The sequence below is a fragment of the Anopheles arabiensis genome, chromosome 3 (genome assembly GCF_016920715.1).
Source record: "Anopheles arabiensis isolate DONGOLA chromosome 3, AaraD3, whole genome shotgun sequence".
Taxonomy (NCBI): domain Eukaryota; kingdom Metazoa; phylum Arthropoda; class Insecta; order Diptera; family Culicidae; genus Anopheles; species Anopheles arabiensis.
In genome coordinates, this window is record NC_053518.1 from 73,689,199 (window position 1) to 73,817,698 (window position 128,500).

The 128,500-nt window shown below is 44.9% G+C and overlaps 1 protein-coding gene and 1 pseudogene across 1 annotated transcript; both read left to right on the top strand.

Moving 5' to 3' along the window:
- Positions 1 to 5,284: 5,284 nt before the first annotated feature.
- LOC120904280 (fibrinogen-like protein A) lies at positions 5,285 to 6,452 on the top strand. Its single transcript, XM_040314169.1, has one exon. The coding sequence runs from the start codon at positions 5,343 to 5,345 to the stop codon at positions 6,342 to 6,344; it is 1,002 nt and encodes a 333-aa protein (XP_040170103.1). The 5' UTR covers positions 5,285 to 5,342; the 3' UTR covers positions 6,345 to 6,452.
- A 5,605-nt stretch (positions 6,453 to 12,057) lies between these two features.
- LOC120901997 lies at positions 12,058 to 98,622 on the top strand (annotated as a pseudogene).
- The last annotated feature ends 29,878 nt before the right edge of the window (positions 98,623 to 128,500 follow it).

Sequence of the window (128,500 nt, forward strand, 5' to 3'; positions counted from 1 at the left end):
TATACATCAGCACACTAAAACTTCAATAGATTTCCTTATTCTGGTAATAAACAGTGGAGAACTTCCCCGTCGAAAAAATCCAATGCACCACTCAGCGCACTCGTTGTGTGTTATTAAACTCGACAGCTCTCATAAATAACATCCCATCAACATCTCGTCTTTTCTCCATCGCTCTCTTAATGGAGTGATTAGTATTCATTACCACCAGTTAGCTACCAACAAGTCTTTTGATCTTGCTCGATCCGTATCTGTCTCTGCTGGCCGATACTTTTACGATACTCTCATCACAGTCGGTTTGCATTAGTTACAAGTTTAACAGCTTTATTAATAGAACCTCACCTTCGGCTAATAGCTTTATTGCTACACTTTGTCACATCGGCAGACGGCTCCGAACGAATGTTTCGTTTGGAAATTATTCAAATGATCTAACGCCATTCTGAAGAACCGAATGGCCGCACAATCTTTTGAAAACCTGATATCCTTGTGCGAGATTTCGCTCTCCCCGGAGGAAGACAAAAAAAGCCCCTTAGCAATAAATCATATAGTGCTGCTGCCACCGGCAGCCGAGCAAGGGAGCAATAAAATTCGTGCTTATGTACGCTGTCCCCGGCTATCTCGCGTGCTGATCGAATATCGTTGGACGGAAATCCGCTTTTTATTGAAAACCAAATCCACACACACACACACACACACACACACACACACACACACACACACACACACACACACACACATTTACCGCAAAAGTATCATAAAAAATTGACACCATCATTGATGGTATGTGGAAGATATCCGCTTCTCTGTTGCTGCTGCTGCTGCTGCTTAATGGAACGATTGTGAACGCTGTGAAGCGGTAAGGTGATGATTGAAAGCACTGGGCGGCGATGCATTATTACTCGTACGCTACATCCATACAAGAGATCCATGAGGGCATTAGAAACATGACCAGAGAGAGAGAGAAAGATAGAGAAGCGCCATGATAGCGATGATACCGGAAGTATTTCTCCACCATAAATGTCACCGTAAATTGAGCCCACGGCACACCGCGTATTGGGAGCGATTTTTGGGGGGCGAACGATTTTTATCGCACTATAGTTAGACAAAATCCCAGAAATTATGGTGCACTGCTTTCGCGAGCCGCGGTGGGCTATTGTATTCGCGGCGAGGAAAATCGGCATGCGCGACAAAAAGAAAAAGCCCGATGATAAAGTGTATTGTACAGCTTAATGGAAGTGAGACACTATCACTGAAATGCGCTCTTCACGACACACAGCACACACATACTGGAAAGGATGATCGCCTGCTGTTGCAGTGCCTAATACTTTTCACCGTGCTCTTTCAACCTTAGCAACCTTTGGCAGGTTGCACCTTTTGACCTAGAATATGCTCCTACTGCTCGAATGCTTGCAGCCACCGTGCAAACAGGTTGCCTAGCGATGTGTGAACGCAAGAAGCAGTGAACTTAGACAATGGCGCTAGCAACGGGTTTGAGAACGAAAGGACACCGGATGGGAGCCTCTCAGCGTCATTACTCTAAGTGTAGTCTAAGCACAGAATGGTGTCATTGTCAAGCCCTTGGACTAACGTGCCACGCGTGAACAATTTAAGCATTCGTTTCACTTTGTTTTAGACACAATTCTAAGGGAAATGTTTGAGAGTGTCTTGAGGAAGAAAAAAACTAATTCCAGCAGTTGTTGCTTTTACACTCCAATTATTGCTGTTATAATTGCAAGAAAGTTCCACTGACCCGTAAGGTGTCTGCTTTCGTCAAAACCACTCATCACGTAAAAGCTTCTCTATTTCTACATCTCTTCCAGATTGTTTGCTCCATAGCGCCTTCCAACAAGTCAACATTGTTCCAATATTTCACCCAAACGGAGAGCCAATTTGCATCTTCATCCATTTGCGCTCGGTGACATTTGGTTTTAATCAAAACTCCCACTCTCCAACTCCAACAGCAAGGATGGAAGAAAACAAAGCGAATGGATTGAGAAGATCAATTTCGCTTCCCTATATCGCTGCGTTTGGAGAAAGGAAACCCTCACCCACGCTTGATTTATGATGCATCCGAAGCCCGAAATAAAAGCCCGTATTCTCCACTTCTCACGGAGCAAAGAGTTCGGGAGATGGCATTTTTCATAACCCTCAAACCCGATGACCTCGGGTATAGAGGAGATGAGATTCCGGTGCCCACCTGAGCGCTCTTCCCATCGTACTCGCTTCACAGTACAGCAAACAAACAAACAATTGAAAGCTGTCACACAATGCTTCTCCTCGCCGCGTAATGGCTCCTCACCTGAGGTGGCACACGCTGCTGTTGAACGATTGGATCGCGATTAGACGCGCGCCCGGGCCACACCGGCGGGGGTTGACCGGCGAGGTTAAGTGCTGGTGAATGTCGGAATTGATGCCCTCGGTTCGTTGGCAGTGGGAAAAGCGCGGTGGTAGAGAAGCAAAATAACTATAAATTCTAATGCACCCAGCGACCCAGTGGTGCTGCCTGGTGCTATTGATAAAATACGAACGAACCCAAATTTCGTACCCCCGGTTTGACAAATGGACTGCCATTTGAAATGATGCTTGCCGTGCAGCAGCGCTGGTTTGTGCAGCATCACAAACCCCTCGAGAGGGCGCCCACCACCGTGCGAACGATTTGCATATTAATGATGTGAAAGTGTTCGGTTTTGCGGGCCGGCACGTTGAAAGGAAGCACCCACCGTACTGTTTGGTGAGTAATTTTCAAACCCATTCTAGTGACATTCAAATGGAGCGTGGTGGGCTCGCTTGGCAATTGTTACAATGCTGCTGCTCCATACTTTACCGATTAACCTTTCCGAGCGCAGTCATTAGTATTGTGTAGTGATATTGAATAGGAATTGGGAAACAGTAATTATATCGCACAGTGAATGTCATTATTTCGATTGTTAATATTTTACTGTAATAATGTGTCATTATTTTTGGTTTTGAACGAAAACAAGTAACTGTTGTGCTCTTCTTGACAAGACTTTCAGTTGACGTTCTTTTAATGGGAAGGTTATGTGCATTACTCTTCGCACACCCGGTTGTCGCTTAGCCGACAGTAGCATCAGTTGCATCACAAAAAGACACCTCGCTTTAGAGGCTGCACTGTTCGTTCCATCCGACGAACTATAATATTTGGACAGCCATAAATATTTGCCCTTTCACAACTTCAACGCCAAAAACTGAAAAACATTGAAACAGTCAACAAATTTTCGTTCTCAAAGCGTTGCTCTCAAGCGTTGATGGAAGCGCCTGGATGGATGCGCTGGGACCAAACCAAAAAAAAGAGGCTCCAGGGGTGGATTTACGGGAAGTGTACGACTGCAAGAGGAGCCCGCTGAGGACTGCGAGGTGAAGTGAAAATCAAACATCTTCACCATAATTGACGTCAACTTGCCGTCAACGCAAATAGAAATAATAGAAATGAGCGCTGGCAATGAGTAGGGGCGAGGTGGAGAAAAAACGCCACGCTGCGTGAAAAGAAAACACTGTAAATTTTACACACCACACCGACTTCGGTCCGTACGCGTTCTGGGTGCATTCTTCCCGTTCCTCACCGAGAAGCAACCCACAGAACAGATGGAAAAACAGCGCGAGGGATGAGGGTGTTAACAGACCTTCCGCTGCCCTGTGTGTGTGTTTACCCGTACTCAATATTTCGACTGCAGCTGACTTTGCACGGCGCGCAGCGCACAAACAGAAAACACTTTAAACGATGTTGTTTTCACTACCAAAACAACTGACAGTTGCTTTTGAGGGTTGATGGGATGAGGCGAGACGCGACGACTTGGGCATCCTTTTGCTTTGCGCCGAACTCCGAATTGTCCGAAGAGATGGTTTAAAGACGATCCTACTTCTAGGGCGGGAATACGGGAACGGCACGCAAAACAGAAACACACCCAAGCCTGGAAAATCCACCCCACACAACAGCAACAACAACAACAACAATGAAATTCTAAAGCACAATACCTCATTGAAGCGGAATGTAAACGCGCTTCACCAAATCGATACGCTACGGTACATTGAACCTCACCGTCGTCAGGCGGTGCCATCTCGGTACGGTGGAGTACTCCCGTGGCGCACGCGGGCCTTGGGTAATTTATTATGCCGTAGTTTTGAAGGGCACTCCGACGGTACGGTTTGAACGGCTATCTCTTCGTATCTTTCTTTTCTTCGATTTGAGGGGCACCACAACATCCCATCTCGTTTGCACAGATCGGCTGTCGCTGGACGGAAGGTACATCGCTAAGTACGCGTTACGAATCGCGTTAGTGCTCATAACGGCAGGTGATAAACGATGCGTTTTGGCATGAGCGATGGTGCCAAAACTGCTCTAATTGCTTTTGGTCTTCCCGCCGTTCCCCTGAAGCGCCCATCTCGAACCGAGCATTGGGCTTTGTTTGGAAGCTTTTGCTAAGACAACAATGATGCGTAATGAGATGAAAGCCCTCGCTAAAGACGGCGAACGGAAATTGCCTTCCTGCTTCACGCTAATTAGGGGTATTTAAAATGCTTCTACCGATCAACTATGGCGATATTAATTTTAGGTGGCAACTTAAATTGGCAGTTTAGTAGGTATTAATGTTAGCGAGCGACATTGTAGCAGTGCAACACAACAATGTGTCATATCAATTTTGCAACGGAAACCGAGTTGGAAGCGTAGATTGCAGGAGTAAATGGATAGCGACAAATGTAGAAAGGAAAAAAAGAAGCGAGCTGTGCTCCAAAAGTGAGATAACAAGTCGACCGTAATCCTACAACTTCCAGACTCGCTGACTCTACGGGGGTTTATTCTGTTATTGCGTTATTTTTTACCACTCGTATCAGAGATATAGAGTAGGCAGAGTCTGTCAAGGGTTGAAATACTTTTTTTACAGCTTCACATTTTTATAATTATTTTTAATAAAAACATATTTCAAAAAATAATATAGTGGAATAAACACAACAAATTTGGTAAAAACAGTAATACATTATAAGACCTGTTAACTATTTACAATATTCATAAAGTTCCAAAATAATTTAAAACCCCTCTAAACCAGATAAGTGTATTCATGAGATAAATACACTGCCCATTCCAAACTCTTTGGTCGTGTAATCGGTGCATGTTACACATATACAATTAATCTTAACGAAAACGGTGCTTCTTGTTGCTAATGTTTAAAAGTGCAACACAACTAACGTCACTGCATTACTGATAAGCTTTTCTTTTAACATCCTCCAAGAAATTCTTCATTTTACTTCATACGGCTGGTATAAAAAGAAGCTACAAGCGGACGCTCAGTTGCATTCTAAGCATACAAAGCAAACGGTTCTAGCTCACCATGTACGGTCATCAAATGTTCTTGTGTTTTGTGTTTGTGTTGATAGTGACAAGAGCTCACAGTGTGGACATCAATGACACCGACGTTTTCGAAGAGTTGATCGGCAAGTTAGAACATATCCAGTACAAGTTAATTGAGATGGAGTTCGCTATGAAGGAGGATCGAGAAAGTATCGACCAGAAACTATCTGGCGCGATCAGTCAGCTGGTCCAAACGATTGGCTACAATCTGACCACACTGCAGGCTCAATCGAATAAAATTCTTTCGCAGCAGGCTGTCTGCGCCAACCACGAACAGATGCGGAAAGAGATCGAAGCGATCGGATCCAATCAAGATCAGCTACCGGCCAGGTCAGACTCTATTTTGTGGAAAAGACCCATTCGTTCGTGCAAAGATGAGTCAGCGAAGCAATCGGGAAAGTACCTGTTACAGCCTACCGAAAATGGTGAGCTATTTCTAGGATACTGTGAGCAGGTTAGTTTCGGAGGAGGTTGGTTAGTAATCCAGCATCGGTACAACGGAATGGAAGACTTTGATCGTAACTGGACAGACTATCGAAACGGGTTCGGTAGCATTGGTGGAGAGTTCTGGCTTGGGCTGGAGCGTTTGCATCTGGTGACTTCAGCACGAAAACACGAGCTATTGGTGGAGTTAAAAGATTTCTCCGGAGAGTACAAGTACGCAAGGTATAATGCGACCGAGATCGGCAGTGAGCTGGAGCAATATCCGTTAATGCTAGGTTCGTATATAGGAACGGCAGGAGACTCATTAAATTATCATAACAATATGAAGTTTACCACGATGGATCGAGACAATGATAACAAAAAGGATGTGAACTGTGCTAGACCTGATCGTGGAGGATGGTGGTTTAACGAGTGTTATACGGCAAATCTTAATGGACGTTATAAGAATATTAAAAACACTAATAGTATAAATTGGTATGATTTCAAATCAGATTTTGTGGGTTTAGCATACTCAAGGATGTTAATTCGTGAGACTTAATGCGAATATTAAACTGTGTTTCGTTTACATCAGATGAGAAATGTACTTTGGTTTCATCGTCTGAATATTACTTTAAATAATAAAATTAGAAATTCTAACCCTCATGCATGCTTCAAATTGACTACTTTATTGTATAATGGGAAAGAACAAATAATAATCTCGCCACACACACCAACCACACCGAAGGTATATCAACGAGATGTCATTCAGCAGTCGCATATATAATAAAATTTAAATTATTAGCCAAACTTCAGAAGTTCCTCATCCTACATTTTTACAGTATAGTCATCCAGTAGAATTGATTTTTAGTACATTTCACAATCTAAAATTTTAAAAACATATCTGCCTCAATCGCTTAAATAATGCTGAATAATAAACTACTAGATGTTTTTTTTTAAATAAACCATTTTTTACATTTTAATATATTGAGTAACCAAATGCATTCCACCGTCTTTTAAGCTAACCAGCCATCAAAGAAATCGTTTATTTCCCGATGCAAACGAGGTACCGAGAAGAATTTCCCAGCTCAACCGTTGGAACGGTTCCAATCTAGCAGTGCAGCTTGCCGGCAACGATCCACCACCACCGTGTCACAAGTCGTTTAACTTCCTAAGAACAATTGAGCCACTGACAGCTGCCGAACGATGCTCTTCGCATCCTTTCCCAAGCAAGCCTTCAAACTACTCCCACCATAAAGCTAGCAATGTGACGGCAACGTATGGCCCAAACGGGAACCCCCTTTCTCGCACTACACTATCATGCGGATGGAATCGACTTGGAACTACCGTATCCCACTGCCTCAACCCCGATAAGCTCTCGATAAGCTTCATTCGGGCGAAAGCTTTCTAGCGTTTGCGGGAACAGGCAGGGAACAGACAGTGCTCCGGCATGTAGGATGAAAAATTCAACACTTATTGAGCGCACATCTCACCTGTATCCGCTTTGCGCTAACGTTTCCCCAGGTTTTTCGGGGCGCGCGCGACTAGGACAATCAATCAAAATTATTGATTCCACAGGCTTCGCAAAACGGGGGGCGGGCCAGGCCCCACGTTCGTTCGGGTGGAACGATTGAACTCCCATCAGCACCTCCTGGCCTTGTAACGACAATGGGATTACGTGGAACTAACATCATAGCGCAGAGAAGAGAAAGATTACCCCACGATCCTTTCCGTCGGTATTCCCGGTGTGGCCAGAAAGTCCACCAACTTCCCGTGCCCCATCACGATACGCGTACGTGGAGTTACTGGATATAGTAACGAAAGAGGAAATAAAAGTAAGACAGCGAAACATCGACTATGTGTCGAGGCCATAAGGCCTTCCATAGCGCTCACTCCCACATTTTTACTCACCATGATTGTACGCAGCTTCCCATTGCTGACAACGGTTAGGGCAGGGTGGGATTCTGCTGCAGCAAAGTTTAAAAATCAACTGGAGATAGCTAACACACACACATACGGTGAATGCGGCTGATGCCTATCACACGGTCTGGTATGTTCCCGCCCGGGCTCGAGCTTCGCCGATGACATTATCGATTGCCATCGCGATAGGGGCGGCCCGCCGTTGACAGGGGCCCTTTTAAACGGCCCCAGCTTCGGAGACCCCACGTGCAGAGGATGGTGAGAAGAGGGTCACACAGTCGGGGTGGTCGTTTGGAAAGCTGCGAATCACCCCGCTTGCCTGCAGAGACGACCGACGATGACGGAGCAGAATGCCTCTTTCTGTGTGACAAGAAAGGGAACCCAAAAGGTCTGGGAGGGGATGGTGAAAAAAACGGTGAATTTTAATCGACACCTTAATTGGCCCTCTCTCACACACACACCGTGGGCCGCTAATCCGATGATGGATCTGCAAGCCGTGACGATCGATGGCACCAATCTCTTCTCGGAGCGCGGACGGTTGCTAAATTGAAATCCAACCACCCATGGGGGAAGAGTTTGTGGTCTTCTTTGCTCACGTTGGTGTACACGTTGGATGCTACCAAAACCCCGCGACAAAAGACGTGTAAAGATGCGTTATTTTTTGTGCCGCTTGCGTGCTGATCGGAGGTGGTTAAATCCTCATCAAAGCTCCCGACTCTGAAACTCCGAACGGACAGCGCGCACCGACACGCACTCCTACGTTTTACGACGCAGAGCATTCCAACTCGTGCTGTCTGGCGCGGTGAAACCGTTGCCAAAGACAGTTGCGGCCTTCACACCCACCGACAACCTACGAAAGAACGAAAGCAGAAAGGACCGCATTTGAGTGCAGGCTCACAGGTTCCGCTCTTTATGAAGGGTGAACAATATTTTACACCGATAAATGTCGATTGGGAACATGTGTCACAGTTGAAAGTGAAATTTATACAGCCCGTATGGAGCATTCGGTACTCCATGGCAAAAGCGAACACCGTCTCGGTGTAGCTCATAAAGCCTGGTGGACCCTTTGTCAAATTGGTTTTCGAGCTGATAGATTTATCACACCAACTAAAGAGTGGCAGCCGCTTACCTAATTTTTCACCGCGTGCAAGCGACTCTCCGTCGCTCTTTGAAGTGCAGTTTGTGTAAATTAAACCAAAAAAAACCTTCCTAAAAATAACCTCTCCACCTTCGGTGCCCCTCAAACGGCACTGATGATCTATTCTGCGCACTCTAATTAACCGCTGAACTAACCGAGCGTAAGACAACAGCCACTATCAGTGGCTCGTAAATTACTACCAAAGTTTAAGCAACATTTGCTGCTGCTGCTGCTGCTGTTCCTGCTACTTTCAAGCTTAAAAGTGTCGAACACCCGCTTGCCTTTGCTATCGGGTGCGTCATTTAGATAGTCATCAATTTCCCCGCTTTACCCATTCATCAATTAATGTGCCCCGCCTCCTGTGTCTCTGGGTGCACCTCGGCCCGGCACCGGCACCGAAGGAACAACAATTTCATTAGGTGAAGAAATTAACGGGTGCATTAAGCGACGGTGAACCTGTTTCGGGCGTTGTAAGTGGTTCGAGTTTTATTAGCTGCTTTCAGATAAGTGGTGAGTTTATGCATTTTAAGATGGCGCTATTTAAATGGTCTTTTGATATTTTGGGGATGCATTTTGGGGAACAGAAAACATCACTAAACAGCACTAAAGTGACACATTAGGGCGAAGATTGCTTGAGGTTTTGTAAATTATAATTAAAAAGGTGTATTGGATAAGAGATCTTTTCAAAAAACGCTCTTTTTGATCTTTACGTTTTACGCAAGATAGTAAAGTAAAGTGTTGTTTGTGATGGTTTTATGTGTTTCAACTTGGTATCGGAAAGTGAATGTATTCCATAGAATGAGGAAAATCAAAAGGTCCTCGTTTAATTTCTGAACTCAGGATCAGAGAAGCATAACAGTGTGCCTTGACAATTGTAATATCTGCCCAACTCTCTTTGGGTATTAAAAAAGAGCTATCTAAAGGTGATCGCATGGACGCCGCCAATGGAAAATGCTGAAAATGAAAGAAAAAACATAGCCAGTAATCAACCATCCAAACCTCATGTTGTATTTCACATTTTGGTTTGAACAAGGTAAAACACTAGACCAAAAGGGAGTTTCAAGACATTTTCGAATGTGCACATAATTATTCACTACCTTATTAACGACGTCACACTGGCCATTACGGAAGCAGATTGTCTGCTTTATGCGGATGATGTTAGGCTGTTTCGTATCGTACGGAACACTTCCGACTCTCTTTCACTGCAAAGATCGATTGATGTTTTCTCTGACTGGTGTATCAACAACGACCTGCTAATTTCTGTTGATAAGAGTACGTCAATGTCTTTCTTTAGAATAGCTAGTCCGATAAGGTTTATCTATAGCATATCAGGGACACAACTACCGCGATGCAATACGGCCAGGGATTTAGGAGTCACCCTGGATCGCAAACTAGATTTCCGACAACATTACTGTGATATTTTAGACAAAGCTAACAAAATGCTAGGATTTATTCGTCGACATTCGAGAGAACTTAATGACCCACACTGCCTGTTAACTCTGTATAAGTCCTATGTTCGTTCCATCCTCGAGTTTAGTTCTACAGTTTGGTGTCCGTTATCTAGTGTTTGGTCCAATAGAATAGAAGCTGTCCAAAAGAGAGTTACTCGTATTGTCCTACACTTCACTCCGTGGCGTAATGTAACCCCTCGTCCATCGTATCATACTCGTTGTTTGTTGTTTGGTCTGGACACACTTGCTAGGAGACGTGATAATGCCCAATGTACGTTTTTGTCCAAACTTATTGTCGGTGAGATAGATTCGCCAGAACTACTGGCTAGAGTCAACATAAATGTCCCTCCTAGAGTGTTCCGTAACTACAAACTAATAAGAACTGACCTTACAAGACGTGCATATAGCGAGAACGACCATATACATTTTATTTGACTGGCACCTACCTACTAGATTCTGTTGATCCGTTTTGTCATTGTACACTGCGTTAGTTATTTAAGTTTTAGTTTTAATTCAGTGATAAGGCCGCTTTTTTGGCCAATCACTTAATACAATAAACAATACAATACAATACAATACCTCCAAGATGTTTTTCAACAGCTTTCAAATGGTGTATTTGCTTCATTATAAAATTATTTTACTAAGTTTTCAACAGTTTTCAACTATTTTCAAACACCAATACTTTGTTGCCTTACCAAAACTTCAAATTAACTGCCTTTTTGCACTTGAATCAAATAAAAATAAGAATTTAGGGATCATTCAATCTCCGGTTTGACTAAATTCATTTAAAAAAAACATCCATAAATTGCCTTTAATTTAATTTCGTAGATACACCATCAGACTCAGGCTTATCTTCAATCTTGTTTTGATAACAACCAACAATTAACTACTCAATCTCCCTGTCAGCATCACTTTTCGCGCATACAAATCCACTTCCAAAACACCCGCTCGATCGATTTGATCCGTTATCGAACAGCTCGACTACTCCATTGAAATGTCAATACACATTCCATGGATTAAAAGATCCGCCGCCTGCTTCTCCACATTTTGCCCATCATGCACGAAACACACACAAAAACCCCACAGCGTGACGACGACCGAAGGGAAAGAAACCCCTCGCACCTCGTGCACATATTCAAACTGTGTCCATGTGTTCCTGCCGTTACACGCGCTGTCTTGTTTGAAGAATTTTAAAAGCGTTTACACATGGCATGCTAACGTCCAGCGTGCGGCCTGCTGCAATCTTGCTGCTCGCTGTTGGTGTTGCTCCACACAACAACAGCGACAACAGCAACAACAAAAACGCGCCTAGTGTCGAAAGCGGCCGGCGATTGATAGGAAGAAATCACGCATACACAACGCCACCCGAAACGTGGCGGAACACGGCGGGACGTTTTCGGTCGCGTAGACAATTAATTAAAAGCCACTTCAACGGCCAGCTTCACCACCGCCCTCCCTGGGGATGGCCCGGGTGGCACTTTAAAAGCATCTTTCACGTGCCCCTAACATGTCCGTCTGTGTGTGTGTATGCTAGAAAGGGCTGCTCACGCAACAAAACATAAATAAAACGAAACTCACCGCAAACGAGAGTGGCGATGAGTGATGATGAGGTGAGTAACTGCTGAGCTCCCTCAACTGAGCTCTCCAAACGAAAATTGAGCTACAAAGCCGAGTGAACTGAGCAAATTTTTTGGCCGAACGATACGTTCGTGCAGGGCGAGTTTCCTTTGGCCCTTCGGGCGGTGAGTTTTCCGACTTTTCTCGGCTCGGAAAAGTCAGTCGTATCGTTGCCTCGGTTCCGTGTGGTTCGGTGTCTCTGTGCGGGGTTTTGTCGCTCTATTAAAACAGTGCAGTCAGTGCTTACAACAGAAAAAGAGGTGATTTTTTTTCTTCTCAGGGCGACAATGTTACCACTCCCTCTCGCTCTCGCTCTTACTCTCTTTCTTTTCTTTTTCGTCTCATTCCTGCCCGAGACGAGCCTTTGCGAGCTGCGCTGCGTTCAATTACTTGCGTGATGGAAATGGGAATTTTCCTTCCCATCCCAGCGGGCAAACGAATACAAAACAGTGGGCTCGCTTTCGGTGCGTGAACTTTGCGTGTGGTTTGGTGGTAATTGGAAAAGGAAAAAAACTTTGGGTAATGGAAAAGAATGAAAGAGAGAGACAGGGTTAATGTTTGTGTGTGAGTGTGTGTGTGTTTGTGTGAAGCGTTTTCCTTCGAGACCGATAACCGTTTTGTAAGGCGCACAGTGATAGTTTCAACGGAAGCATTTCAGTATTTCTGGTCAAAAAAACTCTCGTAATCGTTGCTGTGAAGAGCTTCACCACACGAAACAAACGTTTGAAGTTTCACCGTGATCTGGTCGAAAGAAAATTGCGGCAGCGAAAAAAACAACTCACAGAAAAAAACAGAAACGCCCCACCAAACCCAAAACGGCCATTCCAATGCATTTCGGTAGCACTCAAATTTGCCCAGTGCTGCTTTTCCACGTCCCTCCCCGGAAGTGATGTGTGCGAACACACGTTTACCTTCTATTTTTTTTTTTTTTTGTTTGGCCCTTGTCCTCTCGTTTCGGCTGCCAATCGAACGTTTCGAAACCGATGTAAACATTCTGCTCGACCGACTCGTTTGCAGCGCAGTAGAAGATTTGCAAATGCCCTCACGTACCACCATACCAGCTCGGTCTCTCGCGATCCATATTGAAGTGGCGCTGTTGGCTCAAACACACACGCCAACAGAAGAAAAAAACAGTGGAACAATCTCCAAAATCCTCCGGCAAATAAAAACTCACCGCTACCATCGTCATCATCATCATCATCAGCATCATGCTTTTCCATCTCGTTGCAATTGCGAAAAACCCTCCAGTTCCAGTGGATAGGAAAGCCGGTGAATAACGCTTTGGAGGAGTTCGAGAGGGAGAGAGGATAAAAAAAGCGATGGTCCACACGGAAAGCCTTCGGGACAACACTCCATGGGACGTTTGGTGCGGGCAGACGGCGTTTTTGTTGGTGTGGGCATGATCACAGGGAATTCATAACCATCGTCTGACGAAGCGACCATGTCTATATGTGTGTGTGTATGGATGAAGTTTTCGCAATTTTTTTGCGCCCCTCACTAACTCATCCACTGGTCGGCGCTGGACTGTGCAGCACATGCACATCTCCAATATTGGTCACTTTTTCATTGCCTTCCTGTGACTAAAGTGCAAGTGTGGCTTGCCAGCCAGTGTGCAAATGCTGTCCCATCCCTCTTAAACTCCCCCCTCCAGGGAGGCACAACGCTTCAATCGATGTTTTGAGATGTGTAATGCTGGCAAGATCGATGCGATGTCCCGTGCGTCGCGCTCCGCCCTTTGAGTTCAGTAAAGTGCAATAATAATCGGTTTATAACAGAATAGGAGGAAAAAAACCTCTCACGATGGAGAGGACACTATCGAACCATGGCTTGGGACATTGCTTGGGACAAAATGAGCGACTTTGAGGAAAGTGTTGTTTAAGGGGATTATTTCATAGCTTTCCTCCTGTTGGGGGATTTTTTTTTTATCAACAAGCGAAAGTTTTCCACTGATACGTAGCGTACACCAGTGGGAAAAAGCGATCTGATGCAATTGTAAGTTGGCGTGTCTGTATGTGCGTGTTCTTGTGTGTTTGTGTGTGTTGGGAGACGTGAAAATTTGCATCCTCGCCTTTGAGCACAAGCGCGCTTCGCCACACACACACACAGTCCGGGGGAAACTTTCGATCGATTTCATACCGAGTGCACAAATTGGATGTAACAAACACGCGCAACGAAACGTGGTGGACGGCGATGAGGCGGACCTGTTCGTGCGAGAAATCTAACGAGCTGGCAGCGACAGCGGCCCGCGACTGTGGCTGCGGTTTTGCCTCCAGCTCGGCGCTTGTCCGCGGAACAGATTGTCACCAGAATTGTGTGCATTTGGCCGAACGTTTGTATGCGTGCGAACCGGGAAGCTAAGAACGGGCAGCTGCTGCTGCTGCCTCCGGTTGTGGTGTGGTGTAAATTTTATCGTCAACATTATCCCGACCCACTCGTGACGGATCGATCGATCGAAGCGCCACCGGAAACGTCAATCGATTGGTAGCTCTCAGGTCAGGTCTGGCACAAGAGACGGCCACCGTTCAAGTAGGAAATTGTTGGATGGTTTGTTTTACATGGTTTTCGCTTTCCATGGTTTGTTTCTTTACTTTGCAGTGAGTTAGTGAGTTTGGGGTGTTTGAGTGCTTTTTGCTCCTGTTTTGCTGTTTGTTTTGTATTTGAAATACTTTAATAAAGTTGTCTTTTAATTTTGTATAAGTGTTTTATCTGTTTTTGTGTTTTTATTTATTACTCTTTTGTTTTGCTTGTATATCACAAAGTACTATTGCACTCTGTTTTATCATTTCTTTGTTTTCTACAGTAAGTATAAGTTATATTTACAAGATTTTGTCTCGTTGTGTGTTTTTGTTGATTCCAATTTTCTTTATTATTATCATCAAGACAAAATCCTGTTTTTATCATTTGCTGTTACATATTTATTCACATTATACAATATTTTTCAATTTAGTATTTTCGTTTATTTTTTAGTATTAAGTTGTTTCGTTTCTATATCACAATGTTTTCATCTGTTATTGCACTCTAATTTCCTTCCTTGTTAATTTATTATCTTCTTTTTATTTCTATTCATTCGATTTATCATTTCCATTTTTCTGTTGGTAAGTATTTTGTTTTGTCTAAATGCTAGTCTTTTATTTCGAGGACAACTTTTTCCAGTGAATTTTTATTTATAGCTAGTTGTTTTCTTTTGATCTATTGAAACGTACTTGAATATTTGATCCATACATATTAGGAATCTGTTCATTGAATTGAAATGAAATAAATAATCAATTCTCTCCTCTTCACTGGAATAAAAATAAACCCAGTTTAGGTCACATATCCTATTACAAAAATTGTCACGTATTCGTAGCACCATGTAAATCATGTTCGTTTGACCCCACTATACGTCCCACTTTTATTAAACGATCCCTACCATCAACAAATATCAACCACCAGAGCTACCTGATACCCTTCCGAGCCCATCAAAAGTAATATGAAACCAACTATTTTTATTACTTTCACACGCATTAGCCACGTACCCTTTTTACCTACTCGAAACCTGTTGAAAAACGTGCTCGACCCGACCAAAATCCCTCTGCCGTAGCTTTGGTCAATCAAAAACTAATCGAATTGCGTTCCAATGCTTTGGTCTGGCCCCCACTCTGGACCGAACTGGCGACGAGTTCACGACAGGCCAATAAATTTGCACTACATTTTGCAAAAATCCATCCCGGCCAACCCGTTCTCCTATGTATTTCTTCCCCGTTTTGGATAAGGTGTTAGTTTATCTGCGGACCTATGCTTTTCCGTGCTTCCGTTCGCTTTTCCCAGAAATTCTGTTCCGAGTGGTAGGACAAAAACTCGCTTGTTCGCTTTTTTTCCCCCGTTTCTTGTTGCGCTTGTTTGTGGCCCTAGTCCCAAAAATGTCCGTCACATTTTTTCCCACCCAGTTTGCTTTCCGTCCCGTAGCAGCCCTGAAGGCATTCAGGTGTCGAGATCCCACTGTTTCTGTCCTTCCCTCAAGAGCTATCCTTACCACCTTGCGTCATGCGGATGGAATGCACGTCCCGATCTAGTGTGGTAGCTTTTCCTCCTCTCCATTTTTTTTTGTTTGGTTGCGGAACCTCAGAAAAAACGCCACCTCCAAACGGAACCCTTTGCACCGGAAGCAGAGCCTGTTTGTGCTCACAGGTATGCGAACGAGCAGAATTTATTGGTACAAAATGAAGCCCGCTACGTGAGCGGGATGAATTTATTTCAATCGTTTGCAGGCGGCCCTCATTTTCTGGGTGGTAAAGCTTTCCAGCCACGGCCTGCCAACACACACACACACACGTACTTACCTGGTACAGGCGTGGGGGTGAAACTCGGTGAAACGATCCGCGCACGATAGCACCTATTTCACCACCCAAGCTTCGGCGGATCGACTTTATATGCAGAAAGCACATACACAACACACAGATAGAGCATGGAGCAAGTGAGCAAAAGGCCTTCACGACAGGCTTGTTTTTTCTTCCTCTGTGTGTACCATTTTGTGTGTTGGGTTTTTTGGGGGCTTCCACGGAGAGTGTGTTTTGTCGCTTTTGGGGCACAGCAACAGCAGCAACATGTACCGCGGGACAGCATCCAGCGGAACCGTAGCATATATGTGTGGGGACCGGAAATTCGATCGAAAATTCTTGCTCGTGCACATGTCGCCATGCCCCGCCATGGTGTTGCTGCCTCACGAGCGACAATGATGATGGTGATGGTGATGGTACTGGTACGCCGAGAAAAAAGGGTGTAATAGAGACTGCTAGGACAATCGCATTCACCCAGACGAACTCATCGTGCTTTCCCCCCTTGCCCAATGCCCCGTTTTTGCAGCGGACCAAAACAGGATATAAACATATATCAGGCTTAAGCCACTGCAGAAGCCCATTCTGCCCATTACCACCGTTGCTGTTCCCATTTCGGTGGTTGGTATGGACTCTGGTCTGGCTTTATGCCTCCTCCCACTATCTCTCCCACCCGCCAGTCGTTTGCCCGTTTAGTCCATCGTGGGACTCGGCAGGGACCTGCCACGAGCAGCCATCCAACTACGCCCGGGCAGGTGATAAAAATAAAGGAATAATCATTTTCACGACTACCACCCAGCAGCGCAACAAGGGACAGCAGTGAGTCGTGATTGGTGTTTGGTGCGGTGGGGGGGAGGGGGGAATTGGTTTTGAAGGAACACGGGCGGGGATGAATATCAGTGTGCAAATATTTAAAGCAGGATTTAAACTGCCGGCACGTAAATTATGGCTCAGTTCACTCGCGTAACACGTAACGATGCTGTTGTACGCTTGTAACACCGTTGTGTTGTGATCTCTTGCTTTCTTCATTTAATTTTCCTCTCCTTTTTTGTTGGAGGTCGATAAAGATAAATTGACAATCGATTACACTGTTTGCGTTGAAAATTAAGGCTATTTTTCATGTTTTTTACTTTTCTTTTTTCTTTAGTCTTTTGTACAAAGGTTGAAAACCGTTCTGTCTGTATCATATTATGTGTTAGTAAAAAAAAGTGTAATAATAATTTAAGTCACCAAAATATTATAACTAAATCTAAAATAATTGATGAAAATAATTAAAAAAAAAATAGTTAACCAAACCAAATAACCAAAAACTATATGGAAATGAAAAGTAAAACAAAACCCTATAAAGTAAAGTACAAAAAACATCACAAAGAACAAATAATGAAATAGTAAAACAGAAATATGTAAAATTACAGTACAAAAGTAAAAAATAAACTGTAAAAACTCTAAAGTAAAGTACAAAAAACATACCAAAGATCACATAAAGAAGTAGTAAAACATAAACATGTAAAAGTAAAGTACAAAAGTAAAAAGCAAAGAGTAAAAAGTATCTGTAAAAAGTGAAAAACTGTAAATTAAAATATAAAAAGAGAAAACCAGCTTTTTTCATATAAGAAAAAATTATTATACAGCAAACTATGAGTCCATAAATTGGTTTAATTAAAGCAATTAAACACTTATTTATCATTGTTTTCAATTTTTCTAGCAATAACTGTTCTGAAATGAGTATAATCTGATAGGAAAGAACTTCTAGTTTGTATCCAATTGTGGTAATCTTTCAGTTGGTATACTAAACATAATATATTCAACCAGAAATTTCAACCAGAAAATCTAGGAATTCTATCTCTGTTTGCACCGTTACGTATAATTTTCTTCGCCACAATTCTTTCCTCTAAACCAAGCCAAGCAAAACGCCTGCACAACTGCATCTGACAGAAACATTGCATTGTATTTGTATGTGTGTTTTTTTTTTACCTCAAACACACTCACACATTTCAGAACAAATGTTCCACTCAGCCGTGATTTCACCTTTTGCACTCTATCGCACCGCTGCTCTACATTACTCTAAACAATGCGTTCCAGCCAACGGGCGTTCTGGAAGAGTTCTGGAGCGACAGGGGGCAAAAAAACCACCCACCACAACAACAACCTGACCATGATGAATCTTCTCATCTCCCGTAGGTTCGGCAAAAAAACACGCTAACACTCTTACACTGGAGCTTCAGTTAAATGGAAAACAAGAGGCGAGAGAAAAATAACACACACAAAAATATAAACAACACGAATATGTTAGACAAATCATAGACGGGGAGGGATGCGGCATATGAAAAAAGAAATGGCCGAACAAACGTTAGCGTTGTAATGCTTTTAAGATAAAAACAACACGTGGACACACACACACACACACACACACACACACACACACACACACACACACACACACACACACACACACACACACACACACACACACACACACACACACACACACACACACACACACACACACACACACACACACACACACATGGTCCGGGAGTTTGCCGGAAGGGCATCATCCTGTGCACACGTACGTACGGTTTCCTTGGTAAAAATAACACACTGTCGCTCATACACACAGCCACAGAGACTCATACGTCCTTTCGCCACAGGCGGAAATGAAGGAACATGTACTAAATAATTGCGGTCCAGCACTTTTCACATCCTCCCCACACTGCCTCCGCTTTCATCACGGTAAAAAATACAGCTCCCCGGTCAGCATAGATATGTTGTTGTCACGGCAAGGTGTCGTCGTCATTGTGAAGTGAACCTTTTTTTCTTTTTTTTGTCGTCCACTGTTCACTTCCTTCACCCTGCTTCTCGCGTACGAAAGGTGTGTGTGTGTTGTGTATGCGCAACGCTTTGCGCGACAACCGAAACGACGAAAGCACGTTTCGGAAGGTCACAATCAAAGGCGGCGGCGGCGGCGGCGGCGAGGCTCGAGTCAGTTTGAATAATGAACGGAGCAGCAGGTTCGGAGTTTTGATATCTGCAGCCAACCACTCCGGGGCTGGCATTCAATCTCTGCCAGATAAACGCAAAACGCCCCCGGAGACGGCATCTCGTGTGTGGTTGTGCCCATGCTCTTCTTTTTTCTGTACGGTGAATCCTTTTTTTTTTCGCCTCACTCTCTCCTCCTGGCGTTCTGATGCTGTAAAGGTGGAAAAGCAAAAACATACCTACCGTGCTCGACCCCTTTTTATTCTGTGGGGAGGGAGGTGCAACGGTGGAAAGGGATCGGTAAGGAAAAACAGCTCCTTGGGGCATTCGGAGGGGAAAATAACGACGAGCGAACACAGCAGTGTGGAGGAGTAACACACACACACACACACGAAAAAAACATCCAACGATCCGTTGCCGTCTCACAACGGTGTACGTTTGTATTTATGAATATTCAACAACAGTTACGGCGAAGCAAAAAGCAGAGCAGCGTATGTATGTGGAAGCGAAAATCACAGCGAAAATCTCGAACGAGTTCGGCCGAAAGGATGACGCTGAAGAAGAACAGTCGCCGACGATCTGTCGCAGGGGAGCTTGAAGAATGAACACCGCTTGAACCGAAACTAGGACACGTTCTTACACCGCTTACAGATGTACTACACCTTCTCACTCAATAATCTATATCCCTTCTTCCTTCCTTCCTTCTCTTCGCAGGATTCACATTGTGAGCATGATTACAAACGTTCGATGTGAAAGTGTAGCAAATTGGTAGCCCCGCTCGCATCGGTCGTGTCTGTTTTCGCCCGTGAGTGAAAATTAAACCCACCAACACACATGTGGTGTCTCCTCTCGTACTACCTCGACTTGCGGCAGCAAATGTGAAACCCCAATGCAAAAAGAAAATTAAACGCGCTGAAAGTTCCGAGAAAACGAAAGGAAAGCAAAAAGGCGTCGAGCGAGTTAAATTATCCAGCGCCGGTGTAATGATAAGTGATTATTAAGTGAAAGATCTCAGATAAGAGGAGAGGCAATCGCACCCAAGATTTTGGGGTTGAACGCGCCCCCAAGTGTAGCGGGGCCTGTGCGCATTTCTATACCACGGCTACCAGGAAGGCCATCTTCTTTCCGAGCCAGTTGCTTTTTAAGTTTCCTTCTTATCCCTCATCCCCAAAGCTCAAGCGCTCCCAGCTTGGGTCCGATTTTGCTGAAAAAGGTTGCTGGATAAAGAGGAAGCGAATTTCCCCCTCTTATCTTTTTTTTGTACTCGAGCAAAAGGCTGTGCTTTTGCTACGTTGCCTGCTACAAAAGCGAAAAGAAAAGGAGGCGTTGCAGTGATGGTGGTGTCTGTGCAGCCTGTGCTTGTGCCCGGGCAGGAAACCTTTAATGGAGGCGCCTAATCTTATCGGTGCGGTTTAAAGACGCAAAACGGTGCGCTCGCAGCATGCGACAGATGGTCGTGGAGTGAAAGAGTGAAATTAAAAATTGTATTCCTCAATTAGTTACATGTGCGGCGTGCGGTGAAGTTTAGCCTGGCCCGCACGATAAGAAAAGCGGTGTGAATGGTAAATGGTGGTGACAGCTGGTTTAAAACGAAGCAGTGGAAGCGAGTCGTTGGAAGGCGAACAGTAAACTTAAAAGGTAAGAGAAATGAAAGGTTTAATATTTTTCGTTGCATTTTCTTGTAGTCACATACAAAAATTATCTATATTTTCATATCGTACAGTAAACCCTTTGAAGCATAGATCTTTCACATTACATTATTCATTATTTTTTTAGATTTTTTTCCCTTATTTTCAATGATTTTAATATTTAAAGCTTTTCTTGCAAACAGGCAGCTATTTTTATCTCCTCACGAGTTTATCGTTTCAATTAACCTACAAGAAAAGCAGTATTTTCCTCCACAATTGTTGCATCAAATTGATTTTCATCTGATAATCAAACTGCCGGTTGTTCGTTCTCACCCAAACGGAAGAGAGAGAGACAAAAAACAACAGTTTACATCACTCTATGGAAATTATTTACGGCTGTCAAAATGTCACAGCAGCTGTCAGAGCCGGCTTGTCATGTTTGCTGTTCGAAAGGCCACCAGCCGAAAGCCCTTGAAAAAGCGAGAACGAGGCATGGTTTGTCCTGCGGCATGAATTTTCATTCCAGTGAATCGATAATTTGCGTTCAATGCGCATCATTTCTTCGCTTTCTTCGCGCTTTTTTTCGGTTCGGTGAAGGTGAAGGTTTTTCTTTTCATAATCGATCGGCCGAAGCAAATGAATATCTCGGTGCGCTCGAGGTGTCGCAGAAGAGAGCGTGGGACCGTACGAGAAAGAGAAGCGAGCAAGACAAGTCAAAGTTGAGAAGAGTAGCTGCTTGCTTCAAATAAAAGAATGAAAAAATAAACAGCTAGCATCCACAGCATCCGACTTGATGGTGGACTTTTTTGTGTATCCCATCAGAGGATATGAATTCAAGATGGAGAGGGCAAAAAAGCTCCTACCACGAACTTACATTACCATGAGGCTGTGCACGATGAAGCGTTAAATAGGAAACTTTTTTATACTCTCCGGTCGTCACGAGGCTACCAATTTTTTTTCTATTGATCCCTCTTTACAGCACAAGCATTACACCCAGCAGAAAGCCTCATTGGGGGGCCTCAAAGTTCCGCCTAAGCCGAGTCGCGGTTTAAAGCTATAATTTTTCAATGAAAATCCCCAAACCAAAGGCAAAAGCAAACGCAAAACCGCATCATAACTCTCCGGGTAAATCGGTATATAATCACCCTTCTGCACGGTGCGGGCCGGTGCGGGTGCTAATCTCATTACAATAAATATCAATACAGTTCGAAGCGATCAGCGAGCGGGAAAACCCCGATTTGGGCACATAATCGTATTATTAAGTTTCGTAGGAAAAATTCCCCTTGCCTTCCTTTTCATGCACCATTTAAAGGGATACTTTCCGAAAGTAAGTGGTAAGCCTTCGCGAGCACGCCCGGGCCCGCATTAAAAGCGGATCCAGCGGCGGCGGCGGGATTCTTGCTACGCCTGTTTCCTGTGCCCAGCGTTTCTTGAAGCAACGTTTAGCCAACATCCTACTCCGGATCCTGGACTTCAAAGCGTTCATGCGCTCGACCAACAGAGAAGAAGATAAGAAAACAAAAATAACAAAAAAGCAAAGAAAAAACCTCCTCCTTCAAAACCGATGCTGAACTCGCGCTGGTTAACTTAATCCTCTGGTGATGGTGGTGGTGGTGATGCTGGTGCGGAAAATTTCACCAACGAGTAAAAAGTATTTCGACCATGTAAATGAAGTGCAAGGGCTCGGGGTTTTCGATCGGTATCGAAGCATGTTTCGAAGCATTCTTTGGGTGGAAAATGAGCAGCGGCCCTACAAGCGCAAGTGGTTGCGCGGGGGACGCGGGGATACGATAGGATGAGCCGATCAGTGCTCGCCCACTCGCCTACTACAGGCTCGCCCCGAGCAGCTGTAAGCAAAGCGGCAAGCTTTTCTGCGAATTTCCAAACAAGCACAGCAAAGCCGATCGAACTTCGGCAGAATATTGAAATACTTGATAACTTTACACCGTGGCATTTGAGCGCGTGGCACTAGCAACAACGGTCGCCATTTTCTCTCTTCAACTCTTTGTTGCAGCAAATTGTTTCTGCTTCCGAGCGCTACGAACGCAAGCAACTATTTGCTCCACGCCAGGCGTTGCGAGGGAGGAGGGAAGGGGCGTTGGGTCAGTTATCAAGGAGCTTACCAGAATTTAAACTTGCTCGTGTTGGCGGCAGCTAGACAAGATGCTCGGCTCGTTGCTGTCAAATGAAATGTAAGCGTTTGTTGGCGTTTTGCGGAGTCAAGTTGCTTCGTTCGACAACACTTAATGCTGCCTGTTGGCAAATTGTTTCTTTCGTTGAGCTGAATGTTAAGTCGTGTCAAGTGAAGGATAACAAGCGATTGAGCTACTTTTAGCTTGTTTTCGAAATATTTCAAATATCAATCCTTATCAAAGTGCAAATTCCAACTGTAGCAAGAATGTTACGGCTACGTCATGTTGCAAATAGTCCTTTGAACCGGATGCATTTTCAGTTTCGGCAAGAAAAGGTTTATTGTTCAGGCTATATTTACGAACACATCTACCTCCATCTCAATTGGAATCACTCTCGCTTCAAAAGTTGTAAAAAGAACGGAGTTTCTTCAGAACTTTCCACCATCCTTTCCTCTGCCCTTCTTCCAATGATTACAGAAAAACTTCAACCTATGTGAAAAACCCTCCCCCATAGAGTAGACAAATTGAAACGCATTCACAACTGTCACCGAAAACACTTTTTGCATGTCCCGAGTTGTTCGCACACCAACCCAATTTTATAGCACAGAGGAAGAAGAAAAAAACGCTCTCAACGTTACCCCTTCCTGACCTGACACACACACACACACACACACACACACACACACACACACACACACACACACACACACACACACACACACACACACCCGACTGGGAGTCAATCACGGTCCAGGAAAGTCATCATTTCCTTTTCCATCAACTTGCCGCAAACTAGATTGCAGTCGAAATTTAATGAAAGATATATTAAATTTGTCTTCCTTCCGGTGTCCCGTGCTGTCCTGTGTGGTGGCTGCCCCAAGCTCCAAGGACCGGTTTTTGGCCCGGATATACTTTCGTTCCCTTCTTTTTTTTTCGCCTCGATCATCGCCTCGATGGTCGACACATGGCCAGCTGGCCAGCACACTGGCGCGAACGATGCTTGGGCGTGTTCGGTACAGACATGAGCACGGGATGTATCGCACCCTGCGACACGAAAACAGCTACACCCTCCCCCATCTGGGCTGTGACTTCTCGGTTAATGTTTTATGTCGTTATATTGTTGCCGAACATAAATTTACGCTCCCTCGATGCTAAGGATGCGTCTTCCGGGGCCGTATCCATACACGGAGCCCATCCGTACGTTCCCCGGGCTGGGCCGATACAAGCCTGGGGAGCAGGAGTGATGGCTTCCGGACACCAAACGGCGAAAGCCGTTCTTCAATCTGACATTGTTTGAGTAGCGCCGAGGCTAGTGTACATCGCCTGTATGTTGTGTGGGACGGAGAGTGTGTGTTCCCCATTGTGCAAGTGACGGCCATACCTTCAACCCAGCACACACACACACATATGGATGATGCGCCAAGCACTGTACTTTCTTTTGGCTAACAACCGTTCCCAGCTGGGACGAGCTGACTCCAAAACGAGGGCCTGACTACCGGACTACGCGGCACACTCTGTGTGTACTCACTGCGCTGGGAACGAGCTTGGTTTCGGGGGTTTGGGAAGGACATTGTAGAACGGGAAGAAATAAATCCTGAGTGAGCAAACACAATATTCCTTTCGCTCGGTACATATTACTTGCAGCAGCTCCCGGGCAGAACACTACTTCTGCCAAGACGTTTGCAATCCCTACCAAGCACGGGAGGGAAAAACAGGGAAGCGAAAGTCTTCCAACAAGATCTTGCCCTTTGTCTTGGGGGAAAAGACTAAACATGAAAACTGCAAGAATCGCTACCACGCGTTACGCTATTTCGCTAAACACAATATCTCCTGTGTGCCTAGATGTCTATTGATAAAAGTGTATTATCGGTTTCCTTTCCCGGCATCTGTTCCTCCTATCACCGTCCGTTTCAAGCGCAATGCACAGCGCGATTGTGCAATCGCCCCGGCCACCGAGGCCAACCCCCTCGTCTCCCGAGAGGTAAGCGGATATATTGGATTTCCTGTCTGCTTATTTATTGTATTTATTGCTGTAAATAAAGTTGATGTACTTGGGCCTGTGGCCGGGAACGACTTCCGTCTGATCGTCATCGCCACTAAGAAGACAGTTTGTTGGTGCGATTCAAATAAATTTTTATTAAGCCGTAAGTAAACCATCAAACTGATGGTGGTGGTGGTGCTAGTTAGCACCGGCATTATCACGTCCATTTTTATTTAGGTAAATGGAAAAGAATTGTAAGAGCCTTATGGCATCATTAACGGTCAATAATCCAGTACGATAAAGTTATTTCACTTGGCAAACGCTCAGAACAAAGAAGTTCGGAGTAAAAGATAGTAAATTTTGGGATCCAATAAACCTTACACGGAATTCTAAAAAGACATAAAGATACACTAAACGAATAAATTGAAATCAATCCAAAACTGGCGTGAAACCTGTTCATTTTCCTCTTCTGAAAATTGAGAAAACATTGCAGAGAACGATCCACCAACAAAACCCCTCGTAGAATACAATATTCTGCCAACTTCTCTTATTCTCCAACCACACCAACAAAACGCTCGCAAACTAAAATGTTGCTATTTATAATGAAACATTGCACCAACGTCTCTAAGCCAAATCCGCAACACGATACATGGAAGAAGCATGTGAGCCGCAGGAAATGAAGATCCCACATAAGTTGGTGCGGGCTTAGGCGCTTTGTTTGCAGTCTCGGCCCATCTCCCCTCCTACGACGCAAACGTGCTTTTTCCAATGCGTTCTCCCACACAAACACACATACACACCCACACACACACATATGCAGTAGAAGCTTAAAGACAAAGAGAGACTGGAGACTGGCTCCTGCGATGAAAGTTTGAGCGGAAACAACTACAGGATTCGTTTCGATTTCGAATGCTCGTCTCCGCTTCGGTACGCTTGATGTGCATTTAATAGCCCCCGGGGACAAACGCCGTACGGGGACGATCGGATCTCACCGACGGCCAGCGCTCGGAAGGCTAAGGCTCCCGGCCCCACCAGCGTCTACTTACACCACCAGTACTAGTCGATTTTCGAACGGATATCCGGCGACTCTCTTTTGCCGGGCTGGTTTTGTGGAGCGTCTTGTACAAGAATACAGCTATTGTTTACCAAAACTCAAACCCCAACTCAAACTCCTTCCCTCGTTGATAACAGAAGGAAGTAAAAGTGTGGAGGGGGGAGGGAGGGGGGAAACCTCACTAGAGGTTGCCGGTATGGGAAATGGCATTCAGCACGTCGGTGGAAAATAGCGACGGTAATCCTTGCTAATAGATTGCACCAGACAACCGAAAACCGTTCGCAGACAAATCAACCTGCGTGTGCTATTGGAGGCAAGGGAGGCACGAAAAGCGATACTATTTCGTTATCAGTTTCCCCCCCCTAGCTCCTTCATTTCCCACTACCACGAATTGGTAAAACTTCTCCCGGCTCTGATTTATTGAACTTCGGATTATTGACTGAATTAAGGATGAGCTTATCGAGATACTGCTGCAAGTTGCTGGCTGAACAGTTTCCGAAACAAAAATGAAGTGGTCGTTAGCCAGACGTCTTTACCAAACCTTTCGGATCGATAGCTTTCCTGTCGCTCTGGCTTTTCTTGGAAACTTTTCCCAACCGAAATACTCTTCCCTTTAGGTAGGTGTAGCCGAGCGCCTTGGCTGCGTACTCGTTTGTTTCTTGCGGAACATTAAAGTTCACTTAGCAGAGCAGCGTTGCAAACTATTCATCGAACTCGTCGAAATTCTTGGCTCTATCACTCAGCACCAACACCAACCCACGTGCATAACATTCCAACGAAACCGTTTGATGTTGTGCTGCCAGCGTGAAGACTGAGCTTTCATTCGCATGCACTTTGACGGAAGCTGGTGTTTCCTTAACACCTTGCCATTTATAGCATCTCATACGGGGAAAAGCACGCTTCGGCCACAATTGCAACACTTCCTGCCGGTTCAACTGCTTTTCCTCCGAAAATCATGAAGTGGACGGGTTGGGACAATTTGACGTACGATAGACAGCAGGACGACACAGTACGAAGTCAAACCGGGTGCTTCCGTACCCGGTGTTCCGGGAACGAACTGCAAGCAAACGAACAATTGAATTGCTGTCCAACCCGTTGTAGCTTTTGAAGGGGTTTTTGAGTGAAGGAAAAAGAGTTTATCTACTGTCATCTGTGAAAGGTAGGACTTTCTTCACTTTGAACACTGACACAGAGAATGTCAAATTTGACCTTTAACGACATAATTGATCCTAAAAAAAGGTTTTTTAATATCAGGATGCAATAGCTTTCAAGGATGTTGAGATCTATCATTGCTTAATCCCATCAATTGAACGGGTAGGTAGCCCCAAGGAGTCACACTTCCGGTAGTGAAAATTATGTTCCAATTCAACCAATAACCTTTCCCTTCAGAGCCGTCTGTCGACCTGCACTATTGACTGACATCAGCCGCATGGTGATGGTGACAGGAAAGCATTTCTACGTCCGTTTAGCATTCCGACCGTGTAGGTGACGCTCCGACATCTCCCAGTATCTGTGGCATTTCCCCACGTGTCACGCACATCACCCACTTGAGCAGAAAGGCGCAAAATACCAACACAACCCCACCCCCCCTCCCTGAATTAGTCCCTCAAGCGCGGGGAGAAGATGAAACCGGAGACTTTTACTGCGTCACGTACAGGACCACGTGGCATTCGGTGGTTCGGATGGTGAATGGCAGGTTCTACGGCACCGTGGAAGCATTCCTTCAAGGTGTTTTTGATGTGTTGATGTATTCGGGCTGGCGTTGGATAGCGCAATCCATATTTTATTTCTTCGCACGTCGTGCACCGGTGTGAAGAAGACACGCGAGACCACGCGAGACGTCAATCAACCAGACGGACCCCGGAAATGACACGCACCGCGAACCGAATCCCGTAATGGCACGCGGTGAACAGGCTCGGAGAAAACTCTGCGACTCGGAGCCGACACAATTGGACGCGTGAAACGCGTGTGCTCTACAAAGGTGACCTGCTTTTTTTGTTTTATTTCGGCAGGGGTTGCCCTTTCCTTGCTGTCATTTGTGCAACATATTGCAGTTCGGGAAAGGTGTTCCGCAAGACAAATGCGTGATGCTGCGTAAGACTTCATGAAATATCGCGTGAACGCTGTTGTTAGTGACGTTTATTTTTCAGGGAAAGTCACTCACCGCCGCCGTCAGGATAGCTCGAAAGTGGAATGACCTCACGAGAGTCCTGGTGGCATTTGCCAACTGTAAAACAATAACGTGCGTTCGCTTCTTGGCACACAGCAGACGCTTCTTTCTTCATCCCTCACGCGTGCTCACGGCCCAAAAGACGGAACACCCAATACCAGGGCGTCAGGTGCGATCTGATGACTGGCTGAGTGACAGGCTAGTGTTTTTTCGGTACCAACCGTGAAGGAAAAACGGTACCACTGCCACAGTGATAACACCGGCCCGGGCACGCCAACCAGCAATGGAAAGATATTAAATTTACCTTCACGTCATCGACGGCGGACTCCTTCCTTCCGCGGTGTAAGATGCAGTAAGACGTATCGTCGTAAATTCTACCTCTTCCACCATGTTTCTCACCTCCCCAGCATGTACGTGTATGACACCTTCTCACGTGCGCATGGTGTGGGGGGGGGGAGGGTGGATGGTGCAAAAGGGCAAAAAAGAAATAATCAATTTAAACGCCACCCAAGTACGCACACCCGTAAACGTTGCGGCGAAAACCTGAGGACGTCATGCTGGTGACAGAGTGACGCGCAATATGAAAATTTCTTAGCGCAAAAACAGGCAGCAGCACGTTTCGGTACACAGGGTAGCTGCGGTAGATACTATCCATCTAGTACACGCTGCCAAGTGTCGTGACGTCGTTATGGTGATTGGGCCGGTTAGGGACCGGACGGTGCTAACGGTGCGTGGAACGATTTAATTACACGTCGCTTTGGCAAGCGACCGGCATTAGCCTACTTGACGTAATAGAACGAACGAGATCGCAGGATGGCGATCATGAGGGATTTTTGTAGAATGTTTGCGGTTTCATTCACAGTTTTAATCGACGTTGGGGGCTCATCTTGATGAATTGACGCACTACGGGGTGCATTTATTTGAATGACCCAAATCGTTCGGACGAGCTACATTGTTTCGCACCGTGAAATGAAGAAACACTTGTGCAATTCAATTCTTAAAGTCTGTTTCTTTCTTCCAATGAATGAATTCCGTCCAAAGTACATTTGATTGGGCAAGCTTTTAGGCCTTCCTTAATTCATTCGAATTTAAATTTATAGCACACAGCTTCGTCTCAATCTCAATCAACCTTAAATAAATTGAATGCAAAATCCTCACAAACTTCAAGCTCATACATTCATCTCGTTTGCTTCTTCAACACCGAGCAAATTACACTTCAGCTTGATTCACACGCACACAGACAGTCAGTACCTTCAGCCTACATTGACATATCGATTTTTGGCGGCTCCTTCTGCACCGCGAACTGCGGTGTATGGATCTCCCCCAAACAAACCAAAAAAAAAAACGCGTCCTTGCTTAAGAAAACCATCCAGTGGCGGTAAACAATCGTGGGCACTCTCACCCTTGCCAGGAACACGCGGATTGATTTCCTCGTTGTGATAGAGCAAAACGGGGAGAGAGGGAATTTTCACGAACGCCCTTTCAAACCACGTCGCGCTGGCGTGCAAACAAAAGCCATTCATAGCTCTCGGTCTCTGTAAGGGTTCAGCGCGATTCCTGATTGTCCCGGCCCGGCCGCCGTTTTGCTGGCAATTTCAATTACGCCCGTGATTATTTCACTCCATAAAGTTGAACCCTGGGCGGCCATGATGGCACGAGCGCACCCAGAACAAGCCCGTCAAGAGCCCGCGGGATTCATATTTTCTTTCGCTAACTCATCCGTATTTAATCATCTCTCGTCTTGCCAGCATCTTGGCTGCGACCTCTTAAGCCCGGAGGCAAGAGAGTGAGGGGGTTTGGCGGGTGTTGGGGGAAGGTTACGGTTTACTTCCCGTTCGCACCAGAACGATTTCGATTCCCTTTCGCGTGGATCGATGCGCGTGACATAAGGAATATTGTAGAGTATGGCACCCGGAAGGCTCACAGTTGGAAGCGGCAGCAGCAGCAGCAGTAAATTCCGATGCTGGTTGAAAAGTTAACACAGCAAAGCGAACAGACATAAACTTCAATTCCGGCGCTTTAAATAGATCCACCAGAGACATTCCACAATGCCATTTTGATGCTTATTTTACGCATGACGTAATTACTGTTGTCTATGTTAGACCGGATAGTCTCGAAGTTCTAGGAATAGGAATCTAGTCTCTTCTGGAATAAAAGTTTGATGATGATGCTCGATTGAATGCCATAAACATCTATGAATAGAGCATGACAATACACCCGCAGAGTTGGTCCATTTTCCAAGAAAATTAATACTTCAATATAGGTCAGATGGTTCGAAATAGTAGTCCTTGTTTTTTGCACCGTCTCCCACAGCAACTGAAAAGCTCTCCACCGGAAAAAAGGGCAAACCATTCCTCTATTTAATTGCTAGTTGAAGCGGCCAGCAAAAGCGCACGATATTCGATCAAAACCTCATGTGCTATCGATCTGTTGCTTGTTTCCTTCCTTTTTGCCATCTACATACCCACTCGAACGAATGTTTTTTAGGGGCACACACACAAACACACCCTCCGATCGAGTTGCTGCCCCTCTTGAACCCACGTAACGGAAACCTCACCCGGAAAAGCTGCGGTGTGGAGGAAAGCGCAAGCGAAACCAACCGTCAATCAGAATCATTTTTCATCCTTGATTGCATCCCGGCCGTCCTCCATCGGGTGATTTTTGTTTGGGCACAAAAGTTGAAGTTGACCCCTCTAGGCGGTGGGCGTTGGTGGGACGGATGAACTTGCTCTTACATCACTACAGTTGGTGTGGTCGAAGGTCGAACAAGCCATGCGGGAGAAGCCATAAATGTAGGTTACGAAACCATCACGAGCAGAAGTGATCGGTAAAAAGGAGAAGAAAAACGACCGTAGAAGGTAGAAAAAAAACTAACTACTCAGGAAAGCCTTCTCAAATGACGAAGGAGTTACACATCGATTCACTTCGCTTTTTCGCTCGGTTTTTTTCCTCCATTGGTGTGGGCGGCACTCAATCGAAATCGTTCCTGTCAAATCTTGTCCCGTCGTTAAAACTTATCTTTGGCGTTTCCTGCTACGACTACAATCGATGTATGTGAGTGTGTGTGTATTTCCTTTCATTTTCACCATTGAAATTCCTTGTGTTTGGTGAACGTAGTGGTGAATATGGTGCTAAGGATCCTGCAACAAAAAACTCTCTCATAAGAGGATATATTGTGAGTCGATTGGAACTTTCGCAGCAACGTCTTACTTTTTCCGGGATATTATATCAAGCTACCCACACACACACACACACACACACACACACACACACACACACACACACACACACACACACACACACACACACACACACACACACACACCGGCTGCCACAACCCTTCCTCCTCTCTCTCTGCCTTTTCTGGCTATTTCTGGCCACCCGGCTCGACCTTGTACCTCGATGGTCTCGGCCAAAAATCGTCATCATCCTTCTGCTGTCGAAGAAGCAGCAAAGAAAGGCAAAAATCTCATATTCTCATCCACCTTCGGACTTTCCAAACGGATTTTATTTTGCTCTCTCTCGCTCAAGAACACAATTTTCCACTGACTTGGCACCACTCCGGTGCCGCACAGACACGGGTGGCAGAAATCCGATTACCACCACCCGAAAACCTGATTTGTCCTCGACCTCCGCTGAACTTGCCGGACCGTTCCGTCGTTCCGTTTTTGTTCCCCGCCAGGAACCAGGATACGTTCTGCAGCCGTGCACGACGTCGAGAATGGAACGGAGTTCCGTTTCCCGGATTTACCATTCCCCCATTCCCCTCGTAGTCTTTGACGCTTCGTCGGCTCATTTTGCTTGGATGACGGCTCCCCCTCGGCTTGAAGGAGGACGTACCACTATCTTTCCCGCGGGCCGTTCCGTAATCGATTTGCTCGCCAAACGGGGCACGGGTACGCCTCCAACTTTCGCTTGTAACGACTTCAGGCTTCAGTTGATTCCAGTTTTACCGTCCCCGCGTGCCTGACCGTCCAGCTGCGATGAGGGGGCCCATCGGTCGTTATCTAGCGGCGTCCCGCAACGATCTAACCATGCCCGAAAATTGACAGTAATACCTTAGCGCTGGGACGCTAACGATGCTGGGAGCTTTTTGGTTTGCTTTGTTGCAGGCGGATAGAAATCGTTAGCTCTCAGGCTGAGATGAAAGCATCACCCTCTGCTTTCAACCGTTTCACGCAAGGCCCTGTGTGTGTCTTCTTCGACCGCAACCAAAAGGGATGATATAATCCAATTTCAAAATAAAGAATTATGGTCGCATTTATAATCCATTCGCTGTGCGGGGAGAATCAGCGCGGATTCTCTGGCGTAGATTTGTTCGCTGGTCAGCTATAACAGGATTTTCCAACCCGGAAATGGAAGGCAAACTTTCAATAACGATCATCTCGATTGCAATCTATGCGAACACTTTGCTTCAATTTAAGCGTAATTGTAAAAGCAATGAAATGCTCCCCTCATACCAGGAATTACATTACGTTAAACGATGACTTTATCTCCTTCTTGGAATGTGCTTAGGACCTTGCTGCAGACAGAGAAGCTGTAATTATTGATGAGAGAAGCAATACATATCAGTAAATTCTTGGAAATAGAAGTTGATCAGGCTCTACTTGAGCACTTCAATCTGACATAATAAACCCGTAGAGGGAAAGGGGTTTTCGGAACATATTTTCGTTAAACAAAGGGCTTCAACGTGTGCAAATATCGCCCTTTCAACGCTTCTTTGAACTTTGAATAAATGCTTAACAAGCTAAAATCCTAAAATCCCCCCAAGGAAGCAAACTTTCTTCACGCTTGCGACTTGCTTCACCTGCCAGCACGTGAACAACTTTCCACGCTACGACTCCGGCGCCACCACCAAATCACTGCTCAACAAGCGTTAAGCTTTCCAGCAAGCAATTGAATATGCATTACCAAGGCTCCAAACCACTCACTCGCCATCCTTTACAAGGGAAAAGCAAGCTGTACCAAACAAACCTCAGAGATGGCTAGAAACTGCAACGCCACACAGTAACTGTAACTGTTTGGCAGAGAACCCTTTTGCAACACGGAAAAGGAGCAAATCAAAGTTTTAACCAAATCAAACAGTGCAACTATTTCCCCGTGCACACACAAACACACAGACAGAGCCGAAAACCGCTCCGGTGGCGCATTCAAGGCGAAAGAATTTTGCAGATATATATCGGTACTAGAGAGCAGCATTTGCTGAATGATGATGATTTGAATGTGAAGTTCATCTCCACGTCGCACCGAGTAAGTCGAACTTCGGCGAAAGCGAAACCTACCGTTGGGCCAGAGGAACTAGCTGCTTTCAAGTTCCATACCTTTTCTAGGATGCAGATATTTCTGGAAGGGCAAAGGGGAATGACGGTACAACTGCTCCAGGAATCTTTCTTTGCTATTTCTGCACCGTAGAGCACCGTAAGGCATGATCTACCAGTCCCTGGTTACGGTTGCTTCCCCCGAACGGCTGCAAAACAACGAGCCAGACGAACAAGGAGCAAACTCAGGGAAAAAGGGTTTTTTGGCTGCGACTGCTGAATTTCAGTTTTGCTACTTACACACACACACAGCATCACAAAGAGACCAACCTGAAGCTGAAGGCGCTGAAGAATTGAGGACTTAAATACATACTTACAATGTTACGCCCGAATGACTTCCCTGAATTCGGTAAATTAAATTTCAAACCAACCAACTTCGGAGCACCGCACGACGGCACTGTCGCATCTTTCCGCCCGGTTTTCGGGGCCGCAACCTTTGCAAGCGGGGCCGTGGCTCAAAGGTTCCTCCGGGGGTGGTGGTTGCGGGTGTGTGCGTTCAAAACCGATGCGAACACTAACAAACTCCGGAAGCTCCGATTCCAAAGCGAAAACGATTTGACAGGAACCTTCAGCTACTCAGGAACCCTTTCACTTTGCACCAGTACACCAGCAAGGGGAGGTTGATAATTTAAATGTCCCTCCCACCTTGCTCCAAGGAAGACCGTCGCTTCCGAAGATTTCAGCAAGGACACTTTCCTGGAATAACGCCAACACGAAACGCAACATCCTGGAATGTTTTTCTTTCCGGCCCACTTTAAACACCCTCCCCGTGCGGGAGGCCGGCAAAACGGGAAATTCTAGCTTACACATTTTTTCCTGAACCTTTCCTCCCAACTCCCATTCTCTCCCTCTCTCTCCTTCTTCATCCCTGCTGACAAGATGCCGATGGGTTCTGGAGAAAGATTCTTTAACCGTCTTTCCGAAGTCGTTTTTCGGGAAGCAATTGATCCCCTTTACGGCATTCCCACCGTCCCGACATTGGATCCGTGTCCTTTTATCGCAACCGTGGGGGGGGGAGGTGTCGTATCACCGGGAAAACCGTCAGGTAAATCGCCTCGCTCCCCCGCACACTTTCCGCGCGCTCCCTTTCCAATGGCAACAATGTGTCCAAATGTTGGACGGGCCAAAATTCGTTGTGAGTCGCGGTGGAATTTTTGGACACCGGTTTCACCTCGGCATGGATGAAAGAACCCAACATGCCGGGACACACTGTGTCGGTGCGGGCGGTGGGGCAAGTAATTCAATCGAAAACATGCCACAGTGAAAGGGGCTGTAATTAAAAGCCGGCGTTTCATGTCCGCGCGGCTCAGTTCGGGGCTTGGCAACTCAGCACGGGCACGGACTTACACGGCGAGGCGTACAGAACACGACCCCCACCCTGGACGACAACCTCTTTAATCGGGCAAGGAATGCAGTGAAGCAGAATTTAATACCATCTTCCGGGAAAAGCGGCCTACTACGTACTTACCTTCCCGATCGATACATTTGCTCCAAAACGAAGCAGCGAAGGCTTTAATGTTCTCGGGTCAGCGTCCGTCAGCTCGCTGAAGTTAATGATGCTTTGTCTCTCTTTCCGCCGGGAATTGCTTGAGTAAAGTCTTTAAACCATCGCACGAGGAGCTCAGCCGCAGTTTCATCGGAGAATAATTTAAGCATCAATTTCCCCGCCCTTCAACGTGGTGGAAATTTTTGGGAAAACTTTTTCTTTTAGCCTTTTACTACCCCTCGCACAAGCCTAATGACGGTTTGGCGCAAACGACTGCGCAATCAAGGGACTGTCGCTTCAGTTTCACTCGAAACGGATAATTGATAATTAACAACGTCGTCCATTTGAGTTTGAACGGAACACGACCCTCCTCGGCGAACATCTTTACCCTCATTCGACCCCATTCACCGCGCGACTCCGACAGGCCGCCGGTACGAACCGAGTAAGGTACTCAATACTATATCAAACGAACATCCATTTATCTTGTCTAGCACGTCAACTTAACACCATCCGCACCTTTGCCGCATGCTCTTCCCGCGTTTGGAATCGTTTCGCTTTCGAATCGTAACCGATCGACAGACTGCTAAACCCCTCTGCTACCTCCCAAACAGAGATAAACGTTCTGGGTCATTATGAAAAATACATTTCACTCAGCGCTCCCGGTCGGTCGGTTGATCATCGATTTTCATTCATCATTTCGCCACCCGACTTACATGCCGGGCTTTCGGGTTGGTTCTTTTTTCTCCATTTGCCCATTTTTCCCTGTGCAATGTCCTGTCGAAAGTGGGAAGTTCATGAGCGAACGAACACTGTGCAATTGTGAGTGAAAAACAGGGACATTGTGGACAAATAACAGAATAACTCAAGTTTCCATGAAGTAATTTGTTTTTATTTTAAGCAATTTTAGGCTGTTTTTTAATGACTGAAAATAAATTTTTAAAAGTGATTTAAGAGGTATACCATAGATCTATATAGTAATTAAAACAATGAACGTAATAAACCAGGTTTATTTTCACATTAACAATCAATAATAATGCCGTCTAGGGTAGTTTTGCAAGATAAATCCAAATAATTAACTATTATTGAATATCAGTATTTAATGGATAAATAAATGAACTTTGCTTACGATAATATGCTTCAAATCAACAACTATTTCAGGAAAAGTTTAGGAGAAATTACTGCTACTAAAATAAATGTTTTAAATAATACATTATCAAAATGCTAGATCGTACTTTAGATCATTCTGAAAATGCCTTTATTTTATTGAATACTCATGACAAAATATATTTTTTTAAGGCAGAAACATTTTAAAACTAGCAGAAAAGCTATAAATTGCCAAAAATGTCCCTTTTCTGAAATTAAAATGTCGAAATTAAGAAAACCTTTAAAAACAGTATCGTAACCTTTAAATTTAGCATTTAATAAATTGCCAAAAAGAATCCACAAATTTGCTCTTCTACTATTTTAATAAAGATTCAATAATTAGTTACGTATGTTAAGTATGTAATGTTGGTATGTTCATTTAAGACAAAACCATAACATTTACTCTACCAATTCACTATTTTGACCACCCTTCAACCATAGTCCCCCGGCCACGAAGAGGGCACAGATGGTGTCGCATCAACGACTTTGTGTTAGATTGACAGTTGAAATAACACATACTTATTCAAAACCGATCCTTTAGACAGGGCCAGGCATTCCACCCGGGGGGAAAGGCTGCGGAAGAGAAGGAAGCAGAATGAATTGCAGAAGGGACTGAGGGTGTTTTTTCCAATTTTCCACATTGCTTTGCAGCATTGTAAGAAGAACCACCATTTTTCACCCCTCAAATACACAAACCTAGTTATGTGTGTGTGGCGCTCGGGTAACCCGAAACCCACCCCTGCCCAGTCAGTTTTGTTGTGTCCCGAACAGTTTAACACTACACTGCGGACCGGTTTGGGGGAGGTGATTTTCCCTTTTTCGAAGCGAGGCAGCGTACTTGTAAATGCGTCTCCTCCATGCGTCCCCACTCCCACATACAGGGCAGAAGAAGCCTTGTTACGGTACGGTTTTTAGTTTAAAATAGATGCACCATCCTGTCCTGTGGGTTTCCCTCTGTTTCGGTTGCGTGGGCTCACTATCTACAACTCGGGGGCCGATATTTTATTTAGCCTAGTTTACGCAGATTCCATGTCGTTTTGCCGACAACTGACAACCGGTGCTCCCCATCCCAGCAGCGGGTTTTTCCCAACCAACCGCACACAAACTGCGTCACGCACAGCGCACGAGGAGGGAAATACACACGGACAATTGACAGCTCTCCGCTTTCGGTAATGAATTGAGATCGATCCGTTAGTTGGAATGTTTTTTTCTCCCTTCAGCGTGAGTTATGCTGCTGAATGGGCACGAACCATGTTTATGATGTAACCGTACTTGCTTGCTCGGTCGCTCTCTGCACGTTGAATGGAAAATCAATAAATCAATTCGACGCAAATTGCGAAACCAGCCGGGCGCGCTAAGGATATTCCCGTACCGGGGCCAGCACCAGTAGCAGCGAAGAACAAAACCAAAAGAAGGAAAGCACACAGTGTAAATGAGACAAAACCCGGAAGTCCCATCCATGCCTTTGCACCGTGCCCGTGAACGTTTTCATCAGAATTCAATCAATGTCGAGCCGGCATTCCAATTCATCGCGTTCCATCGCAATGGTTTCGACCTACCGGGCGCAGAAAGTTCTTTCCCGCCTGCGTTCGCAATGGTTGCCAAACATAGCGTGCGAAACTCTCTGCGATATTGACTTTCTGTCGAACCTTTCGCAATTTCGCAGTCAGAACCTTACAAGAGCTCCGGACTTTTTGGTGCCCAGCGAAGAGCTTCCGGGCAGATGGGGAACGCTGCCGCGTACGGTTGACAAAAATGCTCCGGACCAATTACACGTTTAATTAATTAATTTTCTCTTTTCACCGACCGAATCGCGACCGGCGCGACCACGCGCTCTCGCGCCAAAGCCAGAATGGCTGCGCGCGGTTGTCGCGTGCGATTGTTCTGCGTGTTCACAGGAAGCGTCAAGTCACGCGGCACTGGTTCTGATTTGATGGGGCATGGGGCTTCTGGTAAAAATATTCTAATTAAATGGGAATCGTTGGGAGGAGCGGAAGAAAGTAAGAAACAGTGAGAAAGAAAAAAACGGCAAATAATGTTGGACATTTTTACACTCCATCAATTATCGGACGATTGCAAATAAATTTATTTATTATTTGCTGTTCAAAGGAACAAATAGCTCAAATCCTGTGAAGCGTTTATCAATTGTCAACTTGCCGATGATGTCTTTTTTCCCTCCAATCTATTTGAAGTCCAGCCAGTGAACCGAGCATTTAATTAATGATCAAAACATTCCACAACTTTAGTTCATTCAAGCAGAGTGACCTTTAACATTGCTTCGACTAAATTTACACACAAAAACTCTAAAATGACACTAATTAAATCGAATGCTCTTCTGTATCATTCCAGGTAGGCGACGCCCATGTGCCCAAACTTACACCCTCCACCACTGACGTGCATGTAAGTCACATAGCAAAGTGTCAAAATTGAGTCATCCGTACGTGTCATACCGTACGGCAAAATGGAAGCCACAACAACCCCACGTGTAACCATTTAGCCTAAATCTAGTCATCACTGGAGGGCGCACGGAGACAACCCCGGAAGGAATAAGCTATTCTTCGGCCGAAACGTTCCCGTTGTTTCGTCTCCTATTTCCCCTGGACAAAAGAAAAACACACCAACACACACACACCCCGACCACCACACCATCAATCCATTAGCCCGGTCCGATCCGATCGGAACCGACCCACTGCAGAGGCTAATTATTCAGTGTCTCGTGTTACAATAAATCATAACACACAGTTTTTCCCCCTTTTTCCTCGTGTTTTCTAAGGTGCAGGGGGTTGTGTGTGTGCTTGTATGTAGCGACCGACGGAATGTGCCGTACGCCGTACGCCATCCCAAACACGGTCTGGTAACATGAGCGCCCTGCGGGTGCGATATAGACGACCGTTTTTCCCTTTCGACCGACACTTTGCTCGCTTGCTTCCGACGACGCACTTTAGCACTTCATTGGTATCGGCATGTTGACACATACGGTCGAGAGGCGACGCGACCAGAACGAGGGTCTGCCGTCGGTAATCCCAGCGAGGAATGTAACCGCTCGTAAACCCGGTCTTGATGAGCCTTTCAACTTGAGAACATTCATTATCCCATTAGCCCTCCGCCGTGCGCTACGGGGCGGACCCCGGGGTTCGCAACACCGTAAGATGGTTTTATTACTTCCCGTTCGAACTCCCGCACGACGAGGGCACTCCTTTACCCCGGCAATAGTTTACCCCCGGGGTTGGAAGGAGTAATAAACCAAAGCATTGAACGTTTTTTGGGGAAAACCCCTTTTTGCCGCGCGATGATCCTCTCAGCAGCTTTACTACAGCGCATCCTTTCCTGTGAAAAGCTGTTAAATCCTCCACCTTCGATGGGTCTGGGGTGTCCCTTTCTGGTGAGGTTTAACCAGGAAGTAAAATAAGAAGCATCCCGTGTGTCCGGGATGAAAATTAAGTAAAATATTTTGACAAAACCAACATAACCTTCCGCTCCTGCAGCTATTTGTCGAACACTGGGTTTGTTTGTACTTCCCCTCGTAGCACTTCTCGACGGGCCGCCCGGTCGGAACTGCACCAAAAGCTCGATCGATGAAGCAAACCGGTACACTAAATAAACCTTTCGGAAAAGTTCCCCCCGGGTAATCCCCATCCCCAGTAACTATTCCCCCCCCCTTGGGGGAAAACTAACAAGCCGATAACGAACGTACCGGGCAAAAAAAAACAACAAACGATTTGTAAACTACCGTGTACTTCCTCTCGTGAAGGTTTCATCTGCAGTCTGTTTGGCCGCACTCACACACACTGTCCCACTGGTGGTGCATGAGGGGCTCCGTCGGAAGCAAAGTAAACCTTGTCGTGCGGTTTTGGGCAAAAAGTTAGGAACGGACGTCCGATCCGATAGTTTGGATAGTTACCGCAAATATTTAACCGGTCGTATTTTATTACCGACCAAATCTAGGGTACCGACCAGGGGCATTTTCCCAGCATTTTGAGCCAGGACCACGTTCGACGTTGCGGGAAATTGAAGACTGCGCAAGGTTGCAAGGATAAGTGGAATGTGTTAAATGTAGAAAAATTGGAGCATTTTACTAAAAGTTTTAATTATAGGCGTTTGAATTAATTGCTACATTTTCCAACACGACCCTAAGACTTGTTTTTTACGATTGTGGTCCCTTACAAATAAGAAAGTGTTGAAATGTTGCCGAAGAAAAATGAGCCTTACCGTCGTATTTGTTAACTGGGTTAATTCGTTAACATGAGGTCATTCATAAAAAAAAACAACACCAGCAGCATGGGCAGCAGAAACAACAGTGACACAAAAACCACAGCAAGCAAGGACCAACTTGACACAATTTGTCTTCCACGGATTACACTACATCTTTGCCGGCACTGTCAGGGGCCTAACCTAACTGCATTTTTTATCACGCAGTACAGGCAAGCCCCTCGGTGTTTCTCTCGGTTTCCATGTTTTTCCCTTTTTGCGCCCGCGAACATAAATCTTAACCATGCCGTCTGTCGGCTCTAGCTGAACATGCCGAAACCCGGCACATCCTCCACAAAATCCCACCATCCCAACACTCGACCGCGTCCGATATTTGACACCTCGACCCTCACTCACACACACTCACACATACTGTTTGACGCACAACGCATCAACGCCTGCTGGGAGATGATTCGTTTCCATGGGAAAAACCGGAGCATCAACACACACACACACGTTGAGTTCAAACGGAAGCTTCGAGTTGTGCGAAAACAAACCCGAAAAACTACACCCGACTCCGCCGGTTTTGGGCACGTACGAATGCCCGAGACGAGTCGCGATCATGTAAAAACAAAATCCCTCATAAATAGGGGCCCCTGTGTTTCCAGTGAGTTGCTGATAGTCTGGACTGGAAAAGTGATGCTGTGATGCGGTAATAAAACTAGCGTAATGGACACGTTTTGGGCTTGCGGGACCGGAATTACGATGCGTCCGTTGTGCGACGACGTGTCGCAGCGGGCACCGTGAGCGAATGATGGAATCAAGATGGTCTGGTGGAGGATAAGCTGAAAGGATGAACATATTTTCACACGTCGTCTATGGTTGGGTATGTGGAAGGTGAGGATGAGCCGTTGTAATTGGCAACACGTCTAGAATAGGAAATGTGTGGGATACTTCACGAAAATTGGAAGATTATTGGGGGTTTCTTGAATTTAGTGAGGAGAAGTAAAGCAAGAGTACATACAATCAATCCATCGAATATTTGGAAGGAACATAACTGAATTCTTCTGAGAAAACAACGGATTTGTGATACAAATGCCATTAAAAATATCAAGAAGATCCAACAGATCTGAAATAAACGTTACGGAAATAACAAAAAAATGAAAAAAAATCCTGAAGGTTTCTTGGAATTAGCTAGTTAAATCTAAACATACTCAATACTTATTAGGTATTGATATTAAAAGGTTCTTCTAAAGCAATAACTCAAGATTTGTAAGTTCCTGAGGTACCTAGACAAGCTACAAAACAGTCAAATGATGGTCTTTTGAGATGTCTGGAAGATCTTCGCCAAATGCTTGTGTTCTGAGACTTCTGAGAATAAAAATCATAGTTTCTAGAGTTAGAAAAAACACATTTTCCCCTATCAGGATAACAGGACTTCCTCAACATACCAACTCAAGTTATCTGAGACAGCACACGCTTTGACTATCTATATAAACAAATGATTGTTCAAGGGACCCTATTCTCCTAAAACCTACTACTAATACCATTATACCAATCAAACAATTTCCCTTTTTTTACGAATTTGTCACTCTCTCCCCCTTTTGCCTTATCAATCCATCACAATTCGCCGCCACTTGTACAAAAGTTCAACGTACCCATCATCCTCCTCTCGGGTATTGCCTACCGTGACCGTAAGACGGCGGCTTTTATTTTAAAGTTATTTTATTACTCCAACTTCGTCCCGACGCGCCCGTCAAAAGCGCATAAATCAAATTTAATATCTTAATACGTTTTGGTGGAAAACCACCAACCCCTCTCCCACTCGGCCTCTTGACATGACTGCTCCATTCATGTGGATGCTATTTTTCACACCGTGTTACCAGTCTAGCGTAACGCCGTAAGTCAAGTGGCGGAGTGGAGAAAGAGAGACAGAGAGAACACTGCCTCGCGTTGACTTCATTTTCCTGGAACCCGCGAAACAAAACCCCCCATGCGGTTCCGCATGCATAGCAATTGTGCGCGTCTGTGACTGTGAACAGTATGGAGACACTCTTGCAAAACTGCCTCCCCCTTTCCTGTTGGATTTTGAGTTGGTCGGAACAAATGAGCACGACTCCCGCCCGCGGAAAACCCCGGCGAAACCCCTCAAGAACACTCATCTGGTTTTGATAATCCGTCGTTTTTCCTGTGTACTCTTTTTGTCCGTCCCAGTAAGAGCTGAATGTGGCAACGAAAAACGGGGGTTTTCTTTAATGAAGAGCAGCAGCAGTGATGGCAAACGGCCTCCAGAAAGCCATGGGCGATGTCCCACAGCATCCCAAGGGGATGAGAGTGCGGGCCCTGAGTCCGAGTTGTGCGCCGAGTGAAAGTGGAAGCCAACGCTTTCCCATTAAACTCGATTAGAGAGTTTTCGGGGTGACTTTCGTCCGCACCCCCATACCCAACGCACCGCATACGCAGACTGTTCGTACCGACAGTCCCAGCCGGCAAACGCAGGCAAACGCACCAGCTACACAACACAACGAGGACGATAAATTGCTTATTTATGCCACACACACCACAAATTTCCCCGCTCCAGGAAAAGTTTGGGATGGGGGTTCGGTTTTGTTTTCGGGCGAGCATGTCAACCCAAATGCCACAGAAAAACGGGAAGACCCAGTCTCAAAGTGCGGGAAGCAGCAGCACCGCCAAACACCACAGAAACGACAAACGGGGATGGAAGCTGCCGGGAGGAAAAACACAAAAGCCCACCACATTAGCCCTTGCTCCTCGAGCAGCCGTACCATAAAACAAGCCACCAGTTTCCCTGTCCCCAAAACGGAGAACTGACACATATGATAAAGATGAAAAATTATTGTTTTTAATCGTCGTTTTGCCGTTGTTAGGAGCCGTAAGAAGACTTTTCAGTGACGAGAGGACAACGTGGGACTTTTTTGCGGAGTCGCCTATCACAAGCACGTGCGTTTTGGGGATCTGATATAATTAAAATGATAACAATGTGCCTAGCTTTTTTCCCCTCTTCACTGAAAGTCTAGAAAGTGATACACACTAGACACTAGCGGGGATAAGCACAGGAGGTTTATTTTTGAGGGAAAATTTTACCCAATTTTCATCGTTGCAGTAGCAAAAACTTTCCCTTGCCGAGGACGTGTATCCACGTCCGAGCAGGCTGCGGAAAGAGAAACGGATGTGTACCATGAGAAGGTGAAGTCTATTGCACAGCACCGGCTCCTTCGATCCCGGGGAAACCGGAAGGATGTGTGTGAGTGTTTGTATGGTTAGTTTTGCTGTCAGCTCGCTCTTCCGTGGGTTGTTTGAAGAGAATTTTGAGAATTTCATTAAAAACACCAAGCATGATGGGACGCTCGGGATGGGAAAACTATAACAACAGTGTGGCACAGTGCACAAATTGAAAGGTAATTTTCTTCTCAACCGGACCCCAAACGCCCAACGGGCACGTTGAATGGGTTGATATTAAAGAATCAATTATTTCCCCGCAAAAAGACCCTTTCTGCTTTAGAAAGAACGCATCATTTGTCACACACTGTACAGCCACAAAAGCTAGTGAAGCGCATTAATTCAAACGATAAACCGATCTAATGAAGGTTTATGAACATGCTGGAACAGAAAAGCACTCTCCGACCTTTGCAACGGATGAAGGAAACAACTCAATAGCTACGCACGTAACGGCGCAGGGCCCGCATCGTGCTATGGTGGTGGTGGTTTTTTCCCAAGCAAAAGTTGCCAAAAGTTGGCCCAGCCCGGGCTGTGGTAAGTGAGGCGGGAAAAATTGACTCAATCTTCTGTCAGCTGCAGACGTTCGACATCACTGCCGCTGCTGCTGCTGCTGCCCCAAATTATGTTCCCTTCCAAGTTGACTGGTGGGATATTCGAACTACCCCCGGAACGTGTGTACCTTTTTCCTTCGTGTGACAAAGATTTCCATGGGTCCGGGGGATGTGTGTGTGTGGTGCGTTGAGAGTGACAAGTTAATTAGTGGTCCCGGTTACCGGGCTGGCGGCGCGAACGCGCTGGAACATATCAATTCATTAACGAATTTTCTTGCAACATCTCCCTATCCTCCCAAGATGCCCAACCTAATTGGTATCGATCTTCGGACCCAGCTTGAATGCTTTTGATGACGGCTGCGTGACGCCGCAGTGAAGGTTCTTGCGTCAGGGTTCGACCGTTGCTAAGGTTACCCCAAGCCCAGCCGACCGACAGACAGAGGAAAACTAATATGAAACCAAAACTTCAACGTCGCGAAACTAACAGGCGAATGACGCTATTTTTGGTCAACTGTGCCACAGATGTCTCAGATTTCTTGTTTGTTTTTATTATTATTTTTTAGTATTTTTATAAACACATTCTGGCACAACTAAAGCATCAAATTTGCGACATCAAACAGCTTCGCTTAACATCTGTGTAGAAAATTAAAAGCGACAACGACAAACGCCTTCGCCACGGCGGAAATCATTCATCATAATACTGATTAGCTTTGCTGCACACTGCTTTCTGTCTCTCTCTCACTCTGCCACCCTTCCGAGAGTGTTAAAGCCTTTAATCTTTTAAAATACTTTTCCCCACTGACATACACAACCTCGCCCGTCACAAACTGTCACATTAAATGCAACGCTTGCACCCACTCCCTGGTGCCTGGCGTTTTGCGTGCCCCGTCGTTACCCATCACGTCACGCAACGCTGGCGCAAAACTGACACAGCCATACACACACGCTTGATAGAGGATGAGCTGCGAAAGGATGAAACAATCGTCCCACTAGCGTCTAAAAAATGGTTGCCACTGGGCCACTGCTACGGTGGTCCTTTGCCTTGCGTTATTTATTCAACTCTCGCGTGCACTGCAACGGACAGGGGCTGGGATGGCCACATTAGCAGTGGCCATATTAACACCCATACGCCCACCCACCTAGGGACGCACGCAAACGCTACGCAGCGGATACATTTAAAAACACACACACAGAGGAAACCCCACCACCAGACCAAATGAACTGAGCAAATAAGGTTCCCGCCGACGCACACGCGGCTAACTTGTGGAGTTGATTTAATAGGCAACATATGCGCTACCTATTAGCTAATTTGTTTTGTCTTGTTTACCCGTCAGACGATTTGCTGCTGCTGCTGCTGCTTTTTTCGCGGTTTGCATGTTTTTTTCCCCCGTCACATTTTTACCGCCGAATCTGCCAAGAGCAGACCCAAAACGGAACAACAACAGCAACGAAAAAATGGCTGGTATGAAATCATCTAACACACACGATGCGATGGTCTCTTGGTCGCCCCAGCCCAACCCATCAAGATGATTCGACCGCGAAAAACGTAAAAACCCACCACCACCATCATCATCATCATCATTTGGTTTTTTTCTGTTTCTTTCTTTCTTTTTCTCCTTATTTCAACCAACTCTCCTTTCCATATGGCGTGAGAGGGTCTTGGAAGGTTTTCCGCCGCATGTGCTGCGCCGCTGACTCTCCGTGTGTCTGAGTGGAAAACAAAATTTGTTGTTAAGGAATGAATTATGACCCCGAAACAGCGCTCGCAGGCGCGGGTTTGGAAAACTGGCGGCGGTTGGCAGCTCCGGCACCAGCTGCTCGTAACTCAGGCGAAACGACCAAAACCGGGCGTGCCACACCGAGACACCCGAAAATAAAAGCCACACACGGCATGAACAAAACGATGCCCCATTGGTGGCCTAGAAAATTTGATCCGTCTCCGGTGGCGGTTGTGGGCTTCCTGCCCGGTGTGGCCTTACTTTCCTTCTCTTTGTTTTTTGTTGGTATTCCACCGAGGACCCTGCTTACATCTCGGGTCACGTTCTTCATCAACATTCCTTGGCGGGAGGTGACCAAGGCGATGAGTGGTATGTTTTTTTTCGCTTCCGATGCCTTCCCGGGTCGAGCCTTTACGCCCGGTGGTGGCCCCTTTTGTGAGAGACCTTGACAGACCCACCTTTGGCGATAGAGTTTGGCCACACGGCACTGGTGAGCAAACCTCCCCTGATCCGGGTCGGTGCATGAGTGATGGGCGTAGATGCTTTTTTTGTTACACATTGACCGAAGCAGGCGTTGTTTGAAGTGACCTTTTCCTTTCAGATGGTTGTCACATGCTGCTGTTGCTGCTGTTGCTGGTGGTGGTTGTAAAATATTTATAGTTTTGATAGATTGGACCGATGATTGCTGGCAGGATGTTTGGGATACAGGAGGGTCAGCCCAGTACGATGAGCGAGGGTAGGTCGTTGATTGAATGATAAATTTGTCCACAAATTAGCAATGATTGTGTGTGTGTGTTTTTGCCTCGTAAAACGGTGACATTGATACGAATTCAGTGGCCGGGTAGCAGGTTACACCTGTTGATAAATGAGCTACAAATTGCTTGAATCTAGGTGACAAGCCTTTGTTTTCTAAACGATCGCACTATTTATAACCTTAATTGAAGTTTATAGTTCACGAATTGGACTACAACATACGTATAAGATGGAATCATTATAAGCAAATCTTGCTATCGCAAGATGTACAACGTTTAACACTATTGTTGTAACAATTAATGACAGTTCAATGTAGCGGATTTTAGAGACAGTAAACATGCCAAACATTTTTGTGATTATGGTCCTGTTTTCATGTTAAGAATGGGTCTTAAAGGCAGTATTCTTTTACAAATGAAATAGCAAATCACAGTTTACGATCACAAATATTCCAGTCTATTTCAGCCAGCATATAACATAACAATATTATCAATTGTATTCTGTATTGCATAACATTTAGGACAGAATTCAATCTCAATATCACAAAAGGGACAAGCAATTTCACAAATTAAGTATTACAGCCTGAACAAAGTATTCGACAGCCTCTGAGTTGTTGGGGCCCTTTCCGTTTTAAGCTGGTAGGCTGAAATTTCAGCCTGTTAGCTGTTTGCATTGTATAGCAGATTTCGAGCAGCTATCAAAGTGAGTATAATATACAAGTGAGCTTATCCCAAGGTGTATGAATTATGTGACAGGCTCTGAGTTATTGGAGATTTCCAGCAGCTATCTAAGGGGGTATAGTATATAGGTGGGCTTATCCCAAGGTGTATGAATTTAGAAGACTGATTTTTATCGCTTCTGATTCTGAATGAAGATTTTAAGAGTGTTTTGAGTATTCGTCAAGCCTCCAGAAAGCTTGTTTGAACAAAAGCTTTCGCCCATCCTGTCAAAAAGTGATGTTTAAATTTGGTTATAAAACATGTTATGAGACCACCTCGACTACATACACTTTGATTCTAGATTCCACCACCTGATCTCTTTAATGCACCTTGGGATAAATGTAAACAACACCGTGTTTTCGAGCAGGTACTCGAATCTAATTCTAGCTTTGAGGCTAGAATAATTTAGACTGAAAATTGCCGGCTAGTTTTTTGTGTGGTTTTGTATGGATTGTTTACATGATTTCAGCCTCCATCTGTCAAACTCCATACAAAAAACTAACTAGTATCGTGAAGGGCCCCATTGACAGTTTGGTGACATATTTCTTTGCAATTTAAATAGTTTTTAGAAATCAAAGGCTACCTTATTGCTTCATGTTCAAAATAACAAATCAAATAAAAGACTCACAAATATCAGTCTGCTCTATTAAAAATATTCAAAAGATTCTCCACAACTGCATGTTGCAAAACAGTATGCAGATATTAATAATATTAAGCGGGCAAGTTGTTGAAATGTCAACAAAAAATACTAAAAACATCTCAAAAACGTGTTTTTCTTGTACGATACCTTGTCAGTCTTGCGAAATCAGCTTAGAAATGCTGTGTGAAATAAAATGAAGTTATAATTGCAAGAGTTATGAAGCTGTCACTACAGCAACAACAGCACTAACCATCTCGTTCAACAGCCTTAAATAATTGCTTTCTGCTTTCTGCAAAAGGTCAATGAAGATTGCCGTTCAAAATAATTGCTCACAGTCATAGTCAAAACAGAGGCAAAAAGCAAACAAGATACCGGCAAGGGAAAATATCTCTAGAGACCACTGCACCACCAACCAACCATTCACACACACACACAGCAACAGATGCACTTCTTCGCAGTCCCGATCAACCTGCAGCATGTTTTTGGCACGTAGTTTCATGTCATTCGTCTAGCGCCCGGCGTTTTTTTTGGTTCCTATCCGTTTATATCGGTTCCTTTTCCCGGTTCTCGTAGTCGTACTTCCCGATCAATCATTCATCCATTGCGGTATGTCTATAGAAGCGACTGACGGTCTCCATACCGCCCCTTTCTTTTGCCATCGAACGGTTGGGCCAACCGTTATGATGTCTTACTTACCAGCACGATAGATTGCGTTCCTTCACGACCAGCGGAGTAAAACCAAAATAGCTCGCATACCACCCGTAACTTCATGCTAATGGGAGCTCGTTTTCCACGTTTTTTCCACTGTTTTCACTCCCCACCTCGTCTATCGAAGTGCCCTCGGCGGACCAAATGTTAGGTGTCACCGAAAAGTCGGAAAATATTTATTTTTCTCACCCAACAGCAACTGACTGGCTCGGTTTCGGAGACTATGGGGAGACCACGCAAGGGCGTGGTAGCGTCTTCAAGTGCGGGGAACCGAGCGTGTTGGGATGTCGACACGCCAAAGAAAATAGAGAGTTCCTGAGCGATGTCAGTTTGGTTGTTTCTGCCCGCCGTTGTTGTCGTTTTGCTTTGTTGACTAGAGACAGCCCTGGACGACAAACGAAGATTAGAGGCGTTGTTTTCAAAACAGCAGTACCGCAGCAAATCAAACCATTTCGTAGGCGGACCAGCCGTTCGGAAGAACGTTGATTTTTGGTAGAAAAATGTTGTTTTGAAACGCATCTCCGAAACACCGAACAACAAGCGGGAATGCTTCGATGCTGTTATTGAAACAGTTGTTGAAACAGCGTGAATAAATGTCGCGGCGAGGGTTTTGTGTAACCAGGTTTGAGGTTGTTCCTTGGTTTTAGTATTCATTGTGGAAGAAACAGTAGCAAGAGGTGAGGTTTGTGCGCGAAAGTAGTTCTTGGTAATTAAAATACTTTACAACAAAACGCACACACACACACAACTCGGCACATAGCACAGTTTCTATCACTTGTTCTACACAACCGCTTTGCAAAGAAGACAAACACAAATTTGGGAATGATTTTCCACATCACCGTCCCCCGCGAGTGTAACTTTTAATTTATTCCGCAACTTATTACCACAGTGCGCACCCGGGTGTGCGCCACGTGGTCTGCCCGAGCTGGTCTGGTTAGCTTGTTGCAAGTGCTTGTGCAGCGCAACTCCAGCAGAACTGCAGACTCCAGACTCACTGCCTCTGCTGCCCCAAAAAACCCGGGGCGAGTTTTGCCACAAACCACTTAGCAAAAACAACTCCGACAGCGTGTTGTAATTAAAATGTACTATTTTGCCCCGGACAGCCAAGCTGCTGTAAGTGCTTGTAATTGTTCGGTCCCGCGCGGTACAAGCGACTAGAGCTTTGCCAGGGAAAGCTTCCCGAACAACGCAACCCAACGCGTTTCCCTGCGGACTCTGTTTGACGAAATGCAACTTTTCCGAGCGGTTAAACAAGCGGCAAACGGGCTTGGGGGGAAGAATTGTTCGGTCAGATGGGGAGATGGGGTTTGGAAGAGTGGCGTTTTGGTTGGCCGAATAGTAATACCGAATGCAAACCGCATCGCGTGTTGCAGTCTCACACAAACTCACACAGACACAAACACTCATTGTACGTTGATTATGCAAGTGTGGACCACGGGAGAGTTAAGCAGTTGTGGGTTTTGGTGTGAGCTGGGCAGACGGGGCTGGAGCTGCACATTAACCAGCTCTGGACGCTGGTTTTTGAGATGGTTTGCATGTTGGTGTCGTGTAACAGATAGCATACTGCTGCCATGGCTCGGCGGTAATGCTTCATGCTCATAATCTAGCACAGCCCACACACCCAGCCCGTGCCATGATGCTGCTTAATTTACATCGCTACAGGACAATCTTCAATTATCCTTTAGATGCGAGCACGATTACCGCCAGTTTTTCGCTTCACGTAACGCGTGGCATGGATGGTTCGTTAAGCAGCCCCAGCCCATTCGTTGGGGTACGTGCGCCAGCTAAGTCACACAACGCACCAACAATGCACACACAGCAAAAGGCACGTGCAGGCACAGTCATCGTGGGTACAGTGTTTTAACTATTCTAATTAGTCACTGGCCTACATCCCACGCTGTACACGTGGCGCTAGTGTGTGTGTGTGTTTTGGGGACCTTCCATGTCCGTGCGGGACGTCATTTGCAGGCCCAAGTTCTTTGTGTGTTGACAAGGTTAGTTTTCCGCTTGGCCCACTAATGGTACAATCTGAACGGCCACATTGTGCCTCACGGTGGATGAGTTTTGGATGGTAACAGCCGTCGCTTTCAGCTGTTAGATTTTAGAGCCATGGGTAATTCGCGTAGGATATTAGTTAGCGCTAGCGTTTGTAACAGTTAGATTTACAGCTAAGGAAATCTACCTATCATACAGTGATCTGCAATATTAAACTGTTATTATATGCTGACGATCTAAAAATGTTCTTACCTGTTAAATATTCTGACGAAATATTCTGTGAAATGTTACAAAACTTATTAAAGTATTTTTCTGCATGGTGTTTTTTGTTGTTGTTGTATTGTTTATTGTATTAAGTGATTGGCCAAACAAGCGGCCTTATCACTGAATTAAAACTAAAACTTAAATAACTAACGCAGTGTACAATGACAAAACGGATCAACAAAATCTAGTAGGTAGGTGCCAGTCAAATGAAATGTAACGCTGATTAAATTTACGGGCCATCGCAGTCATTGGGTCGTTCTCGCTGTATGCACGTCTTGTAAGGTCAGTTCTTATTAGTCTGTAGTTACGGAACACTCTAGGAGGGACATTTATGTTGACTCTAGCCAGTAGTTCTGGCGAATCTATCTCACCGACAATAAGTTTGGACAAAAACGTACATTGGGCATTATCACGTCTCCTAGCAAGTGTGTCCAGACCAAACAACAAACAACGAGTATGATACGATGGACGAGGGGTTACATTACGCCACGGAGTGAAGTGTAGGACAATACGAGTAACTCTCTTTTGGACAGCTTCTATTCTATTGGACCAAACACTAGAGAATGGACACCAAACTGTAGAACTAAACTCGAGGATGGAACGAACATAGGACTTATACAGAGTTAACAGGCAGTGTGGGTCATTGAGTTCTCTCGAATGTCGACGAATAAATCCTAGCATTTTGTTAGCTTTGTCTAAAATATCACAGTAATGTTGTCGGAAATCTAGTTTGCGATCCAGGGTGACTCCTAAATCCCTGACCGTATTGCACCGCGGTAGTTGTGTCCCTGATATGCTATAGATATACCTTATCGGACTAGCTATTCTAAAGAAAGACATTGACGTACACTTATCAACAGAAATTAGCAGGTCGTTATTGATACACCAGTCAGAGAAAACATCAATCGATCTTTGCAGAGAAAGAGAGTCGGAAGTGTTACGTACGATACGAAACAGCCTAACATCATCCGCATAAAGCAGACAATCTGCTTCCGTAATGGCCAGTGTGATGTCGTTAATAAAAAGCGAGAACAGCAGTGGTCCCAAGTTGCTGCCCTGAGGGACGCCAGATGAACTCTCGAAAACGTTAGAGGAGACACCATCGATTTGTACGTAGTAGCTACGTTCAGAGATATAGGACCTGAACCAATTCACCAGCGGAGTAGAGAGACCGATCCGGGCGAGCTTAGCCAACAGCAAGCGATGGTTCACACGATCAAACGCAGCCTTAAGATCAGTGTATACTGCATCCATCTGAGCTCCGGAAGTAAAGGCTGCATGGCAGTTGGAGACGAATTCCACCAGGTTTGTGGTAACACTGCGTCGAGGAAAGAAACCATGCTGGCGTGTAGAAATATAAGAACGACAGTGATACATTAGCGAGTTTTGTATGACGATCTCAAACACCTTGGCACAAGAAGGCAAGGTGGTTATACCGCGGTAGTTCTCAGCAGAGTTTTTATCCCCTTTTTTGTACACCGGAAACATCACAGAGGATTTCCAGGCCGTGGGTACAGTACTTTGTGCAAAAGAGAGTTGGTAGATTTGAGACAGAGGCTCTGCTAAAAATTCGCGGCATTTGGCAAGGATTGCCGTAGGAATACCATCGGGTCCAGGGTTGTATGAGGTTTTGACCTGCTGCAGAGCACGTAGTACAGTATCTACCGAGATTATAATATCGCGTACGTCAATGTCAACAACATCACGGGGCACATTATTTAAAGCTGCTTCTAATGATAAGCTTGCATCATCCGTAGTAAAGCAGTCCTTGAAACGATCAGCAAATAAGTTGCACATGCCTTCCTTACTGCTTGTGGAGACGTTGTTATATGTGAGAACATCGGGGAGCGAGCTGTTACCGCGTTTTGATTCAACATACCTCCAGAATCGTGTTGGGTGTCTGATGAGCGAGAATTTCACTCGAATGAGATAACGAGTATGAAGTTGTCTGTTATAGCTTCTATATACATTATGGGCAGCAATGAACCTTAATTTGGAGTGTTGTGTACCATTTGTACTGTAAAAGCGAAAGCATGACGCTTTGTTTTGCTTTAGACGGCGTAAACGTGCATTAGACCATGGTGGACTGCGACGCGGTGGCATTAGAGGACAGCAATCAGATATAAGCGCCAGTAGTGTTGTGTTAAATAGTTCCAATGCTGAGTTAACATCCGGATTACCTTCCAGGAAAGACCAGTCAGTAGATTGAAGCAGTTCAGCTAGACGGATAAAGTTAGTTCGCCTGTAGTTACGTGTGCCGGACTCACGGTTTGGTGCGGTAGAACGCCAGGAACGAGCTGTATTGCCAGCACCAGTTAAGTGTAGTTCAACAGGAGGATGATGAACATCAACGGCAACCATAGGGAAGGGTGACACCACCGGTGGGGCACAATAATTTAGGATCTCGTCAGAGACAATTATGAGATCGAGAATGTTATCCGATGCATTAGGTATAAAGTTGATCTGAGAAAGCCCATTACTATAGATGCAGTCAAGCAAAGAGCGGCAGTTGTCCGTAATTCGTGAATTCTCATAATTGATTCGCAGTGCAGGAACGTTAGAATCATCGGTGTTCCAGGAAAGATTGGGGAAGTTAAAGTCCCCGAATAGGAGAAACGTATCGGTGGTTGCACAAGCAATATTATCTATGGTGGAGCAGATAGTTTGCATGGTAGTAGTGTTGTTTACTAAATCTGGAGGAATGTACACTACACCCGTGATAAAAGTACGTTTATTACCATAAACTCTTACCCAGAGCTGCTCAACGGTATCCTGTGTAGGACAAAGTATTGTACGTAGGTGTGAAGCAACGGCAATAAGAACCCCGCCACCGGTTGATTTTTTACTATTTTTGGTGCTGCGGTCTGTTCTATACACTGTATAATTATCCGGGAACAATTCCGAGGAATCAATCGTTGAATCCAACCATGTTTCAGTCAGGATAATAACGTCATAGTGGGTTGTAGAAACATAGTCAAATACTTGATTGCATTTAGATTTCAATCCTCTAACGTTTTGGTACAGGAACAATAATTCGTCAGTATTATTACGGCAGGCGACCCCTGTAGGATTGACATGATAGCCGTGCGATTGTGTGAGTGTAGTGTCCGTTCTTTGGCGATGGTTTGTTTTGATTTCACGATCATTAAGTTGCGTGCGCCTTTCGTCAAGCACTGCCTCAGTGGAAAAAATGTTGTTTGTTGTAGGAAAAACAATCGTCTGGTAAGTGCAATTATTATTTACTAACGTTGTTTCAGCGCCGGTGTTCTTCGTTTCTTGAGACGTGTCAGGATGATTTGTGTGGTTGTAAGTGTGCGCGATGTGCGTGGACTGAATACCGGTGAATATTAGTGGGTTTGCGGTGTTGGTGATGTGCGTGGAGTGTGTGCCGATAAAATTGTGTGATCCAGCAGTGGCGGTGAGCGAATATTTAGCACCGTAGGCAAAGTTGTAGGGGTGGAGAGACCCATTGGCGGTTGTATACGAAAATTTGCACTCGGCTGTTGAGTTCGGTAGTCAATAAATTCACGTACTGATAGGCCAAGAGGCCAGGTGTCAGGGGAAAGAGCCTTGTCACGTAGTGATAAAGGCACTAACACTTTAAACGACAGGAATGAGAGTGTAGCCGTATTTGTACCCTGGCGAATAAGACAGTATGCTGTAGCATCGTCAATGGATAAAGCTTGTTTGACCATTTGTACAATTTGGTCACTGGTTGTATCGGGAGAGAGCCGGGAAATATACAACGCGCATTTTTGCACCGCTGAATGAGCGGGAACTATTTTGATAGGAAAAGCTGCTATATCCTTTTTTGTGCCAGTTATCACAGGTGGTGCATGAGTTTTGCGTTGAACATCGTCAATTCGCTTCGTATTGTTGTTTTGGCTATTTCTTTGATTGCTCGTAGCACGGAATGTAAACAATGCGTGATTGTCCTTAATGACATCGGAAAACAAACGTTTGGATGGATTTATGCGACGAATTTTTGCGGGAGGGTGACTGCTACGTGGAGTTTTTAGGTCAAGTTGGCTCATCCGTGCAAACCCAGTTTTAATTTCGTTAGTCAATGGCTCCATAACGGTCTTGATGCTTTCGGCTACTGTCGTTATTGCCGCCTGGAATCCAGATTGCATGGCTGCGTCTTTTACGAACTTGGTGCGCGGATTCATGAAGACGTTGTTGCAGCCAATACAGCACCAGTGTAATTGTTTATATTCCGAAATGCGCAGGAACAGATCAGCGGGAACCGAAGTGCAGCGCTGATGAAATGGAGAGTCGCACAGGCAGCAGCTGATAGATGCCTCCGCAATTTCCATAGTGCAGGCGTTGCAAATACGGGCCATTCTACGGGAAACGGTGCAGGTTGTCGTTGCAGCAACAAGAGCGATGGCGGTCAGGACGCGTGAACTCCGACGCGATCCGAAATGCGAAATATGCGCGAGTTTTTGGGTCACAGAGATAAACGCACTAATGCACGATATACGAACGGTGTTCTAAAATATTGTGATTATACAGAAACCGAAAAATAGTGTGATAAACAGCGCGATTTTCAAGAAAATATACTGAGCGATATGCGAAAGCGGCTTTTACGTTAAACGTCAAACGTTGTTTAATAATGATATGTTACTTAATGTTAGCAAATGTAGTTGTATAACATTCAAATAAAAAAAACCATATTATTTACAAAAACAAAATCAATCAAGACAGAGTTCCACATTTTTCTCAGGTTTGGGATTTAGGAGTTATTTTAGACAGTAAGCTTAGTGTATCTAGCCATTATTAAACTATCGTCACTAAAGCTCTTAAACTATTAGGATTTGTCTTACGTGTCTCAGCCAATTTTAAAGATCCTTTCAGTTTAAAAACATTATACTGTTCTTTACTCCGTCCCATCCTGGAATTTGTTAGTGTAGTTTGGTGTCCCCGTCAGATTACATACATAGAAAAAATTGAAAAAAAGTCAGAAAAAAATCACACGTATTATTTTTCATCGTCTTCCCTGCTCAAACCAAATTCCACGTCCTTCTTATAATGTTCGGTATTTATTATTTGGCTTAGATACTTTACAGCATAGGAGAACTACTGCTCAGATAACTTTTATGCATAAATTATCAATTGAAGATTTTGATGCACCTGACATTTTAAATTTTATTTGCTTTTCTACTCCCTCTAGAGATCTTAGAAGTAGAGAGCTTCTAAGAAGCCCTTTTAGATCGACTGGTTTTGCTGCCAATGATCCACTGCTAAAAATTATTGATGTTTATAATAGGTTAGGGTTATCAGCAGATTTCAATCAATCCGTTAGTCAGCTGCGTCAGCGTATTCGTGTTAGTTCTAGGGCTTTACTTTAAACATGTACATTGTAAGCATTTAGTTATTTAGGCATAGTGCCCGATAACTTTGATTTAAATAAATAAATAAATAAAAATCATTCGAAATGGTAGTGATATTATTTTGTGGTGTAGTTTTTAAAGCAATTTTACTATTTTTAACGATCTAACATCTTGATGATATTAACTGAATATGTTGTGGAGTCCCGTGTTTTGGGGCGGTCCCGTGGTACAGCCGTCAACTCGTACGACTCAATAACATGCCCGTCATGGCTAGAATGGACCGTCTTCCCGTAACAAGGATTGACTATCAGGCTGTTTAGTAATGAATTAAGTCTCGAAAGCCTGTTTAGGCCGGCATGTCCGCGTAGGATGTTACGTCAAATAGAATAAGAAAAAGTGTTGTCAGAACAATTTCTTAGTGATTATTTTTTTTATCCTAATTGTTTGTAATGTTATGTGATTTGGTTTGTAATCTATGTAATCCAGGCTTCAGTTTTCGTACAAAATAAATGGTTTTTTGAAGACTTTTCTAGCAAAGTCTTTAAATCCACTCTTGAATAAACTTCAAAGTACTATGCGATATTATTGAAAAAATACTTTAAAAATCTCATATGTTGACACCTTTGTGATATTAACCAAAAAAAAGTGATATCACGTACAAAAATATCGTTAAAATCCCACCATGTATGAAGGCACTCCTCCCCATGCTTTGCGTCTAGCAGAACACAGTCCTTCTTCGTCTCTAATCTTCCATCACCCGCCATAGCTATACCCACCACCTAATGAACTCCAGAAAACCAATCGATCGACTACGGTCGAGTCGATAATTGCTACACTTCCCAGCACCCTCATTCGCTAGATCATGGTTTCGTAGCGTGTGGCAATTCTCAAGACGCTCATCAAAGGGAAAGCAAGCGCACAGCGGGAACGAGAAGGGAAAAGAACAGCCAAACCTACCATTAACACGAGCTAATTTCATCCCCGCACCGGTACGCCCGTTAATCGTTATCGACAACGGTTTAACGCCTTACAAATGACTCATCGAATTTCCTCCCGAAAACAACTTCCACCCACGGTCCTTCCCGGGAATCGCAGGCCCGACAGGGGATAGAAATGGAGAGGAAAGTTCAATCTAATTGCCGGCCTTTTTATGAACTTCCATGGGTTAGAGTGAGGGGGTGATGAAGGCGGCAAACTCTGGCCAGTTGAAATTTCCTTCCACTCCCGCGGGACTTACGCGCACCGATTTACGACCCCCCGGAACACGTGTTCTTACAGCAGCAAAATACCAGCAAAAAAAGAGGGAGAGCACCGTTTTCCCGGAACACGTACACCGGAGGGACGAACTGAGTTTTCCGCCTTTGATGGTGGAAAATTTCAAAGAAAATGATTACCACCACCATTATGAAGGGGCCCAAAGGTTTTAGCCACCCGTTTTTTCAGAGTTGTACTAATAGCTGATGGGCTTCCTTAACGCTGGACATTACAGAAATGTTCTCCCAAGGCGCGCCTCTAGCGAACGAACCCATTACAGGAGAGTCTGAGCATATAAAAATTCACTCACCAAATTAGTCTCGCGCGGTGAGCCACAAAATATGGCCCCGCTCCTGGCGGAAGACACCGTTCAAGGGAAAATCTCTTCCCTGCCAAAAGGGGGCACGCGATCAAACCCAGACGCATCGCGTTGTCCACGCAAAGTGCGTCGTAAATCGTGATCCACGCGGGGCATTTACAAAGTGATCTTTACCTTCCAGCCAACCATCTGCCACCGAAGAAGAGTTCTAAGCACGACGAGATGAACACAAAATACCTTCATCTTCTACCTCAAAGTGTGTGACGACCCATCGTAAATTCGTTTTACAAGCTACTCAACTCCTAAACAGTATCCTCCTTCGGCGGGGCCAGCTGTTAGGGATAGGCTTCGTACCTTTCAAAGTTCGTACCATTCGTCCGCGAGCGTCCGCGTTCACCTTTCGAGTTAGTGCACAGAAAAAAAACCAAATCTCCTCCTTCACCCTTTTGCTCGGGCGGGCGAAAACTTCCCAACGTCGAAAAGCACGTGAAGGTAATCGTTTTGGCCCCGGAAACGCCACCGACAGCAGGCTGGATTCCAAGCCCCAGCGGCAGGTGTTTTCAATAGCCCCCTAACTGTGTGTGTATGTGTGTGTGTGTTTTGCCGTATGTCTACGGGATTGCGGGAGTTCGCTTTCTTCGCCGAGTCCTATCCAACGCAAGCCAAGGATTGACGCATTTATCAAGGGGGAAAGGGAACGCGCCGGGAGCTGAGTGGATCATAAAAACTACATTGAGGCTTTATTTGTTTGCCATTTTTCCCACCACCCATTACGGGTCACTGCTCGCACTGCTACCATCTTGTGCTACCTACCTGTCGCATCCGGGGGGGGAAAAGTTCTGCGCCAACACGCGGCCAACAAAACTTTTGCACTTCCGGGGCGGGAATATGCCCCAAAAGCTACTCCAACACACGGACTCGGCAGCGATGTCTTCAGCTCCAAATTGTACCTAACGGACCGGCAACGGACTTTTCGGTCGGCTTGTTGTCTGAGACGAGCTGCTGCTGCGCATCCGGAAGTTCCGGAAAAAGTTTCACCTTTTACCCCATGCCAAGGGAAGGGCCACCCGAAGATGTACGTGAGGCTATTAGGTGGCCGTAACGTTGAATAATGTATGTTGCTTTTCGGTGTGATGGCCCCAAACTTCGGTCCCGGGAAGTAGGCAATTTCGGTGCTGAAGGCGGTGGTGTAGAGCTCTGGAACCCGTTTGTTTTTTTGTGCGGGAACGAATTTTTAAATGCAATTCAACATGTTTATTCAACGTTGTTTCTTTTGACTCTGAGCACATCTGTAAGTAGATGAAAGAATACAAAAAAGCACAGCCAGGACGAGCTATTTTGGTCCTGTTTGGGGAGAAAAGTTGAGCTTTGTGTTCTCGGTAGCCCAATTTTCCGCCCTATTAACCATTCTATTTCACGAACGAAGACAGGACGGTGGACAGAGAGCAACTATTGCAACATTAAGAGCCCATTATTCAACTTCAAACGGGGAACTTTTCACTAAACTAAACTAAAGCATCCAAACGAACTAAACTTCCAAGCACCGTCCCATTCATCCAATTACTTTGCGTTGCCTTTCCGCCGTGGAAAAGTGAAAGTAATTCAACACCAATCGCCTGAATTCGTGGAAAAAGGTTCCCCATTGCCCTCGATTCTCTTTACTTGTTCCCCTCCCCCTAAAAGTAGGCCTCTAAAAACTAGTAAAAGTCAATGTTTTGCTCTCCCACACGGGGGTGGTTTGCTCCCCATTTATTTCCCTTTCCAAAGAATCTCGCTACACTCGAGGGAACGGGAACGGGTACGCACGGAGTAAAAACGGAGCAACCAACAAGCACGAGGGACACAAGCTGGAATGGGCATTAGGATGGCATTGAGCCATATTTTCGATAGCAGCAACCTTGGACATTCCACACGCAAACCGCCCGGTTCGGTTTCGGTTCGGTAGGCTCTCCAGCGCGTGCGAATTCCGTGCCGTCGGCAGTGTCGGCACGAGCCAGGCTTAAGTGCACCTTTATTAAGGTAAAACCTCGGCCTGGTGGTATATTGTACTTGCCATAGTGTTGTACTTGCCGGGTGGTTTGCCATCGATCGATCAGCTCGTCCTTGCTTGAGAGTAATAAACAGGAAAGCTTTTAGCAAAAAGGGCACGGGTTTGATCGTTCTGCTTCTTTCTTTTTTGTTCTTGTTGGTGTTTGCTCTGCTCTTTGGGGCTTGAGTGGTTGCTGGTGAAGAATTATCGTTCAAAGAAAATCTGAAATCACTCCAAAGGTAACGCAATTCATTAGCAACAAGCCAAAGAGGTGCTACATCAGGGTTTGAATATATTTCAAGTGAATGAAAATAAATTTCGATCGAGTGTACGAATTGAGTTAAGCAATAGAAAAGTGAATTTTAATAATTTATTAGCTTTTGCAGCGTTATACAACGCAATTTCAAATATTTCTTTACTTGGAGTTGTACAGCAAAGAAACTGCTCTAAAACCAATACTGAACTGATCATGAACCTATTTTGTTACTAGATGTGATTTTTGAGCCATCGCATGGGACTGATGCTGAGCCCATTCTGAACTTCATCTACCCCGTATAAGTTATGGAGATGATTTTACAACTGGTGCTAAAACTATTCCGATTCTTGAACTAACTGAGATCCTAAACTAGGTTCCAAATCTGATTTCGAACCCATACTAGATATAGAACTGTAATTGAATCCACGGTCCATGGTATCGGTCCTGGAATTGACCCCAAACCCACACTGGTGATGGAACTGATCCTGAACTTAAACTAGACACATAGCTGATACTGAACCTATACGAGTTCATGACCTGATCCAGAGCATAAGCCGATCCTGGGACGAAATCCGGAACTATACTGGTCGTAGAATCAGACTGGTCCTGGGACTGATGCTGGGGCTTATAATTGATACTGAACCTAAAACGCTCCTAAGAATGATTCTGAACTCATGATCTCTGAAACTGACCCCACTTCAAAAATCGTGCCTTGAATCCAGACCATTCCTGAAACTTTCCTCGATATTTTTCGAGTCCAAATCCTGTACCAGGATACTGTCACAGAATAGCGCGAACTTCGTATAGAATCGAGCTTTATTTGCGTAAAGAAGAATGCTCACTTTACTGATTAATTTTATTATCTTGCTTAGGCTTTAAAGCTTGTCATTTCAAGTCTGAGGACCCCAGAAAAAAAAATTAAATAAGACATTACGCTGCTCCCTATCATATTAAACGCAACTGTTACCGCTCATCATTAATATAACCATTATTGCTCCTCTCGATTGACCGTCAGCTTGACGGTAACATCAAACAACGGCAGCAGAAAAAAAACCTCCATTACATTTCACCTTTCATTGACCTAATAAAACCCAAATTATTCACCGGAGACACGGAACCACGCGCGTCCAAAAATCATTCTTCGTCAGCCGGACAGCAGCACCATAAACCAACCAACGGGACGACCATCACCTGGCCCCGTAATTGTTAAACGAAGCACGAGCACAATAAAAAACCATAACATTACTTACATCGTACCTTCCTGGTGGTCCCTGGTCTGGGCGTCCCTGTGCACAATCGTCTCCTCCACCCTCCGGCATGCCACCTGGCGGCGAAAACTCACCTGGGACATTCGAGCAAGATGTTCCGTTCCGTATGGTGGTGGTCGTTCGCAACGAAGCAGACGGTAATTTAGTTCCCTGGGCTGTGGGTGGCCAAACGGTGCCCAAGATACATCCAACCAGCGCCGAGGCTGGTCGACGATGTTATCATTATAACAATGGCGCGTTACGTTCCGCGTATCCTGCAATGATGGCAGTTTCGGGTCCTGCTACTGCTCATCCACCTAATCTTGCTGTTGCTTCCATCGAGCGTTGGGCGAGCGCGAAAGACGGTTTGCGTTTGGCAATGAACAATGAATGAAGCTCGTAGGATTGCTTGGGAAAATTATGAAAAGGACCCCATCACCATGGTACGCTCTCTGTGGCGACACCATCATCATCATCATCATCATCGTCGTTCCAGCTGTCGACAAATTTTGATTACACCAATAATACATATCTCTGCCAATTTCTTACAATCACCGTGTTCAAGTGGCAGAGATGTATTTTTTTCTAAAATTTACGTTGAATTATATTAAATTATCCTCAACGGTCTTGTTCATCTTAACAACTAGATGCCGGTATTTCAGTTTTAAATATCAATTTAAACATTTTCTGTGCCTAATCTATGACACAGCACACATCAATTGATTCAATCATTATTACCATTCCACATGTCATGTTGCATTAATTTGCAATGGCAAAATAATTAATCATCACACACATACACACACACTCTCTCCACATGACAAAACACTTTTATGCTTGAGCAAACACATCAAACTCTATCATGTGCCTCTTGCGAAGCACTCAGCTCCCACGCAACGCCCTAACGGCAGCAGCTTCGAGCAGTGAACTGCAGCTACATGCCACAATCGAAGCAAATTCGATAAACATGTGTCAACACTTGTCGACCGTTCCCAAAGGAATAGGGACACGGTATAGAACCGTTGCATCCCTGGCAAGGAAAGCACACACGCACGCACACGAACGTTTGCACAAATCATAAGCGAATAATAATCGACGCTTTTTGCTGCACACAGAAAGGGCTGCCACAAGAAAAGCCAGACACTTGCCTGTATAGCGTCGCTTGGAATGGTAAATCCATCTCCCCCACAATTCCAGGGTTTCCACGGATCGATTAATTCTTCGTCTTACGTCGTATACGGGTAAAGGCGGTAGGACAGGACGTTCGAATGCATGTACGCGCTCCAATTTGGTCTTTAGCATAATGCAAATTGTTGCAACAACGGTTCGGTTTCCCAAGGCCCAAGGTTTCTTCATGCGTGAGGATGAATTTAATTACCGGCGGCGATACAATCGAGTACGGGAGAGGGGAGGGACCCCGGAGTACTTAAGCTACCCGACCGCCTCTCGACACGAAACAGCCAGGGATACACTTTGGGGCTTGTGCGTTGGTTTCACAGCGCGCTGCAGAATTAAGTATGTTTACAAGGCTTGCTAGGTTCGGTTGCCATCGTACCAAGATCATCACGTACGCCGGCTGTCTAGCTTTGACAGTGGTGCACTTGTGTGGAAGTGCAGCAAAGGATTTCCCCTCTCCAAACAAGCAAACAAGTACAGTGAGTGTATGTGTGTGTGTGTGTTAACAAACACTAAAAACACGATCCTTGGCAGGTCGATGTAGTCATCACGCTGAACCGCCCGTAAACAATGCTTCCGAAAAAAGGGATTTATTATGCACGCGAGCATACCGAACACAAACCCCCAAACGATGGTGGGGGGCCTCATTTTGCAAGCAGGCAGGCAGGCAGGCAGGCAGGCGGGAAAATGTAAACGCTTTTCCATCGTCAGCCAACAAGCAAGTGAGCGATTTTCATCACCACAGCCATGTTCCTAGACGTTTTCCCCCGCGTGTAGAATGCGCATTTTTCCGCGTGTCTATTATTTACCCAGCTAATCAACTGGTTAATAAACACGATTATGCACTTGCACTTCGCCAGACTTCGGCTTACGGTGCGAGCGGGCCTGCGCCAAATTAATTCTTGCCACACGCTTGCCCTCGCTCGGTGCTTCGCGCCCCTTCCATTACAAAGGCTTGCGGGTTAGTCAGTGCCCACAAATCGATCAACGCGTAATAACAGCTTCAACTGAGGGAGGGTTGATAGCAAAAACTACCTCCGCTTTCCTTCCCCGAGTATGTCAATAAACAACAGCATTCTGGTGCGTTGTTTGCGTTGCGAACCGTGCTTTGCGTTGCGAAAAAAGGTTGGAGGGAAAGGATTTTTCTAAACTATCCTTAATTCGATTTCGTAATCGGGCTTTGCGCAGACATTACGTACCCCCATCATAATGAGCATTAGTTATGTATTTGGCGTACCGAAAAGGGCGTCCGGGGAGAGCTGATTGTACGCTTTACGGGATTTGCATAACGATTACTCGAATCGGCCGCCCCTGGTAATCGATGGTAAATTAATAATTGTAAATGAAATGGAACGTAATTCAGCAACGGTTTGTTGAAAATCGAACCATCCCATAGAGTGCGCTACAAACCTACCTGCATTAAAGCTGATTCTCCTGAAATGAATAATTTGATAACAATCCACCAACCAACCATCAACCATAAAAGTGAAATTTAATACATTTTTGAACGCATTGGCCAATTTGCCCGCGAGCATCCCTCGAGCATCAATTCCTTTCGCACGCAATCATACACTGCACTTACCTGTACACGCGAAGGTAACGATTCTGCTGAAACCCAGCAACCTTCGTACGCAGAACAGTAACGCCAATAATGGTAATTATGGCAACAGCCCACTGACAGCTGCTGAAAATTATTGTGATCGATTTCATCTCCCACCCGGGGCGCTTGCTGGGCTCATATTCCGTACAGCGGAAATCAATAAAACGCCACACGCAGCGCATCATCGCCAAAGGTTGCGGCAAGGGAGGGTTCAGCAATACTATCGATTTCTCCCACTTACGTGTGTGTGTGTGTGTGTTTGTAAGCCCGCTTCAAAGTAACTCGTTCCTGCAAATGTGTGGAAAATTAATTGCCATATCAGATCGTATTAGATTAGCGTGTCCGTGTCACTTTTGTTCGTGCCGAAGGACGTGTGGAGCGCTTGCCATAAAGGGGGAAACGCACTCCACTCTCTCGCTTGATGTGTTGATTTGATAAACATGGCTGTGTGGTGTGTTGCCGAGTTGCTTCCAAGACTCGTGCCAAGGCGTGCGAGGAAAGGCGTGGACATCTTCTTGCACTTAATGGGACTGCATTTCCCGATCCGGAGGAAGATGAGCCCAGGCTACGTCACACTTCACCACAATAAAATTACGCTCCAATGCACGTCGGACGTGTCGGCACGAGGTAGAGGCGACGATGCGCAAACTCTCTTATTGTACCCGAGATGCAGTACCGGCATAATTCTGCCCATTTCTTCTGCCGCATGAAGAGTACTGCCCCTGACCACAGAATCAAATTTCCAACACACATTTACACGCAAATGCATCGGGAAGGGGGAAAGTGTTCGATGAGTTGCTGGTGGTCTATTGCAGTTGATAGAAAAATGCATTTGACTTATGGTTTTATGGTACGTGTGTGTGGTTTAAGACACTTGAAGCGAACACGATTGAGGCTTTAAGGTGACTTTAATGACTGGGGCTTTATACAATAGATTCTAAAAGATTCATCATTATTGTTGGAAACTGTTATAAGGTTCCAACAAACTGTCAACTAAGGCGATGTTTTGTGTATGGACATAGGCATAAAAAGGGAGAAAATAGGATAATTCCGATAAAAACACCCAAGAGCGAAGATAACGGAGAATAAAGAAAAAACTAATTTTTTGGTGCACCCTTAGTGCTTACCTAACATATTCACTTTGTTCCCTTTTTATGGTTAGAGCGCCAGTTTCTAACAATTGTAAAGATGGTGTATGCAATTTTTTATAAATTTCCACCATGAAAACATTGCTGGAAATAAGGTCACAAAATAAGACAAAAACAGCGTTAATCAAAAAGTGTGTAATGAATTTGAAAATAGTCGACTTCAATATTTCCTGGTAGATGGCCGCATTTGTGGAATTAACCCTCCAGAACTCCAAAGTGAAGGATTCGTAAACTGCTTGTGATTAGAGTATTAACACAATTGAATAGATAGAAATCAAGGATACAGGGTTTAACAGGAATTCTCATAGCTGTGGGACACTTTATTGACTGTTTCTTTCGTGAAATGAACTTAATGTAAAGAGAATTGGGCTGTATAGCACCCTTGTTGGACAAATCCTCTAGGAATCCTAAAGGAACCTATCCAAAAAGGATGCCATTGAGTCCAAATTTCAACATATAAAGTTCACTTTTAATAAGAAAGAGTCCAGGAAGTGTCTGACAACTACGAGAACCCCTGGAAAACCCTGTAATGAATCATAATTTACAAGGACTGAAGGATATTTTGATTATTATCAAAAATTATTTCAAATTTTCAATGCCATGAGATAGTTTAACACATACAAAATCGTTGTATAAAAATAACCAATTGGCCTGCTTTCTGCCATTTTATTCCACCAATTCAATTCTATTCTATTCAGCAATCGCAAAGACTTCAAATGACCGATAGTTCGGAAAAAGCGCAACACGCAAGAAATTAAATTGATTAATCCATCGAACTAGCGAAATCGGTTCCAAAAGCTAATCGATTACAATTTGTTCTCGCCCGGACTAATCAACCTAAAGTTGACCATCGCTTGTCCAAAAAGCCGAACCATTTATCATTCCCAAAAGGATGAACGCTTGTAGGAAATTGCCTTCTGCAAATTATCACTTCTTCATTAGCGAAATTGCTACAATAAATCTCTCTCTTTTCTTATCTTCTTATCTTCTACAGGTAATTATCATCCCAGATAAAGCGTGTACGAGCAAAAAATCCACCAACATCTCTTGCCGGTCGGCTCACTGCCATGCTGGTGGAGTTGGAAACTCAACGCACGCTCTGACCTTCCGCAGGAAGACAGAAGGCAGAAGCCAATGGGCTGATCTGTCAAAAGAAAATTCGCCAATGACGCCGGATACGTCCTGCCAGCTCCCTACACACGCTTCCACCAACCAACGTTAACACGGCAGGTGGAAAATTCATCGCAACACGGCCCATCTCCACCACAAAAACAGCCCAGGGGAAGCACCGTACGGTGCAAAATTGGACGGTAAACAAAACTCCATAAATCATGGCAATTTTCATCCCGAACCGATGGACCGCCACCCCGTGCCCTTTAGCCCCGTTTTTTTCCTCTAGCCCCGTGCTCAGCCATTTGCCGACCCTGTTTTCGTCGATTCAATTCATTCATCTTCATTACATCGTCGTCAACGGCGCGCGCGAATCGAGCGAGCGCTGGGGAGACCGACTGTCCAATTGGTTGGATAAATCCCGGGTACCGGTAAAATAAAACTAAATGGTACGACCCTAAATGGGACACCGTACTATACGCAGTGCAGTGTAATTTTATCATGCAAAGGATTACCAGCCCCTCAGCGAGTGCTTTGGAAGAAGGGGAAAAAATAAGGAAACAGTTTCCACCCAACCTTACGCACGCTCTCGCCCCGCGCAATGTCGGTTAATGACTCAATAGAAAGTTATTCAAATTTGATTGCATCGTAGCTCGGTCTTTCGGTTCCTCGTCGCGTTTGGTTTGAAATAGGGTTTCAAAGTAATTGAACCAGCCAAAAACATTGGCTCTTCCCGTTCTACTAGGCTACTTGAATAACACAAACACGACACAGAAGGTGATACAGTACACTACAAACAAGCCGGAAAAGGCCGCCAAGGGAACCATTTTTCATGCCACACTGAAAAATGCACCTTACGTGCGCACGTACTGGAATTCCTAACACTAACACGCCGAGCAAGCTTGCCTGGACTGGAAGGAAACTCGGGAATGATGCTAGCAAGAGACATTATGTATATTGCGCACGTACGCAAAGCACTTTGAGGGGGAGGGATGATGAGAATTATTCGTTCATTTTACGCGCGCATTGTGCTACGCGAACAACTCTATTTACGCCAGCACCCAATAGCCCAGCCAGCCTTTTGTTGCCGCTGGAAGGTGGAAGAATGTGTTTTCTGATTGGGTTGATTACCATCGTTTGGCAGTATGCAAAGTTTGTGCCAAACAGTGCGTTAACTCTTTGTTTTCTTAAAGGATCTGTTGAGGAACGCTAACGCAATGGCGTTAGGTTCAACGGTAGGTGGATTGGGCGGTCGCCAAGGGCCCCGTCAGTTCACCACGGGCACGTGGATGGTTAGTCGAGGATATATAATAGTTGGAGGATGGATGATGGGAAGCCCCACGACCGAGAAACCCGCCACAGCGTTTACTTCAGGAAGTAGAAGTAAGACATTTAAATTCCTCAGGATGTGCTTGTACCTGTGCTATCTTCACATTTATCCTCATAAACAAACGTCTTATCTGTGTCTCTAACTTTCGTTTCGTTTGCCTACTAATCCGCCTGTAAACCGACAATTAAAATCACTTTTCTCCAGCACCACAGACATCCCGTCGCAGTTCGGCACAGCATTTAAAATTCTTCCAACCGAATGAAGGCCAAACGGTCCTCTTCCCTGCATTCTAGCCTACCTATTGTATGAAAGCATTGCCTTATTTATCCCTGCGTTCTTTTTTTTTTTTGGCTTCACGCCTTGGTCTGCTCTGCTAGCACTCTACGAAATACCGAGTAATAAAGTAATCGCTTCAGCTCCTAGACCTCTTCCCCGCAATCCAACCACCGCACGGGGCACGAGAATTTCATGCAAATCAGGGCCTGCCGGCTTGCTAATTACCATCGTCCAGTCCGGTCGAAGCCGCACGTTCACCAACCAAGCCGGACGTCCGATTCAAGCGGCCCAAATTGTCCGTACCACCTCAAATGCAAATGCTACCACAGGAAACCGTCCAGACACTGTCCAGAAAGTGAGTTGGAGCATTATGCCTATCTCAACGTTAGCTCAAGCATTCCATCCATTTCCATCAGGCAGGGGCATACCGAACGCTCGGGGGGTCTGGGGTCCATAGAGTACGGATCCGGAAGCAGCTCCAAAATCGGTGTATCCACTTCATCTATATTCCATTAAAATTTTGCCCCGTTTTTTCTCAGCTCCTTGCGTCTCTGGAACTGGACCTCTCCAGGCAGCACAACTTCTGATACCCACCCGGTGCTAACTGATGCATAACTGATAGCATTTCCATCCTTTTTTGCATTCAGATCCTTTGCCAGAGCCGCTCATCTGGTTCGGTGTCTGTCTGTGTCTGGAGTGTTTTTTTTTCTCTCTCTCTCTCTGCCCCTTATCTTTCCAGAAGTAATCAAATCCCGTCCAAAGGATGTAGTGGACCTATCCACCGACTTAAATCGTAACCTCTTTCGCACCTGACGAACGACGAACGCTCCCGAACGCTGTCTGTTTCAGGTGTGCCCCGTGTCTGCCAAACGCTCTCTTGCTGTCAGTGAAAGTGGGCTCCTTGATTTGAGTACCGGTTTCCGCATTCCCAGGCACTCCCAAACCTCACCCGGTCCCGGCTTGATTGAGGCCATGTCCGTGATTGTCCGTCCGGATTGCAGCCGGCAGACGATTTGTATGCATCTCGGTATTTGTGTTCCGGGTGTGTGTTCCGAACCGTTCGATTGCCTCCCTTTCGGCTTGACTTGAGGAATTTGCACCACATCGGTCATTGTTTGGGTCGACCATCTGTGGGCAGAGGGGAATGGTGGGAAGGATAAAGGTGGCACAAAGGGAGGGATAAAGAATTTAAAATGTATCACAGCGCACCGGTAAGCAGCAGTATCAACCGACCAGGCAGGCCGCACCGAGAACGAGAACACTAACGAGAGCAAATGAATATGCATAGGAGGGAGGGACACTGCAGACCTCTCAGAGTCCCCGGCCCTCCCCCCGATGAGTGAATTAATTCATTCCGGTCCATTTGATTCGATTTATTCCGGTTCGTCGAACGTACCCGTAGTGTGTGCACGTGGTGGAGGGCCATGCCTGCCTTGGCCCATGATTTCATGGTCATCTGGCACAGTAAACCTGGGTGGACCTCTTCGGGAGTGTACACCACCGATGTCTTGATTAGATTGCAGCAAGCCATGGAAACACACACACACAGAGCAAAAAATCACTCTCCGAGGAAGCTCTCCTCGTTCAAGAGGACCCGTCTGGTGCGAGGTTTGTGTCGTCTAGACGGTCCGGCCATGATCCGGTCCCGGACTACTAAGACCCGGCCGTCCGGGTGTCTGCGGTTCATCGAATCATACAGCACTTAATTAAATGCCGGAAGCTCAATCTTGCAAAGCTGATGACGTGAGTAAACGTTGCATAAAGTGCCACGAAGAAAGTGGAAGTCGCGGAAGGTGACCGTTTACACTTGACGCTCCGGCTCTGGACCTCAGCCTTGGTTCTTGGTCGGTTCTTTTGTTCCGTGGTGGTGAAAGTGAACAAAGCAGACGTCTTTCTTTTCCATCTGAATCTAATTTAATTTAATTCGAGAGATTTTAAAATCTTTGCCAAAGGCATCCCCAATGGCAAGTTCTTTCTCATTTGGAATGCAACAAAGGTTAAGGAGGAGTTTGGTGGCTGGTTGGACATGGATTGGCTTTCAGCTGACCCATCAGAAGATGATCAAATTTAAGCAAATCAATTCAATTACAGATATCATAGTTATCGTTCGAAAAGAATATTTTAAACTGAATTTGTCTTTATTTATTGTAAAAACTGAACTCCAAATCCTTCCCAAAGAATTGCTCACTTCCAAATCCATAATAGGATTTATTTTCCACCCTGTCCCCAGGACATTGATGTTAGTTTTAACTACTTCTTAAACCATGTTGCCATTACCAACTTTTAACATTTATCTGTTATCATCGAAAAAACGCATTTTTTCGGATAACTTCTCAATTCCAAACTCCTATTCTTTAGACATAAATTCACGAGATTCGTTTCTACCCCCCCCCCCCCCCCTTCTCCTCGTTGAACCTTTTGATTGCATCTTAAACTTTTAACCTGAATCCTGTCCACTTGGAGCTTCTTTTTGTTTGTGCCCCAATCATCCACCTGCCACGGGCCAATTTCTCACGGGCCACACAGTGGCTGCTTTTTTTTCACAGTTCATCGTCACCATTCACCCCATCCGAGCAAGCAAACCTCACACGTGCGAGTCAAGAAAGCTGACCCGCTGGCTGGCCCTGCCCTGCAGAAGGCAACCAGTTCCGACAAGTGATACTCCTCAAAACAGACAAAAACACTGAAAAGGGCGCGCGTAAAAAAGCGAGAGCGAATAGAAAGTTCGTTTTAAGTGGACATCCTTCCCAATGAACTTTTTCGATAAAAACCCCACCACCTTGTGCCATCGTTACGGGCTTTGGCAAAGGAAGCGGGAGGGTCTGCAGGGGCAGGGGGACTTGTTTCCTGAGAGCACACACAAAAAAGCACATCCTCGTAAGAAAACGGGAGGGAAAAAAGCCAGCTACCAAAAGCAAGTGATAAAAGTTAATAGCATCCGTTAGTTTCGGAAGTAGTTGCAACCAGTTTTGCTACTTTCTTTACGTGAAACTAATACATTCATTTTTGCGTCCTCGGGGGCTTGTTTTTTGCCTTTTTGCCCGGGTCCGTCCAGTGCTTTTGATATTTCTGTTTTCTGGTTTTCTGCCCCACCGGGTGCGGGGAGGGTTTTGTTCTGCTCCTTCTGTTTCAGATCTTCCATCTATTTATTTTGCCTCAACTTTCCCTCAACTATGCAAACTAGTAGTAGTAGCGCTGGCTGAAAACACAATTTTCCTTTTTTCCGTCCACCCACCTTCAGAGCGAGCCAGATCAAGCCCGGTCGTTATTTATTCCCGGTGACCTCTCCCCCAACCCCTCCCCTCTCTCTTCCACGCTGATAAAACACGATGAAACTACATTTAATGGCAAACACTGCGCGCTTTACCTGCCGGTGCAGCTGGCAATTTTATGAAATTTTCATCAGATTCACCGATAGTCAAACGAGTGTATCTTGCTTCTTTTTTTGTTTCGGTTCCGCTCGTGGGTTTTTTTGTATGTGATTCAACAGTATGAAGTAAAAAAACAACAGCACAACGATTGTACAATAACTTTGGGAAGGAAAAAAAAGCTGGAAGATAGAACAGGGAGGAGAGTTTGCAACATAAACTCTCAACATCTTTTTCGATTAAAAAACACATACACCAGTACAGATGAAGAGTAGGGGAAGGGGGAGGTGGCTGGATTTTCCGCCAGGTTTGGGATGAGGAAGAGGAGGAAACAATTTCACGTTTGCCTTCGGTTGCCGGCCCACCAACCTGATGAGGGCACAAGGCTTTGTGTGCGAGGAACAAAGCTTGCCCGTTGGGGGTTTTGCTGTGTTATATTGAAAGTTGAATTTTCCCATCTTACTTATCTAGTGCCGGCCGGAGTGATTCATTTAACAAGGATTTTTGGAGCGGCAAAGACCAGAAGGCTTGATTTTTTCTTTCATTTCTTTCTCTTATTTGACGAGGTTTTTTTCCAGTTCTTGACTCTTTTGGTAATGAAAATGAGTTTGCACTATGATTTAACAATTTTAAATTAATGTGTTTCCATTTCCTAACTATTTCCAAATTATTGCATATTTTTCCTTCTGCTTTGCTAATGAATTGAGGAAAAACTATAAGTTACCTAGGGTAAATGTACCGATACTGGTGCAATTTTTTAGTGGTGCAGATGTGTTTTAATGGATTGAAAGTGTCAGGAAGGACAATTTCTGAATATTTTAACACATAGCAACTGGAATATGTTTTATCCTTGCAATCACAACCATTTTTACCATGAAACGAATCAAATTTACAAAAATATGTACTTTTTTGTTTTTTTTGTGGGTGTTTGGTTGTACCTATAATGGTGGTATGGTTTCCTATAGTCGTCGTACTGTGTTCCTATAGTGATAGTAAACAAAGATACATCCAAAACAGTGTATAATATCAATGGAACTACAGTTTTGAAGCTGTTTTTGTATGAATAGCAAGGAATACTGCCATAATATTGATTTCTTGCGTAATTTGATCGTAAAAATATATATATTTGACCGATGAAAGTATTGACTAAAGTACTGCATCACACCTGTCGCCAACCCTCACCCGGAAGAGTGTGCTTGATTTGAAGTCAATTTTTCATTCATCCATGTAAGAATTTTGTTTGCCTTTTTTTAGGTAAATTACCTACATGAAACTCATTTCTGTAACTTATTTTAGGGAAAACGGTACAACATAGCCAAAATATCCTCGAAAAAATCTAAAATGAGCTGTTTTTATTGATTTTATAACTATAACCACTATAGGAACATGCCTGTTTTATGTACCTATAATGGCACTATGATAAAAAACTAAAAAAAGAAGCATATATATGGTCAAAAGACAAATAATTTTAGTAAAAAAATTACATTTCATAACAGTTATGTTGAAAAACTAGTAATTGCGTGGTTATGTGGTCATTTAGTAAGTGTACAGAAATATGAGTTTCGTTATGAATTCCTAAAGATTTTGGAAAAATGTTGGCACATTTCACAAAATAATGGATTTTTCGGTCATTAAGTAACGGAATGGCCTCATTTATCTTTTAAAACCCTTTGTAAAAAGCTGAAGAACATTTTGCACTAACGTAAATAACTTAATTATTTTTAATATGCCGTATGGATCACATTTTAGTGCAATACCACCACTATTGGTACTTCCACCACTATAGTTACATTTACCCTATATCAAATGATCCTTTTTTCTCAAAAATAAAGCAAAACATAAGTTTTACCATAACATAAAATTAGCATAAAATTTAATTAAATTATCTTAAATCAATTTATTCTACTGAAAGGCAAAATTAATATTTCATCGTGAAATTAATATAGCACACAAACGATTCCCCGATTTTCTTCCACAAGCAAACATTGCCTTCAAAATTTTGCATCCTTCGTGACATTTCCTCGAAAATTGGCCCGATCGGAAATCAGCGAGCCAATTTCCTGACTTTCATAATTAGCTTTACTCGCGTCGCGAACTTCACGCTTGCCTGTTTTTGTAATCTTGTTCATTGAAATATTCAAAAACTGCTTTCCCCTAAATTTAATGTATCCGGTTTCAATTTACAAAAATCACCCTACCTCACACTCTAATTTGTAGATAAGTTTGCTTTATATTTTTCCCCTCACAGTTGGCAGGAACTTACCAACTTGGTGTGTAATGAAATTTTATTTAAATTTCCAGCAGTACATCCCCAACTACGCGAAGTTTATGCTGCCACGTACAGTGAAATCCCGTTGCGTTGCACTTCGGCGAAGGGTACCGGCTGACTTTTAGAGCAGCAATATACCACGAACATGGGAAATGGGAAATAAATTGAACATTGAAATATTCCAGTTACTTTCCCAGAATGGCAATGGATTTATTTTATTTTTATTTTTTGTTTTATTAATTGCTCGGCCACGTTGGGTTACAGCAATAGTGCTTACTGACTATAGTATACAATTATTCACGAAGGAGTTGGAAGGAGTTTATGGTACGGAAAAGGAGCGAAGACGGGATCGGTAGACAGGATAGGATATGTTGAAATCGAACAGATCAGAAGTACTATTAAAAGACGACATAGCTCTTACAAAAGGCTCATTGCGAGCAAAACGTGTACGACATATAGGTAACTGGAGACGAAAACGATAACGTAAGGTGCGACAAGGTGCATACAAATGTAAGCGCGACAGAAGTGAAGGAGTATCAATCGTATTGAGCAATATGCCAGCGACGAAAGAAGCCTGAGCGACCGAGAGGCGGTGCTCCAACTTGGCAAGGCCTAATAGAGTGCATCTATCGTCATACGAAGGAAGCGGAATAGAGTGATGACCCAGCGACCTACGAAATACGATCCTTGTAAAACGTCTCTGGATCCTCTCAATCCTTTGGAGCAGAGATAGTTGAACAGGAGACCAGATGACACAGGCATATTCCAGGCATAACCAAGACTTTTGTTGGCCTTGTTGATGACATAGTCCGTGTGCTCCTTGAAAGAAAGACTCGGGTCAAAGAAGACGCCAAGATCCTTAGACAAGGACGCACGGGGAATAGGGGCATCGCAGACATTATAAGCGTGAGTTATACTTGTAGAGGATCGGAAGAAAGACAAGACAGAACATTTTTCAGGACACAGGACTAAACCGTTAGAAGCACACCATGTAGAGAATTTACAGAGCCAGGATTGAAGGACTAGACAATCAGCTGTAGAAGATACAGGAAGAAAAATTTTAACGTCATCCGCATATAGCAAGAAGCCGTTAGGAGGAAGGATCGAAGTACAGTCATTGAGGAAGAGAATGAACAGTAAGGGACTAAGGACACTACCTTGAGGGACACCCGAAGAACTAAGAAAACATTCAGAGAAGCATACAATGGCATTGCTGAACGGGATGCTGAACAAGAACAACGTGAACATATGTCCTGTATACAAATTCGGCGGAGAAATTCACAAAATATTGTTTATATTTACGTCTCCAATTTCGGGAATTTCATTTCCAATAGTCCAACTCCGCAATCTCCGCTCTGCTATACACCTGTCACAAAAAATAGCTTAACTGATTGTTTGTTCGTATTTATCTAACATCAAATCACGCTATCAACCATCAGCTCTATGCTCCGATTGATTACACAAAAAGGAAGAAATAAAGGCCTAAAATAATCCTGTCCAAATACCACCAATCAAACGAACCGGGGTCGGGCCTCAGAAGCCAATTGTTTCTTTCGTGTTTCTTTGCAATACAAAAAAAGAGTCAAAAACACGAAGAAAGACGTCCTTGTGGACGGTTTGTCACATCCTGTGTCGACACCGTGGTGATCATAATTTTCTAAATCAATCATCAACGCTCTCGCACACGAACCGCCCTCCCATCGCCCGCTCGTTCCGCTCGAAAGCACTCGAAAACGATCTAATGACGAGCGGTGCCTTGATGGCCACGGTGACATCTTGCTTTTCTGCAACACTTGTAAACTAAGCCCGGCTTCGAAGCGAAGATAAGGCATCGTCCCAACCATAAGAGCGCGGCCGGGTCCGGTCGTGTCGTGCTAATATTCTGGCGCTATTGTTTTTCCCCTCTCCTCCCTTCGAAACACACACACAGAGTGTATGTGTGTGAAAATGTGAAGCTACTTGCTGCTTGTACCCATAACGAGCCTGGGCTTTCTTCACAAGCCTCCGCCATCCGCCCTCAGGGGAGGAAAGATCTGAGTCAATAGTTGATTGAATTTGTACCAAACACACACACACACGCGCGCTAACACACTGGTGTGACCTTCCACGGCAAGAATCCGGCCATAATGGGATGGCATTGATGTCAAATACCTATTGAGGGAATGAATATTACATGATGTATCACCAAGTCATCAGACACTCGACATGTTTCCCCCACATCATCGTCATCATCGACATCTTCCACCACCACCACCAGTCTTGAACAACAACACCATCATCGAAACACATTACACTTGTTTCCTAATGTTTGTGTCCGCCCGTCCCAGACCCGTACAACGACATAACTTCTCATATATATATTGATCCTTCTCCGGTGGCGGCGAACGGCCCCCTCTTTTCTGGAAGACGGCGAAGCCCTCAGGAGGGCTGCCGCTACGCTGCTGTGACACCGGGGCAAGTGTCGTTAGTTGAAGAAGATCCTTTATTTGTCAAGCATCCTCCATACGTGTATGTGTGTGCCTGTGCCATATTCTTACACACCACGCGTTTGTATGTGTTTGTGAGGGATATTTTTTCACCCTCAACTTGTCCATTCAAGGGACACACATTGCTGAGAAACATGTCCGCTTTTTCCCAGCTCTCTTCACACCAGGGAGATTGTTCTTGAATGTGTGTGAGGTTTTTTTTTGTGTCGCTCCCTCACGTTGTTAAAAACAGTAGAATAACTCACCACATCCCTTCACGCGACGTGGTGAAGCGTGCTCGAGATTGGGTCGGGTTTGTGTGTGTGTGTTTGTTCCTGCCTTAATTGCATGCGCCCACTTAACGCCGGGAGGAGTGGCAAGAAGGTGAAACAGGGGGACCGGGGAAGGAAAAAATATTGCTTCACGGCCTTGGTAAGATGCTGATGCGTTCAAAGATCCCGTTGCTGTCACTGAGATAGGTATATGGTATGGTGGCACGTATGGCACAATGTGATATTGCGCATTTTATTGCAAAAACATGGAAATTTCAATGTTCAATTTTGAAACGTTTTACATGATGACATGGACAGTCTACAAATGGGAAAACTGTTAAACGATTTATTTTTATAGATAGCTCACTTCAGCACCCACTTTTTGAATTTGACAGTTGACATTTTGACAGTTAAGTTAAGACAGTTTTGAGTTAAGTAATCAAAGTAGGCGTTTAAGCATCTTTATTCAAATTGTCTGTTAAACCGGTTAGAAACCACAGTATAGAACCACAGTCAAGTTTCTCTATGTGAACTTTCAAGAAATCTACAATTTAGTCAGAGAAGACTTATAAAATCTACGTGTTGATTTCACTATATCATCTATTTATAAATCTTATAAACAAGTTCATTGAACAACTAAACAAAGCAAAAATAGGCAAAAACTGTTTAAAAGGGAATTGTTTCGTTGGTCCAGATTGTTTCCCACATTTCTCAGTGTTTGCTTTAGCTTCAACAGTTTAATATTGTTTAAAAACTGTTTGAAATTGGAGACTAACCACACAGAATCATTTCGTCCTGTCACCTGCTGAACTATTTTCAACTCAAGCACATTGCGGCTTCAGGTTTGTTCCACTCAAAAGCGAACTGCCATGGTTTGTGTCGCGTCCCATATTTATCAACTCCCATCCTCTAAACCGTACCATTTTGAGCTCGATTTTCCTGCTCCTCACGCCTCCTTCAAAGCGCTCGGTAAATATAAACACGGAAAATAAAAACCTCCACCCCACTGAGAGGCGGGTATGATTTATCCACAAAACCACAGTGATTGTGGTTTAATAGCTGTTATTTTATCACCCACATGCACTCCCACTCCACTCCAATCCCACCCACGGTCGACGTGCACCTGGGGTTGGAACAAGGCCCGAGAGCCAATAGTGTGGTGGACCGATTATGAGGTTCAAACGCTACTCGAGGACAACCATTGTTGTACTTCTTCTCCCCCTTTTCTTTTCCTTCTGCTTCCTCCCCAGCGCGCGCCCTTTTGTACACCTTCGCACGAAACAAGCATCTCGTTGGACTTTGTTCTGATTTCCTTCTTCCTGTGTTCTATTTTTGCTTTTTCCTGCAACCACCCCGGCCCTTTACAGAATATAACCGGGAGAATTGATCCCGGGGCAAGCCCTTGATAAATGTGCTTGCTCCGAGGGCCACCGAGAAGAGGTTTTTACAGTGCCCGTGCCCGGTTTGGGCTGCAAACGAACCGAAGCTGACATATTGGCAGCCGTGCAGCCCGGAGCCCGGGCCGCTTTCAAGGATCAATTTATGGGTGTAATAACGGTGTCGCCGGTTTCCTGTAACCACTGGAACCCACGCCCTCTCTTTCCCGCTGCACTCGTTTGTGTGTTTATGTGTGCATCGAACTGTACGATATCCTGGACGTTTTTTTTTTTGTGCTCCTTTCTTCCGAAGAAAAATCCTGCCAATTTCTCGCCCCAACCCCAAACCAAACTCCCCGCGGGACCTTTTGATTAAAGGTGGCTGTGAATTGAAATTGGCTTAGAAGCGCAGCCATAGAAGCTCAGTCTAACGCTGCCGACCGGAAGCACGAAGAAGTAGGCGTTGTAGAAAGGGGGAACGAGAAAAAATCAAGCCCAGTTGCAAAACACCTCGCACGACACGTACCCGATGTGTGCCTTATCAGTGCAACGTGGCTAAGCGGACGATTTGAATTTAAAAATTGCTACCTCACTCTTGCACCTTCTTTTCTCCCGCCAACCACACGCCCAGAGCACAGTGGAACAGCGACGTACAGCGAAAAACCAATCAGACGAGTGTCTTCGATAAATGGTGTGATTTACGGGAAAGCGGTTTTGGCTGCAAAACTGACTAAAGGGAGAAGTAAAGAGGGAAGGAAATTAATTTTATCGTGAATCCGCCTGCCGCCTCGGTGGCCAATAATGTAAAGGGAAGGCTAAAGAGACGTGATTTTAACCTTCAATAAGGAATGTTACTGAAGCTGAGGTTCGGTGTTTGGAGTTCATTTTTTTGGGGGGTTAGACGCATGCAATGCGTAGCATCTTACAAGACTAACTTATCGTGTCTGTTCGGGCAATTCCTGAAGTATTCCGGAAGGCAATTCCAAAGCGTTGAGTGTATTGGTTCCTAGAAATTGCTTTAGCTTTATCAGATATCTTCTGAAGGCCAATTCTAAGATACAAGAATCGAACAGAAGATCACTGATGTCGCATAATGTCAAATCTCTGATATGCAATTGTTTTGACAAGGAGTCTTTAAGGACCGGCTTATCTTGTCTAGCCTGTACATGCATATGTCAGATCCTCAAGATCTTGTACTCCAAGTCTTAAATTCCAATTGAAGCTAGACCCATATTTTGAACTTGAAACATCCATTCGAGAGCATCCTTTGTACCCAATGTGAATGTTGCCAAATAATCTTAGACTCCCTAATGTCTACGTCCAACAAGACCCACTCAAGTAACATTATCCTTGGTCAGACAAACTTGAACCTCTGCCATTTTATCAATTGAGCTCCAAAACTTACTTTAAAGTGCTGTTAGGCACCACTTGATCCTTCTTCCCAGCGTGAGGACACCCCTAGCACAGTACCCAAATCTGACGTGTCAGCTGCCACACCCAACGCACACGAAGAACCGTAGCGTGTTGGGTCCGCACATCCGCACCGAAATATATGTCACTTTAAATAGCAGAAATGAATCACACTCACGTCCTCGTGTCATCTTGGGATAAATAATAGTCTCGGTCATGCGACTACGAGTGGTGCGGCTCCAACCACCGTGTCATCCACCCGGATGACGGAAGATTTTCCCAGGAGCCTCCACTACGAATTCTAACCACGAATTAAGGAGTACATACAAACTCCAAACTCCCAGCCCGTTCGTTCGTGCTTTCGCTCCAGCGCAGAACACGGTTTTTGGCTAACGAGTAGCAACGCTGCAACGCTGGGGGTACGCTTGTAAGACTTCCAACGACAACAAGATGGATAAAGCTTCCGTGCGCTCACACACAAACACACAGTCACAGAGCGATCGTTTTTGCGCTGCCAGCGAGCAGACACCCAAAACCGTCTCACCGGAATGACATTCCCTCGTGGGGACAACAGCTCGTCCAAACCCCCACCGCTCATCAGTGCAAGTGACAAAAGTAAATATTTTTCCACCACGTCCACGTTCCGGGAGAAAGTTTCCCAACTCGGGCAGCTCGTGACAGTGTGGTACGATGTGCAGTGGAATTTGGGGTCCCGTGATGGTACGGTTGCGTTTTTTTTTTTGTATCACAAACATCCCGGAAAGTGTCCCTCGCTGCGAGCAATGCAGCACACGAATGCAGCGTTGTTTTTCTCGCTCTTATCAAGCAGCATCAAGCAACATGCAGTCAACGTCGACAGACGACCCATCATTCCTGGTAGTAGTGCTTCTTGTATCTCCCAGTTGGGGACATACACACACACACACACACCTTGCGTACCATGCCATTCCATTAATGAAGCAACCAAAGATGAAGTTCACTTTCGTATCTCGTACGTGTGTTTGAACGACGACGATATGACACTCACCTGCACACACACACACACACACGCAACCGGAACTCGGGTGGAATGGACCTGCTGTAACGCATCCTTGTCACGATCGTCCCTGTACGTACATATATATAGCGTGACGTCCCATCCGAAACGGGGACACCCGGGGAGAAGGAATCCGCAGACCTCTTATCCTCCCGTTGTTATTTTAATGAGCGTAATGGCAACCGGTTCGCATTCATTAACACATACCCAGCGGAAAGTGAAAAGTCAACGAACCGTTGGTAGCGTTGGAATGGCAAAAGTAGACGTCATTTTCAGGCATTTTTTCAGGCTCCATCCCAGAAAGGCGTGTAGGTATCTTGTGTCTCACGAAAAATATAGGATCACTTTACCCTCGTTAGTGCCGTGTTTGGGTTGATGGTTGTTGGAAATTTCCATCACAACTTTAAGACTTGCTCGCTCGGCAGGTGGTGTAGTTTGCATACTAAACTGTTACGTTTTATCACAGCTAAAACATTTTTAAACTAAAAAAAAAGTGCATTACCATCGTCCAGACACAATATCGCGGATAATTTATCATCCTCCGTTTTACAAAACAAAAACTCCCGAAAAGCACTCCGTTGTGATTCAGCAAAGTGAACATTCATTCCAAACCATGAAATGAGCTTTACAGTTCATTTCCCTCCCGGTTATATTTACTCTTCACTTCCTTTGCTTCCTGTGGGAAGGTGGGAGTCATATTTCTCCATTTTTTGTGTGCTGTGTGTTGCTTCTTACACCTGCAACATCAAAAACGCTGCGTCCTGTGGTCCGTGTGGCCGTCCGAGCCTCGCCTGAATAATGTATTGCTCGTCTCATTATCCTTACCAGATCTCCTTCACCTCCACCACCACCCCCCCGCCCCCCCGCCCGGGATGGCCGGATGCAGTAAATGCAGATGCATCTTTTAGCCACCAATCCACCGACAGCTTCTGTCCGCCAGCTTTTGCAACCGGTGAAAGAAATTCAAATAAACAATGATTCATGAATAATCTACACTCTCGGTGGCGACGATGGTGGTGGTGGCAAAAACGGGGACGAGGCGTGGACCGGAAAAAATGGGAAAAAATAAAACAGACACAAAACAAACTCCCAGCCAAAGGAATGCTGCAATCCGCAACAGCGGACACAACGGGGCAGATGCTAGCGCGAAAAGCTCGTCCCGGGTTTTCACCCGAGCATGTAAAATCTGCACACACCTGCACTTTTGCATTTTCCTTCTGCTCCGCCAACAAGACAGTGGGCTGATTATTTGTGTGCTGTGCATCTTTCCGTTTCCGTTGTCTTGCGGACGCAGTAGAGAGGGTGGCTGTGGGGGACATGTTTATTTTTTTATATGCTTATTCTTTCCACCTGTGCTGCGGTTGCTGGTGTTGCCCCCCGTCTGGTGGCAACTTTTAAGACAGTCATTTTTTTTGTTAGGGCTAGGACCCTCGTGGAATGTGTGCTACTGTTTTGTGTCTGTGTGGTGCACAACTGTAGCTGCAGGTGAAGAAGCACATCCTGAAACGACCGAGTCGTTTACCTGCCGTCATGGCATGCGCTGCAGATCCTGATGCACTAAAGAACACGGCGACCAACAGTAGCTACCATGTAAACGAGGCAAAACGGGGGTGCAAGCGACAGGGGTTCAGAAACGTGACAGAAGCCTTTTATTCTTCCCTCCTGCTTAGCGTTTCATCCCCCGTGCATTGAACTTCCCTGCCTCCTCTACCCCCTCAGTTTGGCAGTATTTTCGTCACTTTACTTTCGTAGCGGACGGCGTTTTCGGGCTGCCGTTTGCCTGGCGGGTACCTTCCAGGAGACGGCAGGCCGGTAAATATTGCACCGGATCACGTACGAGCCTCCGGTGCAACCGAACCCTGGCTCGTTGTTCCGCCCTCCCCCTCAGGAGACGACAGTTAGTAGTAGCCGCATGCTTTACGACAGCGGCGCTGTGCCAGAAGGAAAATTATTAAAAATTCACCGTAACATTATTTACGTGACGCGGTAGCATCGTCTGGGCCACGGCAACGACGTCCCCAAAAATACTTACTCACCTCCCTTCGCTCTCTCTTTCTCTCTCTTTCCCTCTGAGCGCTATTATTGTGAAGCTACTTGGGAAGGTTGGAGCTCCAGTGAACGAGCTTAAAAGCTGCAGATAGTCCCACTGTGACCATTGTGTGTGTGTATGTGTGTGCTTTAATGCTGCAAGTACCTCCCCAACAGAGTTTGGGCTATATATAGTTGTCGGCTGCTGCTCGGAATGGCTCAATCGCCACGCGGACGTGTTGTGGGAAATGGGTGTTACCATTGGTTGCAAAGTTGACTGATTTAAAGCAGCGTTGGGAAATGCGGTCCGTACCACAGCAAACGGTGCAGATGGAGTTAATCTGTCACTACGGTAACTACCGCGTGTGGATTAAAGTGTCCATTATTTGAAGCGTTGGAGCATTATTGTGGGACATCAAAATGCCTAGTACGACATATTTGCAGGACCTTTTTGGAACATGTTTGAAGGTTGATTTAATTTAATTCATTACACCATTCATTGAAATGTATTTTAAACGACTTCCAGGTAAAGAATTATTTAATTACTTTGTAACAATCACCATTGAATATTAATTCCATAACAAAAAGACACGTTCCTCCACAAGTCGTAGTCATACAGCTTAAACATCTTCATCAATTCATCAAATTCACTTAAATTTTGTAACACATTCAAGCCTCAAAATTGCTTTCATGAACAAAAAAGCTTCAAAACTCACAAGTATTCTAATTAAGGAAAAGTTTTACAAAGTCACTGCCATTATTGATATGCTAGCTGTTATAAAGTGTGTAAGATATTGAAATTAATGTCTAAACTTTTGCCCAAAATCCCCTAATTAAAGTACACGCAACATCTCAGAACAACGTCACCAAACCGACAGAGTGCAACCAATCTTCCGAACGGTATACCCCCTCCGGGATTGCTTCAAAAAGAAGGAACCCAACATTCCAAAATGTCAAAATGTTACTACTTGCACATCAACGACAGCGCTGGCAAACGGTGGTAGAAGCACTGAAAGAAGAAAGAGAGAGAAAGAAAATAAGAGCTCCACCATTTAAACCGGGCTTTAGCAGAAACAGCTGTTTCTTAGCGAGAGTTAACAGATCCGTCTTCCAGCGTCCTCCAACACCGGTGGTGGTAATCATCCTTCTGCCCCGAGCAAATGGTTTAATCCGATTACGGGTCACACTTGAAAGGGTGGCACCCTTCCATTCCAACTACCTTTTCCTGCTCCTCTCCCGGGTCCAATGAGCGAGAAAAACGGTTCAGCGACACCCGCACACGGGGTGGCAGAAAACAAATCTCAGGAAGAAATTCTTCCGCACTTTCCCCGTCCGGCTGGACGTGACAGGCACCCAGATGAACAGATGTCAAATCGAGCTGTCAGTCAAAGCGGTTGGCGGGCTGCCTAGAACCCGATACCACGGTTTGAAAATGCGGATTTTACTCGCTCAGACTGGTAGCGACAATCCAGCCCCGAAGCGTGAAGCGCGTCACGAGCGATGCCTTGAAATGTGTCCCCGTTGTCGTTCTGGTTCCACTGCTTTCATTTGGACCCTGAAGCAGATAAAATTAATTAGTTGAATTTAAATATCTAATCACCGGAATGGATAGCACGCACAGAGCGGTGCGGCGTGGTTGAACCACTCTAGAATGCGCTCTCTATGTTGCTCACTAATGATTTCATTTCTTATTCCTCTTTCCTTCCAGAACCAACCCACCCCGTCCGGTCAATGCATGAGTGCGAAGATGCAACGGGCAATGGTTTGATTCCGCTGTTGGCATACATCGTTACGAAGCGCGTGTTGGACGATGACGATGACGTCCAGTGTCACCAGCAAGTGGCCCGTCGATAGGCTACGATCCACTCGATCCATCAACAGTACGGTTGTGTCCACGAGACGGTAGATTTAATTAGCATTTTTGTACGCAGTTTTCTATTTCGTCACGGTTAAACAGAGAGCGAGAGAGAGAGACCGTGCCAGTACAAACCCCTCCGTGTCTCCGAGTGCAAGGGAAACAGTGCAGACCGCACCGACCAGTGCCCGGTGTCGGAAGCCGAACTCAACCCCCTTGAGGCACCATGGTGCCGCTAAAGGCGAACAGTCGCGTCATCATCTACTCGTCCACGCTCGTGCTGCTGGTGTTTCTGCAGCAGGTTTACACGTTCTGCCCGTCGATATGTACCTGCGAGGGCGACCCGAACGTGCGGACGTGGTGCATCGGGGCCGGGCTGGACGTCGTCCCGATCCAGCTCAATCCGGACGTGCGCTACATCAACCTGACCGCGAACCGGATCACCAACGTGCACTTCACGCTCACCTTCTACTACAAGCTGGAGGTGCTCGATCTGGCCGGCAACCGGATCGAGGCGCTCGGGTCGCGCAACTTCGACACGCAGCAGGCGCTGCGTACGCTCAACCTAAGCGATAATGCGATCGTCTCCATACCGAAGGATGCGTTCCGGGGGTTGCAGCGGCTGCAAACGCTCAAGCTGTGCGGCAATCGCATCGACACGATACACCCGGCCGCCTTTCACGATCTGCGCAATCTGATCGAGCTGGATCTGGAGGGCAACGCGCTGACCAGCCTGGAGCCGAGCACGCTGCGCCACCTGTACTCGCTCGAGGTGCTTTCGTTTCAGAACAATCAGCTGCTCGAGGTGCCGTACGAGCGGAACCTGGAGCATCTGGGGCAGCGGCTGCAGCTGCTCGACCTTTCCGTCAACCTGCTCGAGTACATTGCGAACGATAGCTTCGTGGCGTTGCGGGAGCTGCGTACGCTCCGGCTCGGCGGCAACATACTAACCGAGCTGGACTATGGGGCGTTCCACGGGCTCAGCGGACTGAAGGCGCTCGACATCGTTGACAATAATCTTACAGTAAGTGTGTCCGTCAAAATGATTCCTATTTTGTTGAAACATGTTGAAAGTTCAAGCAGCATACGAAGACACATGGTTGTATAAATGTTTATTTCACAAAAAAATAATTCATCGCCTAAGTTTCACGAATCATCATTCTTGAGTACGCCATACCTAGAGTGAAATTTTGGTAATAATACCAAACAATTGCTCGCGAATCCTTTTCGTTCATGTACACACCATTAAGATTAGAATAGTGACAATGCTTGTACCACCAAGCTCCACTATAATCGATTGCACAGTTTGAATCCGCTTTGGCATCATTGTCTTGATCCAGCGTTGTAAACTTCATCCCCCTGTGATACACCAACGAATCGCTAGCCGTTCCCGAGTAATCTTCCAGCTTCTTCAGCGGGTACTGGCCAATCTCGAACTGTCTGTACCGTGCGTACACGTAATTACCAGCGAAATCTTCCAGCTCCACCAGCAGCTCGTGCAATCGGGCCGACGTCAGACGATGCACGCGCCCCAAACCGAGCCAAAACTCACCCACCACGCTTCCGAACCCGTTCACGTACTCACTCCAGCCACGCTGAAAGTTTAGCAGCCCATCGTACCGCTGCTGCATCACCAACCAACCTCCTCCAAAGCGGCTCTGCTCGCAGTACCCATCGAACGCGGTTTCGTTTTCGAACGGCTGTATCAGATACCTGCCCGATATCCTTGGCAACGCTTCCTTTCACGATCGTACGGGAGTAGACGACTGGTAGGTGGTCTGCACAGTGGGTTGGGACGTACAGGCTGTCTGCTGAGCAAGCATTCTACTCGACTACTCCTAGAGTGTGGTTAGATTGTGTCCAATCTTTTCACTCATCCCCTGGACGGTTGAATCCACCTCGAGCTGCTTGTTCTGGAGATAGTTTAACTGCGCGGCGAACATTTCGTAGCCAAAGCCAGGCAGTGCTGCCCGTGTATTGTTTTCTTTAGCAGTACTGACTGCTGGCGTCAGCAGCGAGCACAAACTGAAGAGCAAAGTCGTACACCAAGCAGTCATGATGAGCGAAGAAATAGCACTAAAGATTGAGGGAGAATAATTGCAAATTCTTCTTTAAAAGATGACTTCGCGACGGCGTTATCAATTTCTGGCATACAGTGGCGCACGGAATTAATGGCACAACTGCACCAAACCGAATGTTTCGAGCCATTTTTACTCCATTTAATATGTTTTTATGCTAATGGAATGATTGTTTCTTGAGTCATTGAACATACAATTGATGTTATGCCTACGGACATAGAAGAATCTACCATAGTTAAAGTTATAATAAAGGTTTTCATTATCACGAAGAGTCACACAAGCCATCCGAGGCTTTCAAATAAATAGTCAAATCCTGAAATGTTCGATAGGGTGTTCCATACAACTCCTAAGAAAAATCAAAATACAATACAGGATATTGACTAAGGTCATATACTCAGTTCATATTTCGATATACATGAGCAAATGGTGGCCAAGATCAACATATGAAGAAGATGTGGAAAGAGCTATGTAATTTTTGAACTCTTATTCTACTTTTACATGTCAAACATTTGCTTACTTTTATTTACGTTGATGAACTCTCAGATTAAATTTCAAGTATTCACTTTTTCTTATATCCTATAACGTTTTTTTAATAAGCATTTTAATAAATATTTAATTTATTTGGGGATCATTCAATCAAAAAGGAGCTATTTCTTCAAATGTTTGTTAAAAAAAGGCAAATCGTACATATTTAACTAAGCGATGATGATGAATTTTCAACGTCATGCCACTTAGCTTACGTGAACCTTTCGGATAGAAGTGCTTTTGCTGACCGGTCAGCTGATACACGGTACGTTTGTTGGAGACAGTAAAGCCTTACCTTGGGTAGGGGGACAATACTGCTCATAAATAAGTTGAAGGGATAAGATGGTCTATCCTATGTCCGATCAGATCTGACCTTTTGTCCGTTCTGGAAGCTTTATTTATACTGCCATCTTACGGAAGTTAGCGCACATTTGTAACTTTCTCTTTCGCAAATTGACGCGCTTTGACGAACGAATGTTTGTCAAGTGGCTCGCGTTCCTGGTGGGTTTTTACACTTTCAATGTTTTACTTAAGGTCTAATGTGTTTCTTATTCTAATTTCTCTTTCTTATTTATGACCTACTCTGGAGGTCTTCCTATTGATACGGCATGATTTTCACCACGACTAAAGCTGGATTAAGTTTGAGAGTTCTTTGTTATGTGTTGAAAATCTTGTGTCAAAACTGAAATTTCATTTTGAAACAAATAAACCATTTGACAGCTATTGAGAAACATCTTGGATGCGGTGAATAACAATGTTTATATTCGAAATTGACTTGGAAAACCCTGTAAGTCGTTGGCGTAGTCAAGCGATCGAAATGTTGATGTCCTTGCCGTCAAGACAAAATCAAAACCTGCAAATCACTAAAATTTGATGTTAATACTTCCTAACGAAGTGCACATTTTCACAAAAACACACATACACACAGGCATAACATTTTCCCCCCTGTGTATGAAGGTAAACATTGCACTACGGCGCTACTACTTTGTCCTATTGTCCGCGCACCGCACCGTATCGACACGACATAATGCCCCGCAGTTGCCCGACGGTCGCCTTTGAACCTCCGTTCTTCTCCATCGAAACCATTCGCTCTAACACCACATTATGGTCAATTCCATTGAAATGGCCTTGTCCTTCGTTCCGTTCCCCTTCGTGATGGGGGGACAAACAACAAAATCACCATAAACTCAGCTTCATCCGCAAAATCCATTCCACATGATCCACCCGCGGAAACCGCGTTAGTTTGGTCCATCTCTTCCCTACGCTCCTACAACACACGCGCATCCGATCACCTTTTCCCCGCAGCGTTTAAAACCCAACCCAGTGCAACAATAAAGCACAAAGAGCGCACACATGAACCGTTCTCTCTCTCTCTGGCGCTCTCGCGCACAACATAAAATATGCAAACTCATACAATTTACATAAATCATTCTCGAATAATTACTCCGCAACCGGAGCAAACGGTCAATGGCCGGAAGGCTAGTTGTCTACCCCCGTCGCCGCTTCTAGTGCTGCCGATCCCGATCCGATCCGTGCGTTGAGGATGTTGATGATGATGATGATGTTGTCTGCAAAGGAGGGCCCGGAATTCTGCACCCGGAACCGGGCCAACACTATCCCGTGTGTGCGTGTGTGTCCCGGCCGCACAAGAGAACAGAAACAATACATTTGCTGCCAAAGTCATCGCGTCGCATCGACTGGCCGGGGCTAGTAAGGGGTAATGTGTGTGACCTGGCGTGTTTGTGCAACCCACGGACACAACATCGGCTGGCTTTATCGGTGCGGCCAGCGCGAGCGCGTTATAGTCCGAGACCGTTCGCGCGCATACATTTTGTTCGGCCGCAGTGCCATTCCAGTGCACGGTGCCGTTGCCGCCGGACTGAATCTTTAATTAATTAATAATTTATAGAATGAGTGATTTCGCTGGCGGGCATCCCACAGCGACAATCGCGCCATTTGTGCCATTCGTATGCTGCTGCATCCTTTGCATCCCGATTTCACCACAACCATATCTGACCCCACACACCAACCGTTGCTTTTCTCCACCTTCACAGGTTGTGCCAACACTGCAATTATCAAAATTGTGTAATTTAACGTATTTATCGCTGAGCGGAAACTACTTCGAAAGTCTGCCGGCGGTCGCATTTCTGAACCTGTTCCAGCTGCAGCAGCTCCACCTCGACCGGCTCGATCGGCTGCAGCGCATCGATGCGAGGTAAGTAGCAGTGTGTATGTATGTGTTGCGTATGATTTCAGCACAAATGAAGATGTGTAACCTTTTCTGGTTCGAAAAGGGGGGGTTTGAATTTTAATTACATTCTCATACACACGCACAGGAACTGCAGCTGCCGGGAGGGGGCGTTTGTGGGTCGCATTATCATGACCACAGTACGCTCGGCTGGGGACACGGGCCCTCCATCAAGGGCCTTGGGGGGACACCAAAGTCACTTTCATTAAATTACAACTCATCCACACACACATATATACAAAGGGGAAAGAACCGAAAGCCGTCAAGATGCCCCTGTCGCTCACAACGCAATTTCGCTTCCCGGGAGGCAAAAGTGGGAAGATTTTAATCTCCACTGTCACACGCTGACGTTGATGAGTGGATGTGTTCTGTGCCCCGGCATGTAACTACTCCCCAAAAACCGGAGCGGTACGGAGCGTAATGGGTACAAAAAAGGCGCATCGTACACGTACGCATCGTACTCCTACTATCTGGTGTTCGGTGGCCATATTGTTAGGAGAGTCCTTTCTCTTTGTGTCCCGGAGGGGGGGGGGGGAGGGAACGAGGCCACCCCGGGGGCGCTACGATAAGCAACAGTGCTGCCATGTAACAGTGTTGGCCACGGCACACACAGATTGAGGTGTTTTGTCCGGAAGCGTAGCGTAAGCGCGCCTGTGTCATCGTTCGTGTTTTGCTTTATCTGCAGCCGAGCAGGCTCTCCGGCCGTATCGATCCACAGCGGTTGCCACAAAAGGAGCCGATGTTTGTTTTTTGTTTTTGAAGACTAATGCAGTTTTTTTGTGTGTTACGAAAAAGCCTTGAAGCAAGGATGACACTAGGATGATTAATTATCGTCTATCGTCCGCACGGTCGCGGAGACTCACACATCCATTCGACTCATTAAAAATTAATTTAGCAGAGCTTTTCAAAAGCACAGCTTATGGGACCTCTTCAAATAGACTGTTTTTTTTTTTTTTTTTTTTGTTGTAATTTGTAGCAATATGTTTATGGGAGTATTTGCTTCAATCTTACACATAAGTGTTCCTCGCGGCTATTTCCCCAAACATCCAGAGAAGAGAACTTCATCCCGGGGACATGGCTATCAGGGAATAAGTGAACTTTACCTTACATTGTACTAAATCCTGGATCCAGTGGACACTATTTAAGCACCATCATCTCCCAACCCCTTATGGAGTTCAGCGTCATTTAGAGGGTGCCGTAAGCGAAAAACCTGCTGTACGGAAGCAGCCGGCCTAGCTGTGACACGTTTGGCTGCTGTAAAAGTAACAGCTTGGCCGGACGACAGCAAGGAATGAGTGTCTAACGAGAAGGACTAGAGCTTCCAGACAACGGGCGAGCAACTACACTGGACATATGCGAGAGAACATTCTTGTTTTCTGTACCTATGTGTCTGTGTTAGGAGTTTTAAAATGATAACGTTCCTGTGGAGGAGCTGGATCTTCAAGGTTTTTTTTGTGAATAGTGGGACACACTCGTTCATCGATCGATCAATGTTTTGCCTTAGGGATATTGTAAATGAAAAACAAACATTCATCAAATGTATAACGATGGATTGGATGTTCGCATGCTTATGCACCCTTCTTGAACCATTACCTTCGTTTTGAGAATGATATACTCGAACACGGAAATACAATTCCATCTTTACCTTTTGACGTAAAACTCAACCCAAAGTGTTTCTTTGTACAGCAACGGAGAAACTTTTGCGCACATTTTGTGGAAAGCCACAACCGCCGGAGTTCTATCATGTCCAACGTTCTGGATAGTGATTAGATCCCGAAATGAACATCCCCCTTTTCTGCGTCACGTTAGCAATTCCAATCGTACATCTTCATTTGTGTCAGAGCTGGTCAGGCTTCGAATGTTTCCCTCTCGCCCGCACGGGTGTGGGAACGATAAATCACCTTCCCACTAGCACTAACTCCCTGCTTCTTTCTCATTCTCCCACCCAAACCAGAGCGTTCGTGGACAATGCGGCCCTGCGGATTCTCACCCTGGACGATAATCCATCATTTGCGAGCTTACCGCTGCGACTGTTTCACAGCAACCCGAACCTGGCCGAGATTTCGATGCGCCGCAACGCGCTGATCCGGCTCGACGCCGTACACTTCCCGCTCGACCGGCTGCACCGGCTCGAGCTCGGGGGCAATCCGCTCGTCTGCAACTGCTCCCTGCTGTGGCTGTGGCGGCTTACGACCGGCTACGGCCTACACGAGGCCGGCGACTTTCGGCTGATTGTGCCGGCGGCGGCAGCGGCCGCAGCACTCATTACCGCCGCCCAGCCGGAGGAACAGCAGGAGCAGGCGGAGAATCTGCTGCCGCCACGATCACACCACGGCCCGCTGTACGTCGATCGGGACGAGATCGGGTGCGATCGGGTGGAGGATGGCCGGCGGACGCGCCATCTGCTGCGCGCGATGACCGAAAGCGACATCGACTGTCCGACCCATCTGGTGACGGTGATTAGTGCGGTGCTGAGCATTCTGCTCGTACTGGCGACCGGTGCCAGCGTGCTGTACGTGTTGCGGTTGTCGAAGCGCCGCAAGCAGCTGCTCGCCGATGAGGACGATCCACGGCGCCGGTCCGGCGTTACGGAGCTGATCGTACCGCAGAAGGTGGACAAGCTGGAGCTGGAGCGCTACCTAGCCCAGCAGCAGTCGCTGGTGCACGAGTACCGTACGCTGCGGGCACCCTGGGAGCTTCCACTGCCGGTAAAGGAGGACCTGAAGTATGGGAGTGTGGCGGCAACGGGTCGCGATCTGAGCGGTGCGAATAGTGGGCACTCTACCACGGACCACTACGAAACGCTCGACTACTACCAGCATCAACACCAACAGCAGCAGCAGCAACAGCAGCAGCAGCAGCAGCAAAAGCGAACCACTCTCTCCCGTCCACACATCGTTTTCGTATGACTCTAGACCGGCCGACGTCACCGGGGCTACTGCACTGGGCGAAGAAGTACCAGCAGCGTCACGCCACTGCTGGAGTTCGAGAGCGCCGTCTGAAATTCCCTCATCCGGTAAGTAAGGCGAGAAGAGTGTTGCATCATTTGGACTGGTCTGAAAAGTAATTCTTGAAAAGCAGAATCAAGAGTTGTTTGTTGTTGGTTTATGTCAGGAATCGAACCCAGAACTTTTGAGATACAATATCCCTCATCCGGTAAGTAAGGCGAGAAGAGTGTTGCATCATTTGGACTGGTCTGAAAAGTAATTCTTGAAAAGCAGAATCAAGAGTTGTTTGTTGTTGGTTTATGTCAGGAATCGAACCCAGAACTTTTGAGATACAATAACGTCAACTTATCTACGACACTAAGGATTCATACGCATTTCAGTGCGTAAGTCTCCTATTTAATGCACACCCATTTATTGCTATAGTTCATCTTGAAACAGACGATTACCTCTAGACCATTACCTGTATTTTACGAATCAAATTTTCACATTAACTAAATCGCGTTGTCAATGAAATGTTAAGCCCCAAAACCATAGTCGATCATCTTTCGTACCGGGTTGCTGAATCGCTGCTTTTCAGCAAACAGGCGCTTTATGACAGCCGTGAAAATGGACCGAAACCATTGTCACATACTTAAGGCATACCCAGGCCGTCCGTCATCACGACCTTTTGCAGACTGGCCGACTGTGGCTGGGGAGAGATGAATAGCATATTTGCGTGGACTGAACGTAGCATTTCAGCCGTAACAAGAAGCACAAAATACAACCCCACATATTGCACGCTCGCTTTGAGTTATTGTGATGGAATTGAGCTGCGAGCGGTGCTTGCGTTGAGGGAAGAGGGAAAAGCTCAAAACCCCCGGAACTCAAGCTTTAGGTCAAGCTGGTGACTTTCACCGAGGGCCTCAACCTCAAACGACACACGCACACCGCCTAATAAGTAGTAGCTTCGGACGATAAATCTTCCGACAAATGGACCCAACCGAGGATGACTGTCCTCTCAGCTCAGCGTCGTTGGGTGCGCACCGTCGTTTGTCCCCGGTGCCACCCCAACCCCAGTCCCGGATCTTATTGCCCCGCTACATCTTAATAAATATGTAACGACTTAGATGTATCTTTTATTTACTCTCGCTTTCGCATTTTCACGTTTGTCACGTCTTTTCTTTTCAACACGGGCCCCCCGTGATGGGAGGGAGTTGAACTGGCCACCTGTGTGCTGCGAGGAAAAGCGAAAAAAAAGAATACCAGCAGGACGATGGCAAAAGATTACCGCATGCGACGAAACGGTGCGTTGCTTTATTATGAAGAACTACGGCGGTGCAGGAAATGAATGCGAACGGAAATTTGTTTCATCGCCACCTTACGGCTCGTTTACAACGGTACCGAAACCGTCCCATTTTACCCCAGGTGATTGAATATTTACGTCCGGTGGGAGGGGTGGGGGCATTTTTTGCTTCCTTTCTTTCTTTCCCGTCCCGAAGTTAAAGCTTAACATTATGGGGGTATAGTTAGAAAAGGGAAACCCAACGCTCGGTACAGAAAAAGAAGGATCTCGCCTTTATACTACCAAATTGAAAAGCATTTCTTTTCTGTTTCGGAGCCCTCCCACAGCCGTGTATTGCTTCCGGATTTTTGCACAATTTTTTTTTTTTGCTATGTAGTGCTGTGCGCAATAGAGGCCTTAGAAAACTTCGGCAACACCAGGGTATCAGGAAGAAAGCAAAAAAAGAACGGCACAGGAAAAATCTCTGAGCCTTATTTGAATGGAAAGTAATTTATACAGATGCTCACCGGCTCAAACGGGCAAAACTTCATTTGCAGCTCGCCTTTGTTAGCCCCTAGCTGGACTAGTAGGGGGAAAGGTGGAAGGATAATCTTTTGATTTGTGGTTTGTTAAGCCACGGTTGCGGAAGTTAGTTGGCTTCCTCCGGATCTTCCCGGGATTCAGTGGCGAAAGTTTTCTGCCACTGAAAATGAAATATTTCCTCCTATTGCAACGGCGAACAGCGAAATAGAGAGATAAAATCATAATAAACATAATGAGTGGCGCTTGGAAACGATTCCTCGGATACCTGCAATTCCTGGTAAAGTGTTTATGATGTTCGCACTAAACCGCCCAACAACCATAATCACAAAATAATCAGCACTTATCTCTGGGCCCCCTCTTCACCTATAATTGTCTGGCCCCGTAGTGGGCAGCAAAGAACAACGGCCGCGTGTAACAACATTCGAGCAGTCATTAGAAGATCATCTTGGCGTTGCGAAAACTTAGCCGGAATTGGCTCAACCACGCGCAGCCCATCTGTGGCAGCCTATTGCGCAAATTAGTATCGCTCTAATTCAATAACACATCATCGACACCCAGCGCCGACCCCGGAAAGGGCCGAGGGCGAAACCTTAACCCCACAGCATCCAAACGTACACACCCAACCTTTGGAACACCTCCTGCTGCTTGTTCTCTCATACAATCGGGCTCCGCTCGGTAACGCGTGCAGCACACGTGCGAGCTGATCGTTCTGCGAGCTCATTAGGGACGCACGAGCACGAGGGAACGGAAAGAAAGGCGAAATGCGCATTGCCTCCGTTACCAGGGCATAGCTTTCATCTGAGCCTATCGTGGGCTACATCACCGTGGCGATGGGTGAATCGATATTACCCGGAAGAGGCTCCAAAAATGGCGCAGCATCCAGAATTGGATCCGTTGAGGTATGGGGAGCAAATGGGGAATCGATTTGGGCCCATTCGAGCAAACCTACTCTACTGTCCGTCTTTGTTTCAATCGGGTGTTGTCTATCCGGGGAGGGATTCTTTTTTTTTCTTCGTTTCTTCGCGCGCTGTTGTTCCACTTCGATTCTTTACCTTTCGACCTGGGCACGTTTGTCTTCCCGCTTTTTTTGAAGGGTGAGAAGGCCAGTCCTAGCGCAAAATGGTTCATTCGGTTGGAAAAGACATCGTTTGAATTATTTATCATTTGCCCATTGCCGATTGCCGGTCCGCTGGGCTGATGAAGCCTACGCAAGGTTTTTCGGGGGAGACTTCCGATTTTTCTGTTCCTTTTTCCTTCTTGGTTCCTTTCATCAGAAAACTGTCCCTCTCCCCATAGTCCCGACTTGCGCGACGGAAAATGAACGGACAAGCAGCCATCCCGGAACGATACGGCTGATAGGCGTAGTTGCGTAGCGCGGGCAGCTCGATAAGACCGATGCCCATTTCCTGTCAATCGGTTGGCGTAAAAACGGCCGGAAACGGGACAGCATTGCACCATCGTTTCTGCTCAATGGCGTTTGGCGTAACAGCATATGGGAGGCAAACAGAAATCCCCCACCCCGAAGAAGCTGGGCATTAGGAATTAGCTCAGCACTTCCCGGAAGGCTTCCGGGTTGCGCACCGTTAAGTAATGCTTTATGAAATAAATCTTCCCCGTCGTTCGGATGGGTAATAAATAATGGGCTGCCGTTTTTTTCCCCAACTACAAGAAACAACAAAGCAGGAAGTGCAGAAAGCTTTTCGCGGTGCTGCTTCGTATAATGCTAACTGGGTCATATAGGAGAAGAAAAAAACGGTTGCTAAAATCAAGCCGGAAGCTTTTGTTTTTTTGGCCCGATAAGCAAGAAATAATTTAGCAAAAATAGAGTTCGAATTCGTCTCGGTAAAGGCAGAGAGCAGCAAAAGCTGCTTACTTTCAGAACACTTTCTCATTAAAATGCGTTGCTTTGGATGTTTGAATCCCCTTACAAAAGGAACCTTTTCGTTTGGGGCCACGTTTTCTTACCCCTCAAAACCAATCCCTAAACAAAACGGGACAGGACAAAGTTTTCATAATGAAAATTTAATGCCCGCCCGATTGAACCCCGTTTTGCAAGTACGGTTCACGGTGTTCGCCTGCGCGGGACGCGAGTTAATGAAATGGCGATTTACCAGCATTTCCTGGACATTCGATTTCTTTCCTACCCCGCCTCCCAAGAAACAAGCGCAAAATGCACACCAATCGACCGACTGAAACTAAAACAACCCTCCTCAGCGCCCACAAATGGTCCAATATTGACTTACGGCCACACCGATCGATTGCGGAGCGCCTTTGATTCACGCCAAACGATTCGGTTCGGACGATCTTTGCCGTCGACGAACAGCAAAAAACGATTCGGTTGACGTTTCGGTTTGCGGCAACGAATTTCATTGCCACTGTGTGTGTGTGTGTGTGTATGTGTGTGTGTGTGTGTGTGTGTGTGTGTGTGTGTGTGTGTGTGTGTGTGTGTGTGTGTGTGTGTGTGTGTGTGTGTGTGTGTGTGTGTGTGTGTGTTGAAAAAAGCGGCCAAAGAAAAAGCGCTGATGAAGAAGAAATTGAACAAACGAGCTGCTGTTGCTGCTGCTCATTCCACTACAAGACAACGGCAAACAGGAGGCAAAATCCCTTCACCAGTTAAAGGCCACCGAGGAAATGGTGGTAACACCTGGGCAACGGCAAACAAGCTTTCCCGAATCTCTTGCCACCACCTTGCCGACGACGAAAACACGGAGCCAGAACGGAGAGAATGATAATTTAATTTCGATTTAGCATTCACTCCACCGCTCCACCATGCCCAGAGTGGGGAAGTGGAAAATATGCACACACATACACACACATACACAAACACACAAACCGAAAGAGAAAAAAACCCTTTCTGGTCAAAAACGGCAAAGGATAACGGCACCCTTTTTTGCTACATTTTTCTGCTTTCTGGCGGATGCTGTTCTGTCGTGCACCAGCTGTTACTGCAGTGCTTCGTTGGATGTGTCGATGTTCTTCCGGGGAATTTTTGTGTTCACTCTCTCTCTCTCTCTCCTGCCGTCCCCGGGTCTTCCGGTTTCGCACCGACACCGATGAACGACGGTTTGGTTCGACTTTAATTTAGAGCCATTTTTCATGCAATTGCTCGAATCGAAGCTCATTGTTATCGCTGTTTATTTGCAAAAGATTCGATTGCAGATACACCAAAGAGGGGAAAAATGTGGAAAACAAATTTAATGAGTACAAGAATATCCCTTTCCTTTCCATATGCTAAGCTGCTTTCGTCTCTGTTGACGCCAATCGGAACCATTATGCGCCTTATGCTTACTGTTCCTTCCTCGAGGAAGAGACCGAAATCCTGCCAATCAACCCAAACGACAACCAAAAAAAAAGACTCGGTCGTCTCCTAATAATACCTACGTGTAAGCCCACATGCACACCGTAATCTCTATTTAATGAAAATTTTCCCGTTCATTTTCTTCCCTCTCGTTTCATGATGTCTGCATTGCCAATCATCATCGCGCGCAACCCCCGCAGCCGATCGAAATCTCCGGAAGTGCTGCATGGTAAGTCTGCCCGAAACTGAGCGCGCGCGCTCGCCCGCACACAACCGTTACGCGCTTCGGAATTCGGAAACAATCCGCGGAGGCAAACCCCAACCTTTTTCACCTTTTCATGGACACAACCAAAGATATACACACGCACACCCATATACGTACACAAGTGGATTATGCTTTTTGGCTGGAAAATGGTCGTGGGCAGCAGGCAAACAGCTAAAGCAACGATGATTTGCATTGGAAATGCACAAAGAAAGCAACAACCCAAAGCAACAACAAAAAACAACGGAACATAGAAAAGAAAAACCATAAAAAGGATAATCCTTCAAACACCAGACAGAATAGCAGCACAGAGATGAAATAAAACAGCAAACGCACAACCGCGTCTTGTGAGTGGGGATGGGAATGGCACAACAGTAAGGGTGGGAAGCAAAGGAATGGAATCGCCAGCGGGAGGGGGGATACTGAAATGAAGATTGAAGTGCGGTGACAGGTGACGTCAGAGAAAACGATGATGGCCGGTGAGTAATACAAAAAAACTGGGAATCGTTTCCGAGGAGGGGTGTGGTAACCCAGGGGTGGTGTTGCCGAGGACCGACGGCCTTAGGTTTAGGTTATGCAAAAATGTGTAAATTAAATGTAGCGAAGATGCGAAAGCGAAGCGAGCACAGCAAGGAAACTGTGGTGGGATAAAATGGAGCGAAGAAAACATTATATTAATGATTATAGCAGTGGCAGTGGCAGCAGCACCAGGCAACACGCGAAAGGCGGTAGGTTAAGACGGGAAATGAAACTTCACGTGAATACCTTTTTTTCTGTCCTTTTTTTGTACATTTTTTGCACAATTTGTTATTTTTTAAACTGACAGACAGATTTTTAATAGCCCAAACAAATAACAAATGATATCAGTTGAAATATTTAAAAAAGGGAAATTGTTTTCTTTACCCTATGGTAATCTTGGCTTTCTTTTGTGAAAACTAAAAACTGTCTAACGCTGAAATTGTGTGTTGCTCGCTCATTGAAAGAACATGTGAAATAGTGATAAGCGTTGCAGAAAGATTTATACCACTTACCGCATAAATGTACACTTGCTAATACGTGATACGCAAACGGGCTTCTGAAAACAAAGGGGATAGGACGGAATTGAACAACAAGCACTGGCAGCACAGACAGCACACACGAAGACGTATAACAAATTGTGAATTTATACGAGCGGATTTGTATAGTATATATCTAGACGTGCAAGAAGCGATTTGTTTTGTACTCGATTGCAGTCCTTTGCTAAGAGAAGAGCGCTCACATGGTTTTTTTTTGTATAAGTAAAGCACACAAACATACACACACACACAAAATACCTTCACACCGAGTGATACACACTTAAACATTTATGAAAATGAGAAGAAAAATGAAGTAGAAGGGAAATTAAAAAAAAACAAACATTTACACAAAAACACACAAGTATAGAATAGAAGAGAAAAAAACACAAGACGCGCTAACAAGTATCGTGAGAATTGACAAAAAGCAATAAACGTTTTACAAAACAAAAGAGTAAACATTAAAAAAGAAACGCTAGTACGATGAGGAAACTGGAAGGAGAAAGCAAGAAACAAACATATGTGAACCCGAACATAGAGATCTATAGAGTGTGTCCGATGAGTGTTAAGCGTAGCATAGGGAAAACCAAAAACAAACAAAAACAAGCGAACGAATCGCATGTAATGGCAGCAAAAACAGGAAAAAACACAAAACAGATAACACTACACAAATTAAATAAAAGCTGAAACTATTTATAAAACACTCTAAATAATCATTGCGACACAACAGACTACACAATAAACAAAAGATAACGAGCAAAAACAAATCGTAAAGATAGGATTGTGAAATGGATAATTCAGAGAGAGAGAGAGAGCGCGCGAAACAAAAATAAACAAACAAACGAAAAACTGCAAAACAATATTTGGTTGAAGCGTTTGCTGGCGTGTGCTTGCAGGAACACATTAATCGTGCCAAAGAGGTAAACAAAAACGTGGAAAAATAAGGAAAAGGCACCTTCGGTTTGGCACTTTGTAAAGTAAAGCATGCACTAGGCACACATGGCGAAAGCGAAACAAACCATTCCCGAAACGGCACCGGCTCTGTTGGTAAGCGATTGTGGAATGGTTATTTAGCTAAATTTTATATTTTTCATACAAAGTAGGGCAAAGAAGAAGAAGAACAACAACAACAAACACAGGGGGTAACGATGAGAAAAGGCAAACGAATACAAATGGCACGCCGCAACAGAGACAAAACGAAAAAGCGCCCCCAACATCATAAACAAAAGCGAAAACCAACACCAGCTCTGTAAGGACGGCAGAAGTTAAGTTGCAAATAAACAGAAAAAAATGTATCAAATAATTAAAAACAAAAAAATGCTCACCATTTACCCACCATCCATTATTGCGTTATTGAAATATCCGAAAGAAAGGAAGATATAAAGCAGTATTGTTCCCAGTTTCGATTGAAATAAAACACAAAATCCGAATCGTACTTATAATAAATAATCGCCCTCTTGCACCCAGGCACGGGGTATTCGTTTCTTTTAGGTGCTTTTGTTTGCACTGCACTGTTTGCTGGCGCGGGCAATATCATCATCGATCCCTGGAAGCGCACGATTTATTAGCTCATAAAATCGAAGGTGCTTAATCGCATTATGGTTGTTCATTGGATGCGGGCCCGCCAGCGAGCTAGCAAAAATGCATTACCGCGCGCCCAAGTGCAGTGTTAAAATGTTGATTTTATATCCGTTTTTTTTATTATTTTATTATCATATCGCTTTCTCTGTACTCTCTCTCTCCTGCGTGTGCGCCCCACACACACGCACAGTGGACGAATGCCGTTCGTTTGTGAAATTGATTACAATTTAAATTCACTGTTCAGTAGCTTGCGCAAATATGTTTTATTTTCCCCCACCGGTGGGGGCACAAACGAGTCGCAAACACTCATAAAAAGTCAGGCCCCAGTGCCGTACAATTGAAAGAAAATAAACGGGGTAGCTTTACCATGCGTAATCCTCCGGCATGATCCATCGATCATTATTACTCCAGCCAGCCGGGAATGAAGCTGGAATTTCATTACCTCGTTCACCCTTTCGCCAAACTGGCATACTGGTCCCAACTCGAAGCTCTATTTACACTTTTTATACTCTGTGCTCAATGGAATATCAATTTTTCGACTTTGGGCTGGTTGGAGGCTTTTTTCCGTTCATTTTCTTCATATTTCGTTTGCGCCATATTCGCTCGAGCCTCGATTGCTCGCGTAATCACGTAATGTTTGATGAGCGCAATGAATTTGATTAATTCCCGTGATTATGGATATGGAATCAAAATAAAAGGCTCCCACTGTTTCCAACGTTTTTTTATTATTATATTTGGAGCATCGCACCGCTATAATTAAATTATGGTGCACAAATATTGGCCCTTCTCGTACACAACGTGAAAGTTGAATTTTCATTTCTTTTGGTCGTTTTGGCTTTACTGGAAATGAAAACTAGGTTACGGCATGATGCATCGTACACGCACAGACACACACAGTACGCAAGAGCTTTATGGAGAATGGTTCTCACGGTTGCTAAGGGGGCAATACGGGGCTCATACGCAAGCGAAATCCCCCGGTAACCTGAATAGGTTGCTGGACGGCAACGCGATTCACACGTATTTTACGAACAAAAAGCTAAGCCAAATAAAGAAAAAAAATGCTCGATTCTACTCATTGCTTGAGTTGTTTGAAATTGGAAACAAAAACACTCCCGTTTTCTAAAAAAAACGGTGCACACTAATTGGTATCCTAATTTTCCGACACATTAATCCCTCCCTGAACGCGCCAAGCTAGAGCGAACTTTGAGCCTGCACATGAGCGCGGTAATTAATGGATGAGAGGGGGGGGGGGGCAGTGAGTCGGGGTGGTGAAATATTAATTTTTCGTTGAAATAAAAAGTAAACAAAAGCCCATCAACATAATCGCGCGTGAAACGTTAAATACGGTTTTACGGAGCATTTGTTACGGAGCGTTGCAAATGTTGGCTGTTGCAAGAGAAAGTTGGCAAATAAAGTGGATGGATTGGTGCACATATGAGTTCACCTTTAACGGTTTAAGATTTAAGATTTTTTACCATTAAAACAATGCGAAACGTATACGGATCGCAAAGACCAGGATGATATTTATTCTACTGAGAGTAGCCAGGCGCCTCCATTCCGTCCGCAGCAGCAAAATAGCACCGTTTATTCATTAAGCCAACAAAGCGCAATTCCCATGCAAGCGTTCTAAAAGACTCGGATTGATTTCTTATCATCAATCACAGGTAGGGAACCACTGCCAGCTGTCCAATGTGCCTTATCGATCTATCGAGCTGAAGCGTACGCGTTTTTTCAATCCTATTCAATGAAAACAAAAGCCCGTTCCTCTCATCAGCTGCTGAACTTATCTCATTTTCCCATGATTTGCGTCAGCTTTGTAACAAAGCATTCCATTCGATGGTCGATGTTAAATGCCGCTTGTTGTTTACTTCTTCTTGCTTTGATGTTTTGGGGTAAAGGTTTTTCCCTAAAATTATACAACACAAACAACACGAAACCCTGCAAGCATTTCCAGGGATTTGGGTAAAAACAACTAGAACACCGAATTGATACGTGATTGGAGCGAGCTACTGAGAGCAGATTGACTGGGAAAGTCAGATAAGAAAAGTAAAATATTAAACGAATACGAAATAACTATTTTAATTAAACAATGCAATTCAATAAATTGAAAGAGTTATTTAAAATATATCAATTTTGTTCAAATAGTTACAGCATTTGTCTTGTATCAAGGTATACAGGGTTTCCCACGATTTTTTGACCGTTTCCCAGAATTTTTCGGTCCAATTGTATTGATATCCAATCGGAAAATACCAATAAATTATGGGTCGTTCGTTTACTAAAAATCTATGGGAAACGATCAAAAATTCGTGGGAACGCACCAACAAATCGTGGAAAACCCTGTAAAAACCAATCATCTTCAACTCTACACATAAAATTTTGCGTAAATAAATTGCAACAAGGTTTTCATTTCAATATTACAAAGTAAACATTTCTAAAGATGAAAGTTACATTCAAACGATACAACTATTCCCTACCCCTATTTCCATGCCACTTTTTCCCTGCATTTCCTTCTGCTTCCCACCGGCGGCGTAGTGACAAAACAGAGCCAACCTCAGAAAGTAATTGCGTACCGAAGAGCAATTATGACCATTGCTCCCAAAGCTACCAACCGAAAACCCGCAAACCCCCCCTCCCCCACCCCCAAACAACGACAGTACCTACCCATAACAATGCCCATGGCCTCCCCAAACTGCCATATTGCGGTGATTGGCCGTAAATCCTTCCGATCCCCGGGACCGAAAGACACCTTCCGGGCACGGACACCGCATGGCGGGTATGCCCACAGCAAAACCGGCGTGCCAAAAGTATGTGGCATTACTTCACCCGATTATAAAACACACCTTGGGCGCACACACACACACACCGTGCATTCGATTCGCACCACATCGAAAGACAAAGCAAGCGATAGAGAGGGCAAGGCTGCTAGAAATGAAATTTATCCAATGTGTTACCGGTACCAGTTTTATTATGCTTCCCCAGGCCACACACTAAGGTTCCGCACACACACACACACACACACACACATCCACAAACCAAGGCAAGGTGTTAAAATACCCCTATCTGTTTTAGTTTTCCAACCTTCCGTTCCTAGCGACCAAACTGATCAGGCAGGTGCTACGAGTGGCTGTAGTGTGCCATTGCTTCCCATTTGCTAACAGAGAGCTAACGATTCCCTGACCGAAACTTCTGCCACGGTCTTCCCTCCCCCTGCCCTTCTTATTACATCCACCTCACTGCATGTAAACCGAACCGCCGGGGAGAAGGGAGTGCGAAGCAAAAGACATGCTTCTTACACCGGCGCTGGCGTGGTAACAGCTGCGACATGTTTTGTGAATTAATCCATGAATAATTAAATTTTATAATAGGATTATTTTCCTTCCACAATCCACACCCGAACAATCGACACATCCCGGGTGTAAAAGGTGTACGCCACGCCGAGCCGAGGGTACTTACGTGGCAGCACATTTGCTGGAGAGCTGCTGCTGCTGCTTCTGATGCTACCCGTGCTACCCAGGCAGCATCTTTGAAGCGTGACGCGTGGAGCTTGGATGAAATTGGAAGCCAGCACTATCGAATCGTTTAAAGTATTTGCCGTCAATTGCTTCGATGCAGAAGAATCTCTGCCGTGTGCCAGCATCAGCATTGGTTTTTTGCTTCGAGGGGGGGGGTAAATACATTACAGTCAACAATAGTTCAGTTGTAATGCGACAGTGAGTCTTTGAAACTTTGAAATATATCTGCAAAAAGAAATATATTTTCATTGCTCTATTTTGCTTATAAATCATTACTTTCAAGCTTTTCGTAGCTTTTGTTTAACCAGCTGCTTTAATTCGATAGAAAATTAAACCTTTTGGCAGTTTTTAGTTGAGCAATTCAAAAAAGAAATCCACTGGGAAATGAAATCGTTGTCAGATAACGCTTCATTTTTACCTGATTGCTTCAACAATTTAACGCTATGCTAATGAGTAAGAGTGTCCAAACGAATGTCTTTTAGAGTGAAACATATATAAAATGAAGAAAATGAGGAACTATTGGCCGAATATGGACGTAGAGCTTCTTTTCAATATTTTTTTAATGTACATATTTAACTGTACACTTTGTTTACATCGCTCATCAGTGAACCGTTACACCGCTCACCGCTCATCACCGTGAAGCTGTCAAAAATTTCATCTGACAATTATTTCGTTTCGTTTTGTTTACTTTTTTTTTTTCTTTTTTTATAGAGACTTTGAGCCAATTGGCCTCATTTGCCTCTTTCGTGTTTACTTTTAACTACAGCAATTATCCGCAGAACGCGATACTCGATGTACGCAAATTTACAGTACGCGATTTCTCTAAATTTGACAGCTCCATGTGTTTTTTGTGAATGTTTTAATTTTAATTCTGAAATATTTTATCCTTTTTTTAATTTCCTTAATATCTTTAAAGCATTTTGCATTAAATTTGTGCAAAAGATACCTGTTTTACAACAAAAAACTTTAATTCAACCCTCGAACCAGTAGTGTAAACTATTTTTCCATAGGAATCCACTATACGCGAAATCTCGAGATACGCTATTATGCTCGGTCCCATACGATAGCGTATATCGGATAATGACTGTATTTAGAATACTGTGAGAATAATACAAGAATTTTTTGTACAAAAATCCAAACATCAGTGTTTTTTTTTTCATATATTACGAGGTTTCGGTAAGAAAAGCTACTAATTGATAATTATTTTCCTTCAAATTTTATCTCATTTTCTGACAACAATGCCTTTCTTTTGAGCTCCAGCATTTGATTCTAACAAACAAACCCCTGTCAACTATCCTCATTTCGGATTTGTCCACCATCACAATAAAAGAGACATCCAATTAACTCTTCCGCCCATATTTTACCACCCACCAGTCTCCCTCCCCCATCCCAGTGAATTCATCGTTCACTTGAACCAAGCCAAGCCAACTTACTTGCCCCAAAACTACCCTCAATCAGCATTGTGTCGATGTAAAACGAACCAATTGCAAGCAAACCCGTCTGCTGTCCTCCTGCACCAGAACACTTGCACTGAATCTGTTTTACTTTGTTGAATCAATTACACCGGCACCGGGTCCTTCCTTGTCCCCTAGCTGGACATCTGTTGCAACAGCAGCAGTAGCTGCAGAAACGGAAAGCTCGGTACCAACCAACCCAAAAAAACCCCAGGAAATCTCCTTTTGCCCATGGGACGGAACACAGCGCTGCACGGCACATCGAACGAGCTGTGGACATCTGGCAGTGGGAAAAGTTAAAATCCTCACCCGCAGCGGGAAGAGGTTGGACGCATTTTTGGGACGCGAAACGCGAAATTAAACTGCACCATCCGTCTGTGCCGACGGTTGGATTGTGCTCGGGCGACGGTTCCGGCTTTTGCACGAACCAAAAACCTTCCGTCTAATTAGTGTGTGTGTGTATGTGTAGGGAGTTTTGCACCGGTGCTGATGGTAGTGGTGGTGCAAGGGCCAATTTTCTCGCGCAAAATTCTACCCTGTTCCTCCTGTTCGCCCGAAGGGTAAAACGGTTTAGTTCAACAGAAATTATTACACAATGCACAAATAGCTGCAGCAAACCGGTGTAGCGTCCGTTCTCTCTCTTTCTCTTCCTTTTCATTTCCCAATTGGCATGATTGAATAGCACGGAAGCCAGCAAACTGGGTGGCCGGAAATTGTCCCCTCGTTATCCCTCACGCTTCTCTCTCTTTTTTTCTCTCTCTCTAGGTGGTTCTCTAAAAAAAGGAAAAGGTGTGCAAAAATCAGGGATTTTCCGCAGCACAGTTCGAGAGTAAACACTAATTAAATAGCTTCTAATAGCTTCAGGGGGTTTAGTGGCAAACAGACGGGCGCTACGCACACAGCAACAAAAAACCCCTGGTCCCCTGCAGTAAAAAGCAGTGTCCTTGCAGTGGCATTTTAGCTGAAGAAAGCTCCAACCCAAAACCCCGGAAAGAAAGAGGTATAGTGTTGAAAATTTATTTCCACGTTACGATTGTTGCCAACCGCCGCCAACCGTGCTGCTGTAACTTCTCCGGGCAAGGAACGAGGGAAAAAAGAAGAAAGAAACGCACACACACACACACATACAATACTAAAATGCAGCCAGCGGGTTAAGCTGTTGGGCTAGGAGCAAAAGAACGAATAGAGATTTCGCGTTTCACGTTTCCTCTTCTCAGCGAATTTCCAATTTTATTTGCAGAAGAAATTTTCGGCACCAAAGCGCACCCATGGCGGTTCCCGGTTAATGCAATTCTCCCCTCGGCTCTCGGCTAGCGCCATTCCCTTGCGGAGTGCAGTGTGCTTGAGCCAACCGTTGGAGCTTTTTTACGATTTAGTAGAAACGGGGAAAAAAATGGGAAGCATTTTTTTCACACTCCCGTTCTGGAATTCCGCCTATAGCCTAGTTTCAGTTGGTTTGGTTTTATGAGTGTACAGGCTATTGCGCGATTCCGCGCGTGCTTTTTCGGCTGCAGTAGCGCAGAAAGGCTTAAATTGTTTTATTAATTTGTTTGTTTCGTACGTTTGTTTGCAAGCCTTCCCCACCAGTGGAGTTTATGTCGCTGTTGGGCAAGCTGGTGGCTATTTCATTATTATGCTGCAAGGTAGGTTATGGCTGCTGGTAAGGAATATAGACGTGGAGCAACTGCTTGGTTGAATACTTTGACTCTTTCAAATTTCTTCTATTTTTGACATTGAATCGACTAGCTTGTGCCAAACAACGCATTCACGGTGGCAAGAATGTGGCTATTTGGTTCTAGGTCAAACTCTTTTAAGCTTCACAAATAATGATGTATGATGAGAAAACCTCACTCAGTAGCGAAGCAACTCGCTCACTCCCAGTTGAGGTTGAAATCGCTCACATAAGGATCAACGTTATGGATGTTAAGGGTCTATTAGTTTAAGATTCAAATGACACATTCTTCTGAGATTCAAATAACCCATTCTTCGCGTCAGCTCTTAACTCACTCTTTTTGGACTCAAATCATTCACACTTCACGCCAACTCACAGCTCTCTTTATTGATATTCAAATATCTCTCCCTCTCTCTCTCTCTCTCTCTCTCTCTCTCTCTCTCTCTCTCTCCCTCTCTTTCTCTTTTTCTTTATCAATCTCTATCTCCATTTTTCTCTCTCTTTCTCTCTCTCTCTTTATGTGAGCTAGACTCACTATTTCGAGTTTTGACTCCGAAGAACAAATCACTCTTTTGTGAACGAACTCAAGTACTCTTCGCTCCGTGTAACGAACTTTTTTGGATTTTATTCTTCAAATCAGCCTGAATAAGAGTTCCAAAAGAGTAGATTGCAAACTGTGAGAAGGTGCGAGCGAATATATGTATTCATTTGCAGAACTCATTTGCCCTCTCTTACTCGGAGCGCTCATCTTCAACTGAAATATTCCACGTTGTATGACTGAGCACTGAGCAGATGCGGTAGAATGATGCACAGCAGCACTAAAGGTGAATTTATCACAAATTGTAAAAAAATCCTTTGCTTGTCCACCACCCAAACCATTCCATGCCCACTGTGCCCCACAGGGCCCCCAACACCGCACACGGCACACGTGCACAAACACACACACACACACAGCAATAAAGCCCGCAAGCTAAATGCGCCTGAATGCGGACGTTTTAAATTCACAAAGCACACAATAATTAAAACTGTTTGCCCGAATCAGCACTGCCCCGGCGCTGCTGCAGCAAATTGTTTTGTGTGTTTCGCTACCTCAACATATTTGTGTATATATGTGTGTGTGTGTGACCCAGTAGCCATCAGCTTTTGTACAAAGCGCTTCTTCCTTCTCTTTTTTTCTAAACACTCACCGACCCCGCGGAGCGGGAAGAAGTGTGGGAATAAGCTCGATAATTGGTTGGGATGGCTTACTGGGATTTGGATTTTGCTCACGGAAATATGTCATCGGATGTGTTTGTTGCCTTTTTTTGTGTGTTGTATGAGTCACTGGAAAAACAAACGCACGCGTGAGATAAATCATTTCCAATGTGCTGTGTTTGATGTAAAAAGTGTATTTATTCGTGGAAAAACAACTTTCATTTCGCAATCGCATTTTTTACCCCTCCTGGGACAGCTGGTTTTGCAAACGCGATATCAACACGTCCAATAAAATTAAATAACCATAAATGCAACACGCAAATGCTATTGTTACGAGTACACACATAACCGTCGAGTGCGTACAACCTCCCAGCCTCCATGTGTCTCCCCTTTTATCCTGTTCAAAGTTTTAATTTGTGTTTGTGATTTTGGTTTTTATTATTAAAGCTAACTATAAAACCAGAACAGTTTCCTGAAGGGTTCTTTTCACTCTTCAAACACACATTCCCCTCTCTGCGCTAATGAGCACCGCAGGAATTTTAAATCCCATCGTCAAACAACCCGACATCCTGTACGCCGGACGGAGAAGGCGAGCCGGTGCAGCCGGCATGCATTGCCATCGTTGGCAATGTCTGGAACTGATTTAACCACATGGGTCCAATTGAAGCTCCTACTACGCAGCCCTCCCGGTTTTATCCGGCTTCACTCATCGGTACACACAGGCGGAACACGATAGCAAACAATAACAGCGAGTGAGTTAAACCAAAATACAACACGAAAACCAAATTGTTACATTCAGCTGACAGCGCTACGGATTACCCGCCGATGGCAATGGAGCCGATGGCGGCAACGCCGGTGGGACAAGGATCGATTGTAAATTCCAGTACGGGCACGGTTTGACACCGGAATCGGTTGCCGCGAGCCAACATGCCTTTCGCCAGTTGGAAATGCTTTTTTGCCGCACCAGGGGGTGATGAGGTAGAACGTGAACATGAAAACTGTCAAGCAAGGGAACAATGGTTTTCGCAAGTTGGGGTGGGAGAACCTTTGAACCAATGCGCGTAAGCTATTCACACGGCGTTGAAAAGCTTCTTTCCCATGCACTCAATAGGATTTAAGCCAATCAAACGCAGCATAAAATCGCATTTCTCCTGACGAGGTTTAAATATAAAATCTGTTAAATGCCTGGCTTTAAATCCTTTTAATTTCAAATTTACGTTCCAAATCCACGCCCGGCGTCGTCCCCGACCTATTCCAGCCCCCCAAAGCCCCCGTCATCAACTGCATCAAAATCCGTCAAACGATGTGGTCAGCCGGATGCTGCCTGCCAGCGTTCATAAACAGCTGGCACCGACACAAACACACACCCTCGAGAGCAATCAATCAAGCAGAGAGAACGAGAGAGAGAGAGAGAGAGAGAGAGAGCGTGCGCTTACGACAAGCGAACGATTCAATTAAACATGCAAATGCAATAAATTGCAATCGTCCAAAAATTGTGTAACCTTCCCCCATGCGCGCCAACCACCACACACTCGAAACGTGGCGCCAGTTGCAAATCCGAACGAGAATGGCGCTAGAAAATTTGCACAATCCATTGTCCATCCAGCGGGGCGCGCGTTTGTTGTTGGGCGAATTGCGTTTGGGGACGCGCTCGAAACTTTCGGTCGAACGCACCAAACACGGCGCGAGTGTGTTGTTTCTCCCCTGCTCCCGGCGCTTTGCTTGACCAAACAAATCCACTGCAGGAGGACGCCTCCCAGCAAAACGCTCTTAACATTCCCGCTCGCCGTTCGGATAGAGTGACATTATTTGGGAGCTGCCAGCTTCGCTGTCCGCAATATTGATTGTTATTTGAAACACGTATTTTAATTACGAACAAACAGTTGACCCAATCTCGAACGCGCCTACACCCGCGTGCAACTCTGTGCATTTCCGGCGCACGCGGCGCTACAAATCGGTGAATGATGATGAAAGCAGCAGCGGCACCAAATTGCCGTGTTATGCGCTGCTCGATGTTCGATTTTCCGCAAAACGCTCTACTCTAGGACCCCTTTCTCTCTCTGTCCCCTTAGATGGACATCTAATTTTGTGAACGCTTGCACTGTATTTGTAGTTGCGCTTGGGACCGGGTTGGCGCTCCGAAGGGAAGGCTAAAGCGAGGAATAGCGCCGAGGCGAGATTTTTGTAACGAATCGCAGTGGACGTATGAAATCGTTTTGCACCAAATCAAATCCACACACGTGTGGAGCAAGTGCGCTGCTGAACGATTTCGACCGGGACCGGGAATATATTGGCACCCCGGCATCATGTGCGATTGAACGTATTAAAACATGATCCAACGCGCGCCACAACACTGCTTTCCATCCCGTTTTTTTAACCCGCCCTCGGTAGCAGCTGCAGCGTTCCGTGAGCAGCGATTTTTTTTTGTTCCACAATTTCCACTCACTCGAACACCACGAACCCAGCGCGAATATTGGACGCCAGGACGCGTCTGGGAATGGAAAAGTAATCTGGAAATTTAATGACATTCCATTTTCACCAAAGTCAATTGAATGGCCGGTCGACCGAACAGGAAACATCTGAAGGTGAAAATTGTCACGTGCAGGATGGAGCGGAAAGGAATTAAGCAACAACAAAAAAACAGAGCACTGTAAACAGCAATCCGGAACCATTGGAGCACAAACATTCCAGCGCCAGCCACTTCCCGCTCAGGGCTCATCGGTGCAATCATCCGCATTGAGCGTTCCTAATTAATAAGTCCTCGATTAGCGCGCACAATTACGAGGTTGAGTGGAGCCTTGTGAAACTGTATCACCCGGACAGCCGGACAATAGGTCACATTCCGGTACCAGTGTCAGTTTAGCGCACTGGCCACAGCTGGCCGTTGTGCTGGCAATTGTTTTAGTGGGTTTTATTACAAACGCGCTTTGTTGCGGAGCAGCTTTCAATGGGCACGCTAGACTAAACTTAATTAGAAATGGAATTTGCATTGCAACAAAACAAACACAAACGCCCACACAATTGCCAATCGATTATGAGCTATTCGAGTTACGTCAATGGATTGCAGTTCAATCAACAATGCATTTCAAAGTGCAGTATGATATTCTTTTTCGATTGAAAATTGCATAAAGTTCTATTGAGACCCCCAGGTCCAGTATTGTGGAAGCGCTGGCCAAGCTAACAGGAACAGTTCTTAACTTACTTATCCAGCACTACAACGCGATCACCTTGGACATGAAACGCCCTTTTTGTCCTTGTCTTAAAATAAGGGTTGTCTGGTTCCATAGATATAGGAGCTTTAATAAGTTTAATATACAAATTTCAGATGGATTAGGTCCATAAGGTTTCTAGCATTGGGGCCCTTCACGATTCTAGTCAGTATTTTGTATGGAGTTTGACCGTTGGAGGCTGAAATCATGTAAACACTTCATGCAAAACCACACATAAACCTAGCCTGCAATTTTCAGTCTAAATTATTCTAGCTTCAAAGCTAGAATTAGATTCGAGTACCTGCTCGAAAAATGGCAAACCAAGGTGGTGTTTACTCTTATCCCAAAGTGCATTAAAAAGATCTGGTGATGGAATCCAGAATCAAAGTATGTGTAGACCAAGTGGTCTCATAGCTTTTGTTTATAACCAAATTTAAACGTCACTTTTTGACAGGACGGGTGAAAACTTTTGTTCAAACAAGCTTTCTGGAGGCTTGACGAATACTCAAAACACTCTTAAAATCTTCATTCAGAAACATAATCGATAAAAATCAGTCTTCTAAATTCATACACCTTGGGATAAGCCAAAGTGAGTTGATATATCCGGTGTGCTTATCCAGTGCAATTTGACGTCTAAAAAGGTGGGCTTATCCAGTGCAATTTGACGTCTAAAAACAAAATTAGGAAGAAAACCTGGTTTGACAGTTAGATCCATAACAAACTGGATGCTTTGATGATTTTTCTATGGACTCACTCCTAACTCTATCCAAAATTTTCACAATTTTACTCGATATTTGAGATCAATCGGTGGTCTGTTAAACAGGACCAAAGGATATATGTGCAGGCAGTCTGATAAATTTCTCACTTTCAGTATAAAATCATATTTGGTTCGATTGGTACACTACTCCTTGCTTGCTGGCAGAAAGGATTCAATAATTGTTGCCTATGTATCAGATTTGGCGAAGGAAATGTTCTTTTTTGGAATCTATAGCCTTCAAATCTTCGTTTTAATGCAAGAACTGGCTGCCATGCAAGTATTTTGGCTTCTTTTTTCGTGCTACGCCTGAGTAAAACTACATACAATTTCTGCGAGATTTCGTTTAAACTTCAAGGCATACTAGATTTTGTTATGGTACTAACCGTCAAATTGTGTGTCGATGTATTGGTGAGAAAGAACACCATAAGCTCACCTGATATATACACTCACTTTGCCCACTAAGCTCAACTGTATATTAAACTTACTTAGATAGCTGCTCGAAAACTGCTATACAATGCAAACAGCTGACAGGTTGAAATTTCAGCCTACGAACTTACAACGGAAAGGGCCCCATTATCTGTTACCGTAAATACTCATTTCGGGCGACGTAAACCCTCAATTGGGCACTGTCATTTATTTTCGAGACTTGTGAAGTATAAACTGGGCATAGTAAACAATGAAAGCGGCCTAGATGGAGTTTATTTGGCACAAAAATCTTGGTCGCAATATTCGAAATTGTGACCCAGAATTTTGCAAACAAAGGGCCCCAGAATTTGTTTGGATCTTGCGTGGAATACTACTTGTAATGTTATATATTTTGACACTTTATGTCGCAATGTTGGTCAACCTCTGAAACCTCTGAAGTAATCTGAAATCCGTAAATGAGGAGTTTATGTTTCTATTACTCCACTATTACGACATCATTGGCAATGCTCAGTATATCTGTTTCTAAGAGTCTACGAAACGGGGGTATTAGATTGTTTATGAGTGCATTTGTTGAATTGCAGTCATGTTAGTGACTTGAATTGAACATGACAGTTAAAGAATATGGACAACACTGGAAGCTTTCTTAGAATCATAATCTTTTCCACTCAGTATCAGATCAAAATTTCAAGAATTCAACAACATAAGCGAATCTCCTTTACAGTCATATTAGTATCCTAAGAACTGAGGAAAGGTGTTTTATAGCACTGTTTATAATATTCCACAGAACAAACCTGAAGTTTGATACAGGAATGTGCCTCACTCTTCCGAGAAGGAATTCCAAACCGTGCAACACATGTCTTTGGTATAAAATAGAAAAACAATGATAAAATGATGCCTTGCATGATACTTGGTTATTGATTACATTTTCTCAAAACTCAGATAACAGAAAGATACTAACCATTCCGTAGTATTTCATTACAACATTGCAGAGCATTATGTTGAATGCATCTAATTGCAAGTTATTTTTAATTTCCCTTTTTTCTTCTCATGTCTACATCATTATTATTGTTGTCATGACGAATTAAGTACACAAAAAATTCCCTCTCGTCACATCTCGTCTGACGCTAAAGATAAAAAAAACTCCTTCAAAAAGGTACAATTGTCGCTCCCGAAACTCACCAAACCGAAAGCTAATTCCCGTTTTGCCTTCTAACAAGATTTCTGATTGTACGCTAAGTGCACTTTTGCTACCCATCCCCCTGCTCCCGAGCCCTTAAAGCATGCAAAAAACCCTCTCCATCGAAAGCGTGTGCACCGCACTGGAACCATATTATTGCCCTGCTTTAAAAGTCAATTTTCACTTCTTAATGTGCACATTCCTGTGCACAACAGCTTGAGCAGAGAGATGAAATTCTGAACCCAGCATCCCATCCCGGGCGCAAAGTGACAACAGACAACAGTACAGTGAGAGAGAGAGAAGGAGAAAAAAGTGAAAAAAAAATCAAAACACCACATTACAACTACCCAGCCGACTACAAGTGGCACTTGTGGAAAAATGTGCCCCAAAGCCAAAGCGACCGCCTAACCACAAACGCTCGAATCAACTCCACAGCACACACACACACACACATACACACACGTACCCACAAGGGCTGGTAGAGAAATTTACACGCTTCGCCGAAACCTTTAACGAACTCACACTTGTTCCCTGTCCCTTTCTTCTCTCTCCCCGGGACCTCAATACAAACCACCGAAAAAAGGGATGCTGTTTGTGTGTGCGTGTGTGCAAAAACTACCACAAAACACTCAAAGAACTACAACCGCACACAAACTCTCGGCCCAACGTCAACACAACAAAAAATGCCTCCCGCTGTTTGGGGTAGGAAGGTTCGGTAGGAAATTATTGTGCCCGCAGCCGGAGAAAAGGGAAGGTGCAGACCAAAACCTCGGTGCAGACATCACACAATACATCCGGATGGTTTGGCATTTGCAATGTCCATCCATCCCCCACCTGGCCGATCTCGCGCTAAGCACCATCACGACCACAAAGTGTTGATTTTCATCACCCGTTAAATTACAATTTATTTGTGAACGGACAGGGAAACACAGACAAAATTATCATACATAATGAAATATGGTAATGACTTTTTCCTAAATGTGCTCCTCCAGCAGTTCGGTCCAGCATCTCCGTGTCCTTTCCGATTGTGCCAAAGACACGGTGTGAGCAAAGCAATTTGAAACTGAATTCATACCCACAGGACACCAGCGGACTCGCCTCCCAAAAACGCTCGCATCCGGTCAGGGCTGGTCGGGCTTGGAGAAACGGTCGCATTGATTTCCACGCTCGCCCCAGTCGCCTGGTTTTTAGTGCTTATTACACCGACCGACTCTTCAACAAAGCGTTATTGTGCGTTATTTAATCTACCAGGGTTAGTCACGGGTGTGTAGCCCATTCCTCCAGCTAACCACTTGAACCGACCCATGCTGCCAGGCACTGCATGCGCATAAACGGTTCTTTAGAATGGTAAAAATGTTCAATTTTAGAAACAATGGCGTAACTCCATCGTTTACCACCTCACAGACACACGAAATCCCTTCCCTCTGTCCCACTCTCTCTCTATCACACCCGCTTTATTTCAGAGTGTGGAGTTTTGACATTGTAAATAACGCTGTTCGGTTCATAAAATTAAAACTACTCACACTCCAAACGCCAAACCCCCTTTGAATGATTCATTGTCTGTTGCGGGGTGCACATTTTTTGCAAACATTTTTGCCTTTAGGCCTTTTGTACCGTTGTTTTACGCTACTGGAAAAAGGGATTGTGCGCTACCCTTTTTCGAATGATTTAACTCTTCCAACGCAACTCGACATTGTAATCAAGCTTGTTTTGTGGTATGTGATATTTTCTCGCGTGCGCTCGAGTGTCCCCTTGTTTTTTACGTTTGACATCCCCTACAACTCATCATCGAAACATTGGGGTCCCTCGGTTTTTTTTATCCCTCCGATGAGAGCAGGAGAGAGGTTTATGATAAAAGGATCACGATAGGGATTTATGGGAAGAGTCGATACGTACCTACCTGGCTGTTTGTGCCGCCTGTGGGAGAGTGCTAATTACAGTGCACGGTAGGGCGGATGAACAGTCCTTCACGTTGAATTATGCGCATCAGTCTCCGCTTGCTGTATATCGTACCGTACAGCTAATGCAATTTGTGGCGAGCAAATGGGTCCGGTTTTATTGACCCATTCATTGACATTGAAACACAGTAGGTATTTATTACTGCGGGCTTTTGCGCATTATCGTAAATTTTTGAGCGGTAAAAGGGTCCAAATTTGTCTTGCAAAATTTATCATAATTGTTTTTTTAAGGGGGACATTAAAATTCTTTAGATTGAAATTAATTAGATAATATTGGGCGTTTTATAGGGCTGTGTTTTTCTCGAAATGGCTATAATTTCCAATGTGAACAGCATTGCAGATAAAACAACAGAACCTATCCTTGTTCCGGAACAAACTATAAGCCGAACTCGATTTGTTCACCGTTCTGATACCTTGAACAGGTCCAAAAACTGTTTCGGAATAATTTCTGTTCCTGAAATTCATCAACAATCAGTTCCGGTTGTGGAACAATTGCTGAAACTGCTCGCAAAACTATAATGATCTTTTACCTAGAGCTCTAAATGGCACATAATCAGTCCCGGCTATGGATCTGGTTGTACAGCTCTAACTTAATTTTTTCTTGGAACCAGATCCTGAACCCCGAGTAGTTCTGTAATTCACTCCGCAAACTGGGCTCGAATCTGTACCGGTCCTAAAGTTCTTTACCGGTTTTCAAACGAATCCTCAACTCATTTCAATCGTGAAACTGAACAGGACTTCAAAATGTTACTAGATCTGTCCCGATCTTGGTTCGGAAAGAACACCAGGAACTGAACTAAAAATTGCATCTTTCATGTAACCGAACCCAGATCTGCACCGCTTTTGAACTGAATTTGGTTTTATAACTATTACTGGTTCCTGGAACTGAAACTGAAGCTACGTGTGTTGTATTATTTATCCAGAACTTATTTGGTTCTGCCCTACCTTTTCCTGAAACCGACCCAAACACTACTACGGTTTCGTAAGTGCAGCTGGACCTGGTCTTATTATTGATTCCGAACCGCCATCAGACCGATTTTTTGGTAATATTGATATTTTAAAAATTTAACAACGATATATGCTGTTGTTGTATCCCTCCAGAAGTCATTACAACACACATTATGTACTGCAAAAGGATTCATTTGAACAAATTCTCAATCCCTTGGGTGCATGGGTTCACGGAGAAAAAAAACCCATTTCCCCGACATATCTATGGTTCAATCACATCCTGTCAATCCTTTGCTTCTCCTCCATCTGACCACACCGCTGACGATAATGAAGCCTAGCCCATCAACATTCCCCTTTGATTTCATCTCCATGTCTCTGCTCTCCATGCGCCACTCCACCAATCAAACCAACCACCAGGCGTCTCCATCAGCCAGCGGGCAAAACGTGCATAATGGCGCAACAGAGGCCCACTCAGCGGCGAAAACAAAAACAAAAAAAAGAGGTGCAAAGTGACAAACAAATTCGATTATCGAACCCGGTTCACAATTCGCCCCGTTGGCGCATGATTATGTGTCCCCACAAATTCCCAACGGGACAGACAGCACACTGGATGCCTGATGCAGCCGTAGCACTGCAAGCAATCATCATGCCGTGCCGAAAACACACACACACACACACACACACACACACACACACACACACACACACACACACACACACACACACACACACACACACACACACCAGATCAAGCCGGTCTTGATAAATGATGCAATAAATTTAAAGCTTCACGCTTTCGTCGATCAAGATATGGGGTTGTGTGGCCCATCTGAGCGCACTTTTGGCTCTTTGATAGTGTCCGTCAGCCCCGCGTAACGACTCGAATTAAACGCACACTCCTAGCCTACTTGTGGGGAGGCACTTTTGTTGTTTCGAAAAATTAAACCGTTGCTGCGGGGTTGATCGAATTGTCGTGTACGACACTACGGCCTACAAGTGCCAATAAGTGCCATAATCTGCCCTGGCATTAATTGGTTTTATTTGTTGTTATATGGGCACTTCAGCAATGGGTGTGCTGTCCATTTTTTTTTTGCTTTGAGGTACCACACACACACACACACACATTGTTTGCCGACCCATTGCGATCTGTCAGGTGCACTACAACCGCGCTCCATACGCGCTTGATAGGCCCATAGAGCCGTAGGGATTAAGTGGCAGTCTACCGGTAGGATCGCTCAAAAAAAACCAAAAAGGGAACGCTCTTCAACACTAAAAGGGGTCTCGCGACAGTGGTCCATTATCGCCCTGGGTACGAGGGCACAATCGGGGGACGTATTGCACACATTGCTGACCGCTTTGTTTTCAAACCCGCATTTCCGGCCACCCACATTATCTATTCCAATTGGCAATGTTAAATTATGCATGATTGGCACACGGGATGGTGCCAGAATAAATTTTACCTGATACGTGCAAACGGGGAATGGGAAATGCTTTTTTTATTTTTGTTGTTGCTACTTTGAAAGCTTCAACACTACACGCAAAAAGCTTTCCTGCCACATGTGGGGCTGAATAATTCAAAAACCCGCGCCGCAAATTCAAATGCATTCCACATCGGCTTAATAGTGTTTGCGTAGCCGGCAATGTAAGCCAATTCAGAACGCTCCATCACCATTATGGGGTCAATGTTTTGTTAACGCCTGAAGTGGCAAGGCACGTGCGCCACTGGCTGTGCGAATTACAGAAAGCACTCATGGCGGAATAATGAGGTTATTTTGAAACGTTGCTTTGCCATTTTAATAAAATATCTAATTAACTTTAACAAAAACACACACACACACTCAAAACAACACAAATAAATCCCTCCGGGTTGTAAAGCATTCATACACATTAATTGGATCTTTTTTTTTTTTTCATCTCATAAAAAGTAACATCACTCTAAAATCGATTTTATTGTCCCTTTTTTCCTCGAGCGCAGGATAGTGCACTAATGCATCAACCAGCATCGCATTGCCCGTGCATCCCGTTTTTTCAACAGCAACAAGCAGCAGCAACACTCAAATTAGCACGCGCAGTATCACCCGCATTTCGATTCCCAATCGGCACTCGATAAGTGTACGAGTGCACGGGACCGTTTGGGCCCGGTGCCAATAATTGTAATTATTTTCCAATTGGTGACATTATTAACATTCCCAAATCACTGACCTGACACCGATGCATCGATACTGTCAGCGAGGGTGGTAGCGATAGTGGTCGGTTTTGGGCATGCGAATCGCTTGCGGGCGTTTGCGCTTTCCCATGGATCCGAGTCGCGCTCGCGTGTTAGGTTCCCTATTCTCTCACATGCAAAATAATTATTACCGATCATCGCAAGTTCGGCCGTATCTGTGTCCTGCTACCAGCGACACATTTTCGGGCAGCCGGCCAATAACTTACGGCTAGTGTGGCGTGTGGCGTTGCATAAATTGTAAAATACAACCCCCACCGTCGTGGGCCGATGCGCTTCACCGTGTGGGGTGTATCGCACCGACCGCAAACTTTCGGTCGAATTAACAACGCTGCTGGTGCTGCTAGTGCCGCGATCTTTGTGCAACAAACTGTGTGCCCCGTTTGAGAGTGCGTTCGGGAACTTTTAGCTGGATCGGCGTACCGTCAAACACACACACGTGGCGTACGTACACGCATTGCTGCGTGTACGGCACGCGAAGCAAACATCATAAAGCTGGAACGCTGGACCGCGTGTAACACATAATCGTTAACCGCAGTAACCCGATAACTAACCCCACGCCGCTGATGGGTTGGTTGGTGGGCGCCCTTTAGGGAGAGTGTTTAAATTCCCAAAAGTGGAATGGAATGTTTTCGCTCATTCGGTGCAGTGAAGTGGAATCTTTAATATGAAAGTTTTTTTACGCATCGGCGTTGAATGTTAATATATTGAAATTAAATGTAAACATTTTAACAGAAATGTGAGTGTACTTGGAATTTAATTTCAAAAATAAATAGTTGGGAGAATGAATGCTCAAATTGATTTAATTTTCATTTGATTTCATTTTCACAGTCTCCTGTGTAATTTCCTTTTTATTACCAAGGTGACTATGGAATATGGGGTGTGATTATAGTTATGTAAGTGGAAATGGGAGTATCAAAGACTGTTTTTATCACAAAAATTCGGTTGGGATTTGATGAAAATTTTGTTTGACATACAGTAGGATGTTGATGATCCTTGCGCATCAATTTTGCAGCTGTTCAATCGCTTCGAATATTTGCAGCGATCGGGATCTAGAGCAGCGGTTGGCAAAGTAAGGCATCAAATCTGATGGTGGATGAAGAATTTGATAGATTTTGAATAAAGGTAAGAAACTATTCGTATAAAATTACTAAACATCTTTCACCATGACATTTCATACTGTGAAGAGTACTTCGATGTTCCAAATTTGATTATCATAATAGAGATAGACGGACCAATTATTACAGGGATTTGTAGGAGCTCTCATAATTTGGGCTTTTTTTACCTCCCTGGAAATAAATTTGTGACTGGCGTACGCTTTCAGCAGCTAACTTACTTATCCGGCGCTACAACCGCTTTGCGACCTTGGCCTCCCTCAGGAGTGTCTGAAAGCGCTCACGGTCTCACGCCTTCGTCTGCCAATCTGTTATCCCGGCCTTAATGGCGGACGCCTCCACGCCATCTTACTTCCACAATTTGGGCCTACCACGCCATGGTTCTGTCCTCTGTGGATCGCCCAAAAAGACTGTACGAGCTGTATCGTCCGTTTCCATGCGTACAACATGGCCCACCGAAGCCTGGCGAGCTTGATACGCTGTTCAATAGTGAGGTCGCCGTATCCTTGCGCGCAACTCAGCTTCCATGCTGTTGTCGTTGACCTGACCTTTAACCCAAAATAGGTGTATTCTGGGACGACTTCAAAAGTGCGTTCACCTATCTGTACTTCACGCCTACGTAGACTCTGGATTTATAAGATTAGTAGATTTATTACGTACGTAGATTCGTAGTGCCGGTCTCGGAGGATAGTCGTCAACTCGTACGACTTAACAACATGCCCGTCATGGGTTCAATCCCCAAATAGACCGCGTCGCTATACGTAGAACTGACTATCCTGCTATAGGGGGGAAATAATTAGTCACTGAAAGCCAAGCCCCCACAGGTGGGTACAGGTAGGCCTTGACCGATACCGGTTGTTGAGCCAAAGAAGAAGAAGGATCCGGGTTGACTTATAGAAGATGGTTCCCGTAGTCTCCACCCTCGAGTCACGGATGGCCCTCTTCAGCCCCAGGTTGAATAGGAGACAAGCAAGCCCGTCCCCTTGGGGCAGACCCTTGGTGGTAGCAAAAGGTCCTGAGAGTTTTCCATCCACCCTCACCTGGCATGTGACGTTGGGCATAGTCATTCTAACTAGCCTTATCAGTTTGGCCGGGATTCCAAATGAGCTCATAGCGTCGTACAGTTTTACCCTGGCTATGCTATCGTATGCGGCTTTGAAGTCAATGAAGAGATGGTATGTGTCGTGTCTGTATTCCGTCATCTTCTCCAAAATCTGCCGCATGGTGAAGATCTGATCAGTTGGTTGATTTTCCGTTTCGGAATCCTCTTTGATAGTTTCCGACTATCTCTTCGACGTGCGGGACAAGGCGATCATGAAGGATCAGGAAGAATATTTTATAGGCGGTATTCAACACCGTAATACTCCTTTAGTTGTTTCAGTCCATCCATGGGGTAGATGATGCCGAGATTCCAATCACAAGGCATCGACTCGCTATCCCACACCTCAGTAACAATTTGAATTGAATCTCGTTTTCTAAAAGTGCACCTCCATTCTTGACCAGCTGACTACCCGACTATTATTACAACTACTTTTAATTATAGGAATAACCTCTATTTTAAAGTATCAATCAAAGTACAGTCAGAATTCAATAGCTGAACGCTTTTTAGTCGGCATGCTTTTTAGTTGAACGCTCGATAGTTGGCTGATAGTTCAATCAAAAAGCATGCGTTTGTATGGAAAAACTGGTTTTTAAAAATTCACAAAAATCTCATGGCCTGCCGGCCTCTCCCTCTTGTTGGCCTGCTCACAAAAGAGCACGTTGATGTGACATGGTCCGGTCAACAATCATTCTCCAAGTCGCTGGCTGCAGCCTCCCATCCATGCAGACACTCGATCTCGGACATTAAAAATATTATACTAACATTGATAACTTGTTAACAGTAACAACATTGCTTGGTATCGCATAATTTTAGATTACTTATAGCTAGTAAGTAGAGAACGTACTACATTTGCTAATTGTCGCACCGACAAACCGACGTGACACTGGCGTTACAAAAGTGTCCCACCCGAAAGTACTGTCATTTACCATTGAGGCGATCACTTCTGTCAAAGTAAGCTCTGTTCACTGCTGCTTCGATGTAAAACACTTTTCTAAATACAAATTGCGAAGGAAGTGTGAGGCAAGATTTTGTGAGAATCATTGGACAAAACACCCAGGAAAATCATTTTATAAGTTTCCAAATCAATGCAAAAGATGTGAGAAGTACATAAAACAATACGCATTGGAATTTGCGAAGAAAAACAAAAAGGGGATTTAACAGTTTCTTCTCTGTGTCAGTGTAGTAAGCGAATCATTATAGAGATGGCGCTAGTGTTTAACGTATTTTCATTTGAAATAAGGAGACAACATTTGAAGCTCTTTTTGTTCGAAGTGTCACGTCGGTTTGTCGGTGATTGTCGTCCCATATTATTATTTATTAAAATAAATTTATTTTTTAAACTTTTTTAAGTATCACATAATGAGTGTTTTATTGAAGCAATAAGTTCGCCAATTACGCATCACTTTCTTTACGGAAATTTCTCCATTAAAGCAAACATTGCCTGAAATATGTGCTGTCGGTTTGCAACTGCAAACAAATTAATTCGATAAACACACGATGGTATATTCGTATCGTCTGTACAAACACAATCAAACCCATTGCCCATTCCATTGTTATTACCATTTGGTATCATTTATTTAAATAAAAAAAACAACAACAAACGAACCAACTCATCAATCAAACAATAACTGAATCATAAATAGCCCTCTCAATCCCGCGCGTCTCCTTACAATGGCGAAAAGAATGGGCAGGGGCTTTCACCATTCACCACAGCCGACACCAGCTGGCATCGGTAATCGGTCGAGACCGCTAGCCTCCGAAGGGGGGACCGCCTACTGGCGCGAGCAACAGGAGCGACCAAATATTTGATAAATACGATGTTTAATGATACTTCAATAATTGATTTATTGAACCACGCTCCAATTAAAGTTTTAATGAGTGCCAATCGCTCAAACACATTGGCCATAAATGAATTAAATGAAGCTACACTCCTTTCCACTCCAGCCCCGCTCGTCCCGGGTAGCGCACTTGACTGGGCCCTCTTGAAACGGCACGTCACAGCCGTGTTTCCCCGTGCGGCTTGGAGGAACACAGCGAGGGAGAAGAGGATGGCCAGTGAATGTCGTGACTATCGTCACGATGAGGATGAAATAAATCGCCCGAGCCCCGATCAAGCGCTCAGCGGTCCCGATTGAAATATGATCCAATTTCTGCGGCCTGCGTGGACGATTTGACCAGAGCTGCAAACACGCCTACTGATTCGAAATCGTTAAGGCCGGTGCGTTTGTTTGAAATTCAGCTACAAGCTTGTGGGCAGCAATTTGTTCGGTCCCGCTGTTTGTGCGTACAGCAGATTGATTGATTTTAATTGCGCACAATTTTAAATGGAAAATAAAAATGGAATCCCGCAAACAGCGCGCAAAAATCAGAACGAATTTATGCAAAATGCATCAAATCGTAAAAATGCTGCGTTTGTTTGAAGGGCTGTTTTTTGTTGTTTTGGTTTTACTTATTTCTTCAAACATGTTAATTAACAAACGAGATAAAAACATGTGTTGCAAAACAAATGGCGGAAATGGGCACAAAATGCACCGCTTTTGTTTCAATTTGATATGCAATGCAAATACTAAAAACTGTAGCGAAATGGAGCAAACAAAAATCAAGCTAAAAAGCAACACAGCAGTTTGCAGTTTGCACAAATCAAATTTTATTCTTCAGTCAGTATAAATCATCACGGTAAAAGCAGTACAGCAAAAGGAAAAGGAAAATAGCAAATAATAAAACGCAACCTGAATGTGTAAACGAGTCAGCGAGTAAACCGGTGATCGAGGAAAATTATTCAATTATGTAAAAAGATAACTTTTAAAATGAAAGTACAAAAAAAATAATAAACCTTCTTTTTATGGAAAGCTTTTCCACAAGTTAAAAACAGTATCAATACATTAAAACTCGCAAATGAAACGATAAAGCAGGGATAAAGTGATCCAAATTTTAAGGCAAAAACAAAACGAATCACCTTTCCCGATGGATCAAACCAAACCGGTCGATGAACATCAAACAAAACGCCCCAACTTATCCATTCCCATAACACCCGATATTTATACAATAAATCATTCGGATGAAAATCTTGCTCTATCCACCCACATCACACCGAAGCGGTGCACACAAAGCTTTGCAAAAAGGATCAAAACATTCGACAAACAAAAAAACGGACCAGCTCGGTTGCATGTTCGCGCACGTGGGCCATCATGTGTGCTTCAATCCGAACAGTCCGGACAGCAAGATTTGCGGTCTCTGAAAGCCAACTCTCAGCCTCGCCGGTGTGATTGTGTGTGTATATGTGTGTGAGGGAGTGGTTTGTACAACAACAGCAACACACACACACACACAAAAGTAGCCCCAAACCCAAACACCGTTCGCGAAGGGATCATGACGACTTATGACGACCGAAAGCCAACATTTCGCCGTCAACGGATGGTCGACAATAATATCCTGGGCTCTCGGCTCACACTGATGCCAGCAGCTCCCAATATCCTGTCAGCGCAGCACAATCCCTTCCTCCTCTCCCCTCTCATCCCCTCCTCTTCACTTCCAACGCAACGATCATCCTGTCAGCGGGATGGTATCTACCGTCCCACCACCACCGGTCGGATAAACGTAAATAAATAAACAGGGTGAAAATGAGTAAATGAGTCACCTGGCGGTAACGCGGCCGAAAAGGAAGGAACGGGGTCAGGGAAAAAGAGAGTTTCGCTCGGCGCACAGGCTATTGTTATTTTTAATTTATGCTACTGCACGTGAGCAACGAGGGTAACGCGCGTACCCGATGGGGAACGGGCGGCACGTTTTTTCGCCGTCCTGCCGTGATGCTGTCCGCCGCCGCCGCAACCGCTTTTAGGCGAGGCAGAAGCTCATGTTTGCTCTGTGCTCAGTTGTTTGTAGCAAATGCGACACCAACGCTTGGATTATTACTTTATGGGTTTGCGAGAGGGGAGAGGAACAGGCTGCGGAGGGGCTCATTCAATGGTTGCAGGTGCACCAGCCCCCGTTGGAAGGTGAGTGGCAGACAGAGGACAGCTGGAGGTATTTGCGGGAGGGGGAAATTACTGTCCGGATTGCCGACGGCTCATTTCACTATATCATTTTTGCGAGAAAATTGTTTTATGACTTTTTATTACCTGCTTACGTGCTGTCATTCCGGAATAATTAGCACCGCAATTGGTGCAGCCTACCGGCAGCACTGCACTTCCGTGCCCACTACGTGTGTGTGTGTGTGTGTGTGTTTTTTTGTAGAAGAAAAAAGCTTTTGTCCTATTTTTTTTGCTCCTCATTTCCCCTTTCCTGTTCCCATTTCGCGTGCATTTGTTCTGCACTAAACTGCTAGCGCAAAATAATTAGTCGCTTTAAAATGAACTCCCGCTCGGCGGCTTCCTGTAAGAGCGGGGTATAAATTATCCTTCCGTTTCCTGCCTTTTCAGCAGCATCTGGTCGCCATGAGGGGAAGGAAGAAAAATGAGGCAAATGACACAAATTAAATGACAGCGTTTTTTTCTCAAATAAAAATTCATTGTTACCGTACCGTTTTGCTCAATAAAGGTAGAATAAATACCACACATTCCGGTCATGGAAATATACTCTACCGTGTGATTAGAACAGGGGGAAAACCACACATCAATTTAATGTGTGGCTTTTTTGTAATGATTTAAATTATAATGCACGTTTCCCACGGTTTCAGTTTAATTGTGTACGCGGGTGTAAATGATTTACACCAAAGGGAATGAGCTTTAGCATTACATATTCATTTGTGTGGATTTGAGTGCAGCTTAACTTTTTTACAATCCGATTTTGTTGTCAATTCTGGTTAAGAAATTATATAAACATTTAAAAAATTATAGATTAAAATCCCATCAAGAAGATTGTAAAGCGCCTAATATTATGCTACATTGTAAGAATTACATCGTTTTACTAGTGAAGTTAAAATAGACTAACTTGTGGGCACCTTCCTGGCTACAGTAGTATTTTCACTTATTACTGTTTTTAATTAATTGTTTTCTGATATCTATGATGTTTTCTAACAAGAATTACAGTTCTCATCTTTTTTTTTTTAATTTATAGACACAGTTTTCACTTGCTGGTCCAGACTGGGTTTGAACTCATTCCCTTTGATGTGTGAGACCAAACGTTTAACATAACACCATGAAAGCCCTCTGATCTACCTGTGGTTAATAGAGCCTTTTATTTTGCTCTCTTCTCCCTGCTTTGAATTTAGCTAACGACTTTAAATCAGAACTTTAACGTTTAAGTATCCAACCGTGGTGTAGCTTCTTAAGCCGAATTTAACTTTTCCTTCACCGACACCCCGATTTGACCAAAATAATTTCAACCAATCGTTCACTCTTCGCGTTAAAGCTGTCTCAGTAATAATCCCACCAATATGGGCAACGTTTATCAATTGCGCTGCAATACCTTCTTAAGTTAATCACATTCTCCCTACTCACAAACACACATGCATGTCCATCCGGTACGGCCGCTGTCCGTTGTCACATAACCGCAAACATTATACGCAATTGATAAACTGTGCTGCTGCTGCTGCTGGTGCCACCTCCACCGCAAAACCGGGAAGTTGTTGAGTGCTGCACAGTCCACCACCGGTCCGACACCGGTTGGGCAGTCATTTAGTCGAAACATTTAGCTTCACTACATAAATCATGAAATGACGAGAAAATTCAATTATCCCCCCATACTTCCGGCACAACACCGGCTCTCGTGCGCGCCGGGGTGGAAGCATTTTCGCTCAAACGCCTTCTCGCACCCGCCACCAGCACCAGGATGATAAGATAGCGGCAAGCGGCGTGAAGCGTTAGAAGGCGGACAGGGGGAAGTGGGGGGGGGGGGGTTTGCTCCAAAACAAAACAACTCAATTTATCGTAAATAATTGATGATTTATTCGCTCACTCTTTGTCTCGCACGGAGCAATGGTTCGTAGGAATGGTGGCGGTGGTGGTGGTGACACTGTCAGGAAGGTGTCTTCCTGAGACTGTCTTTAGGCCCGTCCACCAAATTGGTCGCGACCGAAAGATCCGCTGGACTGCGGGCTCCGGAAGCCGCTACCGATCGATCGAAAACCCGTCGTCGGCACCATGTTGGGGTGAAATGGTTTAACAATAAATTGGAATTAATCTATCTTAATAAAGCGCTGCCCAGTGTGTGTGAGAGAGCACATTGGTCTCGTTATAGATCAACAGCAATTTTGTCACCCCTCTGGTGGACTGCTTGAAGTGTTTCTCCAATCGCATAGGTTCGCATTGGCCCTTTAAAACCCAAACAGATGATGGACAAAATTGGTTGAAATGAAACACAAAGTACCACCACCACCACCACCCATCATCATAATACTCATCGTCGTCATCATCATCATCATCGCCATCAGCATCGTTGGTGTGTAGCAATTTTCCATTCTCGCCTGTTTGCAAGCTTGTTTTCAGTTGTTAATATTTTATGCAAACGCACCGACAAACAGCGCTCGCTTCACGGCCATGGGCGGAAGTGAGCCGTTGGTGCTTGCGAGCCGTTGGTTTCTATTTCTCTCGTACGATGCACACGTAAGCCAATACGCCGTACGCTGAAGATTGCTCTTATGAAAACGCTGTAGTCTGTTGTGTTCCTGACAATGAGCACTTCTTCGCTTTACAGCCACGTGTATTTCTCGTTTTTTTCATTAACTTCAAAACGAAGAAAACATGGCACTAAACAGAGGTACACAGGTCGAGCAGAACGGAACCGATGGGCGGGAGATGAGCAAATGGGCTACAAGTTTAGCGCACCGGGAAGTAATGAGCGCGATGTCTACCCGTTTACCATCCAATCACGTCCGACGAGCTTTCTAATACGCGCGGGCTCTATGATGCGCTCCACCGCACCGCAGCGCAGAAGAAATCTATATGCAAATTTACTAATAATCGTAAAAAATTATTTAACTTACACAGCAGCAAACGGAAAAGCTCTCTACCCAGGTCAACCTCGACAGCAAGCAGCTTGGTGGAGTGGAATGTGTGGTATGGGTTTTCTTTTGCGCTTTCCTTTCCATTTGCTAGAAAACGGCCAAACCGCTCGGAAATAAATTCCCCCTAAATTGGGATCTATAATGCTCAATTGAAGTGAACGGTGTACACACGCTGGACAACAGCCGACTTCTAGACTTCTGGCAGGCAAGCAAATGAAGGCAAAAAAAAACGGACACGAAACCAACCAGGTCGGCTCGTGCGGAAAGTTTAGACCGGAGTCGACGGGCAGGCTGATCCGAAAAATACCTGTGCAAAGATGTTACGTGCATAATTTAGAGCAAGTGTTTTATTATTAACGGTGGACGATAGACATGATCGTTTTGCGTTACCGTTTTACCACTACCAACCGGGGGACGACGGGGCAATTGGTTTCCCGGTTTTGTAAATGGTAGCCATGGCCAAGGTAACCACTTACCTACTTGCCTCTTAAACTGAGGGGGGGGGGGTGGACTCATAATCGTAACGCCGTGATCGTTGTGCCTATTTTGTTTTGCTATTACTGTTACGCTGGCGAGTGTTACGCAGTACCATTTGCGCGTGTAACCATTTGTGTACGAGGAGTGATTTTCCTGGAGCTAGGAAATTATGGTAGCTAGAAGGGTCCTACAGTGTTACAATTAGTGTGTGCATTGCTTGGAAATCGTTAGCTTGCATGTTTTTAAAAAATTATTAAAATTATCGTTTCAAAATTAGACATAACTATTTCAATCTCCTTCGCATCGCATTTTACACGCTTACAAGTATGCAATGACTGTGTTTTTGTAAACATTTTCGATGAACTCAACTAGAATTCTTATTGACGATCCTGAAGGACCAGGGAGAATATTTTGTAGGCGGTATTCAACACCGTAATACCCCTGTAGTTGTTGCAGTTCAACCTATCTCCCTTCTTGTATATGGGGTAGATGAT

Bases quoted from the DNA above. Each gene is read 5' to 3' on its own strand.
- LOC120904280 (XM_040314169.1), top strand. From the start codon at position 5,343: ATGTACGGTCATCAAATGTTCTTGTGTTTTGTGTTTGTGTTGATAGTG.